General features: G+C 45.9%; 2 protein-coding genes and 2 pseudogenes across 7 annotated transcripts; 2 read left to right on the top strand and 2 right to left on the bottom strand.

Annotated features, from left to right (window-relative positions):
- The first annotated feature begins 4,010 nt into the window (after window positions 1–4,010).
- On the top strand, window positions 4,011–29,596 carry RHOBTB2 (Rho related BTB domain containing 2). 3 transcript variants are annotated; one of them, XM_025395269.1, is made up of 10 exons: window positions 4,011–4,066; window positions 13,791–13,992; window positions 14,758–14,861; window positions 15,345–15,530; window positions 16,112–17,130; window positions 17,375–17,493; window positions 19,916–20,066; window positions 24,093–24,181; window positions 25,040–25,145; window positions 26,640–29,596. In XM_025395269.1, the coding sequence occupies exons 1-10, from the start codon at window positions 4,011–4,013 to the stop codon at window positions 26,855–26,857; spliced, it is 2,250 nt and encodes a 749-aa protein (XP_025251054.1). In that variant the 3' UTR covers window positions 26,858–29,596. The 3 variants fall into 3 exon arrangements, with proteins under 3 accessions (XP_025251054.1, XP_025251055.1, XP_025251056.1); XM_025395270.1 differs by lacking the exon at window positions 4,011–4,066 and adding an exon at window positions 5,308–5,335; XM_025395271.1 differs by lacking the exon at window positions 4,011–4,066 and adding an exon at window positions 8,997–9,517.
- Window positions 29,533–84,086, bottom strand: TNFRSF10B (TNF receptor superfamily member 10b). Of its 2 annotated transcripts, XM_025395274.1 has the most exons (10): window positions 83,637–84,086; window positions 53,737–53,842; window positions 41,141–41,254; window positions 39,973–40,084; window positions 38,890–38,963; window positions 38,692–38,802; window positions 38,083–38,114; window positions 37,486–37,650; window positions 33,596–33,668; window positions 29,533–32,402 (listed from the first exon to the last, which is right to left on the bottom strand). In XM_025395274.1, exons 1-10 carry the CDS (start codon window positions 83,781–83,783, stop codon window positions 32,089–32,091), a joined length of 1,248 nt encoding a protein of 415 aa, XP_025251059.1. In that variant the 5' UTR covers window positions 83,784–84,086; the 3' UTR covers window positions 29,533–32,088. The 2 variants fall into 2 exon arrangements, with proteins under 2 accessions (XP_025251059.1, XP_025251058.1); XM_025395273.1 differs by having other exon boundaries at window positions 38,692–38,963.
- On the bottom strand, window positions 63,092–71,841 carry LOC112630736 (annotated as a pseudogene). Of its 2 annotated transcripts, XR_003120925.1 has the most exons (2): window positions 71,266–71,839; window positions 63,092–63,104 (listed from the first exon to the last, which is right to left on the bottom strand). The product of XR_003120925.1 is annotated as an interferon-induced transmembrane protein 3 pseudogene, transcript variant X2 (transcript). The 2 variants fall into 2 exon arrangements; XR_003120924.1 differs by lacking the exon at window positions 63,092–63,104 and having other exon boundaries at window positions 71,225–71,841.
- A 22,924-nt stretch (window positions 84,087–107,010) lies between the features above and the next one.
- Window positions 107,011–143,653, top strand: part of LOC112630133 — a 42,028-nt pseudogene continuing 5,385 nt past the window's right edge.

Consider the following 143,653-nt stretch of genomic DNA (forward strand, 5'->3'; position numbering starts at 1 on the left):
TTCTCCAGCCAGGCTTCCACCAGCAGCTCAGGCTCCCAGGGGACTCTCTGTTGGTGCCTCCCAGAAGGAGGAGGAAGACAGGGTGGGTTGGGAGGAAGATGATGTGACCCAGAGTGAATGTTTCCAGGCATGTGGTAAGCCACAGACAACCAGAAGGTTGAGGCGTATATTTAGTGGCCTTTGAGGCACCCTGAACCGTGTGTCCAATGGGTGGTACCGCCCTGCTGCTCAGCCCAGGCCCCGCATCCCAGGCCATCTGGGGTCCAGCCTGTTCCACCGAAAGCGTCCAACTCAGCGCCGGCTTCTTGCCTCTCCAGTCCCTGCATCGTCTGCCTATGGTCTGGCCTGCTTGCCTGCCTCCCCCCACCACAATTCATGCCTTGCGGAGAGGTCAGAGACTGTGGAGGGGGGAATAGCCATGTCCTGTGGAGCAATGCTTTGGCTGTGACAAGTCAGAGTGGACTCTCGGTTTTCTCCACCCAAGCCCTTTCCTTCGTCTTAGCTTAAAAATTGTCACTCTGGGAGGGGGTAGGATTCCCCTGGGTGAGCTCAAAGGTAGCTGCTAAAACTTGGGCTGTTGGGAGCCTGAGAGAGGGTTGTGGGTCCAGAGAAGGCCAAAGCAAAGCAGCTGCCCTGTGGGCTTCTCGTCACTGTCACCACCTCCGGAAACTTCTGGCCAGCTTTCCCTGCCCTCGTCCATCCAGGCCATCCAGGCTTGAATACTTCCCACCAGGGCCCCTGGGATCCTGGCCGTCCCAGCCTGCTAATTTGTAAGCCGTCCAAGCCAGGGCCACGTGCATTTATTTTTATAGAAATCTCTGCTCAGGAAGTGAGGAAAGGATAGGACAGATCAACAAAAGGGAGGAGAAGTGAGGAGGAAAGGAGGAGAAAAGAGGGACCTGTGGAGATGGGCTGGAGGGTCTTTGATGGTTGAATGAGTCTGGTGGAAAACACAGAGTCCTGGACAGTTGAGGGCATTCTCTTCTTTCAACTAGCAAATGTCAGGGCCAGAGACTCCTCAGGTATCATCCAGGTCAACGACCCGTTTTCCTGAAGACCCCGTGGGGACAGGGACTCAGCTCCTGACTCCACTCCACGGCTTTTACACCATTCTCTGACTTGCATTGTCATTTGGGGGTCCATGTACCAAGAAGGCAGAGGGTAAGGGGGGTGGCTGGGCAGGGTCCAGCCTGGAACTCTGCAAGAGGAGCTCAGAGAACCACAGCCCTTCCCAGATGGCCCCTGGCAATCCTCTAACCTGGGTCAAAAGCAGCTACAACCCTAAATTCCTGCCTAGTTACTGACATCCAGCAATGCCCAAGGGAAGGGTCAAAGTTCAGGATTAGTTGACCTTGATAAGAACGCTGACTCTTCCAAGTGTTTACTACACAGATTCCGCACCCCCAGTCAGACAGCCTAATTGCAACCAGCCTCATTGCAATGTGATCATGTTTTTAAGCAGCCTGTTCTGTTCCACGCACTCCTTTATCTGGAAGCAGTAAACAAGAATACACACGCTCAGTGGACCTCCTCTGCAGGTCAACAAATAACTTTCTCATCCCTGACATCAACTGTTATCCCTGTGAGCAGAACCAACTATCAAAGGAGAGAGATGCGTCAGAGGAGAAGAGACAGGGGGCTCCTGGACACATACGTCCCCTGCCCCCTCTAAATACTGCAGCCACATGGAAACCCGTGGCGAACAGTTGGGGCTTTTTATAATCTTTATTTGTTAACAGTTCAGGCTATTTTTTTTTCCATGCTGCAAGAGATGCTAATGCCTCATGAAAAAGTTGTGAAAAAAAAAAAACCAAGTTTATTTTGGGGTGATCAGCCTCCTCAGAGCTTCTCACTCGCAGCTCTGCAGGGCTTAAGGAATGAGGCCTGCCCTCTCTCCGGAGGTCTGCAGCTTGGCCAAGGAGAAGGATTCTTACACCCGGAAGCCCTGGCTGTAGTTTGCATTTTTGTCTCCCTCTTGTACCTTCTCTGCCTAGAAAACAGGGTAGAAATCACAGGATCTAGCTTCTTTCTGTTGCAGGCCTGCCTGACGGTGGCTTCCAGGCCCTGCCCTGCGATATCACCATCCCAGGCGACTTGGAGTGGATCAACAATCATTGATATATATCATGCATTTCCTTTGCGTGCAGTGTTTCATGGCATTAAGGGTGGTACTTGGAGCTTTTGAAAGACAAAAACCAATGCCCCAATTTCTTTACTGAAGCCAGAGATGCTTCAGGGATGCAATAAATGTTTCATGGAGGCCTTGCGCAGCTGTGACTTCCTGGGAGGCAGCACCAGGGTAGGGAGGATTGGGGGAATGGGCACAGGGGTCTGCATGCCCACACTTCTGCCAGCAGGGACTAGGCATAGCCTGGCCAGACTGGACTGGAAGTGGATTCTTCAGGTCCTGCTTGGAGCAGCTCTGCCAGCTGCACGATGTGACTGTAGGATGGCTGCAAGAAGAGGCTGGCCAGCTGGGAGGACCCCACTGTCAGAACTCTGACTGGTGCTCTCTGTTCTGGGCTTCATTTTTCTGGGAGACCCACAGGCCACTAAAGCCAAGGTGTGCATGGGATTTTCCTCTTTTCTTTCTTTTTATGAAGGGGGAATGGGTTCTTGCTCTGTCACCCAAGCTGCAGTATGGCGGTACGATCATAGTGTACTGCAGCCTTGAACTCCTGGGCTCAAGTGATCCTTCCGCCTCAGCCTCCAGAGTAGCTGGGACTACAGGTGTGCACCATGGTGTCCGGTTCTACATGGGAGTTTTTGACCTTGGGAGATTAGACCCTTACCCTCCATGCTGTCTGCCCTCCACACACGACCCAGATGGCAGAGACACAAATGGGAGGTGGCTCCCCCTTTACCCAGGGCATGGGGCTTAGGTCTGCGAGGGGGAGCAGGCAGAAGTGGAGAAGGAGTTAGAAGGGTCTCAGTGCTGGAAGGTACAGGAAGAAGGTCATGTAGCCACCCCTGTCTTCAGGTAAGGGATAATGTGATCTCCCCAATGGGAGACCAGAGAGATTAAGGTTCCTGCCCAAAGTCACACAGACACTTCCAAGGTTGGCACCAAGTTCAATGGTTTCTCCTCCTTGGTTTCTTTTCACTCCTGGGAGCTTCCTCTTCTCTTGGCTTCTCTGGCTTCCCTGCCCCTGAAGGGTTGTGGCAGAAGTGCCCTCCCATCCTCCCTGAACCATACAGTGCCAACAGCCTCCCGAGCTGTCTGCCTGGCATCTCTAATCTCTTCCTTGATCACTTCCAATCTCTCCTGAAATTCTAGACTTTTCTTTGGCTAAACTGGTCCCAAGACTGTGACTGACCATTTAAAGAAACTGAAGGTGGGGACGATTGCAGAATTAGATTCTCTTTCTGTCTCTTACCATGTGTTTAATCCTCACTCTCTCTCCAAAAAATACCTCCTCCTTCCATTCTCAGCCATGCTGGCCATCAGCTGGTCTTTTTCTGAGTCTCAATTTGGGTCAGGAGATGTTTCAATGAAAAGAATGACCAAGAAAATATAGACCTTCCATACTAGGCACCCACAGAGGATATCAGGGCCAGAATGAGTCTTGGAGGTCACCTGATCTGGCCCTTGTCCACGAGAAAGTGAGGCCCAGAGAGGGGAGGAAATTGTCCAGTGTCAAGCAGCTTCGTGCAGGCAGAATCCAGGCCTCTGATGCACGACTGACTGCTCTTTTCCAAATCGCCAAACCAGCTCAGAATCCGCAAATGCCTGAGGCGCATGATGCACAAGGACCCCAGTCTTGGCCTCTCATCTAGTCCCTTGACTCCCTGGGATGACCTCGGTCTTGGCCCCCAGGCTGGAGTCTCACCCCCCGCTGGGCCCAGAGAGCAGGGGCCGCTCTCTTGTCTTGAGCAGGGCCCTCTATCTGAGCTGAGCGACCTTGGAGTAATTCCCAGTGTGCTCATTCCCTTTCTCCCCTCTGTCTCCGCTGCCCCGCCCCATCCACTCCTGTCCCTCACAACCAGGAGCCTGCAGGGAACATAGAGCAATGCAAGCCTGGAGAAAAGGCCCGGATGGCCCCCGGAAGACCCCTTCGGACAGCATGTGAGTAGATACTGTGTACTGTGCTCTCCCTTCCCAAACATTGATTCATCCATCGAGCATTTATTAAACATCTCCCAAATTGTTTATTGAAGCACTAGACTGCAGGCACTAGACTAGCATTAAAAAAATACCTTTTTTTTTTTTTTTTGGAGACAGAGTCTTACTCTTCACCCACTGCACCGGAGTGCTGGAGTGCAGTGGCACGATCTCGGCTCACTACAACCTCTGCCTCCCAGGTTCAAGCGAGTCTCCTGCCTCAGCCTCCTGAGTAGCTGGGATTACAGGCACACGCCACCATGCCCAGCTAATTTTTGTATTTTTAGTAGAAAGAGGGTTTCACCTTGTTGGCCAGGCTGGTCTCAAACTCCTGACCTCAGGTGATCCACCTGCCTTGGCCTCCCAAAGTGCTGGAATTACAGGCGTGAGCCACCAGGCCAGGTTCAAAATACCTTTTTGAATAAGCATTATCCTTTTCAAAAAATTGAAAAAAAATTTAATAGAGACAGGATCTTATTATATTGCCCTGCTGGTCTCCAACTCCTGGGCTCAAGCTGTTCTCCCACCTCAGCCTCCCAAAGTGCTGAGATTACAGGCATGGGCCACCGCACTCGGCCTGAACAAGCATTATAGTGTTGCTTCCTGGCCTGTGAGCAGGAACCTTATCTGAGGAAAGAGAAACCTCCATCCTGGCTCTTAGGAAAGCTCCCCTGCCAGTCCCAGGGAGTTCTCAGTACAATCTAGGAGACAGAAAAACCCAATGATAGATTGGTGTGATTGATATTATTAGGGGAGCACAGGGGAAGAACAGGAAACTTACACTTTGTCAAGTGTAAGAAAGTATTCATGGAAGGCTTCCTGGAGGAAGTGATACCTAGGCTGAGACTTGAAAGATGAGTACACATTTATCTGGCGAAAGGAGTAGAAACAGAAAGAGTGTTCAGGCTGAGGAAACTGCTTGTGCAAAGTCCCAGAAGCTTCCTGTATCCTTGTGGGGACCCGATGGTGTCCGTTAAGCCCCGGACAGGGAAGCCGAGAGACTCTAGGCTTTCCAGATTCAGTTCCTTCACCCTGCTAGGGCTCTGCATCTTGAAATGCCTCTACTTTTGCTCATGGCTGGTTCTGAACTTTGTCCCAGCTGCAGGGTAGAGACAACACGTGCCCCAGCCTGCACATGGCAGGGGGTGGGGGGCGGAGCTCAAGTCACAAGGCCCATGGGCTGGGCTCCGCAGAGGCTCTAGTGTTCCAAGACAGGGGTGCCATGAAAGCGTGGTTAGTACCCTGCAAAATGTTGAAGGGTAAAGCTGCCTGTGAAGCAAAGGGAAGGTGCAGGTTGGAGGAGGGGCGGAGCCAGGGGGTCTGCATTGGGCTGGCACTGGGGAGGGGCCTTCAGAGCCACAGGGAGAGCAACGCTGGTGGGACTGGCTGGGGAGCCTGCTGCGTGTGCGCTTTCCTAAGAGCCAGAATGGAGCTTTCTCTTTCCCCAAATAAGCCTCCTGTTCACAGGCAGGCATCTGCCCAGCTTCAGGAAAACAGCAGCCGCGTGACGGCCTGGAGGAGGGTGGTGTGGGGAGGCATGAAGGGGGTGCCTTCTGGGGACAGGTTCCAGGGGTTTATGTCACTGGGGAGGTGGGTCACAGAGGGATTTGGTGAGGGAAAAGATGCTGGGGTTGGGCAGGGGCAGGAGATTGTAGAATGGAACTTGACTCCATGCTGCCAGGAAGCCCTCGGGCTACAGCCACGTGGCTGGGCACGTGGCAGGACATTGCCAGACCCACCAGCAGAAGCAGGTTTGGGAAGCCAGGGATGGTGGGAATCAGTGCTCAGGCTCAACTGCTCCTCGGAATTACACCAGTGTTTCCAAGCTGCAGCAAATGGGCAGAGAGGGCTGGTGTGGGGGTGTGTGTGTGTGTGTGTGTGTGTCTGTGTGTGTCTGTGTATGTAACAGAATGGAGGAGGCAGAGAAAGAAAGGCCAGAAGCTTTTGTCTCCCACCCAGGCCTGCCTTGAGAAGTCACCTGTATCGAGGAAAATGGATTCCTCAGGGCCTGGGGTGGGAGGGCGCAGTGAGGAGAGTGGGAGGCTTCCTGTGCTGTGAGACGCTGCTGCCTGCTGGGTGCTAACAGCTGGGGACAGGGATGGGCATGAGAGGGCCCAACAGCTCCTTGCTTACTGGTGGGGAAGCCTGGCCTCTGGGAATGGTCCTGTTTTCCAGGATTTGGCATTGGAGAGCTGGACAAAGATGAAGGGACATGGCAAATCCTTGGCTGGGGTGCCAGGGGCTGGAGGCTGTATTGAGTAGCAGGAGTGGAGGGCCCAGGGCAGTCCTGGCCAGGGCTGGCTGGGAAGAAGGCCTGGTTTTAGCCACAACTGGGGCACAGGCCGACGGCTGGAGCTTGCTGGTGGTCTGCCCCTTGCACAGCGGGGAAAACGCTGCCGTCTGTGAGTAGTGAACCGCGGGAGCTCCTCTCAGGCTGCTGGCCTATGGAAGAGGTCTGCGGAGGTCGCCAGACAGCCTAGGGTGGGACATGGATGGGGCGGCTTGACAGTGACAAGGGGCTGCAGAGGACGGGCTGGGGGGCACTGGTTGGAGGAGGTGGGGACTTGGAGGAACTCTGATGATAAGAGGGGACTGAGTGGGCCGCCAACCATGACAGCGGAGAGATGAAATGATGGGGAAGGACTTTGGTTTGAAGAAAGGCTGAAAGAGGGAACTGCGTGCAAAAAGCAGGGCTGGGAATTGAGGAAACCTCCCCAGCAAAGCTCCTGCCTCTGCCTGAAACAGTTCACTGAGTGTGAGCAGGGCAGGAGCTGTGGGGGTCCAATTTCATTTGACACCCACATTTTTGTCTAAGACCCTTCCCCTGCAATCAACACTACACCTTGGAATTCGCACAGTCCAGCCTGGTTGAGGCTTCCAGGCTGAGCTGGCTTTTTCTCCCAAGGCAGAAAGGGCATTGGCTCCAGCTTACAGGCTGAGCAGCCACCCTCTCCTGCTTCATGACTTTGGGTGGGAGGGAGTTCTGTCTTCCTACTCCTTGCTCCACCGGGGCTATGCCTCCTGCCAGGACAGGTGAAAGGTGATGTCAACTGGCATCTGGCACTCAGCTGGTCTCTGGAGGTAGGTGGAGGGAAAAGGGTGTCTGTGAGAGAGACCCTGGCCTGCCGTGGGAACCATGCAGAGAGCTCATGTTACGATTTTCTCTGGCGCAGGGGCTCTCTTTGGCACACAGAAGATGCGGTAAGGCTCTTTAATGCCAAACATGTGGAGGAAGAACATATGTGAGCACGGTTTAGTTTCTCTCCTAAATATGTATTCAAATAAGTCCTTTCTGGTTTATGGAGGGTGATTTCTAACCAGAAATGAGAAGCAAGTAGCCCTGTCAGTCGTTGTGAACCTCTTGGCTAGCTCTGGGTAGATGTAGAAAGGGGTGGAAGAAGCATCCTCCAACGATCGAGCACTTCCTGTACATTGACCAGGTAGGTAGGCACATTGATCACAAGCACCTTGATGGACAGCTTCCAAGTATATGTATTCATAGATGAGAAGCATGCTTCAGACAATACAAAATTCATTTTTAACCCGGCTTTCTTTTGGCAGTCAATTTCTCTTCCTAATCATATTTTGCATAAACTAATATTAGAGTGGATTTGCATTTTCAGAGCACAAGATGGAGGAGTGGTGGAGGCGGTTCAGGTAGGCGGCATGCCAGTCTGGGCTTCAAAAATTGTCCAGAGGTAACTGAGGAGTTGAATCAAACCAGACTGAGCTGACTACTGTAACACTAGCAGTCATGATCATCCTGGCTGGGTGCGGTGGCTCTCACCTGTAATCCCAGTACTTTGGGAGGTCAAGGCAGGCAGATCACCCGAGGTCAGAAGTTCGAGACCAGCCTGGCCAAGGTGGTGAAACCCCTTCTCTACTAAAAATACAAAAATTAGCCGGGCATGGTGGCGTGCACCTGTAGTCCCAGCTACTTGGGAGGCTGAGGCAGAATTGCTTGAACCCAGGAGGTGGAGGCTGCAGTGAGCTGAGATTGCATCACTGCACTCCAGCCTGGGCAACAGGGGGAGACTCAAAAAAAAAAAAAAAAAAAAAAAAAATTATCCTGATGAAACCAGCCTTGAATATGGAAACTGTCTTCTAAGGACCACTCAGGTTATAGATGTTATACCTTAGAATCTCTCTATTTTACAGAGGGGTAAATTGAGGCAGAGAACCCAAAGAAGGCTTAGGGACGATTTTCTAGGCTACTGTCTTCATGGTGTTTCTTTCAGAGATCAGCAGCTATTACTGAACTCCAGGAGGCAACAGGAGGGAGGTGGGATGGAGGTGGGGACCCGCTGAAGAAGGCCTAGTTGGGAGACAGGTAAGGTGGTACAGGTACCCACCCCACAACTCATTAAGGGCCATGGAGGGAGGAAGGCTCTCAAATGCCACGAAAATTCCCAAGGCAGCAGAGGGCTCGTATGGAAACGCCGGTTCTTCGTTCCTACCCACCCCCTGACTGCCCCTACCGTCGCCTCCCCACGGGCAAGTGGTGAGGACCTGGGTTTACAACCACGCTTTCTCTTCCAACTAGCATCCCTTCCAGGGCGCACTAGGATGCCTCTCAGAGGTTCTTCCCTGCCTCCCGAAGGAAAGGGGAAAACCCCGTGGGCGTCCGGGGAGATTTTGCGCCTAGCCAGGTGGGACCTGCACCACCCAGACCAGCGAGCCGAGACCCTCCTCGCGGCGTCCCTGCAGGAGGGGCGGAGGAGCGCGGGCGGCGGGCGGGAGCGGAGCGGAGGGGCGGGGTCTGCGGAGCGGCGGGGTCTGCGGAGCGTCCAATCCCCTTCTTCTCCAGCCCGCCCCCTCCCCGCCCCCCGAACGCTTTCCACCAACCGCGCGCAGCAGTGGGCGGGGCCCGTCACGGCCGTCGTCTTGGGTACGATTTTTTCTCCCCCCTTTTTTACCCTCCCTTTTTTTTCTTTTTTTTTTCGCCTATCCTTTTTTTGTGAATGAAAAAAGGAGGTCGCGAACGGTCCCCGGGACTGCAGCGCCAGGCGTCTTCGCGGCAGCGCCTTCGCCGCGGGCCTGGGCGCGTAGCGGCGGCGGCCTCGCCCCTCTCCCGGCGCCCCTGCGCGCCGCCCGCAGCCTCCGCAGCCCGGCTCCGCGCGCCGCCGTGACATTGGGCGCCCGGGGCGCGGGGCGATGCTGATCCGGAAGGGGCAGCGGCTGCAGTGCAGCGCGCGCGTCCGCTCCTGGGCCCACGTCCGGCCTGGGCTGCCCTGCCGGAGTTTCTGAGCGGCAGCGAGCCGGCCGGGAGGCTGGAGCCCAGCAGCCCCGCGGCGGCGCCGGCGTCGTCCCAACTTGCAGGCGCGGAGGGACCCTCGACATTTCACTAAAATGAGCGTGCTCAGCAGGAAAAGATGTGTTCCTCACGCTAGAAGCCACCCCGTCACATGTAGTGGTGTAAGTAGATGGCTGCTCGCGGTTATGGCGGGGTGGCCAGCGGCCCTTGCAGACGCGCCGCGTCGCCCTCCCGGCCCTGCTGCGCCCCTCGCTATGTTTCCTGGGCCCCGCTCTTCCCTGGGCTCTGGCTCTGGCAACTGGGTTCAGAGAGGCTGGAGACTAATCCTTTCCGGTGTTTCTAGGGAAAGGAAGATGACTCGATTGCCTCGGCGTGTCGTGCCCCTCCCCCTTCTCGATGTTTAACAAATTTTAAATTTCTATTTTGTGTGTGTGCAGAGTAGCGTGTCAGAAAAAAAGAAACACGGTCCAGAGTGGTGGAAGTGATTCTGTTAAGAAAACAAAAACAAAACAACAGTGGAATTGGGGTGTTTTGCTGGCGGTTCTGGAGCTGGTTCTTTGAACTCAACTCCATTGCAGTCTATGTAACTGAGTTCTGTGAAACTACTGGGGAGATCCTTGGCGGTGTTTGGTGATGTGTCCACATTTCAGGTTTGAGGGGGCTTATCCTGTGTTTAGGCTTGTATTTCTTTAATATGATCATTCAGGGTCCCTTTGGGCCTTGCTTTCTGTTGGATCTGCACGGGGCTCCTTGCAATGCCAGCGACCCCCGTGGGAGCCTCCCCGAATTCGGAGTCCACTCTCTCTTTGTTCTTCTCCTTCCAATTTTCCCTTCCAATCCATCTCCCTTGATTTTTACCTTCATTTTCAGGATTTTCCTCGCTTTCCCATTTTGTAAGATGATGTGGGATATTGGTTGCTAGGAGACAAGCCAGGCTCCCAGGGAGATTCTGTTGTTTCCTTGACAACCAGACTAGGGCAGCCACAGATGAACAAGCCTCCTATCAGCTGTGGGAGGGAAAGGGGCCCTTTCTGAGCTCTGCAAAGAGTGTGTGTAGGGGTGTGGGGGTGGGACTGGGAGTGCACGAGGTTTGTAGCTAATTTCAGCACACCTTGGGTTTTGGCTTGCACCAAGTACAAAGAGCTGGGAGAGCGGTGGGCAGGAGGCTGTTTTTGGAGAGGGGCACAGGGATCATGGAACAGGGATGGAAGGAACACATACCAGTGACTTTGCGATTGTCATGGAAGAGGAGTGAGTTGGGGGTTGTGATGCCCAGGGCCGGGTGGTGAGGAGGTCATAGTTTATGGAGGTTGATTGAGTGGGGATGAGACAATTGAGGGAGAGTCTGGAGTCATGGAAGAAGAGAGAGCCGGAGGGAGAGGGGAAGTTGAGAAGCTCACTGAGTGGGCTGTATCACCATACATCAGCCATGATACAACATCAGCAACATCCTAGGGCAAAAATTGTATTCCTCTTGGCACGCTCTCTCCAGGATAGGATCCTCATTTAAGACAGGCCTGATTAGACTAAGAGTTTTCCCAGCTGAATTGGGCCGGTCTGTATCTTAAAGAGAGATATAATTACACATATAGATATGCAATCTAGCATTATATAATACCACATTACATAAGAAGACAAACACCTCCTTTCAGCCCAGCCTCTCTTGGCACAAATTAACCACGGTTCAGGAGACTCTTCCAGTACCTTCATACCCATTTCCCAGAGTGGGAGACTGATATCCAGAAAAGTGAAGTGACTTGCCCCTTCCTAGATAGGACGGTGAACTTTGCCAGTCAGGCAGTTGGGACAGGGTAGAAAGGGTGAGATGATACAAATGGAGAGGCAGCTGAAGGACAAGCTGGGGATGGCTGAAGGGGCTGGGGAATGGAGGGAAGGGGTCATGCAGCTTGGGAAGGAACTCAGCAGGCCTGGTGTCTAAACTCATGGCACAGTATTTGTCAATTTCCACTTGTTGATTGGCTGACCCCTGCTTAACCCTAGAGGTGACATAGCACAAAGGGGGCACCAGTGTTTTCATCACAAAGTAGCTGAACTTGGCCCAGCACTGCTCTGCTGGTGTCTTGGCATTATTCTCATTATCAAAGTGCTCCTGGATTTGAGAACTGACACCCCTCCATTATGCCTCCTCATTCTCCCGCTTTGGTCTACAGACCTATATGCTGCGAGAATCAAAACTTGAGAAAGAAGTTTTTTTGGCCCTTGGGTTTTAATCTTTATCCTCCAGCTGCACATATTTTATATTTGGGATTGTATCTGTTTTGGTATTCGCTTGACAAAACAGAAACCACAGCCCAGGTGCCACCTCCTGGTGCCAGCACATCCCTCAACTTGAGACCAGGAACTGTGAAAGTGGGGTTCCCGGTCCTCAGCTCAGGAGAGAGAATTGGGAGGAGGAAGCCTGTGTTTAGAATAACAGTTCTCTGGGCCAGGTGTGGTGGCTCACACCTGTAATCCCAGCACTTTGGGAGGTCAAGGCGGGCAGATCACTTATGGTCAGGAGTTCGAGACCAGCCTGGCCAACATAGTGAAACCCCATATCTACTGAAAATACAGAATTAGCCAGCATAGTGGCACACACCTGTAATCCCAGCTGCTTGGGAAGCTGAGGCAGGAGAATCACTTGAACCCAGGAGGCGGAGGCTGCAGTGAGCCGAGATCGTGCCATTGCACTCCAGCCTGGGTGTCAAGAGCAAAACTCAGTCTCAAAACAAAAGCAAAAACAAAAAACAGTTCTCTGCTGAGGGAGGGTGAGGAGAGAGAGGGGATGATACAGTTTCCCTGGAGACCGCGAGGGCACTGCATGGAGACCTCATTGAAGGGTCCAGATCCTGTAACATTCCAAAAAGGAGGAGGAGGTTGTCTCATTGAGAAGTCCTTGCTGCACTTTTTGCTTAGGTTGCTGAGATGCATCCAGTCGCGCGAATCCCAGTTGCTATCGTTACTTGGATATTTCGGTCTGCATCCCTGCATGCTGGCATCCAGTTACAGCCCGGCAGGAATGGAGCCTCCCTGTTGCTGCTGGTGGCCTGGCTCTGGGATGGATGGCTCAGCAGCCAGGGTGCCTGGGCAGCCTCCAGGACTCAGCTCAGCCTTCCTTGGCCTAGGAGGGATGACTCCGGGCGCTAAAGCCCCCCCCAGACAACTTTCATACACACAGGGAATGTGAGTGGGGCGGGCAGATGATGCTGGCGAAACCAAGCTTCCTAGTAACGCCGGCCCTGCCCCTGCTCCCTAATCCCAGGAGGGTGGATGCCGAGGCCAGGGCCTCCTGGCGACAGATTTTTAAACACGAACATGACCATTTGACTACAGAAGTGCTTTCTGTTTGTTCATTCAAGCCATCCCTCTCTGGGGGTGGAGAAGCCACTTCCTCTCTGCTCAACATCGAAGGCAACTGAAGCAAGAATTTGCCCAGAAATGTAGGCTCAAGTTTCTGATCCTTTGCTTCCTGGCAACCCCATCACCCATGGAGCCAGTTTAGTGAATATCACCCAGGAGTGCCAGCTGCCTGGGATCGTCAGCCTGAGAATCGTCCTCCCTAGGAATGGGAAGGGTAGAAGAGGGTGGAGGTGGATCTCACTCTCTCTGAGGCTGGGGGCAGGGTGCCGGGAGGACAGCCCCACATCGGGGAAGTAGAGGCCCATTGGCCACTGACAGTACCATCACAGGCCTGTGGTTCCCCTCACCCCCATCTCAAAGCTGGACCTGTAGCTGAGCATGACACATGGGCAACACGACAGACCCGTAGTAGAGAAAGGGAGGCCCCTGGGCTGGTCAGGCGCATCCAGGAACCTCCCCATCCCAGAGAGGCTGGGAGGAATTGCATCTTCATAAAGGGGGCTGGGGTCTGGGGTTGAAGGATGCACTTAGGCAGGCTAGGACTTAGAAATCCACCACCACCAGAGAGGGCGAGGCAAAGAGTGGAGGGCCGGAGAGCCGCTGCCCAGTTCTGACAAGTCCATTAAATTTTAAAGTGCTCTGCCCCCAGGCATGCTGGGAAGGGGTGGGGACCTGGCCAACTCTGCTTCTCTCAGCTGTTTGTTGTTCTGCTGCCACTGCCCTGCTGGGGAAGGAAGAGGAGAGCAGATGAGGAGTGAGCTGCCCTCTCTGGAGAGGGGACAGGGCAGGGCCTCGGCAGGCCCCACTGGTGATCTCGTGCAGGTCTCCTCCATCCAGACGCACAGCTGGAGGATGGCCCATCTGGTGGCACTGCTCCTCTCAGCCTGAATGGGCTTCTGGCCTCTTGGACCCTCGCAGAGCTCTTGCTCAGAACATTGCCTGCTCCTCCTTCCTCCTGTCAGCTCCGGGGCTTGCAGAGGGGCAGCCTGACTGAGGAGAGCTGCGGGTGCTGGCCCTGGCCCATGGCGAGCTGGCATGCCATGCCGTCCTGACCGCCTCCCTCCTCTCCCTCAGGTCCCGTTTAATGGATTCTGACATGGATTATGAAAGGCCAAACGTAGAGACCATCAAGTGCGTTGTGGTGGGGGACAACGCCGTGGGCAAGACTAGGCTCATCTGTGCCCGTGCTTGCAATGCCACCCTCACCCAGTACCAGCTGCTGGCCACGCATGTGCCCACAGTGTGGGCCATCGACCAATATCGTGTGTGCCAGGAGGTAAGGCTGCAGGGCTACCTGGCTGGGGGTCCAAGCCATGAGTCTGGGCTTGGGGGCTTCCTGAGGTACAGCTTGGTGTCTCCAGAGCTCACAGGAGCCCTGCAGGGGTGGGACAGGGTGGGGTAGGGGCAGCTGAAGAGGAAGGAGCCCCTGGAGAGAGATTTGAGCCAAGCCTGCCCCAGGGGAGCATCTCTGGCTGGTTGTGTTTTCAGGGACTGAACTGGTGCCTGGGACTCCAGCTTTGTGTGGGGTACTGCATTGTATGTAGTCACAGCCCTAAGTAATGGGGAGCACTGGGGGACTGGGGCTTGGAAGAGATACAAGCTGAGAGGAGCAAAGAAGCTGGCAGCTGATAGCGAAAGACCAGAGACTCACAAACATGCCGTTTGCAGGGAAAATGAGGAACAAGGGTCAGCTCCTGAAGAGGCCTCTTCCACACCCATAGCCATCCCTTAGGGTCTCTTCCACCTGCTTAGGGTCTCTTCCACCCCCTTAGGGTCTCTTCTACCCTCTTAGTGTCTCTTCTGCCTGCTTAGGGTCTCTTCCACTCCTGGTCGGCTTGGAGGCCACCCTTGTTATTGATTCTATATAGATTTCATGTGGATGAAAGTTGTGCAGGATGCACAGTGGGTGATGCCAGCCCTGTCCCTCCATCCCCGGTGCTGTCTGGAGCCTCCAGGTGTCAGCCGGCACCTATGCTGAGCTGGCACACAGAGGGCCCCAAAACTGCTGTCTTCGAGTCCCACTCTTCCTCCCCTGTCCCAGGTGCTGGAACGCTCCCGAGATGTGGTAGATGACGTCAGCGTCTCTCTGCGCCTCTGGGACACCTTTGGAGACCACCACAAAGACCGTCGCTTTGCTTATGGGAGGTAGGGAAGGCCTCTGGCCGCCTGCAGAGAACCAACGGGGTGGGTTTTTTCCTGCTTTTCCCAGGAACCCAGCACCTCTGTGAAATTTCAGCTGGCAAGAAGGAGTGGAGAAAACAGCTCTGGCAGAGCCTCGTGGGGGCTGGGGCAGCCTGGGGCGGGGAAGAGAGCCTGGGCCCGGGATCAGGAAGCCTGGATTGAGTTCCAGCTCTGTGCCTAGTGGCTCTGAGATGATGTTTCTCAGTTGTGAAGTGGTAAAAATGGCCATTTCTAACTCACAAGATAGCTGTGAGGCCAAAACAAGTCTTGAGCTCTAAAATGCCACATAAATTGGAGGTATTGTTATTCTATGTTTTGTGTAAGAACACGTGAGCAGATACCTAAACCAGGTGTGGCAGTGTATGGGGCTGGGGTGGGGCAGATGTTCCAGGACCAGGTCAGCTACTGCTTGCTTCTCTGCTCGTAACCTTACTCTCCCACCCGCAGATCGGACGTGGTGGTTCTGTGCTTCTCCATTGCCAACCCCAATTCCCTCCACCATGTCAAGACCATGTGGTACCCAGAAATCAAGCACTTCTGCCCCCGAGCACCTGTCATCTTGGTGGGCTGCCAGTTGGACCTGCGCTACGCTGACCTGGAGGCTGTCAACAGGGCTAGGCGACCCTTGGCTAGGTAGGAGGTGCTGGTACCAACGAGACAAACAGGGATGGATACCTCACCATGGCTCCCTGCTCAGCCCTGGGGGAATTCCACTGAGCCTCATGTCTCTCCCTCCATTTGGAGCAAGCTTGCATCGGGAGTCAACAAGCATGCTCATTCATTCATTCATTCATATACCTGTTGCACACCTCTGGTGTGGGCAGTGCTGTGTAAAACACCATGAAGAAAGACAAAGAGGAAGAGGTGATATTTGCATGAAAAAGTCCTATAATTTTGCTGAGGGATACACTAAATATGTGAGCATGTTAAATATCCCTGTGAAGCATTGCCTGCTAGTTGCCAGAGAGGCAGTGCTGTCACGGCTTTGCACTGGAGCGGTCACTGGGGCCTGGCATAGTAGGGAAAGCTTTCTGGAAGAAGGAGGGCTTGGGGTGGACCTTGAAGGAGCTTGATGGGATTTGGCTAGACAGAGCAGGGCAGGAGTGGGTGGGGACTGGCACCCAGACCCTGAGCAGAGTCCCTCCAGCCTGTGGAAGAACAGGCAGCTCCCTCCACCACCAACACAAGCTTGGTTTCCTTCTTGAACCCACCAGGCCCATCAAACCTAACGAAATCCTGCCCCCAGAGAAGGGTCGGGAGGTGGCCAAGGAGCTGGGCATCCCCTACTATGAGACCAGCGTGGTGGCCCAGTTCGGCATCAAGGACGTCTTTGACAACGCCATCCGAGCTGCACTCATCTCCCGCCGCCACCTGCAGTTCTGGAAGTCCCACCTCCGCAACGTGCAGCGGCCTCTGCTGCAGGCACCCTTCCTACCCCCCAAGCCACCGCCCCCCATCATCGTGGTGCCCGACCCCCCCTCCAGCAGCGAGGAGTGCCCCGCCCACCTCCTGGAGGACCCGCTCTGCGCGGACGTCATCCTGGTGCTGCAGGAGCGGGTGCGCATCTTTGCCCACAAGATCTACCTCTCCACCTCTTCCTCCAAGTTCTATGACCTGTTCCTCATGGACCTGAGTGAGGGGGAGCTGGGGGGCCCCTCGGGGCCAGGGGGCGCCTGCCCAGAGGACCACCAGGGCCACCCTGATCAACACCACCATCATCACCATCACCACCATGGGCGAGACTTCCTGCTCCGAGCAGCCAGCTTTGACGTATGCGAGAGTGTGGATGAGGCTGGGGGCTCCGGTCCTGCTGGCCTCCGTGCTTCCACCAGCGACGGGATCTTACGGGGCAACGGAACAGGGTACCTGCCGGGCAGGGGTCGTGTGCTCTCTTCCTGGAGCCGAGCTTTTGTGAGCATCCAGGAAGAGATGGCAGAAGATCCTCTCACCTACAAATCCCGGCTGATGGTGGTGGTGAAGATGGACAACTCCATCCAGCCGGGGCCCTTCCGGGCGGTCCTCAAGTACCTGTACACGGGGGAGCTGGACGAGAACGAGCGTGACCTCATGCACATTGCCCACATTGCTGAGCTGCTCGAGGTCTTTGATCTCCGCATGATGGTGGCCAATATTCTCAACAATGAGGCCTTCATGAACCAGGAGATCACCAAGGCCTTCCATGTCCGTCGGACCAACCGGGTTAAGGAGTGTTTGGCAAAAGGCACCTTCTCAGGTATGAAACATGCTTGGAAGGCGAGGGGTTCTGCATTGGTGCTATTAGCATTGCCTGTCGGTCTTAGCTCCTGGTGTCCTGGAGCTGCGGCTGCCATGCTCTTGAAGCCTGGTTTTCCCAGCTGGGAGCGGGGTTGTTACATGCCCCGAATCTTCTGGGTTCAGGAGGAGGCTCCGTGGCTCCCCTTGGGGCTCGTTCTCCCACCTTCTTTCATCGGTCCTCCTGTGATGCTTCTTCTGGACAGATGTGACCTTCATCCTGGATGATGGCACCATCAGCGCCCACAAGCCCCTGTTGATTTCCAGCTGTGACTGGATGGCTGCCATGTTCGGGGGGCCATTTGTGGAGAGCTCCACCCGGGAGGTAAGGCTGAGGACACAAAGCGGGGAAGGAGGGAGTGAGACATTGGCACCCTTTACATCTGAGGCACTGCCATTCAGGGTACTTTCTTCATCGCTGACTTTGTGCTAACCACAGGGTGATGGGCCCAAGAGAGGTTGATGAGGTGGTTCCTGGAGCTAAGGATTATGCAATACACCAGGAGAGGGAATTACACTAACACCTCAATGTGAGAGTTTAGAAAGCACTTTCGGTTCATCATCTCATTGAATTCACACGCAACTTACACATGTGCCACTCCTACCGTATACTTAGGAAAGGGAGCCCCTGAGAAGTTAAGTGACTTGTATGAAGTTGGAAGTAGAGTTAGGACTTGAACTCAGGACTTCCATTCCTTGGCTCTTTACGCTGTACCTTACTGCCTCCCTGACCCACCTGAAACAACTGGATCCATCACTGTTTTAAAAGGTAGGTTTTATTATTATTGAGGTGTAGAGAGGCCCACAGATTGCGAGATGGCTGTCATTGATAAGACAACTTGTTACAGATCCCAAGAAGACGGGGCATGCCACACCACCATGGCTGGGGGTCACATGGGGAAGCTCTGGGGTCAATCAGGAGGCAGAGAGTTTCCATGGGAGGGAATGGGCGAGGCAGGTTGAGCAGGTTTAGGATTAGCTGGTTTGAATAATGTTAGCAGGCTCTGGGGCCTGGGGGCTGTCTGTAGTTGTCTGTCACCTGGCTCTAGGGGGATTCGGGCAGGGGAATAGTGGCCTGGAGTGTGAGAGCCCATAGGGGAGGTGGTGGACTGTGGGCTCTGGATTGGTTGGTTTGCATATGAAAGGCACGCTTGCAGGCAACTCCTTCACTATTTCTAGGACCTAGCCAGCGCTGGGGAAGGCAGTCCCTATAGGGCCAGCAAGGCTTTAGTTGTCAAACCATCAAAATACAGAAAATAGGCCTAGGTGGTGGCTCACACCTGTAATCCCAGCACTTTGAAGGGCTGAGGTGGGAGGATTGCCTGAGCCCAGGAGTTTGAGACCTGCCTGGGAAACACAGATACCATCTCCACAAAAAAAAAAAAAGAAGAAAGAGAGAGAGAAAGAAAAGAAGGAAGGAAGGGAGGGAGGAAGGAAGGGAAGGAAAAGCATACTTAATAGAACCACCTGCCCCTCTAATCAGTGCCCCTCCAGCTCTCATAATGCCACCACTTTCTCATGCACCTAGACTGGAAACTTAGGGTTGGAAGAAGCCTATCAGTGTGTCCTTAGAAATATTCTCTTAGGTTTGGTCTCTTTTCCATTCCAAGCAGAGTAGCCTGGGCAGTAGCCCTTGGTGTGCTCTGAACTCCTGGACCTCAGTTGCCCATCACTGAGTGTCGAACCTTGTACTTAATGAGGTTCTACTTCTTGCAGGCGCGTGGAGTTCTGAACAACCACACAGTTTTCCCTGCTGCTCTGTAACTGCTTCTGAGCGCAGGGACTGGGTCTTTTTCCTTCTGCCAAAAACCCTGTCAGCGCCAGTCTCTTAGGAAGTGCTCACCAAATGCTTGAATGAAAAACAGAACCAAGCACGAGGCTGCATCACATCCTGTGATGTGGAATGTGCATTTTCTAAGATTTCTGGGAAGGAATTACTTAAGGAAGGCTAAGTGGAAGCGTTGGGAGTTGGTCTCTGAAGTGGGAGTAGGATTTGGATATACAAAATGTGAGACTAGGAGCTCTCACGGGCCCCAGGGGCCTGCCAGCCCCAGGCACTTCTCGGTACTATAGACGCCAGCTTTAAAGCTCTAGCCAGTTCCCAGCACAGCCTGGAGGGCCTGATGAGAAGGCAGTTTGTGTTGCAGCGCTGCTCTCCAGAGATCCTGGAGGCCCCAAGCAGCAGCTTTGAGCAGACAGAAAGAAGTCAGCTGCCATGGGCCTTACTTATTCTGTATCCCACTTCTGTTCCCTGCAGGGATGGGAGGGGCTGGGCTGTAGGTTGAGGTGACCAGAAGGCCTCCTTCAAGCATCCCGCGAGCAAGAGCGGCTTCCAGAGGGTGCCAGTGAGTAGTATCCAGGTCCCTTTGGAAGAATTTAGAAGCTGGACGCCATGACTTGTGCCTATAGTCCCAGCCACTGAGGAGGCTGAGGCCAGAGGAATGCTTAAGACCAGGAGTTCGAGACCAGCCTGGATGGCATAACAAGACCCTGTTTCTAAACATAAACACATAAATGATAGTAGAGTCCTGTACTCTGGTGCTGTAAGCAAACTGGGGCTCGGCACAGGTTGTCACTCTAGGGGCCAGGTGTTGGGGTGGTCTTAGCAGATACATACACAGCACAGGGAAGGCTGCCTGTCTCAGGGAGCCCGGGTATGAGGCCAGAGCTCTTCAGTTCCTCAGGGTTGAGTTCCTCTTCTCCTAAGCAGGACCTCATTGCTATCCGCTCGCTACTTCCCGCCCCAGGTGGTGTTTCCCTACACAAGCAAGAGCTGCATGCGGGCCGTGCTGGAATACCTCTACACGGGCATGTTCACCTCCAGCCCCGACCTGGATGACATGAAGCTCATCATCCTAGCCAACCGTCTCTGCCTGCCACACCTGGTTGCCCTCACAGGTAACTAAGCAGCGCGCTTGGGGACCTCCCCACAGGAGAGGCCAGGGAAACCCCAAGGTGCGATGTTCTCCTCTTACCTGTCTCCTCCTTGGGGACAAGCCGATGTCCAAAGGACTAAGCATACATGAAATGGAATCTGTTGACGGGCACAGAGTTCTGGATGAGGACATAGAGTGAAGAAGGGTGTGTGCGGGGCCTGTTTGATGGGGTCACCTGAGAGGCTCTCTCCAAAGGCGATTTCAGCCCAACAAAATGGAACATAAGGCTGGGCACAATGGCCCATGCCTGTAATCCCAGCACTTTGGGAGGCCAAGGCGGGTGGATCACTTGAGGCCAGGAGTTCAAGACCAGCCTAGCCAACATGGTGAAACCCCGTCTCTACTAAAAATATAAAAATTAGCCATGTTTGGTGGTGGGCACCTGTAATCCCAGCTACTTGGGAGGCTGAGGCAGGAGAATTGCTTGAACGTGGGAGGTGGAGGTTGCAGTGAGCCGAATTTGCGCCACTGCACTCCAGCCTGGGTGACAGAGCGAAATTGCATCTCAAAAACAAACAAAAAGTGGACGATGACAGTGCTTTATGGTCTTTGCTTGACTTCACTTGGACAAGCTTAAGAAGTCAAAAAAGAACAGAACACAATTCCCAGTGCTTTATGGTCTTTGCTTGACTTCACTTGGACAAGCTTAAGAAGTCAAAAAAGAACAGAACACAATTCCCACATTTCTACCCTGTGGTTCTCCTTCTTCCTTTCCTTTTATTTTCCTTCTTCTTCTTTTGCCTTTTTGCTTCTTCCCCTAACTTTGACATCACCTTCTCTTCCTCCTTCCAGAAACAGCACACAAACATCCCTGCCGCTCCTTAGTCCCTGCACGGATTGTGCGAGCTGGAGCTCAGCTTTTAGTGTGGACCAATCTCAGGGGCTCTCTGAGGTGGAGCAAGAACTGAGTCATGGGGGAAAGCCGGTGGCAGGCAGTCGGGGTCCAAGGAGCCAGGGAAGAGAAGTGGTACTCATGGGGTGAAGGGAGCCTGGGGCCAGAGACCCAGGCAGGCAGACGGCTCTTGTTCATGTTGGAGTTGGCATTTGAGTTGGTGGTGGTGGTGGCATGGGTACCAGTGCTGGTGTTGATGCCGAGGTTAATATTCTTGCATAGGTTGGGGGGCAGAGAGCAGATCCTCACATACTGAGTTAAGGTTCAGGGAAGGACCCAGTGTCAGAGCTGCTGAGGTCCAGGCAGATGATCAAGATCGAGGTTCAGATAGGAGGGAAAACAGCAATCCTCTAAGGAAAAATGAATGATGAGGTGGGGCTGGGTTATGGAAAGAAGGCAGAAATCATTGATCAGAACCAGAATATTAAGAGCAGAGGCTGCAGAGGGAATCCAGGGGCCCCAGAAGGGGATACAGGGGACTTTGGGGCAGATAGTAAGAGAGGCTTCTGAGGATCCCAGCTACAACAGTGTATCTTTTTCTGCTCTCCATGAAACAATGGTGTGATCTTCCCAGAGCACATAAAACTTCAAATTCCTAGATGGAATAATTCCACTTTTAAAAGATTGTCTCCAGAGAAATGACCCAAAGGGGAAAAACGCATAAAGTTATTTCTAGAGGTTCATTTCGTCATGGCAGGCAATTGGAAGCAAGTCAGAGAAAAACCGTTGGTTAAGCACACACAGGCAGTTTTCACGTGGTGGTCATTAAAAATGTGAAACTGGACTGCTGCATGGAAAGGCTTATTGAAAATAATGTTAAGTAACTTTTCTTGAAATTATCGATACACACTAGGGAACATATACAAAAATGTTTATATCTGCCTTATTAAGGATCAGTGGAAGATGCCAAGTTTGATATAATTGGCGATGGTTTAAGTTTTGTGAGATATGCTTCCTGTGAGGCCATTAATTCAAGCTGAAAACTTTTATTCAGTAGAACACAAATACATAGAAGCACATTAAACATATGTTCAGGTCACTGAATTATTGTTGTTATTATGTTTTTTTTAGAGACAGGATCTTGCTCTGTCACCTAGACTGGAGTGCAGCAGCCTGATCATAGTTCACTGCAGCCTCAAATTCCTGGGCTCAAGCGATCTTCCCAACTCAGCTCCCCAAGTGGCTTGGACTATGGGCCTGCTCATCACACCCAGCTAATTTTTAAATTTATTTTTATTTTTTATTTTTGACACAGAGTCTCACTCTGTCGCCCAGGCTGGAGCGCAGTGGTGTGATCCTGGCTCACTGTGCCCTCTGCCTCCTGGGTTCAAGCAATTCTCCTGCCTCAGCCTCCTGAGTAGCTGGGACTACAGGTGCATGCCACCACACCCAGCTCATTTTTGTAATTTGAGATGGGGTTTTGCCATGTTGGCCAGGCTGGTCTTGAACTCCTGACCTCAAGTGATCCACCCGCCTTAGCCTCCCAAAGTGCTGGGATTACAGGCGTGAGCCACGGCACCCGGCCTAATTTTTAAATTTTTTGCAGAGATGAGGTCTCGCTGTGTTGCCTGAACTGGTCTTAAACTCCATCCTCAAGTGATCCTCCCATCTCAGCTACCCAAAGTGCTGTGATTACAGGCGTGGGCCACCAAGCCTGGCCTAGTTTAATGAATTATTATAAAGCAAAATGCCTTTCTAATCATGACCTATGTCAGGAACTAGAATCTTGCCGGCCACCAGAAGTCCTCTGCCTCTCCCTCCTCTCTCACAGACCCCTCTCTCCTCCCTAAGAGGAAGCCCTTTGCCTAGTACTCCTTTTTTTTATGGTACTTTTTATGGGCATATTTCCTTACTTTCCTTTATAGTTTTATCATCCAAGTGTGTGTCATTAAACACTACAGTATGGTTTTTTACATTATTTTTTACTTTTTAAAATTATTTTTGGAGATGGAATCTTAACTGTCACCTGGGCTGGAGCATAGTGGCGTGATCTTGGCTCACTGAAACTTTCACCTCCCAGGTTCAGGAGATTCTCATGCCCCAGTCGCCCGAGTAGCTGGGATTACAGGCACCTATCAACACGTCCAGCTAATTTTTGTATTTTTAATAGAGACGGGGTTTCACCATGTTGGCCAGGCTGGTCTCAAACTCCTGGCCTCAAGTGATCCACCCGCCCTGGCCTCCCAAAGTGCTGGGAGTATAGGCGTGAGCCACCGTGCCTGGCCGGTTGTTTGTTTTTGAAGTATTATTATGATCTCTTAGATCTGAACATTCTTGATTGGTTTCAGTTAATTGCAGTTATCCTCACTGAGGCTCAAATCCTGCACTCTTTGGCTTAGCTCGAGTCTTACGAGCTTCCTCTCTATCTGGAATGATGGGATGTTCTAGGTTCCTGTTGAACGTTCTGTGCCCTAGACCTGGAATCAGCCATTTCTCCAGAAGTCCTGGTTTCTTGTGTTGGAAGTGGAACTGGTATTTGTGTGCACTAGGAATGCTCATTGTACTGGGAAGACTGTTGTTTCTAGGTCTTTTCTGTGGGCAGAGCTGGGAAATATATTGATCTTTTTAAAGATAAGATACCACATGAGTTTATACTGATGCTTCTAATTAAAATTCAGAACCAAGGGTGTTTACTTCTTCAATATAAATGTTTTAACTTAAAATGCAAGGTTAGTACACAATTTGTTACAAAATGTAAATTAAAGCAAACAACTAAACTTAACTCCTAGTTCTAACTCACAGTTCTCAGCCTTTTTCTGTGATCAGCAGACATGAGGTTTCACACACTCTCCCTTTTGTATCAGAGGCTGGTTCTATTGTCAGATTATGTCGCAGGACATATGTAGTTTGAAAAATCCTCTTAAGATAATTCTAATGTCCTCCTACTCTTCCTACCCCACCCCGTTGAGGTCTTGCTCTCCTCCCTGGGGTCCCCCTGGTGGCAGCAGACTTCATAGCCTGGGGCCTTTCCGGGCCCGTGAGGACCTGCCTGGGCCCTGGTTTTCCTTGCCCTGCAGTGAGCTGGGGGACGTGGGGGGGCAGGGTGAGCGCGGGTCATGTGCTTCTTCAGCTGATTGGTGGCCGTGTGTGTCACAGAGCAGTACACAGTGACCGGGCTGATGGAAGCGACCCAGATGATGGTGGACATCGATGGGGACGTCCTTGTGTTCCTGGAACTGGCTCAGGTATCATGGCAGAGGAGGGAATCTACAACAGTCTCAATTCTACACTCTGCCTGCCCATTGGCTGTGAGTGGGAAGGGGTGGAAGGCAGTCTATGCGGGAGAACCTATCATCGGACTGGGCTCTTTGACTGTGCAGAGCCTATCTCCTCCTCCATGCCAGGAAGCAGCTGGGGAACTCCTGATGTACCCAGAGGGGAGCTGGCCAAGCGGGAAAGGAATGAGACTTTAGGCGGCAGTAGGGCTGGAGAGGGAACCCCAGGCTCAGGCTTACACATGGTTGCTGCCTGCCTGAGGTCATTTAAGGGGCAGTGAGGACTCTCCATCTGAAATTAACCGCTCACTCCCTTAATCCCAAACAGACAAGCCAAATCTCCCACACTAGCCTTCACCGTGCCAGAAATTCAGCCACCAAGGATTAGCGTGTAGAATGGAAGCATGGCTCACGCAGGGCTTGCAGACACCCCTGGGAAGGCAGCTCCCTCAGCTCATTGTCAGTGCCTTGGTACAGGCTGCCTTGGTCCTGGATGCGGAGGAGAGGCAAGTCACGTGGGGTGAGATCTGAGGAGGGCAGATGCAGTATGAAGCCACTACATAGGGCTCTGGAGTCTGCAGCGAGGATGCCAGGAGTGGGCAGAACAGAGGTGAGACGATGGTGGTGCTGGCGGTGGTGCCAAGGAGCCTGAGGCAGCATCATCCTTCTCAGTTTTGTGTGGCCTTGCCTCTGGCGCAGGCTCTCTAGGACTGCAGGGCCGCTGCCCGCCCTGCACCAGAGCTTCAGCTCTGAAGGCAGCTGGAGGTGTCTATGCAGACCTTCTCCCCTGGGGATTTCAGTACAGATGCTCTTCCCTTCTGTCCCCAGTTCCACTGTGCGTACCAGCTGGCCGACTGGTGTCTCCACCACATCTGCACCAACTACAACAACGTATGCCGCAAGTTCCCCCGAGACATGAAGGCCATGTCCCCAGGTGAGCATCGGGGCCAGCCCTGGCAGTACCTGCTGCCCTCCCCTTAGGGGTCCACAGCTCCCATGTAATCCCAGGGACCCGGAGGCTGCCAGTGATCCTTGACCTTGGGGCTGGGAGCAGCCTGCAAAGGAGCCTCCAGCCAAGCCAAGGGGCCCCAGGAAAAGCGCTGGCCTGGAGGCTTCTCATCCTGCCTCTCTGGCTTCCCATTCTCAGAGGTATGAAGAGGATACTGGACTAGATTTGGTCGATTTCAGACTTTTCTGGACAGAATACCATAATAAGAAATACATTTCATCTTGTGACCCAGGACACATATAGGAAAATATATACATCTTTTTAATCATGCTCATGGCCCACTAAATTGATTGTACAATCCAGGAATGGGCACAGGCCACAGCTTGGACCACCCAGGTCTGGGCATCCTCCGAGGCCTCTTGTCTCTTCTTGATTAATTTCTTAGGCCCTAGAGTTCAACAGGAACTGCACAGCCTCCAGGGAGAGGCATCCCTGGCCTCCCTGAGGGGTCTGCCACTCTTTCCATGGGGTCCTCTCTGGGGTCCCTCCGCACTGCCGTGACCCTCCTCCCTGTTGCATGTTTTTGCTGCATGCTGCTGAGTCTTCACCCCGAGCTCTCCTTTTCACTACTACAACCCTTTAAAAAAAAAATTATTTATTGTTTTGAGACAGTATAGCTCTGTTACTCAGGCTGGAGTACAGTGGCATAATCTCAGCTCACTGCAACCTCTGCCTCCTGGGTTCAGGCTATTCTCATGCCTCAGCCTCCCGAGTAGCTGGGATTACAGGCACCCACCACCGCGCCCGGCTAATTTTTTGTATTTTAGTAGAGACGGGGTTTCACCATGGTGCCCAGGCTGGTCTCAAACTCCTGACCTCAGGCAGTCCACCTGCCTCAGCTTCCCAAAGTGCTAGGATTATAGGCGTGAGCCACCACGCCCAGCCTAGCATTTTGTTTCTAGAGCACAGGTCCAATAGCATCACTGCCTGGTTCCAGACCTTCCATTGAAACAGTAGTCTTCCACGGCCCCCCGTACCCTGCAGAATAAGGCGAGCCGTTCCTCTGGTCTGCTGCTGTGTCCTGCTGTGCCCTGACTCCATATTCCCCCCCGAACCTCAGCTCTGGCCAGAAACTTCCACTCATCCCCTAACCATGCTGAGTATCTCCTGGCCGACATTCGCTTACCCCTTCTCCCTTATCCTTCACCTCTGTCCGTTTCATTCCCAATGCACAGGCAGCCCTTGTCTAGATCGCTCCCGTCTTTGTAAAGGGACTCAGCTTCCCCAGTGCTGACTTTCAGCCCTGCTTTTTGGGCACTTTGCTTGCCTCAGAGGCTCATGTGCCGTGGGCCATGGGAATGTGTTGGGGGCTGGGCTGGGGGCCTGCTGCAGGCCTTGTGGTGGGGTGGGACTGGTGTCCCACGCTCCTCTTGTCCCTCTGCCTCCTTTCTAACCAAGCTGCACTGTTCTCTGTTCCAGAAAACCAGGAGTATTTCGAGAAGCATCGGTGGCCACCTGTGTGGTACCTGAAGGAGGAAGATCATTACCAGCGGGCACGGAAGGAGCGTGAGAAGGAGGACTACCTCCACCTCAAGCGGCAGCCCAAGCGGCGTTGGCTCTTCTGGAACAGTCCATCCTCCCCGTCCTCCTCGGCAGCCTCCTCCTCGTCCCCATCTTCCTCCTCGGCTGTGGTCTGAGATGCTGCCACCCTCTTCTGACCCTGCTGCTGTTGTCCCCGTCCGCCCTCGCCCCTCTGCTCTTCCGCATCACCCCATCCACCTTACAGGGACCGGGGGCCCACGTAACCAGGACCCACAGGGTGCAGCTCTTCTTACCAGCCACCGTGGCTCAGCCAGAGAGGAGCCGGGCCCTGTGGAGCAGAACGGGAACCACCTGCAGAGGTTCCCAGACCCAAAGCAGGACAGGAGACAACTGCTTGGAGGAGCAAAGCGCTCTGGCATTTTATCTCTGGGTTTGAGAGCCCTAGAGTCAAAGGGAAAGCCTCCCAGCCTCGAGGGCTTCTCTGTGTGTCTTGGTTGCTGCTCTGGCCAGGGAGGCAGCCCCCCCTCCCAGCAAGCAGAAGTGATCCTCCAGGCTCCTGGCCCTGTTGGCCATGTCTTTCCACCGATGGACTTGAGTGTTGCATTTGTTTTGTGGACATTTCCACACGAAGTCTACTCACATCCTTACTGGAGAAGTCAGGGTAGAAATTGAGCCTTCAGAGCCCAACTCAAGGCTTCTACATCCCGGGGTCCAGCTGCAAAAGGCCAGACATGGAAAGGCCTGCATCCTGCCAGCGTCCCTCTGTCCCGGGGGGCTGTGCTGGCACAGGCCTGAGAATGGGGACAGAGGTCATTCGGAGCTCCAGGCCTAGAAGCAGTGCCTCTTGGTGCAACAAGAAACTTCTCCCTCACCCCTCCTTTACCCTCAGATTTGGAGATGGGAACCAAAGAAAGCAGCTGGGACAGGTGGAGAAGGAAGTAGGAATGAGTGCACAGCGACCCCGTGTTCCTCAGGGCCCTCCCCTGCCTCTGGGTGGCACTGCTTTTTATAGGGTGGGGCAAAAGTAGCAAAAAACAAAACCCAACAACAACCAAACTGAAACCGAAACAAAAAGTCACCAACAAACACTCTGTCCTCTATCCCTCCAAAGAATGAAAACCAGAAAAAGCCCCTGCCTAGCTCACATTTCTATAAACAGAGGCCCCCATGATGAGGAGGTGAAGATTTAGGTTGCAGAATCGACTTCAATGCCTTTCAGGAAAGGACTCGGTACTTCTTTGACTGCGGAGGCCCTGACCCTGCCAGCTGGCTCCGAGGGCAGCACAGGGGCCTGGCCTCCAGAGGGCTGGTGATTGAGGGGCCGGGGCTGGCAGCAAAGAGGGGTTTGGTTTCCAGGCTCAAATGGCACCGGACTCTTGCTTTTGCCCATCTGGAGACTGCAGGCTCCCTTCCTTGCCTTCAGAGGATCACCCCACAGGGTGCTTATGGTGGGTGTTTTTGGGGGGCTGCAATAGGGGCCAAAGGTCAGGGGAAGGGGCACGGGCCTGTAGTGAAAGGACACCGCCTTATTACTGCTGGGGTGGGATAAGGGGAAGGAGAAGAGGGAGAATGGAGCAGGAGGAAAAGCAGGGTTGGTCTAGAGAGGAGGAGGGCGGGGCTGGAGGAATGTGGGGGATTGAAACTAGCTCCCAGCCCCCATGGGGCAAAAGCTGGGCCACAATTGCCCCTTTCCGTTTTCTAACCCTGACCCAAATTTCACTACCCACACCCTTTTTAGGTGTAAAAGATGGAGTCCCACGGAGGAGGGGCAGAGCCAGGAGGCAGTGGGGCTGTGGGCTCGGAGCTCAGGAGTCGCCTCGCCTGAGAAAGATGTTCTAGCTGAGAGGGCCTGGCCCAGGGGTGGGCTCCAGCAAAACGCTGGTTAGGCCTGGTATAGAGCTAACCCGAAACAAAGGCAGCCGGCAGGACCTAGTGACCAGAGGTTAAATCCCCATCAAGAGAGAGCAGGCGGCTGGAGGACAAGCGGCTCTAACCCCGGGGGGAGCCATGTTGTCCAGGCCCAGGCTCCTCCAGGACTGTGGCTGCCTCCCCTCCACGGGCCTCCAGGGCGGCTGGCTGGAAAGCCATGCGTGTGCTGCCCTCTACAGGCTGCTCGGCCTCCCTGCGGCTCAGCGCAGCCCAGGGCTCCAAGTGAGGGCCAAAAGCCCACGGGCAGGGCAGCGGGGACGGAAGTGGGAGCCTGGAGCGCTTCCACCTCCCCTCTAGGGAAGGCGGACAGCATTGGGGAACGCCTGGGCCTCCCAGAAGCTGTGGATGAGAGGGAGAACGGGTCCTCCAGGGCAAGGGGAATGGGAAATAGGTCTAGGTGCCTGCAGGGCTGAGCAACCTGGGTATCCTAGTGGGGGTGCAGGGAAGGCCGGGGCAGAGAAAGTGAAGGTCGGCCCAGGGCTGTAGGAAGCCGTAGGAGAGTGACCACTGGACTCCCTGAGAAAAGGGCCGGCCCCCCAACTTAAGGGACCCACCGCCCCTTCCCCGAGAGCTGTCGGAACCAGATACAACCCGGCAGCCCAGAGAACCCTCCTGGGAGGCTGTGGGTAAACCAGGCCAGCACTGGTGTCCCTGTCCCCAGAGGGAGGAGCAGGCAGGAGAGAGAGGGGAAGGAAGTATGAATCCCAGTCCCCAGGAACCTAGCTCTTTGAACTCCAGAGAATTCCTGGATGCAGGAAAACACCCCCAGCAGGCCAATCTTGAAAACAGAGGGGAGGGAGGAAGGAAGGAGTCCCAGCAGGAGCACAGCCCTGGCCTGTCACTCAAGAGCTGATTCACAGGAGGAGGGGAGGTTGGGGGCGGGAGACAAAAACCACACCTCTTTTTATATAAGGTTTCATATTTAATTTGGTCATGAATTCATAAATACATAAATATTTTGTACACAATGTGCTTCCTTGTATTGTTTGTACTATAACATTTCAGATAGGGACCTTTGACAGGGCAGAAGCATGAAAGGACACCAACCATGAGTGACACACTGTAAGTGGCTGTCCTGTATCACATGCTATTTGGCCTGGGAATATAGCAAAACCTAACGTAACTAAACAACAAAAAACCCCAATTATTTCATGTTGTCAGGAAGCTTACTTTAAAAGAATAGCTTGGCCTGGTGTGGTGGCTCACGCCTGTAATCCCAGCACTTTGGGAGGAAGAGGTGGATCACCTGAGGTCGGGAGTTCAAGACCAGCCTGACCAACGTGGTGTAACCCCGTCTCTACTAAAAATACAAAAATTAGCCAGGCGTGATGGCAGGTGCCTGTAATCCCAGCTACTCTGGAGGCTGAGGCACGAGAATCGCTTGAACCCAGGAGGCGGAGGTTGCGCTGAGCCCAGATCACGCCGTTGCACTCCAGCCTGGGTGAGAGAGTGTGATTCTGTCTCAAAAAATAAAAAATAAAGAATAATCTTAAACACTGATAAGGCTGACACTTTAGATATATCTTCAAGGAAGGCCTCTGTGGAAGGGACAAGGGAGCTGGGACCAGACTGGCTCCCTCTGAGCCCTGAGGCTGAGCGTCCTGCACAGAAGGCGCAGCAAAGGCAAAGACCAGGAGGTAGCAGCAACTGGTGCATTCCAGAAGTGCAGGGGACAATGCGTGGGACGCCAGATGGAAGTGGGAGAGGATGGAAGTGCAAAGACCAGAAAGGCCACCCACTCCTAAAACTCCACGGACACAACAGTCTGAATGTGTGATCTTCAGGCAATTCCAACTTTGTCCCCACCAAACCAGTCCCGGAACAAAACTACACACAATGCCTTGAGACAGAAAAGACCAAAAACTCCTGGAATGACTACCTGCTTAAATGATCCTGCCATGACTGAAATACTGTGGAGAAGGGTTTGTTAGAAAGAGGCTGAAATGGTTAGTGAGGTCTTAAAACAATAATAGAACAGGACACAAGAACAAAACCTTAATGCGTCAGCCATTCTAGGTCCTGTCGCCACAGTGTTTAAGAACTGATATTTCTGAGATGAGTCAGATGCTTACAGACGGGCCAAGCTCCTCAAGTAGGGAATCTGTACCCTAAAATGCAACTCAGTGGCTCAGGGTGACAGATCACCAGAAGTGAGCTGGGCCATCTACTCCTGAGATGGCAACCATTTCATACAACTCCCAAGCACCATCTATTCTTCCCCCTTGATGCCATGGCAGACGTGGGAGACAGATTTTGTCCTCTTTCTCTTGAACCTAAACAGGGCTCAAGTTCACTACATTCACTGGAAATGGGATATGACATAGACCCTATTTGCTGTATGTGATCTAACCCATCTGCCTCAGTCCCAGCCTGTCCATACATAGGGGCTACAGGTGCAAATGAGACTGCCCAGGTAGGGACCAGTCACACACAGGACTTCACATGGATCCAGTTCTCTTTGGTCCCGACTCACATGTAAACAACTACCTATAAATAATACTCATATACTTGTAAGGTTGTCCAGTTCAAAAGGCTGGCCCCTTTAGAAGTTGCCAGTCATTGAAACCAAAGTACATCTGAGGGAGAACTGGAACCCAGACAGTGACTTCCTACAGAGGACTTTTTCTTCTTCCCCCATTGTACGTCTCCTCATTTTGTTTACCTAATCCATTCACATAACTGTGTAAACAAGTACATTTACTAAAGTTTCTTCATATTCATAAAATCATCACATACAGAATTATAAAAGTAGAAAGGTAAGGCCAGGTGCTGGGGCTCATGCCTCTAATTCCAGCACTTTGGGAGTCTGAGGTGGGCGGACTGCTTGAGTCCAGGAGTTCGAGACCACCCTGAGCAACATAGAGAGCCCCCCATATCTAGACAAAATACAAAAAATTAGCCGGGCGTGGTGGGACACGCCTGTGGTCCCAGCTATTTGGACGGCTGAGGTGGGAGAATTGCTTGAGCCTGAGAGGTCAAGGCTATAGTGAGCCAAGATTGCACCATTGCACTCCAGCCTGGGAGACAGAGTGAACCACTCCCCCTTCCCCCGAAACAAATTCACATCATATAGTGTCAAGTGAAGTTGGACATCAACTGCGTAAATGCTAAGCCAGATAGATCTTGCAATGTAGCCCACATCAATAAATAAAGCGTTTATATTAGGATAAAGTGCTGTAAAGACAATAGGACATCCCAAACCAAATCTCAAAATACACACAAACATAGAATGATCTAGATATTTACATAGTGTTCACATTCCGCTTATAAAAATAATTCCATGTGCAGTGAAAAAGTCCCAGGATGTTCCATCCACTGGGTGATGTTGGATGGGAGAGTGTCTTCCAGTACCGGTCATGTGACAATTGTGGCAGTTTCCTACTGGCTGGAGTCCAGTTGGGCTTTTTCCAGAAAAAAGGTAACCAGGGAAGGTCTGATTTCCTCAAGAGATTCACACTCAGGACATGGCAGAGTCTGCATTATCTTCTAGATACATGAACTTTCCGGAGCTCAACAAGCGGTCCTGAATCTTCTGCTTGGCAAGTCTCTCTTCCAGCGTCTCCAAGGCATCCAGCAGGGTGTTGACAGAGGCGGCCCGCCCGGTTTTGTTGACCCACTTTATCAGCATCACGTACAAGGTGTCCCTGGAGCTTGCTGCCTCAGCTTTGGCCACCTTTATCTCGTTGCCCGTGAGGCCCAGCTGCCTCACGAGCGGCTCCCAGGCGTCAAAGGGCACGATGGCTGCAAAGTCATCGAAGCACTGTCTCAGAGCTGGTGGAGAAAGCCACAGAGAAAGCCAGGTGAGTTGGGACTCAGAAAGGGCAGAGGATCCCACATCAGGCCCAGAACCCAAGGCAGGGAACCTGGACAGTCCTGTGTGTCGGCAAACCTGCCGCTCCAGCGCCCACCCACTTCCAATCCACAGAAAGCGCTCCCACACTGCTTGGCCTCCCCCGCACCCAAGGTGCTTCGGGGAGTCAAAGTCATCAGAGAATCAGCCCTCACGCAGAGCTGAGAACCCACCAGGGGAGAATGGATGAACCCTACAGAGGCAGAAAGCAAAATGGGTGAGAGCCCGAGGGAGGCAGAGAGAGTGGCTGCAGCTGGAGTTCAGAGGAAGGAGGCTGCCTGGGCTCCGCTTGCCATGGGAGCAGGTCCCAGGGCGGCCATGTCTGCATCTGTGCAAAGCACAGGGCCTGGGACAGGGGACCTCTGTTTTCACCCAGCTCGGCCTCACTTCCTGGTGCTAGGGCAGAGCTAGGTGGAGGCAAACAGACTCTGAGCAAGAAGCGAACCCAAAGACTGAGCAACGCTGCCCAGATCCTGGGACAATGAGGGATTAAATGAGATGTGTGTGCAACATGATGCGCCCCGCCGTCCTTAGAGATAGACGGGGCCAGGAACACAAAGCTATGTTTTCCAACAGCCTCATTTTAAAAAGTCAGAAACAAGCGACATTCATTTCAACGTATGGTACTGAATATATTTAAAATATAATTTAATATACAATCAATATACAAAAATTATGAGTGAAATATTTTCCACTCTTTTCTGCATTAAGTCTTTGGAATTCATATGTCGTTTACACAATAGCTCTGCAAATTGGGCTTAGGCACAGGTCAAGAGCTCCTTAGCCCACTGGGGTTAGTGGTGCTGTGCAGGACAGGCCAGCCCCTCAGGAGGTCCCTGGGGCGGGGGCTACATCAGACCCTGAACAAAGGAGGAGAGAGGACAAGGGGACGGACAGAGTCATTAGGGTCATTGATAGGGCGCAGAGAGGATGAGGTAGAGTGGGGAGAAGAGATGGGAGAAGACAGTTTAGGGTCCAGATGGTCTATACCACAGGACCCCCTGCTTCCTCCATGGAATACTCTGGAAGAGCCCTCTCACCTATGGGGACAGAAATTAGGACACTGTCCCTATTCCCTCTATTCCTGCTGCATCTCCAGGAGCAAAACACTTACTCTCAGTGGGGTCGTTTTCATTCACTGGAACCAGCAGCCCCCTCCTCGGAGGCCCTTCAGCTTCTGCCGGTTCCTGTAACACATAGTGCAGAACGTCCTGGTCAGAGCCAGGAGTCCTGCAGTCCAGTACTGAACCAGACCACCAGCCAGCCCTGAGACCTGCAGCACGTCACTTCCAGAACATTGTTCTGAAAGTTCCGGCAACAAGACAGGAAACAAAGGGGCAAGACTCTCGGAAGGAGGCCAATACAGCAGTCAATATTTTAGATTAGGAGTGTATATTTTTAAAACCCCAAGGTTTAAACTGTAATACCTAAAAATGAATATGTCCTGATGATTTTTTTTTTTTTTTTGAGACAGAGTCTTAATCTGTCTCCCAGGTTGGAGTGCAATGGTGCGATCTTGGCTCACTGCAACCTCCACCTCTGGGTTCAAGAGATTCTCCTGCCTCAGCCTCCCAAGTAACTGGGATTACAGGTGTGTGCCACCATGCCCAGCTAATTTTTGTATTTTATTTTTGTATTTTTAGTAGAGACAGGGTTTCACCATGTTGGCCAGGCTAGTCTCAAGCTCCTGACCTCAAGTGATCTGCCTGGCTCAGTCTCCCAAATTGTTGGGATGACAGGCATGAGCCACTGCACCCAGCCCTGATGAATGTTAAAACACATAGCAGAGGCTGGGCATGGTGGCTCACACCTGTAATCCCAGCACTCTGGGAGGCTGAGGTGTGAGGATTGCTTGAGCCCCAGGAGTTGGAGACCAGCCTGGGCAACATAGCGAGATCCTGTCTCTAAAATAAAATAAAATAAAAAAATAAAATAAAATAATAAAATAAAATATAAAATAAAATAAAAGCTGGGTGTGGTGGCACGAAACTGTCGTCCTAGCTACTCAGGAGGCTGAGGCAGGAGGATCACTTGGCCTTAGGAGGTCAAGGCTGCAGTAAGCCATGATTGTACCACTGCACTCCAGCCTAGGTGACAGAGTGAGACCCATCTCAGAAAAGAAAGAAAAGAAAAGTAGCAGCAGACATAATAAATTAGAAAATGGACTTACAAGAAGACCCGAAATGCAAAGAAACAGCTTTGATGAAGAATAGGAATAATTTATCTGAAATAAACCCCCAAATCTTGACTGAGTCATAATAAAAGACTTGAAATACTATCTTCTTTGATAATAAAATTGAATGTTGAAAGGATCTCAATCATTCCTAGAACCATTTATTAATTTAAATTAATATTTTTTAACATCCAGTGATTATGTGGTGGTGGCGGGGTGGGTGCTGGAGAAAATCTTATAATTCTAAATTTTATCTAATTCTAAATTTCAAGATGTGTGAAAATAATTTTGAAAACATATTTGCTGTCTAAGATATTAAAACATATTAGACAGTTTTGTTTGGTGTTGTACATGATATAATCCTTTTCATGTCAATACCACATATATACATATGCATGTATGTACATAGATGGCATATGCATAAAGAGCTTAGCAAAGAATTGCAAGAAATTATCCACTGTAGTTACCTGAAATATAAGGGCCAGAAGCCTGGGGAAAGAGTGAAGAAGGCTCTTGATATGATCAAGTTTTTTCATATTTTGGTGGATGTGTGGCTATGGGTGACCTCCTTTTTAAAAAGGTGGCTCACGCCTGTAATCCCAGCACTTTGGGAGGCTGAGGCGGGCAGATCACAAGGTCAGGAGACCGAGACCATCCTGGCTAACTCGGTGAAACCCCGTTTCTACTAAAAATACAAAAAAAAAAAATTAGCCGGGCGTGGTGGCGGGTGCCTGTAGTCCCAGCTACTCAGGAGGCTGAGGCAGGAGAATGGCGTGAACCTGGGAGGCGGAGCTTGCGGTGAGCCAAGATCGCACCACTGCACTCCAGCCTGGGCAACAGAGCGAGACTCTGTCTCAAAAAAAAAAACAAAAAACAAAAACAACAACAACAAAAAAATGATGAGGCCAGGCATGGTGGCTCATGCTTGTGATCCCAGCATTTTGGGAGGCCAAGGAGGGTAAATTGCCTGAGCTCAGGAGTTCGAGACCAGCCTAGGCAACATGACCAAACCTGTCTCTACAAAAAAATACAAAACTTAGCTGGGCACGGTGGCACATGCCTATAGTCCCAGCTACTCAGGAAGCTGAGGTGAGAGGATGACTTGAGCCCAGGAGGCAGGGGTTGCAGTGAGCCAAGATCGCGCCACTGCACTCCAGCCTGGGTGATAGAGTAAGATCCTGTCTCAAAAAAAAAAAAAAAAAAAAAAATGTTCGAAGTGATTAATAAGCATGGAGGAAGTATTGGCATTATTCATTTGTTTCCTTTTAAAATCTCTTCTCTTTATTTAAAAAGAAAGTGGTATAGATGCAAGGAAGAAACAGAAACAGTCTAGGTGGAAGAGATCACTGCCCACATAAACATTTGATATTTTCAAGGACAAGATCTAGTTTAAAAAAAAAAAAAAAAAGAGTGAAGAGGAAGAGAGAAAAAAAATAAACATTTGACATGTAGCAAAGGAGGTGGCAAAAGGGCAAAGGCAGAGGGAAAAGGAAGAATTGGTTGCTAAGTGGGCTTGGAAGAAGGAAACAGCGACTCAGAACAATTCAGGGAGTTCCTCAGCTTATATGGAATCAAAAATTCAATTCTGGCCGGGCGCGGTGGCTCACGCCTGTAATCCCAGCACTTTGGGAGGCCGAGGCGGGTGGATCACGAGGTCAAGAAATCGAGACCATCCTGGTTAACACGGTGAAACCCCGTCTCTACTAAAAATACAAAGAGTTAGCCGGGCGTGGTGGTGGGCGCCTGTAGTCCCAGCTACTCGGGAGGCTGAGGCAGGAGAATGACATGAACCCGGGAGGCGGAGCTTGCAGTGAGCCGAATCGTGCCGCTGCACTGCAGCCTGGGGACAGAGCCAGACTCCTTCCCCCCCCACCCCCCAAAAAAATAAATCAAATCATTAAAAATAAAACACTGCAAGAAAATGGATAATCTCATCCTATGTTCGAGGGAAGGACTTTCAGTGTTTATGAGCAATGAACAATAAATGCATATACAGATTTCCCACCTACTCAGTATCATATCAAACTGATGGATTGATATGAACTGATTGTGTGCGAGTGTCCAATACAAAAGCCCTCTGTGCATCGACTCGGAATCCTACTTTTTAGAAGCTGCCATACAAACTTTGAAATATGTTCAGCCGGGCGCGGTGGCTCAAGCCTGTAATCCCAGCACTTTGGGAGGCTGAGACGGGCGGATCACGAGGTCAGGAGATCGAGACCATCCTGGCTAACACGGTGAAACCCCGTCTCTACTAAAAAATACAAAAAACTAGCCGGGCGAGGTGGCGGGCGCCTGTAGTCCCAGCTACTCGGGAGGCTGAGGCAGGAGAATGGCGTGAACCCGGGAGGCGGAGCTTGCAGTGAGCTGAGATCCGGCCACTGCACTCCAGCCTGGGTGACAGAGCGAGACTCCATCACAAAATGCCCAAAAAAAAAAAAAGAAATATGTTCAATGTAATAACAATTTCAGAGTAAATTTAAAACTCCTACTGTTACAAGCAAGGGCTCCTTGAGTTCTGTTAGGAGCCCACGATGGAGACTGTGCAGCCCTATTCAGTCACCAATGAACCCTGTGACCCCCACTCTGTGCCTGTGGAGCTCCAGGCTCTGGGGACACAGCAAGGACAGGACAGGGAGTAAGAAGCAGATGTCCTGCAGACTGGCACAGTCACCACCTCAGTGCAGCCGCTTTGTCCCCTGCAGTCCCCTGTCTCTTTCAGGTTCCATTTCCCCTGGGCCAGGAGAGCTGAGGCACTGCCCTCTTGCACTGTCTGTGAAATCCTAGGTAAGCAGCGGGCCAGGAAACAAAATGACCTGCCCCCCACTCACCAGCAGATGCTCTGACTCCCCTGGGGACAAAGTGTTGACGTCTGTCTGCTCTGCTGGCTCCTGGACTTCCATTTCCTGTTCAGGGACCTGGCTGGGCTGCAAGATACTCACGATCTCATTGAGGGCATTGTCCTCAGCCCCAGGCCGTTGTGGGGAATGTGAGCTCTGGAAAAAACATTGGGAAGGCAAAGAGTCCACTCAGGAATCCACACCTAGGGCTCGCTGCAGGGTCCCCAGTATGCAGCTGGACCTGCCATCCCCACCCCCTCTCAGTGAGGTCACCGCAGGCAGCCCAGTCTCAGCACATCCAGGACCTGCTGCTGGGGCCAGGGCCCCAGTGCTGTGCTCAGGCAGACACCCCATCCCCAGGGTGCAGGCTGTGGGGTGAGGGTGCCACCTGGGCTGCAGCAGGGCTCACCAGCATATGCAGTGCTCAAAACATCCATGTGTCCCCCACAGTCAGCCCAGAGCCCCCGGGCCACTTCAGAGAGTCAGGGCAGCCATGAGGACAATGGGGACCCACCCACCCAGGTTCTGCTGTCCCAGGAAGCAGTTCCTGAGCCCCTGAGCCCCCAGCCCCTGGAGAAACCAACTCACACTGTCCACATGCTCAGGGTCCCCGCCACCACCTAAAAGAGAAGGAGTCTCCTTAGCAGGAGGGGAGGGGCCCACACAGCACCTCCCTCCCAGAGGACAGTGGGGCACAGGGGTGGGCAGGGGGCAGGGACACTGGACAAGGAGCCCCGGGCCTGGGGACAGGAATGGGGTCTTACAACTCAGAGACACCCTGAGGAAGGGGGATGAGAAGGGGAACTAGAGTAAAACCAACATGTGGAAAATCTCTGTGTTCTGCTCTGACCAAGGCTGAATAAATCCCGTGACCACTTCTCATCCTCACCCTTGTCACCCAGTTGAGGAGCCGACTGCCCCCTGCCTGGCTGGGCCTGAAGGTGGGAGGAACTGGCCCTGCCCTCCTGGACTTGGCTGGGAGATGAGGGGACCCCCAGCTCCGGAAGAGGGAGTGATGAGACCAGGGTTCTGGGGGGTGCCTGAGATGTGGGATGGGGGTGACCACAAGGAGGAGGATACAGCCAGGCTGGAGACACTAAGACTTGGGGGAGGGGCAGCCGTTTCTGTCTGTGGGAATAGAGTGGGAGGGGGCAGGGCAGAGAGTGCCCAGTGCCTCCGCCCTCAGCCAGCACCTACCTGAGCAGACGCCTTTCAGGTAAGGAAGGACTTTCTTCCACAGTGAAGTCTTGCAAACAATCACAGCCACAACCAGGACTACGACTGAAACTATGACCCCTATGATGATGCCTGAGAGGGAACAGGGAGAAGCAGGAGTCCCAGGGCTGGTGGTCACTGTCTTCTCCACAGCTGGGACTTCCCCAGTGTGCTTCGTACCTGATTCTTTGTGGACACACTCGATGTCACTCCAGGGCGTACAATCCTTGACCTTGACCATCCCTCTGGGGCACCTGGGTACACACAGGGAGGGAGAGGGGGGACTCTTGATGGAAAGCTGGCCAGGTGGGATGAAAGAGGAGCCACCCTCCCTCCCCAGTGTCCCTGAGAAGGTGTCAGGGAAAGGGCAGGTTCCTCGTGTCTGCAGGGGGTCCCCCTATGCTCCCTTGTTGAGGCTGGGGAAGAGTCTGAGCATGCACACTTCAGGCCCCTCGGCCTCCCTGCTCTGGGGTCAGAGCTGCAGCTCCAGGAGCATTCTGTGCTGGGCACACACGGAGCTTCCCTGGGCTGCAGGGGAGGCTGCGTTAGGAGGAGCCACACTCCAGGGGAAGATCACAAGCCCCTGTGGCCACAAGCTGAGTCCCGTCTTCCAGTCAACCACAAAAGTGAGCTCTTGTCCCCACCTGTCTGCCCATTCCTCCCAATCACAGCAAATACTACGGGGGCCAGAGAAGAGCAAATTACCCTTGGCCCCTAAAACCCAAATAGAGAAAAGACAGGTCTTATTGAGGGATCAGGGGCCAGGGGCGAGGCCAGCTGGGTGGGCTCAGGTCCTCATGGGAACTTGAAGGAGCTCCACCCACGGCCTTATTATGCCTCTTGTGGGCTGTGGGCACTTTTGTCTTTATGGACCCCTGCCTGCATAAAAAATATTAAAAATTACATTTTATTGCTGAATTGGTATAAAGATGAATATATCCCTGGCTGCATTCTACTCATTCATCTCATTTCAAAAGAAATTAAATCGTTTCATGGGCCCCTAAAAGTATCATGGGCCCTACATCATGGCCTTCTGTGGTCAGTGAACAAGTCAGCCTGGCCAAGGGGACTCGTGCTGGGGAGGGGTGGGAAGGGGCTGCTACAGGGGGCAGGGGTGGGGACAGGCAGAGGGATCAGGAGGGGCAGCCACAGGCTGAAGGATGCCCCATGGGGGTGCTCTCAGAGGATAGACAGGGGTACAAGGAGGCTTGGGTCTTCTTGGGGTTCTGTGGAGCTGCTGGGAGCCCCCAGCTGCTGTCTCACCCTGTGCGGCACTTCCGGCAAATCTCGGGGGAATCTTCTTCCCGGAAGGTGCCTTCTTTGCACTGACACACCGTGTTTCTGGTCGTGGTGCAGGAATTCACCTCCACTTCACCTGATGACAGAGCACAAGGTTTTGGGATATGTCTTCCTGATGTGTCCCTTGACCCTTCCTCCCCACCCCAAGACCCTCCTACTCAGCTTAATTCAGTTCGCCAAGGAGTTCTGAGGGCCAGTTTCTGCACCAGCACACTGGTGGCTCATACAGGACGCCCACCCTTCAGCTGTCGCCAACACTCAAGAGTCATACAAAAGGACCACAATTCATTATTTATTACATTAGATTAGGGGAAAGCATCGTTTAGGGAACAAGCATTGTTTAGATCACATGGTCAGTAGCAAGGGAAGTGTGAGGCATCACCTGAGAGACTGCAAGGAGAGGAGCCCTTGGGTGATTTCCCCAAGGCCCGGCCTGCTGGGGAGGAGGGAGAGGCCTGAGAACCGGAAGGATGAGTGAGGCCGAGCACCTGCCAAGAGCACAGAGCCCGGGGGAGAGAGCCTGGTCCCGAAGCAGACCCGTGCCACCGCTGAGACCCAGCTCTGTGCACTCGGCCAGGCTCATAGCCCCACTCCTTTGCAGCTGATAGTCTAAAAGATTTCTTTACCATGTAGCATACATGGTACAAATAATTTCTGTATTATTACTATTATTATTATTATTGTTATTATTATTATTATTATTAAGACAGGGTTTTGCTCTGTTGCCTGGGCTGGAATGCAGTGACGCAATCTCGGCTCCCTGCAACCTCCACCTCCTGGGCTCAAGAGAGCCTCCTGCCTCAGCTTCCTAAGTAGCTGGGAATACAGGCACACACCACCCTGCCTGGCTAATGTTTATATTTTTGTAGAGATGGGGTTTCTCATTTTGCCCAGGATGGTTTCAAACTCCTGGGCTCAAGCGATGCCTCCCAAAGTGTTGAGATTACAGGCATGAGCCGCTATGCCTGGCCTGTTTTATTTACTAAAAAAACTCGAAGACAACATCACGGAACAAAGTATGACGAAGACCAAGGTGGACCAGTATCTAGGTCTCCTGATCCCATTTTAGCTACAACGTTTATGTCATCACCCTGCATTCCACCTTGAGGCATGGGGTCCTTATGTTCTGTACCTGAGTCACACTTGGTGCAGCGCAAGCAGAAAAGGAAGTCGTTCCAGTGAGTGCTGTAGTCCTGTCCATATTTGCAGGAGATACAATCTCTACTGTCTTCGGAGATATGGTGTCCTGGGAGGGGAGAGAAAAGCTGGTGAATGAAATGTCACAGGATTCCCAGAAGCTGGCAGTGGTGACTGGGGGACTGCTTTTTCAGGGATGTGTGGAACCCAAACAGGGAAATCTCTAGCTTGGTCAGTTTGTCAATTCTGCATTTACACACCTTAAACCAGCACTGCCAAAAGAAATATAAGCCACACATTTATTTATTTTATTTTATTTTATTTTATTTTATTTTATGTTTTACTTTTGAGACATAGTCTCATTCTGTTGACCAGGCTGGAGTGCAATGGCACGATCTTGGCTCACTGCAACCTCCGCCTCCAGGGTTCAAGCGATTCTCCTGCCTCAGCCTCCTGAGTAGCTGGGACTACAGGCACACACCACTACACCTGGCTAATTTTTGCATTTTTTTAGTAGAGACAGGGTTTCACCATATTGGCCAGGCTAGTCTTGATCTCCTGACCTTGTGATCCACCTGCCTCAGCCTTCCAAAGTATTGGGATTACAGGTGTGAGCCACTGCGCCCAGCCTATTTATTTATTTATTTAGACAGGGTCTTGCTCTATAGCCCAAGCTGGAGTGCAGTGGTGTGATCTCAGCTCACTGCACCCTCGACCTCCCAGATCCCCCCTCTCGCCCACCCACAAATAGCTGGGACTACAGGTGCACACCACCACACCGGGCTAATTTTTTGTGTACTTTCTTTTGTAGAGACGAGATTTCACCATGTTGCCTAGGCTGGTCTCAAACTCCTGGGTTCAAGCGATTCACTCTCCTTGGACTCCCAAGGTGCTGGGAATACAGGTGTAAGCCACGTGCCCAGCCCATATATGAAATTTAAATTCACACTCAGCACATTAAAAAAAGTGAGAAGGGGTAAAATTAATTTTAATAATGCATTTAAATTTAATGTACCCCAGATAATATCACTTAAATATGTAATCTACGTAAAACGTTGAGATATTTTACAGCATTTTTTTCATAGTATGTCTTCAAATCCTGCGTATATTTCAACTCATGGCACATCTCAATTTGCAGTAGTATATTTATTTCTTTTTTACTTTTGAGATGGAGTCTTGCTCTGTTGCCCAGGCTAGAGTACAGTGATCTCGGCTCACTGCAACCTCTGCCTCCTGGGTTCAAGCGATTCTCCTGCCTCAGCCTCCCAAGTAACTGGGATTACAGGCACCCGCCACCACACCCGGCTAATTTTTGTATTTTTAGTAGAGATGGAGTTTCACCATCTTGGCCAGGCTGGTCTTGAACTCCTGACCTCGTGATCCACCCGCCTCGCATATTTCAAGTGACTGGCAATCACATGGGCCTAGGGACTACTATATTAGACAGTGCCATTTAGACCTTTAAAATGCACAGAATAATGTCCTAATACCTGTTCTGAATGAGCTCCTAGCCAGTGGAAGATACACCAGGAGCAGAAGTCATAGAACAATGGGAAAAGCCTTCAAAATTAAAGCTCACACCATCAGCCATGGGAAGAAAATGGGAGGAATCTCTATAGAGTCAAAGAATGATCCAAAGAAAGAGGGACTAAAGCTGCCCTGGAATGAAGATGTGTTTCAAAATTGGAAAGTGTGAGTCCCGCCAACTCTGCTTTTCTTTTACCAGATTGTTTTTGGTCAGTAAGTCCTTTTTAACTCCATACGACTTTGAATATAAGTTCTTCCATTTTTAAAATAACACCGCTGAGATTTTGATAGGGATTGCATTGAATCTATATATTGCTTTGGGTAATTTAACACCATTTTGATCTATGAACATGGAATATCTTCCTGTTTATTTTGGTTTTCTTTAATTTCTTACAGCAATGTTTGATATTTTTCAGTGTAAAAGTTTCGCAGTAGCAAAGAACAATCCAAAAGGGAAATTAAGAAAACACTTTCATTGACAATGACATAAAAACAAATAAAACATTTAGGAATAATATTTAACAAGGAGGTGCAAGACTTTTGAAAAACATTTGTCTACATATCCAAGAAGCTCAACGATCTCCAAGCAGGATAAGTTAAAAGAGAACTACACTGAGACACATTATAGTCAAATGGACAAAAGCCCAACACAAACAGAAAATCCTGAAAGCAGCAAGTGGCCCACTCAGTATGTACAAGGGAACCCCAATAAGGTTATTAGCTAATTTCTCACCAGGAACCACAGAGGCCAGAAGGGAGTGGGTAACATATTTAAAGTGCCAAAAACCAAAAACACACACAAAATCCTGCAACCAAGAATTTGATATCCAGCAATACTGTCATTCAAGAATGAAGAAGAAATTAAGACATTCTTAGATAAGTGAAAGGTAATGGAGCATATTACTAGTAGATCTGCCCTGTGAAATGCTAAAAGGAGTCCTTTAGGAGGTAATGTAATGACATTAGGTAATAGCTCAAAGGCATATGAAGAGATAAAGAATACTGGAAAAAGTAATGATACAGGTAAATATAAATGTTGGTACACAGCTACTCAGGCTGCTATAATAAAATCCCATAGACCAAGTGGCTTAAACAATAGACATTTACTTCTCATAGTTCTAGAGATGGCCACCATCTTGCTGTGCATTCACATAACCTCTTCCTTGTGCACACGAGAAGAGAGAGAGAGAGACAGCTCAAGTTGTCTGGTGTCTTTTCTTAAAAAGGCACCAATCCCATTATGACGGCCCCACCCTCACAATCTGATCTAAACCCAATTACTTCCCAAAGACACCATCTCCAAATACCATCACATTGGATAGTAAGGCTTCAACATATGATTTCGGGAGACACAATTCAGTCTATAGCACAGTATTGTGGTACATTCGGCTTGTAAATCCTCTTGTTTACTTATATGATTTAAAGAGCAAATGCAGAAAACAATAATTACAAATTGATATTAATAGGCACACAATGTACAAGGATGTGATCTATGACAACAACAAGATGGAGGAGGAAAGATGGAGAAGTACAGGAGCGCAGTGTTTGCATACCATTGAAATTATGTTGACATTATTAAAACTAAGTTCAAGTCCATCTCAGAAAGGGGCCAGTGGGTCCCCAAACCCATCCTGTCTGATTTCCCCATTTTAGTATGCATAATTGGAATAGACATACTCAGCAGCTGGCACAATCCCCAACTTCATTCCCTGACATGTGAAGTGAAGACTAAAGACCAGGTGGAAGCCACCAGATTTGCATTTACTTAAAAAAAAAAAAAAACAGCAAATCAAAAGCAATATCAGATGGGCATGGTGGCTCATGTCTGTAATTCCAGCACACTGGGAGGTCAAGGCAGGAGGATTGCTTGAGGCCGGGGGTTTAAGACCAGCCTGGGCAACATAGTGAGACTCCATCTGTACATAAACATACAAAATTATCCAGGTATGATGGTACATGCCTGTAGTCTTAGCTGCTCAAGAAGCTGAGGCAGGATGATTGCTTGAACCCAGGAGTTCAAGCTGCAGTGGGTGCTGATTATACCACTGCACTCCAGCCTGCGTGACAAAGTGATACCCCACCAGTAAAGCACAAAAAAACAAAAGCAATGCCACATTCCTGGAGGGATTGCAGAGATCATTACCACCATCCAGGATGCATCTGTGGCGATTCCCACTACATGCCCAGTGAACTTGCCTATTTGGCTTGTGCCAAAGACAGTTGGATCTTGGTGAATGACAGTGGATTATCATAAGCTTAACCAGGTCGTGATTCCAGTTGTAACTGCTATACCAGATATGGTTTCATTGTTTGAGCAAATCACCACATCTCTGTCACCTGGTACCTGGTATGCAGGTATTGAACTGGCAAATGCTTTGTTGTTTATACCTGTCAATAAGGACTCCCAGAGAAGCAGTTTGCTTTCAGTTGGCAAGGCCAGCAATATACCTTCACTATCCTATCTCCGGGATGCATCAACTTGCAGCCCTATGTCATAATTTAGTTTGCATTGCTTTTTTCTTTTTTCTTTTTTTTTTTGACAGAGTCTTGCTCTGTCACTCAGGCTAGAGTACAGTGGCATGATCTCAGCTCACTGCAACTTCCACCTCCTGGGTTCAAGCGATTCTCATTCCTTAGCCTCCCAAGTAGCTGGGATTACCCATGTGCGCCACCACATCCAGCTAATTTTTGTATTTTTAGTAGAGATGAGGTTTCACCATGTTGGCCAGGCTGGTCTAGAACTCCTGGCCTCAAGTGACCCATCCACCTTGGCCTCCCAAAGTGCTGGGATTACAGGCATGAGCCACCACATCTGGCCTGCAGGGTTATTGATGGCCTTTCCCTTCCACAAGACATCACACAAGATGATCCATTACATTGATGACATTATACTGATTGAACCTCATGAGCAAGAAGTAGCAACTACTCTTGACTTACTGGTAACACATTTGCATGTCAGAGAATGGGAAATAAATCTGACAAAATTTTAAGGGCCTTCTACCTCAGTAGAAGGACAACAACTAGGAAGCAAATTCCTAGTTGTTGAATGGTGTGGGGCATAAAATATTCCTTCTCAGCCAGACGCGGTGGCTCACGCCTGTAATCCCAACACTTTGGGAGGCCGAGACGGGCGGATCATGAGGTCAGGAGATCGAGACCATCCTGGCAAACACGATGAAACCCCATCTCTACTAAAAATACAAAAAATTAGCCAGGCAAGGTGGCGGGCACCTGTAGTCCCAGCTACTAGGGAGGCTGAGGGAGGAGAATAGCATGAACCCGGGAGGCGGAGCTTGCAGTAAGCCAAGATCACACCACTGCACTCCAGCCTGGGCAACAGAGCAAGACTCCACCTCAAAAAAAAAAAAAAACACAAACAAACCAAAAAACATATTCCTTCTCTTCTAAGATAGTCTAAGATAAAAGATAAATTGTTATATCTGCCACCCCCCACCCCCAACAACCAACAAAATGACACAATGCCTAGTGTGCTTATTTTGATTTTGGTGGTAACATAATTCTCATTTGGGTGTATTGCTCTGGCCTATTTATCAAGTGACCTGAAAATGTGCTAGTTTTGAGTGGTGCTTGGAACAAGAGAAGGCTCTGCAACAGGTCCAGGCTGCCGTAGACATTTTTCTGTCACTTGGGCCATACGACCCAGCAGACCCAATGGTCCTTGAAGTATTGGTGGCAGACAGCAATACTGTTTTGAACCTTTGGTAGCCCACCCTAGGTCAACCACAGCACAGGCCCTTAGGTTTTGGAGCAAAGACTTGCCATCCTCTGCAGGTAACTACTCTCCTTTTGAGAAACAGCTCTTGGCTTGTTTCTGGGCCTTAGGGCAGACTGAATGTTAACCATAGACCACCAAATTACTCCACGACCTGACTGCTCATCGTGAACTTAGTGTTATTTTGCCTACCAAGCCATAAGTTTGGGCACATACAGCCTGAAATTTCCATTTCCATTTTCAAATGTAATTTTATATATACAAAATTGGGCTTAACCAGGCCCTGAAGGCACAAGAAAGTTGCATGAAGAAGTGGCCCAAGTGCCCATGATCCCCACTCCTGTGATATTACTTTCTTTTGCCTGACCTGCACTTATGGCCTCATGAGAAATTCGCTATGGTCAGTTGCCAGGAGAAGGTTTACAGATGGTTCTGCACCACATACAGGTAATAATTAGAAGCAGACATTTGCAGCATCACATCCACTGTTTGGGACATCCCTGAAGGATAGTGGTGAAAAGAAATCCTCTAGATAGGGTGCAGTGGCTCACGCCTGTAATCCCAGCACTTTGGGAGGCCAAGGTGGGTGGATGACCTGAGGTCAGGAGTTCGAGACCAGCCTGGCCAACATGGTAAAACTCCGTCTCTACTAAAAATACAAAATTAGCCAAGCATGGTGGCACATGCCTGTAATCCCAGCTACTTGGGAAGATGAGGCAGAGGAATCGCTTGAACCCGGGAGGCAGAGGTTGCAGTGAGCCAAGACCATGCCATTGCACTCTAGCCTGGGCAACAAGAGTGAAACTACATCTGAAAAAAGGAAAAAAAAAAAAGGAGATCACTCCACTGGGCAGAACTCTGAGCAGTGCACCTGGTTGTTCATTTTGCTTAGAGGGAAGAATGGCTAGACATGCAGTTATATACTGATTCATGAGCTCTGGTCAATGATTTGGCTGGACAGTCAGAGACTCAGAAGGAAAACTGATAACAAGGAAGTCTGGGGAAGAAGTGTGTGGATAGACCTCTCTGAATGGATAAGAAATGTGAAGATATTTGTGCCCCATGTGACACAAATATCTTCACAAAAAGTGATCTTAGCAGGGAAGGATTTTAATAATCAGGTGGATAGGATGACCTGTTCTGTGGATACCAGTCAGCTTCTTTCCCTGCCACCCTTGTCATCACTCAATGGGCTCATGAACAAAGTGTGCATGGTGGCAGGGATGGAGATTATGTATGGGCTTAACAATACAGAATTCCCTCACCAAGGCCAACCTGGCTGCAGCTGCTACTGAGCGCCCAATCTACAGGCAGGAGAGGCCAACACTGAGTCTCTGAGATAGCACCATTCAGAGGGTCAATCTGCCAGCTACCTGGTGGCAGGTTGATTTTTACACTGAACCATTTCTATCATGGAGGGGGCAGCATTTTTACTGGAAGAGAAGCTTATTTTGCACATAGACTTGCCTTCCCTGCACGCAATGCTTCTGTCAAAACTATCCTCTGTGGACTCACAGAATGCCTTATCCACAGTCATGGTATTCACACAGCATTGCTTCTGATTGAGAGACTCACTTGATGGCAAATGCATTACCCACTGTAACGGGCCTGTGCTCATGGAATTACTGGTCTTACCATGTTCCCCACCATCTCAAAGCTGCTGGCTTGATAAGATGGTGGGATATGGCCTTTTGAAGACTCACTTATAATGTCAGCTGGATAGCAGTACCTTGAAGGGCTGCAACAAGGTTCTCCAGGAGGCTGTCTATGCTCTGAATTATCCTCCAATATAGGGGGTTGGTTCTTCCATTGCTAGAATTCATGTGTCCGGGAATCTAGGGGCGGAAGTAGGAGTGGCCCCACTCCACATTACCCTTCGTGGCCCGTTAGCAAATTTTTTGCTGCTTGGTTCCTTGACTTTATGCTTTGCTAGAGCTCTGAGTTTCGGAGGAAGGAATGATTCCATGAGGAGACACACAATGATTCCATGTAACTTGAAGTTAAGACTGCCACTTGGCCACTTTGGGTTCCTCATGCCTCTGAATCAACAGGCAAAAACCAGTTACACAAACCCTCCTCTGATTTGTGACTGATTCTGACCACAAAGGGGAAATCAAAGGAGAAATTGGACTGTTATTCCACAATGGATATAAGGAAGAGGATGTCTAGAATACAGGAGACTCCTTAGGGCATCTCTTAGTATTAGCATGCCCTGTGATTAAAGTCAATGGAAAACTACCACAACCCAATTAAGGCAGGACCACTAATAGCTCGGAGGCTTCAGGAATGAAGGTTGGTTCACTCTACCAGGCATAGGGCCATGACCAGCTGAGGTGCTTAGTGAAGGCAAAGGGAATACAGAATGCACAGCAAAAGAAGTTTCTTATAAATACCAGCTACAACGACATGACCAGCTATGGAAACAAGGACTGTAATCATTATAAGTACTTCTTCCTTATTGTGTTATATGTGTGTGCTTATGTGTAAATATATGTTAAGCAAATATTTGTGTTTTCTTCCTTCTCTTATCCCCTTGTTATGTGACATAAGATATTTTGACGGCCGGGCACGGTGGTTCAAGTCTGTAATCCCAGCACTTTGGGAGGCCGAGACGGGAGGATCACGAGGTCAGGAGATCAAGACTATCCTGGCTAACACGGTGAAACCCCGTCTCTACTAAAAAAATACAAAAACAAACTAGCCGGGCGAGGTGGCGGGCGCCTGTAGTCCCAGCTACTCGGGAGGCTGAGGCAGGAGAATAGCGTGAACCCGGGAGGCGGAGCTTGCAGTGAGCTGAGATCCGGCCACTGCACTCCAGCCTGGGTGACAGAGCCAGACTCCACCTCAAAAAAAAAAAAAAAAAAGATATTTTGAATTTATATCATAGTGTTTAAGTATTGTTCACTCTGTAGTATTTATGTTCCAGGGTATCAAGGAGAGGAGTAAACACCACTCAAGGACTTTGCGTCCTCTTCTGGAGAAAGGGTTAGTGCGTTTTCAGTTGTATACAGGATAGCTGTATTATGTTAGGTGGAAATACAATCTTATTATTTCCGTTACTTGGAAATTAAGTATGGTTTGAAAGAATTTCAAATCTTTAAAAATTCTGTATTAGTCAGGGCTCTCTAGAGCAGGGGTCTCCAACGTTTTTGCCACCAGGGACTGGTTTCCTGAAAGACAATTTTTCTACGGACTGGAGTTGGGGGAATGGGGATGGTTTCAGGATGATTCAAGCATGTTACATTATTGTGCAGTTTATTTCTATTACTATTACATTGTAACATATAATGAAATAATTATACAACTCACCATAATGTAGAATCAGTGAGAGCCCTGAGTTTGTTTTCCTGGAACTAGATGGTCCCATCTGGGGGTGATGGGAGACAGTGACGGATCATCAGGCATTAGATTCTCATAAGGAGTGCACAACCTAGATCTTTCCAATGCGGAGTTCACAATAGGGTTCGCGCTCCTATGACATCTAATGCTGCTGCTGATTTGACGGCATGCAGAGCTCGGGCGGTAATGCTCACTCATGTACAGTTCACCTCCTGCTGTGTGGCCTGGTTCCTAACAGGCCACGGACCAGTACTGGCCCATGGCCTGGGGGTCAGTGGCCCCTGCTCTAGAGAGACAGAGATTTATCCTAAGGAATTGGTTCACATAACTGTGGAGGTTGGCAAATTCAAAAGGTACAGGATAGGCCAGCAGAGAAGAGTCACAGCTCAGGTCTGAAGGCTGCCTGCTGGCAGAACACCCTCTTTCTTGGTGGAGAGCAGTCTTTTTTCTGTTGAGGCTTTCAACTGATTAGATGGGACCTGCCAACATTATGGGGGTAATCTGCTTGACTCAAAGTCCACTGATTTAAACGTTAATCGCATCTAAAAACAACAACAACAACAAAACATCTTCACAGAAACATCTAGGATAATATTTGGCCAAGTATCTGGGTAACCAAGTTGACATGTAAAATCAACCATCACAAGTCAGCCTTGCTCCATACATATACATGTCCTTAAGATCGACGTCAGTGGTCACACAGTGTGCAAGGATGTGATCTATGACAGCAACAACAGAAAGCTGGAGAGATGGAGCTGTACAGGAGCACAGTATTCGGATTTCAATGAAATTATGCCGGGATTATAAAACTACCTTTTTAGATACTTAAGAAGGTAATTGTAATCTTCAAGAAACCAGTAAGAAAATAAATTTTTGGCTGGGTGCGTGGTTCACGCCTGTAATCCCAACACTTTGGGAGGCCAAGGCAGGTGGATCACTTGAGGTCGGGAGTTTGAGACAGCCTGGCCAACATGGTGAAACCCCATCTCTACTAAAAATACAAAAATTATCCAGGCGTGGTGTCTACTCCTTGTCCTCAGGAGGCTGAGGCAGGAAAAACGCTTAAACCCAGTAGCCATAGGCTGCAGTGAGCCGAAATCACGACACTGCACTCCAGCCTGAGTGACAGAGCAGACCCTCTCTCTCTATATATATATAAAATATATATATATAAAAGATATATATGCTTAAGATAAATATATACATACATATCTTTAAGATATATATATTAAAATAAGTATATATTTAAATCTATATTTATTAAAGATATACATATACAAAATATATGTTTAAGAAAAAAAGAAAATACATTTTAAAATACGCAGAAAAGAAAAGAAGTAAGTCAAAATGGTACATGCCAAGAAATAAACTAAAGTTTTTTTAAAAGGTGGTAAGGGAGGAACAAAATATATATATATAAGACATAAAGAAAACAAATAGCTGAAGAGCAGAAACAAATCCTTTCTTGTCAATAACTATGTTAACTGAAAATAGTTTAAACTCTGCAATTAAAAGGCAGAGATTGGCAGAGTGAGTAAAACAAAAGCAAAAAATAGACCATAATCATCTATATGCTATCCACAAGATTCCTGAATTATTTTTATTAGTATTGAAAGACATTCTAAAAAACCCAAATTACACAAACCTTACTTAACAATGTACCATAATGATACATTATTATCATACATAATGTAAGTATCATACATAATGATAGTGATTCATGTCACTGATAAAAATGTGATTATTTAATAATAGTGTTGGGGCAACTAAAAAGGTGGCTGGAAAATAATAAAGTGTCTTCCTTGCCTCTTACAACAAAATAAAGTCCAGGTGGCTCAATGACTTAATTATAAAATAGAAAACCACAAAATGACTGCAAATATATATGAGAATTTTTTTTTTTTTTTTTTTTTGAGACAGAGTCTTACTCTGTCATGCAAGCTAAAGTGCAATGGTGCGATCTCAGCTCACTGCAACCTCTGCTACCCTGGTTCAAGCAATTCTCCTGCCTCAGTCTACCAAGCAGCTGGGACTACAGGCATGCCACTACACCCAGCTAATGTTTGTATTTTTAGTAGAAACAGGGTTTCGCCTTGTTGGTCAGGCTGGTGTCGAACTCCTGGCCTCAAGTGTTCTTGAACTCCTTGCCCACCTTGGTCTCTCAAAGTGCTGGGATTACAGGTGTAAGTCACCGCGCCTGGCATTATATGGGAATTTTTGTTAGAAGTTTAGACCCGGCGCAGTGGCTCACGCCTGTAATCCCAACACTTTGGAAGGCCGAGGTGAGAGGATCGCTTGAGCCCAAGTGGTTAAGGCTACAGTGAGCTATGATCCTGCCACCGCATTCCAGCCTGGTCAACAGAGTGAAATCCTATCTCAATCAATCAATATCAATCAATCAATCAATGCATAATTTCCCTAATCTGTAAGAATTCATGTGACTCAATGATTAAAACAAACAAACAAACAAAAAAACCTAACCTCTTACAAGGAGTGAAGAAAACCTAGCAGAACCTGTGTACAAATGGTGTTTGTGTCATGAGCAGATTCTTGACCTCATTCACAGGAAGAGAAATGCACATTTCGAGGAGTTTCCACGTCTCAGTCCTCGATGCTTGCTATGGCCTGCTCCCTGTGGTTGGAAGGGCCATCTCCCCTCTAGGATGGAAGTTCTCCAACTGCTCCTGCTCAGCCCATTGCAGTCCTGTCTCCCTGGTCTATTGTCTCCAACTGCAAATCCTAATGGGCTCAGTTGTGCCCCTCCTTCTCAGTATTTACAGCTTCTTCCAGGTGGACACCCTCAAGACAGAGGCTTCAAGCATCACCTATGTGCTACGGTCCCCAAATGTGCACTGCTAACCCTGCCACACACTGTCCCCTCAGAGGCCAAGTTACCCTGAGCGGTTGAGTTTCGTGCCTTGATTGTCCTCATTCCCCACATGTCATCCATCCACACCCCAAATACTTCTTGAATTCTTCCCATTCCTGTCCTGCTCCCTGGTCTTGACTCTGGACCACAGCAATTGGAGCATTTACAGATGAGTTTGTGTCTGCTTCACACTGGGTTCTTCCTTCTCCATGTTCTGCTCCTGACAAGCCCACGCGTGCAATGTGAGAGTTTGCCCTCAGGCAAGCCTTTCCTGTGGCCCTTAGTCATGGAAAAGAAATGCAAATTTGTAAATGGATTTTACAAGCCACTGCTTGCCACACTTGCCAGCCCTGGAAACCTTCATGCAGCGATCAATTCTTACCTCATACGCACGGGGGAAAAAGGGAAAGAAGTGCGAGGCGAACACAGCAGTCAAGCACACTTCAGGCCAGGTTCCTGCTGCATCTCTCAGGGCTCAAATGACCTTACAGGGCACCACATAACATCCCAGGGGAGCGCCTCACACTCAAGGCCCTCCACCTGCTTCCTGTCTTGCTCCGCTTCAATCCAGGAGTGGGCACTCAGGATGCACATCCAATGCTGGTGGCCCTCTGCTGAAAACTTCTCAGGGACATCCATCACTCGCGAAATAAAATCCAGCTTCCTCTGTGTAGGATTTGAACCCATCTGTCTCTCTAACTTCGTAACCCTCCACTCCCCACAGTAGTCCCCTGCCGTTGCTCCATCTTCCCCAACCCCTGACCCCCGGCAATTGTTCCAGTGGAACCCTCCTAGGAACACTCTTCCTGGTTCTCTGCACCTCTGGCCCCGCCCACCTCCGGATGTCAACCCAAAGTCACCATTGCCTGGAGGCCTCACCAGACCCATCTCTGTTCCACTCAATTCTCCCTCAAGGTGCCTATCAGTCTCTTTGGCGGTCTCATTCATTTGTGTGTCTTGATACCATCCTAGCAGGAAGGCTCCAGAAGGACAGAGCCTTGAGCTGGAGGCACCCAATGCCTGTCTGTGGCATAAAGAACCAGGAAGTGCAAAGGAAACAGACTAGAAGCTCAGGGAGACAAGGGGAGGAGGGGCAAGGATCCGAGACCCATCTTAAACATACCAGGTGGACACAATCCCTCTGTGGGGCTGGATCTCTTTTGCCGTGGGGCCGCTCTTCGCTGGGGAACTAGGGATTGTCGGGTGATCGGAGCACAGTCAGCTGAGACCTGTGGGGACAAAGCAGGGATGGGTGTGAGTGGCTTCCAGAGCTCACCCCTCCCAGGATCCACTCACATTCCCTTGACCCCAGGCACGCAGGCTAAACAGAACCCTCATCTTTCTTGCGACTCTCACCTCTCAAACATCCTTTCGTGTTTGTTCGTCCCCTCGTATTTCAGGGAAGGCCAAGTAACATTCACTTGAAAAACTCTTCTAAACATGTTTATTCCAGAAAATGTGGGCAAGGAAGGTTTTTAGAAGAATACACAAACCACACGTGATAATCTCAGCTAAAGATAGCATCCATTAATATTTTGTCTCATTTAGTTCCACTATTTTTCCATAGGTATGCCTATTCTCTCTCTCTTTCTCTCATTCTCTCTCTCACACAGATACACACACAGACACACAGGCACACATACACATTTTATAAATGGGGGTTATAATATAGCAAACTTAAAAAATTGGGATACAGGATCAAGCATTAAATAATGAACTTCTGATTTTAAAAGGTGCCTGACATATAGACCAGTGGACTAGATCAGAGAGCCCAGAAATGAACTTGCACATACAGCCATGCATTGATCAACATTGTTCTGAGCAAAGGGTTGTTAGGCGATTGTGTTGTGTGAACATCAGAGAGTATGCTTACACAAACCTAGATGGTGTAGCCTATCACACACCTGGCCTATATGGTATAGCCTCTTGCTCCTAGGCTACAAACCTGTGTAGTATGTTACATAATTGCTGGAGCCACCATCATATATGCAGTCTGTTGTTGGCAGAAATGTTGTTATGTGGTGCATGACTGTATATATCAAGTAATTTTTGGAAAAGGTACCAAGACCATTTAATTGAGAGAGGACAATCTTTTTTAAAATGGTCTTGGGAAATCTAGATATTGACTCATCACAAAACAATGACCTCAGACCTTCAGCTTACATATATACAAAAATTAACTCAAAATGGATCCAAAATCTAACATAAAAGTGAAAACCCTAAAACTTAGGAGAAAACATAGGAACGATTCTTCATGACCTTGGATTTGGCAATGATTTCTTGAATGTGATCCCCAAAACACAAGCAATATAGGAAAAAAATAGATAAATTGCACTATATAAAAATTAAAAACTTTTGTGCATCAAATGATATCATTGGTGAAGGCGCAACCCACAGGAAGAGGAAAACATTTACTAGCTATATATCTGATAAAAGGTTAATATCTAAAATATATAAAAACTCCAACTCAACAGCAACAACCACAAGCCAACAATGTGGTTAAGAAATGAACAAAGAACTTGAATGGTAATAAGCTCTTGAGAAGCCAATGTGTCAAAGAAGAAATCAAAAGGAAAATTTAAAAATATATTAAGAAAATGAAATGGAAAGATAACATAACCAAATTTATGGGATGCAGCAAAAGCAGTGTTAAGAGGAAATGGCAATAAATGCCTACATCAAAAAAGAAGAAAGATCTCGAATAGAAGACTTAATGTTGTACCTCAAGGAAATAGAATAAAAGATACACTAAGCCCACAGTTAGCAGAACAAAAGAAATAATAAAAATCAGAACAAAAATAAATAAAATAGAGACTAGAAAAAAATACAAAAGACTATCAAAATTCTGTTAGTTATTTGAAAAAAATAGATGAAATCAACAAACCTTTAACTAGACTAAGAAAAAAGAAAGAAGACAAATAAATCAAATAAAAAATGAATGAGGAGGCCAGGTGAGGTGGCTCACGCCTGTAATCCTAGCACTTTGGGAGGCCAAGACGGATGGATCACTTGAGGCCAGGAGTTGGAGACCAGCCTGGCCAACATGGCAAACCCTCATCTCTACTAAAATACAAAAAAAAAAAAAAAAAAAAAAAAAAAGCCAGGCATGGTGGAGCACACCTGTAATCCCAGTTACTCGGGTGGCTGGGGCACGAGAATCACTTGAACCTGGGAGGCAAAAGTTGCAGTAAGCCAAGATCATCCCACTGCACTCCAGCCTGGGCAACAGAGGGAGACTCTTGTCTCAAAGAAAACAAAAAACAAACAAACAAAAAAAACAACAAGGAGACACATTACAATGGATACCACAGAAATGCAAAGGATCATATGAAAGTATTATGAACAATTATATGCCAAAGGATTGAACCACCTGGGAGAAATGGACAAATTTCTAGACACATACAACCTACCAATACTGAATCATGAAGAAATAGAAAATCTGAACAGACCAGTAATGATTAAGGATATTGAATCAGTAATGAAAAGTCTCCCATCAAAGAAACACCCAGGACCTAGATGGCTTCACTGCTGAATTCAGCAAAACATTTAAACAAGAACTAAAACCAGTCCTTTCTAAACTTTCCCAAATAAATTATAGAGGAGGGAATACTTCCAAACTTATTTTACAAGGCTTGCATTACCTTGATACCAAAGCCAGAATAGAACACTGTAAGAAAAGAAAATTATAGGCCAATATCTCTAATAAACACAGATGCAAAAATCTTCAACAAAATACCAGTAGACAAAATTCAATAGCTCATTAAAAGAATCATTCACCATGATAAAATGGAATTTATTCTGGGATGCAAAGATGGTTCAACATATGAAAATCAATAAATGTGATATACTATATTAACAAAATGAAGGACAAAAACCATATGGATCACCTCAATAGATGTAGAAAAAGCACTTGACAAAACACAACATTCTTTCATGACAAAAACTCTCACTCAACAAATTAGGTGTAAAAGGAATGTATCAACACAAAAAAGCCTTATATGACAAACTTACAGCTAATATCATACTCAGCAGTGAAAAGTTGAAAGCTTTTCCTTTAATATCAGGAACAACACAAGGATGCTCACTCTCACCACTTTTTTTCAACATGGGACTGGAAGTCGTAGCCAGAGCAATTAGGCAAGAAAAAGAAAAGAATTATTAGATATTCAAATAGAAAAGGAAGAAGTAAAATTGTCTATTTGCTGATGACATGATCTTATATATAGAAAACCCTGAAGACTCCAACAAAAAACTGTTAGAAATGGTAAACAAATTCAGTAAAGTTGTAGGATACAAAATCAACATATGAAAATCAGTAGCATTTCTATATATTAATAATGAACTATATGAAACTGATATTAAGAAAACAAACCTATGCCGGGCGCGGTGGCTCACGCCTGTAATCCCAGCACTTTGGGAGGCCGAGGCGGGCGGATCACAAGGTCAGGAGATCGAGACCACAGTGAAACCCCGTCTCTACTAAAAATACAAAAAATTAGCCGGGCGCGGTGGTGGGCGCCTGTAGTCCCAGCTACTCAGGAGGCTGAGGCAGGAGAATGGCGTGAACCCGGGAGGCGGAGCTTGCAGTGAGCCGAGATTGCGCCACTGCACTCCAGCCTGGGCGACAGCGCGAGACTCCGTCAAAAAAAAAAAAAAAAAAAAAAAAGAAAACAAACCTATTAAAAGCAAAGAACAAAAAAAAACAAAAAAACAAAAAAAAAAAAAAAAACCAAACTTAGGAGTAAATGTAATGAAGTGAAAGACCTGTACATTGAAAACCATAAAACACTGATGAACAAAATAGAAGAGACAAATAAGTGGAAAGAGACACAAACGCATGAAAATAAATGTTCATGACTTGGAAGAAGTAATACTGTTAAAATGTCCACACTATCCAAAGCAATCTATAGACTCAATGTAATCACTATCAAAATTCCAATATCATTTTTCACAGAAATAGAGAAAACAATTCTAAAATTCATATGCAACCATAAAAAAAAACCCAAATAGCCAAGGCAATCATGAGCAAAAAGTACAAAGCAGGAGGCATCACACTACCTGATTTCAAACTATACTAGAAAGCAATAATAATTAAAACAGCATGGCACAGGTATAAAAATATACACATTGACCAATGGAACAAAATACACAGCCTAGAAATGAATCCACATAGCTATGGTCAATTGATTTTTGCCAAAAGTTACAAGAATACACAATGGAAAAAAAAAAATCTCCACAATAAATGGTGTTAGGAAAGCTGGATATCCATATGCAGAAGAATGAAATTGGACCCTTATCTTACACCATATACAAAAATCAACTCAAAATGGATTAAAGACTTAAATATATGACCTGAAACCATTAAACTACTAGAAGAAAACACAGGGGCTAAGACTACACAACACTGATCTGGGCAACACTTTTTTAGATTTGACCCCAAAAGTGCAAACAACAAAAGCAAAAATAGACAAATGGAATTATATCAACATAAAAAGTTTCTGCACAACCTGAGGTCAGGAGTTCAAGATCAGCCTGATCAACATGGAAAAACCCCATCTCTACTAAAAATACAAAATTAGCTGGGCATGGTGGCGTGTGCCTGTAATCCCAGCTACTCGGGAGGCTGAGGCAGGAGAATTGCTTGAACCTCCCAGCTACTCGGGAGGCTGAGACAGGAGAATCACTTGAGGTGGAGGCTGTGGTGAGCCAAGATCATGCCATTGCACTCCCGCCTAGGCAACAAGAGTGAAATTCTGTCTCAAAAAAAAAAAAAAGTTTCTGCACAACAAATGAAACAACAGAGTGAATCAATAAGCTACAGATTGGGAGAAAATATTTGCATACCATACATCTGATAAGGGGTTAACATCTAAAATATATAAAGAACTCAAATAATTCTATTCAAAGAGAACAAATAATCTGATTACAAAATGGACAAGGGACCTGAGTAGACATTTCTCAGTAGAAGACACACAAATGGTCAATAGATATATTTTAAAAAATTCAACATAACGAATCATTAGGGAAGTGCAAATTAAAACCACAATGAGATATCATTATCATTCCATACCCATCAGAATGGCTACTATGGAAAAGATGAACAATAACTAGTGTTGGTGAGGATACGAAGAAAAGGGAACCCTTGCTCACTGTTGGTGGGAATGTAAATTAGTACAGCCATTATGGAAGGCAGTATGGAGGTGTCTCAAAAAACTAAAAATAGAATTATTATATGATCCAGCAATCCCACTTCTGAGTATTTACCAAAAAGATTTGAAATCAGTATGTCAAGGAGATATCTGCACTTCCATGTTCATTGCAGCTCTATTTACAACAGCCAAGTTATGGAATCAACTGTGTCCATCAACAGATGAATGGATAAAGAAAATGTGGTATGTAGATAATACAGAATACTATTCAGCCTTTAAAAAGATAGAAATTTTGTCACTTGCAACAACATGTATGGAATTGGAATACATAATGCTAAGTGAAATAAGTTAGGCACAAAAAAAGATATACTGTATGTTTTCATATGTGAAATTGAAAACAACTAGGCTGGATGCAGTGGCTCATGCCTGTAATCCCAGCACTTTGGGAGGCTGAGGTGGGGTGGGTCACCTGAGGTCAGGATTTCGAGACCAGCCTGGCCAACATGGTGAAATCCTGTCTCTATTAAAAATACAAAAATTAGCTGGGTGTGGTGGTGGGCACCTGTAATCCCAGCTACTCAGGAGGCTAAGGCAAGAGAATCACTTGAATTCAGGAAGCAGAGGTTGCAGTGAGCTGAGATTGCACCATTGCACCCTGGCCTGGGCAACAAAAGCAAAACTCTTATCTCAAAAAAAAAAAAAAAAAAAAAGAGGAAGAAAGAAAGAAAACAACTGAATTCAGAAGCAGAGAGTAGAATGGTTACCAGAGTCTGGGGGGTGGGGCAATGGGGAGATGATAGTCAAAGGTACAAAGCATCAGTTAGGAGGAATAAGGTTTTTGAGATCTGTTGCACAGTGCAATGAATATAGTTAATAACAGCATATTGTACATTTCAAAATTGCTAAAAGAATAAATTTCAAATGTTCTCACCATAAAAATGGTAAGTATTTGAAGTGATGGACATGTCAATTAGCTGATTTAATTATTCCATATTGTATGCACAAATTGTAACATAACTTTGTAACCTATAAATCCCCATAAATACATACAATTTATTGGGACTTGCCATGTTGCCCAGGCTGGTCTTGAATGCCTGGGCTCAAGCAGTCCTCCTGTCTCGGCCTTTCAAAGTGCTGGGATTACAGGCATGAGCCACTGTGCCTGGCCATAATTTATTAATTTACAATAAAAATTTTTAAAAAAAATTTTTAGGGGCAAAAGACTCGAAAGACAGTTCTCCAAAGAAGATAAGTAAATGGCCCATAAGCACATGAAAAGATGCTCAACACCACTAACATCTGCTGTATTAAAAACAACAGCATGGAAAGTAACAAGTGCTGGTGAGGTGTGAAGAAACTGGAACCCTTGTGCCCTGTTGGTGGGAATGTAAAACGCACACTGTGAAAAACAGTATTGTGGCAGGCCAGGTTTCACTAACTCAGCCCTCCATCACAATTGTGTCGGTACTGACTGAGTGGTTAAGTTAAATATTAAAAGCTAAAAAAAACCAGTGCCCTTATACAAAGGCTGGGATGTAACAAAAGCCCATCAAGAGTTTTGCCTAGGCCTTTCCTGGGCCTTAAAGCATGACAAAATAACGAAGGAATTCTTAACAGGACCCATTTAGGATTAAACAAGTTTTATTGGGGGTCCGAAGAAACTCCACAGGCCTCCACAAACAAGTGTATGGGAGGTCTGAAGGAACTCCCCAAACCACCATGATTTAGCAGGAGACAAGAAAAGGGTAACCACCCCAGCACCTGGACCCATTTAGGTTCAGTAAATTTACTGAGGCTCCAGGGGAAGGCCTTCAGGACTCAGACCTTAGTTATAGATTAAAAGAAGTTAATCATTTATGTCTTTAGGTGAATGCACTCTTACACGTAGGCATATAGCTTAGAAGGGATACAAACTCTGAAAAGCTTTGTAATTTTGAGTTGGTCTGGCGATAATTTCCAGGACTTCTCCCCGTAACCAGTTTCAGAAATAAAAACTCTCTTCCTCCCCAGTTCATCTACATCTCATTATTGGGTGAAAAGAAGTAGCAGCCCCACCCTCAGTTTGGTCTGGGAACAAAAAACTCTCCTGCCAGGAGGTAAGAACAGTGCTGTGTTCAGCAGCTGGCAACTTGCAATGAGACAGTCTTCAGGAGGATCCCAGCAGCTGTCGGGTGATGTTTCCCCTGGGAACCTCCAGAGGGCTGTTTATGTGCAAATCTGCACGTCCCTTTCTCTACTGGGGAGGAACCGAGATAAAGAGCGGACACGCTCAAAGGGTAAGTCAATGGGATCCTATGCCAGGAGCCTATTGTTTTCCCATTTGGGCTTGCTAAGCCATTTGTCCGGTACTGCCAAGGGAAGCAATAGGGCTGGCTCATACACCCACTTTCCCTTTGGTTGATATCAGGTTTTGCGTTAGTTTTGAGAGTCTGTTTTGCCGTAGTGCACTTCCCCTTGTGTTTTTCTGAAATGTTTCCATGTGTTTGTGTGTCTGTCTTGTTCTTTTTGATACCATGTAAACTTGAAAATGGGAAGTATTGGGTCCATCTCTGCTAAAAGGCCTCTGAGAAGGAGAAAGGTTTTTTTGAAACTCAGTGATTGAGAGTCAGCTTAATTAAAAGCTAACATTCAAAATGTGTATGTACGTGTGTGTGTGTGTGTGCACGTGTGAAGGCCTTTAAAAGGCCTTCATGTTTTTGGTTTTATTTCTCTCTCTCCTAGGGCCTTACCTTATGGTCAAACATTAACATCGGGTAAATGTGTCTATAAGGTTTTATTAAAAATTGGATTTAACATTAATAGTACACCAATGTAAAGGTGAAATGTGGCTTATTCAATATAAAAATTATACAGGAAGCATTGTTAAACATGAAATGGTGTTTGGCTTTCTTTGGGCTATATGTGCATAAATATGTTATTGGTATGTGTTCCAAGGTTATGGAAGACTCCTATAATTCTGATATATCTTAGTGTATGTTATCAGTAGTAATTATAATTGTTATGTTAAAATTATTGTGTGCCACAGAGGTAACAGATAACCTTGTCGTCAATTGTGTCTTTAACTATGGCTACCCTAAAACTTTTTGTCATCCATAAATTTGTTGTCTTGTTTTGGTCCTCTTTAGAAGGTAGTTTTATAATTAGCTGTAAAGCTCTGACAGGTGCTCTTGAATGTAGGTTTCTGATAACTTTGGAGATTGTGACACCAGAATAGAGGAAAAATGTTCACAACTCTTGAAGAGTTAAAATGTTCATTAATATCAAACAGGACAAGAATTAACTGCATGAACTGAACTAATAGGAGACTGAAGTGATCTTTTTGACTTTTGGCTTAAAATGTTGCTAATCCTTTGTTTTGCTTTTCAGAATCAAGGAAAACTTTTCTTTTGAGCTATTAACACCTTTTAACAATTAAGTACAGTATACTTCTATGAACAAAATTTGGAGCATATTTGTTTCTCTCTACCTGATTTTCTCCAGAATTTGGAAACTATTTGTGAGTATTCTTAAGTTATGGCAATATAGTTATTTGCATAAGTGCAGTAAGAATCTGTTTTCTTTTGTTACAAGACACAATTGGAAAAACTGGTTATTTTACCAAGGCTTTGACTTTGCTCTCCTTTAACGAATCAAACTTGACTTACGAAGCCAAGAAAGCCCTTGGAAACTGGCCTCATATTTTGTGTACGTAGACCCTGTACAGGGTTTCTGACCTGTGGTAAGTAAAGATTGTCACTTTCTGACAGGCCGGGAACCCCAACTTATCTTGGAACCTCAAAAAGAGAGGAATTTGCCCAACTCATAGGTATTTGATGGTACAAATCCATGGTTGGACTCGGCTTTAAAAGGGTCTTATCTCAGATTCCTTCTATGGAACAAAGTTCTATCAAAGCCAATTTAAAAGGCGTATGTAAAAAATAATTATTCTTGCTGCACGGTATATAAATAATTAGGACAAGTACAATAAAGCAAACCAGTCCTACCATGATTTGTCTTTTACTAAAAATGGGAAACTAGAGAGAGAAAAATTATGTTTCAAAAACTATAGTTACACCTGTTGTTAAATTCTAGTCTTCCTCAATGTTTTTCAGTTTTTATTATTTTCTACAGTTTGGATTAAATTCTAATTTTTCTGGCTGCAAGTCTCAAAAATGTTTTCAATTTTTTCCTTTTTCTTTTCCTTTTTCCCCATTTCCCTTAACTGGAAATCACTGAAACCTAAGCTGTGCTTTCTTAAAGCCCTATGAACTGAAAACTAGGTGTTTCAGCAGGCACTGCCTCTAAGCCCCTAAAACAGAGTGCTACCAGGAACAAATCGACCTCCTCCACTCCAGCAGTGCATCTGGTGCCCCATAACGATGACCCTCTCTCAGCACGAAGTAGCCAGAAAGATTATGACGCCCCATCTCCCTACGATTCTCATGATAAATAAATATACAAGCATGATAGAAATCATGCACAAATTGACAGTTGGGATTGTGGCAGTCCAGTTTTCACTAATGCAGCCCTCCATCACAACTGTTTCAGTACTAATCAAGTGCTTAAGTTAACTATTAAATGCTTAAAAAAAAAAAAAAAAAAAAAAAAAAAAAAAAAACAAGGCCAGTGCCCTTATACAAAGGCTGGAATGTAACAAAAGCCCATCAAGAATTTTGCCTAGGCCTTAAAGCGTGACAAAATAATAGAGGAATTCTTAACAGGACCCATTTAGGATTAAACCAGTTTTATTGGGGGTTTTGAAGAAACTCCTCAGGCCTCCACAAACAAGTGTATTGGAGGTCTGAAGGAACTCCCCAAACCTCCGTGGTTTAGCAGGAGACAAGATAAGGGTAACAACCCCAGCACCTGGACCCATTTAGATTAAGTAAATTTACTGAGGCTCCAGAGGAAGGTCTTCAGGACTCAGACCTTAGTTATAGATTAAAAGAAGTTAATCACTTATGTCTTTAGATGAATGCACTCTTACATGTAGACATATAGGTTAGAAGGTATATAAACTCTGAAACACTTTGTAATTTTGAGTTGGTCTGGCAATAATTTCCAGGCCTTCTCCCTGTAACCAGTTACAGAAATAAAAACTCTCTTTGTTCCCAGTTCATTGGCATCTCATGATTGGGTGGCAAGAAATAGCAGCCTGACCCTCAGTTTGGTCCAGGAACAGTATGGTGGTTCCTCAAAAAATTAAAAGTAGAATTACCAGATGATCCAGCAATCCCACTTCTGGGTATATATCCAAAAGAACTGAAAGCAGGGTTTTCATGTTTATAATTTCATTGAAGCACATATATACTGTCCTTAGAGCCGTCAGTTTTAAAACTACAAATACAATATTACCTTAATGCCCTACTATAATAAGTAGATTTACTTTGTTTTTTCAGGACTTGTTTTTGCCTGATAAGACTCAGGAATTCCGAAATGTGAAGGTAAGTGTCTCAATTCTTTTTCTTGTAGCATGAATCAAGTGTATCTATCAATAACACTTATGACTATAGAATATAATAATTTGGCATATTATTCATATTACATATATATTATTCATGTATTACTTTTATTTTTAAAATAGTTTAATTATGGCCGGATGCAGTGGTTCACGCCTGTAATCCCAGCACTTTGAGAGGCCGAGGCAGGTGGATCATGAGATCAGGAGATCGAGACCATCCTGGTCAACATAGTGAAACTCCGTCTCTACTAAAATACAAAAATTAGCCGGGCGTGGTGGTCCATGCCTATAATCCCAGCTCTGTAATCCCAGCTACGTAGGAGTCTGAGGCAGGAGAATCGCTTGAACCAGGGAGTGGGAGGTTGCAGTGAGCAGAGGTTGTGCCATAGCCCTCCAGCCTGGTGACAGAGCAAGACTCTGTTTAAAAAAAAAAAAGAAAAAGTTTAATTTGAGCTTTTTTTTTTACAAATGAGATTATGGACATTAATGTACATTTTCTGGTAGGTATCTCTCTTTTTTCTATTTTTTTGCTATGACGATTCCAACTTCCCAGAGACCTCCCATTTGCCTTTTCATTAGGGTAAAAGCTTTCCTCTCATTAAAGTACAAAGGAATTCTTTGGAAGCAGATTATTTTAGTTTTATAGTAGAGATACATTTGATCATTTTAATGTGTAATCTTTTTGCCCTATTCAGGTATAATTGTTTTCCTTTCTTTTATAATGCGTAAGTTTTAGTGTTGTTGTTTTTTGAGACAGAGTCTTGCTCTGTCCCCTAGGCCGATGTGCAGTGGTATGATCTCAGCTCACTGCAACCTCTACCTATTGGGTTCAAGCAATTATCCTGCCTCAGCCTCCCGAGTAGCTGGGATTACAGGTGTGCGCCACCACGCCTGGCTAGTTTTTGTATTTTTTGTAGAGACGTGGTTTTGCCGTGTTGGCCAGGCTGGTCACGAACTGCTGGCCTCAAGTGATCCACCCGCCTCGGCCTCCCAAAGTGCTGGGATTACAGGTGTGAGCCGCCGCGCCCAGCTATAATGTATACATTTTCTCACCTTTGAGTAACAGTAAAGTTCATTTATATGTCCATCCCAAGATGACTTCAGTGCAAATGCTTCGACAGTACCTGGGTCTACAGGTCATACTTGGCCTCTAAATCCTTCTTATTTATTTATTTATTTATTTAGAGACTGAGTTTCCCTCTTGTCACCCAGGCTGGAGTGCAGTGGTGTGATCTCAGCTCACTGCAACCTCCGCCTCCCAGGTTCAAGCAATTCTCCTGCCTCAGCCTCCCGAGTAGTTGGGATTACAGGCATGCGCCACCATGCCCAGCTAATTATTGTATTTTTAGTAGATACAGGGCTTTACTATGTTGGCTAGGTTGGTCTCAAACTCCTGACCTCAAGCGATCAGCCCACCTTGGCCTCCCAAAGTGCTGGGATTACAGGCATGAGCCACCATGCCCAGCCCAAATCCTTCTTTCTGTTATTAGTAGAAAAACGATATAGAGTATTAGAATATTCTTATTCTGTTTTGAGTCCTAATTACTCATTTAAGTTTTCTTTTTGTTTTTGGAATCCTAGTTGCTTAGATGTTGGTTTTTGTTCAATCCCACCCAACAATACATTTGATTTGTTCTTTTCTGCCTAACCTGACAAACTTTCTTGTGCTTCTTCTTTGTTGGTTAGTTTTGTGAAAGGAATCATCATTTAAGACCACTGTTTACTTTTTTTTTTTTTTTGAGAAGGAGTCTTGCTCTGTGGCCCCAGCTGGAGTGTAGTGGCATGATCGGGGCTTACTGCAACCTCCGCCTCCCAGGTTCAAGCAATTCTCTTGCTTCAGCCTCTCAAGTAGCTGAGATTACAGGCGCCCACCACCACGCCTGAGTAATTTTTGTATTTTAGTAGAGATGGGGTTTCGCCATGTTGGCCAGGCTGGTCTCAAACTCCTGACCTCAAGCGATCCACCCACCTCTGCCTCCAGAAGTGCTGGGATTACAGGCTTGAGTTACCTCGCCTGGCCGAGATCACTGTTTCTATGCTTGTTTTACACTTCATGTATTTTGAAGTGCATTAATTTACTTAGCATTCATGACTTGAATAATTTCACCAAATAAATACTTTTTGGTAATTTGTAATGAGTTCTTCCAGCTCTTATACTTTGCTTGGTACTTGTCATAAATATGTAAAGGTAAAAGAAATATTTTTTTTTGTATTCTGGCAAGCATAATTTTACGTAATGAATCATTCATTTTTTTCTTTAAAAAAGTAGAGTTTCAAACAGATATTGGTACACCCATGTTTATAGCAGTATTATTCACAACAGCCAAAAGAGGGAAGCAATCTGTCTCCATCATATGAATGGATCAATAAAATGTGGTACATGCATACAATGGAATCTTATTCACCTTAGAAAAAGGAAATGCTGACAAATGCTGCAATATGGGTGAACCTTGAGGATATTACGCTACATGAAATAAACCAGTCAGAAATGATGAATACTGACTGGGCACGGTGGCTCACACCTGTAATCCCAGCACTTTGGGAAGCCGAGGCAGGTGGATTACCCGAGATCAGGAGTTCAGGACCATCCTGGCCAACATGGTGAAACACTGTCTCTACTTAAAATACAAAAATTAGCTAGATGTGGTGGCGGGCACCTGTAATCCCAGCTACTTGGGGAGGCTGAGGCAGGAGAATCATCTGAACCCAGGAGGTAGAGGTTGCAGTGAGCAGAGATCACGCCACTGCACTCTAGCATGTGTGACAGAGCAAGACTGTCTTAAAAAAAAAAAAAGGCAAATACTGTATGATTCCAATTATATGAGGTACTTAGAGTAGTTAAATTCATAAAAACAGAAAGCACGGTAGTTGTCAGAGGCTGGGTAAAGGGGAGAATTAGAAGCTGTTAAATGGGTACAGGATTTCACTTCTGCAAGACAAAAAGTGTTCTGGAGATTGGTTACACAACAATGTGAATGTTAACACAGCTGAACTGTACATTTAAAATAGTTACGATGGTAAATTTTACTAAATATGTGTAGTAATTTTATCACAAATAATTTTTTTTTCTTTTTTTTTTTTTGAGACGGAGTCTCGCTCTGTCGCCCAGGCTGGAGTGCAGTGGCCAGATCTCAGCTCACTGCAAGCTCTGCAAGCTCCGCCTCCCCGGGTTCATGCCATTCTCCTGCCCCAGCCTCCCGAGTAGCTGGGACTACAGGCGCCCGCCACCTCGCCCGGCTAGTTTTTTGTACTTTTTAGTAGAGACGGGGTTTCACCGGGTTAGCGAAGATGGTCTTGATCTCCTGACCTTGTGATCCGCCCTTCTCGGCCTCCCGAAGTGCTGGGATTACAGGCTTGAGCCACCGCGCCCGGCCATACAAATAAATATTTTTTTAAAAACAGGTACCTGATAAGCTGTCTCCAAAATATCCTGTCAATGCCCCACTAAATACCAAAGAGTCACAGACAAGAGAAAACAACAGTACAGCTATTCAGGAGAGGATCTCTGTGCTATAAATGACATAAGAGCTACTGGAGAAATTTGTTGTTGGTGGTGGTGGTGTGTTTTTTCTGTTTTTTGCTTTTTGTTTTTTATTTTTTTAGATGGCGTCTCGCTCTGTCACCCAGACTGGAGTGCAATGGCGTGATCTCGGCTCACTGCAACCTCCGCCTCCTGGGTTCAAGCGATTCTCCTGCCTCAGCCTCCTGAGTAGCTGGGATTACAGCTATGTGCCACTGCACCTGGCTAATGTTTCATATTTTTGGTAAAGATGGGGTTTCACCATGTTGTCTAGGCTCGTCTTGAACTCCTGACCTCAAGTGATCCTCCCGCCTCGACCTCCCAAAGTGCTGGGATTACAGGCATGAGCCACTGTGCCCACTCTATCGGAGAAATTTGAATAGGGTCTGAGGATTAGTTGTAGTAATCTGTTGATGTTAATGCTCTCATTTTGAATACTATGTCATGGTTATGGGGGAGAATGTTCTTATTTGTACAAAGTATGCACCAAAGTGTTGAGGAACGATGTCCATGAAGTCAACACCGAGTTTTCAGATGGTTCGGCGAAAAGTATTTGTGTAGTTTTTGCAAATTTCCTGTAATTTTGAGAGTGTTTTAGAGATAAAGTGAAGATAAATTTGAGAGCGTTTAAGATAAAAAGTGAAATTTAGACTATAAAAGTCAAAATGAAAACATTTTGTTGAGCTCAGTTCAACTGCCTGAATTTAAGCAAGACAAAATGCAGCCCTCTTCCATACAAGCCTGTCCGGTATTTGGTGACAGCGAAGCTAACATGTGTCCCTCAAATTGTCCCTTCCTCTGGCTGGGCCCCCCCAGCTTCAGACATCTATGTCCCCTTTCTCTGCCATCACATTCCTATTCTCTCCTGTCCTCCCTGGCTCTCCTTCTGATAGGTTCTCTCCTTCGACATTTTATTATGAAAATTTTGAAGCCCTCAATAAAGTTTGCAGATTTGTGCAATGAATACCCACAACAGCAAAATGTGTATATATTTTTTATATATATATATATATAATATATAATTTAGACTGTTTATATATATATTTAGACAATTTAGACAGAGTCTCACTCTGTTGCCCAGAGTGGAGTGCAGTGGCATGATCTTAGCTCACTGCAGCCTCCGCCTCCTAGGTTCAAGCTATCCTCCTGCCTCAGCCTCCCAAGTAACTGGGATTACAGGCACACACCACTATGCCTGGCTAATTTTTTTGTATCTTTAGTAGAGATGGGGTTTCACCACGTTGGCCAGACTGGTCTTGAACTCCTAACCTCAAGTGATTGAGGCCTTCCAAAGTGCTTACAGGCGTGAGCCACCACGCACGGCCAAAATGCATAATTCTCAAGTGTACCATTCAGTAAGTTTTGATAAATTCATATACATGTATAACCCAAATCCTTTATTTAAAATCATACAACATGAGGATAACCACAGAAAATCCCTATAGCCCCTTCTCAGGTAATCCTAATTGGCAACACCGCTCGAAGAAGTGATTAGTTTTTCCACGATCAATCAGTATTGCCGGTTCCAAAATCTTGAATACATATACTCATCCTCATGAGCCTTTTTTTTTTTTTTAGACGGAATCTTGCTGTGTCACCCAGGTTGGAGTGCAGTGGCGCGATCTCAACTCACTGCAAGCTCCGCCTCCTGGGTTCACGCCATTCTCCTGGCTCAGCCTCCCGAGTAGCTGGGACTACAGGCGCCCGCCACCACGCCCGGTTAATTTTTTGTATTTTTAGTAGAGATGGGGTTTCACCATGTTAGCCAGGATGGTCTCGATCTTCTGACCTCGTGATCCACCCACCTTGCCCTCCCAAAGTGCTGGGATTACAGGCGTGAGCCACCGAGCCCTGCCTTTGTGAGCCTTTTTAAACTCAGCTTAATGTTTCCAGATTCATCTGTCATTCTATGTATGAGTAGTGTTGCTCCTTTTTGTTGATAAACAAATTTCATTGTATACATATGCCCCGATTATGCCATGTGCTTATCTATTTTTCTGCTGATAGATCTCTGAGCCATTTTCAGCTTTTGGCTATCAAAATTAAGACTGCCATAGAATATTCTTTTACAAGTTTCTTTTGTGGGCATATGTTTTCAATCATCTTCCATTTTGGCTGGGCGCAGTGGCTTACGCCTGTAATCCCAGCACTTTGGGAGGCCAAGGCGGGTGGATCATTTGAGGTCAGGAGTTCAAGACCAGCCTGACCAACATGGACAAACCGTGTCTCTACTAAAAATACAAAAAAATTAGCTGGGCATAGTGGCACATGCCTGTAGTCCCAGCTACATAGGAGGTTGAAGCAGGAGAATTGCTTGAACTCAGGAGACAGAGGTTGTAATGAGTTGAGATCGTGCCACTGCACTCCAGTCTGGAAGACAGAGTGAGATCCCGTTTCAAAAAAAAAAGAAAGATTTTGTCCATTTCACCCACGTTATCAAATTTATTTATTGGCCTAAAGTTATTGATAAGATCTCTTTATTATCCTTTTAATGGTGCATAGTTTTTAATAATAAACCATTAACTCCTGATTAATACTGGTACTTTCTGTTCTCTTTTTTTCTCTGTTAGTCTAGTTAGAGGGTTATTAATTTTGTTGACAGTTTTAGAGAACAAACTTTTGATTCAGTTTGATTCATTTTATTGTTTGTATTCGATTACAGTGATTTTTAACCCTCCTTGTTATTTCCCTTGGTTTTAATTTACACTTACATTTTATAATTTATTAATGGGGTTCTTCAGGTCATGGATTTTATTCAGTGCTTTTTTGTTAATAGCTTTGGTGAGGTCTAATTCACATAATTAACAATTATATTCACATAATTCATTCATTTAAAGTGCATAGCTTAATGGTTTTTAATATACTCATAGAGTTATGCCACCATCACTATAATCAATTTTAGAACATTTTCATCACCCCCAAAAGAAACTCTATATCATTAAGGGCCATTATCCATTTCCCTTAACTCCCAGTCTTTTAATAGAACCATTGAAAGCTACACATTTTACTCTAAGAACCATATTAGTGGCCAGGCGTGGTGGCACACACCTGTAATCCCAGCACTTTGGGAGGCCAAGGCGGGTGGGTGATGAGGTCAGAAGTTCAAGACCAGCCTGACCCAACATGGTGAAACCCTGTCTCTACCAAAAATACCAAAATTAGCTGAGTGTGGTGGTGCGTGCCTCTAATCCTAGCTACTCAGGAGGCTGAGGCAGAAGGATCCCTTGAACCTGGGAGGCAGAGGTTATAATGAGCCGAGATCACACCACTGTACTCTAGCCTGGGCAACAGGGTAAGACTCTGTCTCAAAAAAAAAAAAAAAAAAGAGAAACATATTAATAGCTTCCCCACAAGTTTTGATAAGTTAAGTTTTCATTATCATTTATTTTGAAATATTTTTGAATTACTTTCTAATTTCTCCTTTGAACCATGGATTGTTTATAAGTGTGTTGCTTAGCATCCAAATTTGGAGGTCTTTATAGACATTCTTTTTTTTTTTTTTTTTTTTTTTACCAGAAACATGTACACTTTATTGAATGCCACTGTAGAAAAGTGTGTGAGGATAAAGGGCTGATACAGGACTCGGCTCTGGGGGCAGGACCAGGAATGGAAGGTAGAGCACGTGGGATACAGGTTATGGGCAGAGCTCCTGGCCTGAATGACGTCTCCTGATCTATCGATGGGCTTGGAAGATCAATACTGGGACGACAATGAGCAGAATGGTCATGAGGATGCCCAAAATCAGGGCCCAGATGTTCAGGCACTTGGCAGTGGAGGCATAGGCCTGGGCCCCAGTCAGGTCGCCAACCATCTTCCTGTCCCTAGACTTCACGGAGTAGGCGAACGCTATGAAGCCCAGGCAGCAGGGGTTCATGAAGAGGGTGTTGAACAGGGACCAGACAACATGGTCGGGCACGGAGGTCTCGCTGCGGATGTGGATCACGGTGGACGTCGGGGGAGCAGGGTTGTGGGGCGCCCCCATCATAGCCACCTCGTGCTCTTCCTTGAGCATCTCATAGTTGGGAGGCTGGCCGCTGTTGACAGGAGAGAAGAAGGTTTGGACCGTGTGGTTCATGGTGTCCTGCGAAGGCCAGCGGTGGTCGGGTTAGTGGGATGGTTCTCCAGACATTCTTATCTATTTCCAATTGAATTTCATTGAGATCAGAGAACATACATTATATGAGTTCTCTTTTTTAAAAGAGACTTTACTTAGACTTATTTTATAGCCCAGAATATGGGCTATAAAATGAGTGAGGGTATCATCTTCACTAGAAGAGAATGAATTTTCAATAGATGCATGTGTGCTCTATAAATGTCAATTAAGTCAAGGTGGTTCAGATCTTTTTTGACTTTACTGATATTTTTGTCAAATTGTTCCATTAATTGCTGAGAACAGTGTGTTATAATTTCCTCTGAATTTTGTAATTTTTTTTAATTAATTTTTTTTTTTTTTTTTGAGATTGAAGTCTCACTTTGTTGCCCAGGCTGGAGATTGGAGTCTCACTTTGTTGCCCAGGCTGGAGTGCTGTGGCATGATCTCGGCTCACTGCAACCTCCACCTCCTGGGTTCAAGTGATTCTCCTACCTTAGCCTATCCAATAGCTGGGATTACGGGAATAGCTGGGATTACGGGTGTACGCCACCACACCTGGCTACTTTTTGTATTTTTAGTAGAGACAAGGTTTCTCTATTTTGGCTAGGCTGGTCTCGAACTCCTGACCTCAGGTGAATCCGCCTACCTTGGCCTCCCAAAGTGCTGGGTAAATTTTTGCGTCATTTATTTTGAAGCTCTATTATTGAGAACATATACTTTATGATCATTATGCCTACTGGATGAAATAACTATTTCAACACTACAAAGATCCCTTTTCATGTCTTATAATATTCTTGGCCTTAAAATCCACCTCATATGATATTAAGATAGCTGCAGCAGTTTTCTTAGGCTTATTACTTGAATGGTATCTCTGTTTTCATCCATTTGCTCCTAACATAACTGTATTTTGCTTTTAAATTCCATCTCTTGGCTGGGCACAATGGCTCATGCCTGTAATCTCAGCACTTGGAGAGGCTGAGGCAGGTGGATCACCTGAGGTCCAGAGTTTGAGACTAGCCTGGCCAACATGGTGAAACCCCATCTCTACTAAAAATACAAAAATTAGCCAGGCATGGTGGTGCATGCCTGTAATCCCAGCTACTTGGAAGGCTTAGGCAGGAGAATCACTTGAACCCAGTGGGCAGAGGTTGCAGTGAGCTGAGATCCCACCACTGTACTCCAGCCTGGGCAATAGACCAAGACTCTGTCTCAAAAAAAAAAAAAAATTCCATCTCTTATAAACATTATGTAGTTGAGTCCTGCTTTTTCATCCTTCTAACCATATCTACCTTTGAGTTATAGTCTTTGGTGGATTTACAATTAATGTAATTATTAATATAGCCAACATAATTCTATAATTTTACCATTTTTTGTCAATTCTATTTTTTTTTTACCTGTTCCTTCTTACCTACATATTTAATGTTAATTGAGTATGTTTTAGAATTCCATTTTAATTGTACATTGGCTTTTTGGCTTTTTTTTTTTTCAGATGGAGTTTCGCTCTTGTTGCCCATGCTGGAGTGCCATGGCGCGATCTCAACTCACCACAACCTCCGCCTCCCAGGTTCAAGTGATTCTCCTGCCTCAGCTTCCCGAGTAGCTGGGATTACAGGCATGCGCCACAATGCCCGGCTAATTTTGTATTTTTAGTAGAGGTGGGGTTTCTCCATGTTGGTTAGGCTGGTCTTGAACTCCTGATCTCAGGATATCTGCTCACCTCGCCCTCTCAAAGGGCTGGGATTACAGGTGTGAGCCACACCATGCCCGGACTGTGCATTGGCTTTTTAAATCAACAATATTTCCATTTTATATGTAATTCTTATAGTGACTATAATAAATGCTTTCTTTTTAAAAAAATCTAAAACTAAGGTAAATTATATATCACATGAAACTTATCTTTTAATCTTTTAAAGTATGTAGTTCAGTGACACTACGTTTATTAATGTTGTGCAACAATCACAACTATCCATCCTCAGAAGTTGTTTCATCTTCCCACTCTTCCCTCCTTACAACCGCTGGCATCCAACATTCTACTTTTGGTTTTTGTGAATTTGACTTCATTAGGTACCTCATATAAGTGGAATCCTATTTCATTTGTCCTTTTATAAATGGCATTTTACTAAGCATGTCTTTAATGTTCATTCATTGTGTAGCGTGTGCCAGTATTTCCTTCCTTTTCATGGCTGAGTAATACTCCATAGTATGAATATACCACATTATCTATTAATCTGTCCAACCGGGGTTTCTTCCACTTTTTGGCTATTGTGAATAATACTGCTATAAACATGGGTGTACAAACATCTGTTTGAAACCATGCTTTCAATTCTTTTGGACATATACCTAGAAGTGGGAATGATGGATCATCTGGTAATCCTGTTTTTACTTTTGAGGAACTATCAAACTGTTTTTCATAGTGGCTGCACAATTTTACATTCCCATTAACAGGGCATGAGGGTTCCAACTTCTCTACAACCTTGCTAATGCTGTGTGTGTGTGTGTGTTTGAGACGGAGTCTAGCTCTGTCGCCCAGGCTGGAGTGCCGTGGTACAATCTCCGCTCACTGCAAGCTCCGCCTCCTGGGTTCACGCATTCTGCTTCAGCCTCCGGAGTAGCTGGGACTACAGGTGCCCGCCACCACGCCAGGCTAATTTTTTTGTGTTTTTTTAAGTGGAGATGGAGTTTCACGGTGTTAGCCAGAATGGTCTGGATCTCCTGACCTCGTGATCCACCCGCCTTGGCCTCCCAAAGTGCTGGGATTACAGGCGTGAGCCACCGGGCCCGGCCTGTGTGTGTTTTTTTAATAATAGTCATTCTGATGGGTATAGGATGGTATCTCTGTGGTTTTGACCAGCAGTTCCCTAATGATTAGTGATTAGAGTATCTTTTCATATACTTATTGACCATTTGTATATTTGCTTTGGAGAAACGTTTATAAAAATCAGTTGCCCATTTTTAACCGGGTTGTTTTTCTTTTGTTGGACTATAGGAATTCTTCATGTATTTTAGATATTAAGCCCTTATCAGATATATAACTCACAAATATATTCTCTCATTCTGTGGGTTTTGCCTTTTTATCCAGTTAATTGTATCTTTTGATGCATAAGAGTTACTGATTTTCATGAAGTCCAAAATGTATATTTTTTCTTTTGTTGCCTGTGTCCATGGTGTCATATCCAAGAAATTATTGCCAAATCCAATGTCACAAAATTTTTATCCTATATTTTATTTCAAGAGTTCTATAGTTTTGGCACTTACATTTACATCTTTTTTTTTTTTTTTTTTTTTTTTTTTAGCTATTTTTTATATACGACGTTAGGCTAAGGTTCACTTCATTCTTTTGAATATGGATATCCAGTTCTCCCAGCCCCCTTCATTGAAAAGATGGCCCTTTCCTCCATTCAACCATCTTGGCATCCTTGTGAAAAATAATTTGGCCATATATGTGAGGGTTTATTTCTGGCTGCTCTATTCTATTCCACTTATCTATTTGTCTGCTTTTATGCCAGTACCATGCTGTTTTGATTACTGCAGCTTTGCAGGAAGTTTTGAAAATCAGGAAATGTGAATCTTACTACATTTTTATTCATTTTCAAGATTGTTTTGGCTATTCTGGTCTCTAGAAATTCCATATGAATTTTAGAATACATTTTTTCATTTCTGCAAAAATGTAATTGGGATTTTGATAGAGATTACATTGAATGTATAGATCACTTTAGGAAATGTTGACATAATTAGTCTTACAATCCATAATCATGGCATATCTTTCCATTTATTTTTGTATTCTTTAATTACTTTCAGTAATGTTTTATAGTTTTCATTGCACAAGTCTTCCACCTCCTTGGTGAGTTTACTCCTATTTTATTATTTTTGATACTATTGTAAATGGATTTTTTCCTAATTTCTTGTTTTGAATTGTTCATTGGTAGTGTATAGAAATGCAACTGACTTTTCCAGTTGATTTTGTATTCCGCTTCTTTGATGAACTCATTTTAGTACTATTAAAGAAAAATTTAAAACACAGTTTAGCTATACCCTATGGCAATCACCCATAACCATGTAGCCAAAACTTAAGACATCCTGATATCCCTGAAACATTAACTGTAATCATGAAAAAAACCCCACAAAATGTAAGTTTTACACCTTCGTCATGATGCAATATGGTTCAGTGAAATTAAATCAAGCAGCTATAGAAAAATCAGCTTAAACAGCTCTGATTGCCTTTAAAAAGAATACAATTTATAATAGTCAATCATGAAATTGTCAAAATACATCCTCCTTTATACAGTGTCCTATACCTACTGTAAGGCAAGTTTCTTACCACTTGGTTTGAAATCTCCCAGATTGCAATCTGTACTGTCTCTTACTGAACAACAATAAATTTCAAAATTTTAAAAATTTGATATGATTTTATTTTTGGCAGTTTAATTTTTTGTGAACTCTTTCGGATTTTCTACCAGTAAGATCATATCATCTGAAAACACAGATTTTACTTTTTCCTTTAAAGTTCAGATGCTTTTATTTCTTTTTCTTGCCTAATTGTTTTGGCTAGAACTTCCAGTACTATGCTGAGTGGCAAAGGTAGGTGGGTATCCTTACGTTGTTTTTAATCTTAAAGGAAAAGCTTTCCGTCTTTCACACTGAGTATGATGTTAGCTGTGAGGTTTTCTTACATGGCTTTTATGATGTAGTGGAAGTTTTCTTCTATTGTTAGTTTGCTGAGTGTTTTCATCATGAAAGGGCTTTGAATTTTATCAAAGGTTTTCCCTGTATCAATTGAGATGATCATGTGTCTTTTTCCCCCTTCATTCTATTAATGCAATGTATTACATTGTTCAGTTTTCATTTGTTGAAACATTCCTGCATTCCGGAAATAAATCCAACTCGGTCATGGTGTATAATCCATTTAAGGTACTGTCGAATTATCTCTGATAGTATTTTGTTAAAGATTTTTGCATCCATTAGGGATATTGGGATGTAGCTTTATTTTCTTGTAGTATCTTTATCTGCTTGGGTATCAGAGCAATGCTGGCCTCACAGAAAGAGTCAAGAAAGGTTCCCTTCTCTTCAAGTTTTTGAAAGAGTTTGAGAAGTAGTGGTATTAGCTCTTCATTAAAATTAATTAAGCTGGTTAGAATTCACTAGTGAATTCTGTCAGCTTAATTAATAGTTTTGAAGAATTAATGTTTGTTTTGTGGATTCTCTCTATGGTTTTTCTTTTTTTCTTTTTCTTTCTTTCTTTGAGACAGTGTCTCACTCTGTCACCCAGGCTAGAGTGCAGTGATGTGATCTTGACTTACTGCAACCAACGTCTCTGGGGCTCAAGTGATCCTCCCACCTCAGCTTCCCGAGTAACTGGGATCACAAGTGTGCTCCACCAGGCCAGGCTGGTTTTTGTATTTTTTGTAGAGACAGAGTTTGGTCTCAAACTCCTGGCTTCGAGCGATCCTCCTGTCTTGGCCTCGCAAAGTGCTGGGATTATAGGCATGAGCCACCACGTCCGGCCTCTACTGTTTTTCTATTATGTGTTTTATTTATTTCTCTTCTAATAATTATTTCCTTTATAATGCTAACTCTGGGTTTGGTTCATTCTTTTTCTAATTCCTACATTTGTAAACTTTGCTTGTAGATTTAAGGTCCTTCTTCTTTTTTAATTAAACCATTTCTGGCTATAAATATCATAGGTAGAATCAGATACTATATATGCTTTTCTGTCTGGTTTCTTTCAGCATAATTATTTTGAAATTCAGTCATATTTTCATGTGCATCAGTACTCCGTTCCTTTTTATTACTGAATTGTATGGCAGAATTAATATGGTAATATTATAAAATGTAGGAGACTTGAAATAATACAGATTCATTCACCTCCACTACTGATTCTTTCTGCTATAGTTGTCTCAGGCATGTACATATGTTACAAACCCTACAAAGTGTTATATTATTTGATATTTTCAAGAAAGTAACAGAAAATAATCATTCTTTATAGGTGCATTCATATTTCTATTGCTGATGATCTTCCTTCTTTCCTTAAGATCCATGTTCCTAGTTGGGCGAGGTGGCTCATACCTGTAATCCCAGCACTTTGGGAGGCCAAGGTGGTGGATCACCTGCGGTCAGGAGTTTGAGACGGGCCTGGCCAACATGGTGAAACCCCGTCTCTACTAAAAATACAAAAATTAGCCGGGTGTGGTGGCGAGCGCCTGTAATCCCAGCTGCTCAGGAGGCTGAGGCAGGGGAATCGCTTGAACCCAGGAGGCAGAGGTTGCAGTGAGCCAAGATTGCGCCATTGCACTCCAGCCTGGGCAACAACAGTGAAACTGTCTCTAAATAAATAAATAAATAAATAATCCATGTTTCCATTTCATTTCCTCTATTCAGATTGAAATCTTTTAGCATTTTGTGTACTGCAGGTCTGTGAGCAATGATGTGTCCATACGGTCTCCAATAGCACATTCAGGTTCCTAATTCTTAAAGCCATTTATGCCCATTTACTCCTTATTTGGTAATGACCTCACCCAAGTATCAGATTAGAAGCACTAGAATCCACCACGAACCTCTTTCCTCTTCTTACCAAACCCATTGCATCACTGGCCTGCATTATCATCATTTCTCTGAGATCCGCCTCAGCTGCCACTTGCCTTCTTCACGATAATGCAACCTGACCCTCACCCTAACCACTAGGACCCATCCCAAATGCTGCCCAGGCCACACTTGAGGTCACCCACCTAATCCACTCTCCACTGGGTGAACAATGATCTCTAAAGGGTGGATCTGATGGGGAACGTCCCCAGTGAAAACTTGACAATGGCCTTGGTGACTCTGGATGTGCGTGATCCTCCACACTCTATTCAGATCCTATGTTCTGTCCTTGGCCTGCCTGCCACACTTCCCACCTCTCACGTTTAACGCTCTCTATGAGCAGGTTGAGGACACAACATCTGCATTAGTGCAGCTTCCTAGAATCCACATTACCCATTCATTCACTCATGGAAGACATGTAGGCGCCTGGTGACCACATATGCAAGGAGCCATGGCATATCGGGAACACGACATGGCCCTTCCTTTCCTTAGCACAGTTTCCATTCACAAGAGCTGAGGCACAGCCATCATTAACCCCAAAGTCCACGAACTTGTGAAGAGTCTGGAGAGGCTGCTCAGGCAGAAGTGACAAATGCCGTCGGTGGTAGGGACAGTAGTGGACATAAAGGAAAGAGTTCATGCAGACAGAATCCCAGACAGACAGGAAGCCAGTGTAATGAGGGAGGGGAGTAAAAACAAGAGAGGTACTGCTGAATTAATGTTGTAATATGATTACAAAATGTAGGAGAGTTGAAATAATATAGATCCATTCATCACCATTCACTCTTTCTGCTGTGCAGGACGAGGCTGTGCCATCCGTGGGCCTCTCTGATGGAGGGAGAATGGGCATGTGGCCAGAGATGTGTGATTGTGTTGGGCCACAGAAATGGGCTCATGGGGGTGTCCATGGGCATAGTTAAGAGAGAGAAGGAAAACAAGAAGAAGGGAGGCCAGCGGTTTGGCTTATTCAGTTCTTGACCCATTGAATTCTAGGAACCCTGCCTCCTCCCGGACATGAGTCATTGGCGGGGCTTCCCTGTCTTGTGACTCACCCACCTGTGACAGAGGCTCCTTGCTTTATACCAAGTTTGAGCCTAATGCCTGCTAATATTTCTCGTCAAAAATTAACCCGAGTAACCTCCTCTTTCTTCTCTGAGTCACCCACATCCTTAAAACTGCCCTGGATAATCACAGTTCCTACACAGGTTGTTGTGTGAACTGAAAGTGTTAATATGTGTGGAAAGTGCTTAGAACACAGAACTTAAACACATGCTCTGATTACTATGATCATTACCCGCAAAGTTGATTTTAAGCAAACCATATTATCCCGGCCACACTACCATGACCTGCAGCCTTGGGACTGCACAGCCTCCTTCTGTCAGTCAAATATGGAGGGATGACATCTCTGGAGCCAGCACAGCCACTCTGGAGGTAGGGGAGGTGACAGTGGTGGGACCTCATGCTTCCTGATAGTTATTGAGGTCCCTGCTGTCATCTGCTCCACCGGACTGTGGGCTCCAGGGAGCAGTATTCACACAGGGCTCATTTGTCCTTCCTCAACTCAGGCACAGATTTTCCCGGAGTAAAGGGCTCCTCGTCTACCTGATGAATGAATCACTCCTACCTCCGCCGCCAAGCACAGACAGTGAGACTAGCTATGGCCTCAGCTCACTGCATAAGGACGGCCTCCAGCTGCAGCAGGGGCAGAGGACCCTGTAGAGCTCTGTAGACTCTGTTGAGAACCACAGGCAGGAGCTTCCAGGGGCCAAGTGCAGGGCAGAGATTGGGAGAAGCAGCTGCTCCTTGCAGAGGACATGTCCAGTGTCTGCTGAGACTGACTCTGGGTGCCTGAGAAGAAGCCACCCAGGGAAGGGAAGATTAGATTGCGGCCCATGCAGGGCTGAGAGATCTGCATGTTCCTGTTCCCCTTCCCACAGTGGACAGACCACATGCCAGGGGTGCTGGCTAGTTACCATCAGAAGTTGACCACTATACCCTTAGTAGTTAACTAAATGAGCCTCTGAATAAGGAAACTGAACACAAGGTATACGGTTATATGTGGTTAAAAGCTAGTATCAGAGGAGCAAACTGATCCTCAGTTTTCTAATTGTGACCACAGTAATACCCAATAGACTTTGAAAGAACACAATGATGTTCAGTACCTAAGAAAGCAAAATTCACAATGTCATGCAATAAAAAATTACTATGCATGGAAAAAAACCAAAAATGTCCCCACAGGCAGGAAAAAAAAAAAATGCAATCAACAGAAACAGTGGCTGATAACAGATATAATGGTGTTGATACACTAAAGACCTTAAAACAGGTCATCTAAAGCTTACAAATGTACTCAAGGATATTTTAAAAAGAGAAAAACAAAACACACTGCCACCAAACTCATAGACTGGGCATGGTGGCCCAGGCCTGTAATCCCAGCACTTTGGGAGGACAACGTGGGAGGATTCCTTGAGCGCAGGAGTTTGAGACCAGCCTGGGCAACATGGTGAAACCCGGTCTCTACTAAAAATACAAAAATTAGCCAGGCATGGTGGCAAGCGCCTGTGGTCCCAGGTACTTGGGAGGCCGAGGTGGGAGGATCACTTGAGCTCAAGAGGTTGAGGCTGCAGTGAGCTCTGACTGTGCCACTGCACTCCAGCCTGGGTGACAGAGTAAGACCCTGTCTCAAAAAAGAAAAACACAAAGAAGATCAGGAAATAAATGAAAGATACTAAAAAAGCCAAAAGAGAACTTCTAAAGTTCAAAAAAAAAAAAAAAAATCTGATATACAGTAGATGAGATTAACAGCAGGTTAGATTCTGCAGAATCAGATCAATGAACTTGAAGAGCCCTCACTGGGAACTACCCAAAGTGAAGCATAGAAAATGATGGGGCAAAATAAAGAACAGATACTAAGTTAACTCTGATACAAAATCTAACATTCTAACGTAAATGTATTAAGACCACAGTCACCAGAAGAGACAGACAGAGTATTTGAAGAAATAATGGCTGAAAATCTTCCAAGCAGAACATAAACTCGGCCAGGCACGGTGGCTCACGCCTGTAATCTCAGCACTTTGGGAGGCTGAGGCGGGCGGATCACGAGGTCAGGAGATCGAGACCATCCTGGCTAACACGGTGAAACCCCGTCTCTACTAAAAATACAAAAAATTAGCCGGGCATGGTGGCGGGCGCCTGTAGTCCCAGCTACTCGGGAGGCTGAGCCAGGAGAATGGCGTGAACTCGGGAGGCAGAGATTGCAGTGAGCCGAGATCGCGCCACTGCACTTCAGCCTGGGCGACAAAGGCGACACTCCATCTCAAAAACAAACAAACAAAAAAACATTAACTCTAAAACCCCAAATCCAAGAAATTCAACATAACTCTGTTGTGGCTTCCTTCCTTCCTTCCTTCCTTCCTTCCTTCCTTCCTTCCTTCCTTCCTTCCTTCCTTCCTTCCTTCCTTCCTTGTTCAACACAACTCTGTTGTGGCTTCCTTCCTTCCCTCTTTTTTTTTTTTTTTTTTGGAGTCTTGCTCTTGTCTCCTAGGCTAGAGTGCAGTGGCGCCATCTCTGCTCACTGCAACCTCTGCCTCCCGGGTTCAAGTGATTCTCCTGCCTCAGCCTCCCAAGTAGCTGGGATTACAGGTGCCCACCCGGCTAATTTTGTATTTTTCAGTAGAGACAGGGTTTCACCATGTTGGTCAGGCTGGTCTTGAACACCTGACCTCATGTGATCTGCCCGCCTCGGCCTCCCAAAGTGCTGAGATTACAGGCATGAGCTACCGGACCCGGCTGTCGTGGCTTTCTTTACAGAAAAATCTCCAAGGAGAACATAAACTCTAAAACCGCAAATACGAGAAATTCAACACAACCCAGTTGTGGCTTTCTTTACAGAAAAAATCTTCCAAGTAGAAAGAACATAAAAGTCGAAAGCCAAAAATCCAAGAAATTCTTTATAGAAAAAAAAACACAACAGGGCAAACAAACCAAATCACTGCAAACCAGTGCTAAGAAAAATCATAAAAGCAGCCAGAGACCAAAGATCCACCACCCACAGAGAAGCAAGATGCCGTGGGAGCCTAGGCCCACAGAAACCACAGCAGGAGGGGGAGGCCGAGGCCCCTGTACACCTTCCTCACCAGGAGGATTCTGCCCTCCCTCCACTCAGAGGTGATACCAAGGACACACAGTGGTGTGGGGTGGAAACACTGAACTCAGCATGAGGTGTGTAACAATATCCCATAAAACTCCAGTGCTTCACACTGGTATTCTTTAGGCCAACACCAGCATTCTCTTGACCTTACTTTCACGGTTCCTCCTCTCCCTTCCTGCCCCTCTGTACAGTCTTGAGTTAGGTCTCGGCCCACAGACTTCCCCTCGCTGAGCTACGGTCTCCTCCTCTGTAAAGTGTGATGATTCACAATCTCTCCCGTCGCTGAGCACACCGTGCTGTTCCCTACAAAGCCGACCCTTTGTCCCTTCCCCATTATCACAGATACTTGCCGAGAGGTGGCAAGAAAGGCTCTTGCCAGACCAAAATGCAGCTGCTGTTATCAAGCAGGTCAGGCCCCAAGTGCCACAGACTCCCTTCTCCTAAATCTCATTTTCCCAAGGAACCCCAAACACCGGCATTGGCGATGAGCGGCCCCGCGCGCGTAGGGGCGCAGCCGCTAAGGAGAGGAAGGGTCCTCTCCAGCTGCGCCCGCAACCGCTCTCGCGCGCGTAACGGAACCACTGGGACGCAGCGACCACAGGGGAGTTCTTCACTGGTCGCGGGTTCAAAGCGATCTGCAATGAGCACCTTTAGGAATTCATTCGAAGGCGCAGAAGGAAAAGAAATTAAGGCAGGAACTGATCGAGGAAGGAAGGGAGGGAAAGAAAGAAAGGAAGAAAGAGAAAAAGAGAAAGAAAGAAAAAGAAAGTAAGGAAAGAAAACAAAATCGAAGTCCGAGGACGTCTCTGTGGCTTCACGCGGCTTACTCGGGAATTCCCACCTTGTCGCGCACCCTCACTGGATTCGGGAATTTACACCAAGTGGAACGCGCGCTCTGCTCCTTGGCGGCCCGGGTCGCTCCTGCCCAGCCCGGGGACCCGGCTCTTCCCCCGACTCCGGCGACTGGTGCGTCTTGCCCGGACATGCCCGGCCGCAGGCGACCCGGGCCACGCACCCCCATAGTGTCCCCCTCTCTCCCTGCCCGCTCCCGGCGCCAGGAGCGCTCTTCCCCAGCCAGGGACCGCGGCGGGGACTCACCGACAGCAGGACTGCGGCGGCGACGACGAGCACAAGGGTCTTGAGGACGCGGAGCCCAGGCCTGGCTCCCCGCGCCTCCCTGGGTCCCGGGCCGCGCCCTTTCCGGGCCCCCGAAGCGGCCGGGGCGCTCTGTCTCAGTTGTCCCATGGCAGGAGGGAAGGCTCTTCGCCCCCCAGGCCCGTAGGTTTCAACTCTTAAAGTAGATCGGACGTCAGTCCGTGTATTTTGTGGGCACAGAGATTGCGGGGTTCACGGGACACGTGCTGATTTCTGTGTCCAGGATGAGTTGCGGCGGCGCGGCTGTACTTTCACAGCCCCCAGGCAGGCGTCATTCGGGGCGGGGCGAATCAGAGCCAATATGCAACTGCAAATTCCGCCACAGGTTGGTGACAAAAAATAAATAAATAATAAGAGCCTTGTCAACGTCACCCTCTGCAAGCGCGTCCAAGTGGGGCGGGGAGGGGAAGGTATCGGAAAGTAACCTTCGCCCTGGCGGCTGCGCCCCGGGCTGTGGTTTGTTTCTGGGTCCTGTCTGCGCCAGGACAGGCACTGAAACTGGGGGAGAATGAGTTGAGGGAGGCGCCTGGGGAGTTGATGCCTCCCAGGGTCGCGCGCTTGGCTGTGAACAGACAGGGTCTTGAGGTTCAGAGTCCGCTTTCGAGGCGCGTCCTTATCCTTTCCCCTTCCCAGGGGCACCTGTCCCTCCTGTTCTCTCGTTCTCTTTCTTCTTTCCTTCTTTCTCATTTCTTTCCTTCCTTCTTCCTTCTCTTTCTTTCTTTCGTCTTTCTTTTCTTTCTTCTTTTTCTTTCTCTTTTTCTTTTCCCTCCTTCCTTGCTGCTTTCTCTTTCCTTCTTTCCTGCTTTCTCTTTCCTTCCTTCCTTCCTTTTCTTTCTTTTTCTTTCTTTCTTTCCTTTTCTTTTCTTTCCTCTCTCTCTTTCTTTTCTTTCCTCCTTCTCTTTCTTTTTCTTTTCTTTCTTTTGTGTGGTTTATTTTTTGAGACAGTCTCTCTGTGGCTCAGGTTGGTGTGCCGTGGTGTGATCCCGGCTCACTTTAACCTCCGTCTCCCAGGTTCAAGCAATGCTCCCATCTCAGCCTCCTGTGTAGCTGGTACTACAGGCCTGCACCATCACACCTGGCTAATTTTTGTATTTTTAGTAGACATGGGGGTTCACTATGTTGGCCAAAAGACCATTGAACTAAGGGAGGAGACCACGCCTCATATTGTCTTACGCCCAATTTCTGCCTCCAAAAAAGAAGAAGTAAAAACTAAAAGGCAGAAATGAAATCCACAGGCAGACAGCCCAGCACTATGCCCTGGGCCTGGTAGTTAAAGATGGACCCCTGACCTAACCGATTACATTATCTATAGATTCCAGACATTGTATGGAAAAGCATTGTGAAAAATCCCTGTCCTCTTCTGTTCTATTCTGATTACCGGTGCATGCAGCCCCTAGTCACGTACCCCCTGCTTGCTCAATCTATCATGACCTTCTCACACAGACCCCCTTAGAGTTGTGAGCCCTTAAAAGGGACAGGAATTGCCCACTCGGGGAGGTTGGCTCTTGAGACAGGAGTCTTGCCGATGCTCCTGGCCAAATAAACCCCTTCCTTCTTTAACTCGGTGTCTGATGGGTTTTGTCTGTGGCTCTTCCTGCTACAGAACCCAACTTACACTCACACCTAGTCCACAGATGTGTCTATGTCCCTGCACCCTTGCTACACTTAGCTTCCATTTGTCACTAGTCTAGGAAATAAAACATGATACATCACATTGTTAGGTATTTTCATTCCTTCACGGTACTAGGGATTTTCAAGGATACAGGAATGTTTGGTACTGGGAGTAGACGACCAGGGGATTCAGACAAGACAGCAGTGGAGGGCGGCAGGGAAGACTGAATTCTCAGCTGTGCACTTGGAAAACCGTGGTCAGCTGGGGCCAGTCCCTGCCACCCACCATGCCTGTGAATGGAGATAAGGTCTCTGTCCTCAGGCTGTCAGGAGGACATCAGATGAGCCTGGAGCTGAGCTCAGTTCCTGACTCCAGGTCCTGGCTCTGTCAATGCTGGGCTGGTCCAATCTCTATGCCAGGTCCTTCCACCCCATCCCTCTCTTTATCAAAGTAGGAATCAAGAAGATCCAAAGGCTCAGCTTTCAGGTTGTCAGAGTACTGAAACTGGAGGCTGTGGATGGCTGGGCCCTGCCATGCTCCCAGTCCAGCTCTGTGACTCTGGTGTGGCCCCAGCTCCTTCCTGTAAAATGAGGAGATAAAAATCTTCAGCAGCTCTGTGTAAACTTCTGCAGGCTGTTAACAGGTCTGGGAGAACAAATTGCATCCTCAGGGCTGATGTCAGTCACTCTGGACTCTGGATCCCCAGGGCACCTGTCCTCCACCCAGCAGAGGCTGCACCTTCTCCTACCTGCACCTCAGTACCAGCTCTCTGAGCTTGGGGCAGAAGCTTCTGAAGACTGGGGTGGAGCACCATGTGGAGAGGCCATGGAGGAACAGAGGAGCCAGAATTCAAATGAGGACAGCAATGGCACTGCAGGGTCACAGCCTGGTTTACCTGCCACGCTTCCAGTTGTCCTTCTGGTGGGCACCCAGCCCATGCCCCAGTTTGAAGAGTGAGCAGGAAAGGTCTAAATCCATGTGGCCACAGATGGCTGTTCACCCAGCCTCTACTGAGAGACCACAGTCCCCGTTCCGGTCCTCTGTCCTGTATCCAGGAGTGGCAGGGCAATGAGGCTCTAGTTTCTAGGTTGAGGATGGGGAGACTGGGGACAGTGGGGACAGTGCCATGCCCCGAGCCTGTGCTGTTGGGCAGCTGGTGTCCTGCTCCCAGCTAGAGATTGCACATCTTCATGTAGTGGATTTTCCTAACAACCCGGGGAGACAAGGGTAGATCGTTTTCCATGTTTTACAAGTGGCAAAATGAGATTCAGGAGCAATGTCTCCAGCATTTTTGGCCTCACCTTCTGTATAATAGCAGCCATATTTGGGCCTCTGCAGAGCTGGAGTTCTCTGAGCAGCTGCTTTTCTGATCTCTGTCCTGCACTTGGCCTCTAGGAGCTCCTGTGGGTCCTCAGCAGAGTCCACAGGGCCCTCCCTGTGCTGCAGCCTGGAGCCTGTCCTTAGGCAGTGAGCTGAAGCCACCACTGCACTCACCTCATGGGCTTTGGGGGAAGATGATTCACCCAGGAAGTAGACAGTGAGCCCTTTACTCTGGGAACACCTGTGCCTAGGGTCTGCTGGAGGCAGGGAGGACAAACAAACCCCATGTGAATCCTGCTCCCCGGAGCCCACAGTGTGGAGGGAGAGGTGACACTAGGGGACATATAACTAATAGGAGGTAGCATGAGGGAGGCCTGAGAGCTCACCACCCTGGCCTCCCCCTCCTCCAGAGAGGCCGTGCTGGAGGGAGGCCATGCAGCTGTAAGGCCATAGGATGTGGTATTGTTGGCCTGGAAGATGTGGTTTGATTACAGCCACCAATGAGGGTCATGGAGGGAAGCTAAGTTCCCCTTTAAGGGTTTCTTTGTTTGTTTGTTTGTTTGTTTGTTTGGCTGGGCCTGAGAATTAAATTGACATAAGACAGATCCACAGGAGAAAAGCACACAAATTAATATAATGCAAATTTTACATGGCACAGAAAATATAGTGAGAGTCAGTTACTTATATACTGAATTAGACCAAGTAACTTGTGAAGAAGCAAGTAAATATGTGGAAGCTAAAAAGATGAGTGATTCTATTCTTTTTTTTTTTTTTTTTTAAATATCTGCTCCTTTAAGGAATAAAAAAGACAAGCTTACCTTTTAAAATGTATTTTATATATGTATACAATCTAAATTTATTTTTCTCTCCTTATCCCTGAATACTTTATTATTTTATTTTACTTTAAGTTCTGAAATACATGTGCAGAACATGCAAGTTTGTTACACAAGTATACATTTGCCATGGTTGTTTGCTGCACCTAACAACCCATTATCTAGGTTTTAAGCCCTGCATGCATTAGGTATTTATCCTAATGCTCTCCCTCCCTTTGCCCCTCACCCCCTGACAGGCCCCAGTGTGTGATGTTCCCCTCCCCATGTCCAAGTGTTCTTATTGTTCAACTTCTACTTATGAATGAGAACATGCAGTGTTTGGTTTTCTGTTCCTGTTTTAGTTTGCTGAGAATGATGGCTTCCAGCTTCATCCATGTCCCTGCAAAGGACATGAACTCATTCTTTTTTATTGATGCATAGTATTCCATGGTATAAATGTGCCACATTTTTTTATCCAGTCTATTATTGAAGGGCATTTGGGTTGGTTCCAAGTCTTTGCTATTGTGAATAGTGCCACAGTAAACATACGTGTCCATGTCTCTTTATAGTAGAATGATTTATAATCCTTTGGGCATATACCCAGTAATGGAATTGCTGGGTCAAATGGTATTTCTGGTTCTAGATCTTTGAGGAATCGTCACACTGTCTTCCACAATGGTTGAACTAATTTACACTCCCACCAGCAGTGTAAAAGTGTTCCTATTTCTCCATAGCCTCACCAGCATCTGTTGTTTCCTGACTTCTAAAATAATCATCATTTTAACTGGCGTGAAATAGTATCTCATTGTGGTTTTGATTTGCATTTCTCTAATGACCAGTGATGATGAGCTTTTTTTCATATGTTGGTTGGCCGTATAAATGTCTTCTTTTGAGAAGTGTCTGTTCATATCCTTCACCCATTTTCTGATGGTTTTATTTTTGTTGTTGTTGTAAATTTATTTAAGTTCCTTGTAGATTCTGGATGTTAGACTTTTGTCAGACAGGTAGCTTGCAAAAATTTTCTCCCATTCTGTACATTGCCTGTTCACTCTGATGATAGTTTCTTTTGCTGTGCAGAAGCTCTTCAGTTTGATAAGATCCCATTTGTCAGTTTTGGCTTTTGTTGCCATTGCTTTTGGTGTTTTAGTCATGAAGTCTTTGCCCATGCCTACGTCCTGAATGGTATTGCCTAGGTTTTCTTCTAGGATTTTTATGGTTTTGGGTTTTACATTTAAGTCTTTAATCCGTCTTGAGTTAATTTTTGTACAAGGTGTAAGGAAGGGGTCCAGTTTCTGTTTTCTGCATATGACTAGCCAGTTTTCCCAGCACCATTTATTAAATAGGGAATCCTTTTAATAGATTGTTTGTTTTTGTCAGGTTTGTCGAAGATCAGATGGTTGTAGATGTGTGGTGTTATTTCTGAGGTCTCTGTTCTGTTTCATTTGACTGTATATCTGTTTTGGTACCAGTACCATGCTGTTTTGGTTACAGTAGCCTTGTAGTATAGTTTGAAGTCAGGTAGCGTGATACCTCCAGTTTGTTCTTTTTGCTTAGGATTATCTTGGCTATACGGGCTCCTTTTTGGTTCCATATGAAACTTAAAGTAGCTTTCTCTAATTCTGTGAAGAAAGTCACTGGCAGCTTGATGGGAATAGCATTGAATCTATAAATTACTTTGGGCAGTATGGCCATTTTCATGAAATTAATTCTTTTTATCCATAAGCATGGAATGTTTTTCCATTTGTTTGTGTCCTCTTGTATTTCCTTGGGCAGTGATTTGTAGTTCTCCTTGAAGAGGTCCTTCATGTCCCTTGTAAGCTGTATTCCTAGGTATTTTATTTCTTTGTAGCAGTTGTGAATAGGAGTTCACTCATGATTTGGCTCTCTGCTTGTCTATTGTTGATGTATAGGAATGCTTGTGATTTTTGCACACTGATTTTGTATCCTGAGACTTTGCTGATGTTGCTTATCAGCTGAAGGAGGGTTTGGGCTGTGACGATGTGGTTTTCTAAATATACAATCATGTCGTCTGCAAACAGAGACAATTTGACTTCCTCTCTTCCTGTTTGATTACCCTTTTTTAATTTCTCTTCCCTGATTGCCCTGGCCAGAACTTCCAATACTATGTTGAATATGAGCGGTGAGAGAGGGCATCCTTGTCTTGTCTTGTGCTGGCTTTCAAAGGGAATGCTTCTAGCTTTTGCCTATTTAGTATGATATTGGCTATGGGTTTGTCATAAATAGCTCTTATTATTTTGAGAGATGTTCCATCAGTACCTAGTTTATTGAGAGTTTTTAGCATGAAGGGATGTTGAATTTTATTGAAGGCCTTTTCTGCATCTATTGAGATAATAATGAGGTTTTTATCATTGCTTCTGTTTATGTGATGGATTATGTTTACTGATTTGCGTATGTTGGATCAGCCTTGCATCCCAGGGATGAAGTCAGCTTGATCTTGGTGGATAAGCTTTTCGATGTGCTTGCTGGATTCAGTTTGTCAGTATTTTATTGAGGATTTTTGCAACGATGTTCATCAGGGATATTGGCCTGAATTTTCTTTTTTTGTTGTGTCTCTGCCAGGCTTTGGTATCAGGATGATGCTGGCCTCATAAAATGAGTTAGGGAGGAGTCCCTCTTTTTCTATTGTTTGGAATAGTTTCAGAAGGAATGGTACCAGCTGCTCTTTGTACCTCTGGTAGAATTCGGCTGTGAATCCATCTGGTCCTGGGCTTTTTTTTTGGTTGGTAGACTATTAATTGCTGCCTCAATTTCAGAACTTGTTATTGGTGTATTCAGAGATTCGACTTCTTCCTGGTTTAGATTTGGGAGGATGTAGAGGTGTTTATAGTATTCTCTGATGGTAGTTTGTATTTCTGTGGGATCAGTGGTGATATCCTTTTATCATTTTTTATTGTGTCTATTTGATTCTTCTCTCTTTTCTTATTAGTCTAGCTAGTGGTCCATTTATTTTGTTAATCTTTTCAAAAAACCAGCTCCTGGATTCATTGATTTTTTTAAAAGGGGTTTTCCTGTCTCTATCTCCTTCAGTTCTGCTCTGATCTTAGTTATTTCTTGTCTTCTGCTAGCTTTTGAATTTGTTTGCTCTTGCTTCTCTGGTTCTTTTAATTGTGATGTTAGGGTGTTGATTTTAGATCTTTCTGGCTTTCTGTTGTGGGCATATAGTGCTATAAATTTCCCTCTTAACACTGATTTAGCTATGTCCCACAGATTCTGGTACATTGTGTCTTTCTTCTCATTGGTTTCAAAGAACTTCTTTATTTTTGCCTTAATTTCATTATTTACCCAGTAGTCATTCAGGAGCAGGTTGTTAAATTTCCATGTAGTTGTGCGATTTTGAGTGAGTTTCTTAATCCTGAGTTCTAATTTGATTGCACTGTGGTCTGAGAGACTGTTATGATTTCCGTTCTTTTGCATTTGCTGAGGAGTGTTTTACTTCCAATTATGTGGTCAATTTTATAACACGTGCTTTATGGTGCTGAGAAGAATGTATACTCTGTTGATTTGGGGTGGAGAGCTCTATAGATGTCTGTTAGGTCCACTTGGTCCAGAGCTGAGTTCAAGTCCTGAATAGCCTTGTTAATTTTCTGTCTCGTTGATCTAATATTGACAGTGGGGTGTTAAAGTCTCCCACTATTATTGTGTGGGAGTCTAAGTCTTTTTGTAGGTCTCTAAGAACTTGTTTTATGAATCTGGGTTCTCCTATGTCAGGTGCATATATATTTAGGATAGTTAACTCTTCTTGTTGCACTGATCCTTTTAACATTATGTAACGGCCTTCTTTGTCTTTTTTGATCTTCGTTTAAAGCCTGTTTTATCAGACACTAGGATTGCAGTCCCTGTTTTTGTTTATTACTATTATTGCTTTCCATTTGCTTGGCAAATATTCCTCCATCCCTTTATTTTGAGCCTATGTGTGTCTTTGCATGTGAGATGGGTCTCCTGAATACAGCACACGAATGGGTCTTGACTTTTTATCAAATTTGCCAGTCTGTGTCTTCTAATTGGGGCATTTAGCCCATTTACATTTAAGGTTATTACTATGTGTGAATTTGATCCTGTCATCATGATGCTAGCTGGTTATTTTGCACATTAGTTGATGCAGTTTCTTCATAGTGTCATTGGTCTTTATATTTTGGTGTGTTTTTGCAGTGGCTGCTACCAGTTTTTCCTTTCCATATTTAGTGCTTCATTAGGGGCTCTTGTAAAAAAAAAGCCTGGTGGTGACAAAATCCCTCAGCATTTGCTTATCTAGAAAGGATTTTATTTCTCCTTTACTTATGAACCTTAGTTTGGCTGGATATGAAATTCTGGGTTAAAAATTATTTTCTTTAAGAATGTTAAATATTGGCCCTCACTGTCTTCTGGCTTATAGGGTTTCTGCCGAGAGATCCGCTGTTAATCTGATGGGCTTCCCTTTGTAGGTAACCTGACCTTTCTCTCTGGCTGCCCTTAATATTTTTTCCTTTGTTTCAACCTTGGAGAATCTGACAATTATGTGTCTTGGCGTTGCTCTTCTTAAGGAATATCTTAGTGGTGTTCTCTGTATTTCCTGAATTTGAATGTTGGCCTGTCTTGCTAGGTTAGGGAGGTTCTCGTGGATTATATCCTGAAGTGTGTTTTCCAACTTCGTTCCATTCTCCCTGTCACTTTCAAGTACACCAATCAATTGTAGGTTTGATATTTTCACATAGTCCCATATTTCTTGGAGGCTTTGTTCGTTCATTTTCATTCTTTTTTCTCTAATCTTGTCTTCATGCCTTATTTCATTAAGTTGATCTTCAATCTCTGATATCCTTTCTTCCACTTGATCGATTCAGCTATTGATACTTGGATATGCTTCACAAAGTTCTTGTGCTGTGTTTTTCAGCTCCATCAGTTGATTTATGTTCCTCTCTAAACTGGTTATTCTAGTTAGCAGGTCCCGTAACCTTTCATCAAGGTTCTTAGTTTCCTTGCATTGGATTAGAACATGCTTCTTTAACTCAGAGGAGTTTTTTATGACCCACCTTCTGAAGCCTACTTCTGTCAATTTATCAATCTCATTCTCCATCCAGTTTTGTGCCCTTGCTAGAGAGGAGTTGTGATCATTTGGGGAAGAAGAGGGATTCTGGTTTTTGGAATTTTCAGCATTTTTGCACTGGTTTTTCCTCATCTTCATGGATTTATCTACCTTTGATCTTTGAGGCTGATGACCTTTCGATGGGGTTTTAGTGTGGGGGTCTTTTATGTTGGTGTTGATGTTGTTGCTTTCTATTAGTTTTTCTTCTAACAGTCAGGCCTCTCTTCTGTATGTCTGCTGCAGTTTGCTGGAGGTCCGCTTCAGCCTGTGTTCACCTGGATATCATTAGTGGTGGCTGCAGAACAGCAAAGATTGCTGCCTACTCTTTACTCTGGAAGCTTTGTCCCAGAGGGGCACTGGCCTGATGCCAGCAGGCGCTCTCCTGTTTGAGGTCGACCTGTGGTGCCTGGAACCCCTGTTGGGGGATTTCTGTTGACCCCTGTTGGGGGATTTCTCCCAGTCAGGAGGCACAGGGGTCAGGGACCCACTTGAGGAGGTAGTCTGTCCCTTAGCAGAGCTGGTGTGCTGTGCTGGGAGAATCCCTCTTGTCAGGATCACTTGCTCTCTTCAGAGCCGGCAGGCAGGAAGGATTAAATTCGATGAAGCTGCGCCCACAGCCGCCCCTTCCCCCAAGTGCTCTGTCCCAGGAAGACAGGAGTTTTGTCTGTAAACTCCTGACTAGGGCTATTGCCTTTCCTTCAGAGATGCCCTGCCTAGTGAGGAGGAATCTAAAGAAGCAGTCTGGCCACAGCTGCTTTGCCATGCCCACCCCAGACCTCCCAGACTCCTTAGCACTGTCATGGGAAAACTGCCTACTAAAACCTCAGTAATGGCAGACGTCCCTCCCCCAGCCAAGCTCGATCATCCCAGGTTGACTTCAGACTGCTATATTGGGAGTGAGAATTTCAAGCCAGTGGGTTCTTAGCTTGCTGGGCTCTATGGGAGGGTGACCTGCTGAGCGAGACCACTTGGCTCCCTGGCTTCAGCTCCCTTTCCAGGGGGAGTAAACAGATTCTGTCTCGCTTGGGTTCCAGGCACCATGGGTAAGAAAAAATACTCCTGCAGCTAGCTCGGTGTCTGCCCAAACAGTTTTGTGCTTGAAACCCAGGGCCCTGGTGGTGTAGACACAAGAGAATCTCCTCATCTGCAGGTTGCAAAAACCGTGAAAAACGTAGTAACCTGGCCGGGTAGCACAGTCCCTCGGGGCTTCCCTTGGCTCGGGGAGGGAGGTCCCTGGCTCCTTGCACTTCCCGGGTGAAGTGACACCCCACCCTGCTTCTGCTTACCCTCCGTGGGTTGGACCCACTGCCTAACCAGTCCCAATAAGATGAACTGGGTACCTCAGTTGGAAATGCAGAAATCACCTGCCTTCTGCGTCGGTCTCGCTGGGAGCTGCAAACGCGAGCTGTTCCTATTGGGCTATTTTGGCCCCTCCTTCCAAGCCGATACGCTCAAGAGTGGTTCTATTCTAACAAGGTCTGTGCAGTACTCTCTTGGCCTCTACTCCTCATCCTTAAAAACAAAGAGTTTGTCTGATGTATCCCAGGGGACTTTCATGTCCTGCTTTTAGAAAACACAAAAAAGGTCAAAAGGATCTTCTTGCACATGCTGTTTTTCACTTGATCTTAGCCAAAAGGCCAAGAAGCGACGCACCTGCTGTTTTTCAATAGCCTTTAATTCATAATAGTCAATTGGCCACGGTGGGCAGGGTGCAATGGCTCACACCTGTAGTCCTGCCAAGGCGGGCAGCTCACTTGAGCCCAGGAGTTCAAGACCAGCCTGGGAAACATAGCAAAACCCATCTCTACAAACAACAACAAAACTCACAGAAAATTAGCCTGGTGTGGTGGCATGCGCCTGTAGTCCCAGCTCTTTGGGAGGCTGATGTGGGAGGATCACCTGAGCCTGGGAAGTCGAGGCTGTAGTAAACCGTGTTCACACCACTGCACTCCAGCCTGGGAGACAGAGTGAGACCCTGGCTCAAAAAAAATTCTTTTAGTAATGATTATGCTATTCAGAGTGTGCACTGAAATACAGCACATCCCATAAGTCAGGCTGTATTCAGACCCCTTCATACAAATTCACACATCTAATTCTGACAGCAACCTGACTGTGCCAGAACTATGATTAAGTTGGTTCTCTTGTGTGAGACACGGATCAACTCAGTAACTTGCTGAAGGTCACACAGCTATTCTCGGGGCGGGGGGTGGCTGGCAGGAGGGGGGTGACTGGGGGATGGGTGAGCCAATCTCAGGAGAGCAGCACCCACTGCCTGACTGGCTTCTGCTGCCTTTCCCAGGGGAGAATTTGGTGCTCAGCTCTTTCTGGGTCACTGCTGGGAGGTCTCCAAGAGCTCATTTAATGACACTTGCTGTTTTCAGAAGAGAGAAACATGAAGTTTCTCTCTTCACGTTTAGAAAGGAAGGGAAGTGACTTCCCCGGACTCCTGCATCTCTTTAGTGGCTGGCCCTGGTCTTATACAGGGACAAAAAGAAATCTATAAACCTCAGAAGTAGATCCCAGGCCACATAAAGACTGAGAGAACAAGTCTGACTGAGTTGATGTCTGGTCTTCTGAATGACTGCTCAGTTCAGGGTCAACTAGCAGCTTTAAGGGTGTGTGTGCCCTGCAGAGGAAAGAGGAGCCTGCTTGGCTTGAGGGAGGGTGAGGGCCACGCTGGGCTGTGGAACCACCTACCTATTGCATCACCAGTGGGGGATGTGCATAACCAGGAAACCCCCGGCTGATGACTCATCTGGAGAGGAGCCTGGAACTGCAGAGCCTTGCAGGAGAGGACCTGAGCAAGCCTCCACCCCCCTCCCTTCTCATTCTCCTTCTCTCCCCACCATACCTCTAGCATGCTGCTCTCTCTCCATGCCTCTGGCATGCTGCTCTCTCTCTCTCTCTCTCTCTTTCTCTCTCTCTCTCTCTCTCACACACACACACACACACACACCAGGAAAAAGTTCAAGTCTGACACAATTCTATGGACGGACAAAGTCACACATCTCTGGCCACACACCCGTTCTCCCTCAATCAGAGGCTGCATCCTGCACAGCCTTGTCCCCACCTCACTTGTCTTTACTTCCCTCCCCCATTACTTTGACTTCCTATTTGTCTGGGATTCTGTCTGTGTGGACTTTCCCCACTATGTCCATTACTGTCCCTGCCACCGATGGCATTTGTCACCTCTGCCTGAGCAGCCCCTCCAGACTCTTCACAAGTTCATGGACTTTGGGGTTGGTGATGACTCTGCCTCAGCTCCTGTGAATGGAAACTGTGCTAAGGAAAGGAAGGGCTATGCTGTGTTCCTGATACTCCGTGGCTCCTTGCATATGTGGTCACCAGGCGCCTACATGCCTTCCATGAGTGAATGAATGGGTAATGTGGATTCTAGGAAGCTGCACTAATGCAGATGTTGTGTCCTCAGCCTGCTCATAGAGTGCGTTAAACGTGAGAGGTGGGGAGTGTGGCAGGCAGGCTGAGGACAGAACACAGGATCTGAATAGAATGCAGAGGATCCAGAGGATCCAGAGTCACCAGGACCATTGTCAAGTTTTCACCCAAGACATCACCCATCAGATCAGCACTTCAGAGATCATTGTTTGCCCAGTGCAGAGTGGATTAGGTGGGTGACCTCAGACGTGGCCTGGGCAGCATTTAGGATGGGTCCTAGTGGTTAGGGTGAGGGTCAGGTTGCATTATCATGAAGGAGGCAAGTGGCAGCTGAGGCGGATCTGAGGGAAATGATGATGATGATACAGGCCGGTGATGCAATGGGTTTGGTAAGAAGAGGAAGGAGGTTCAGGGTGGAATTCTGGTTTTTCTAATCTGAGATTTGGCTGAGGTCATTACCAAATAAGGAGTAAAAGGGCATAAAGTGGCTTTAAGAATTAGGAATGTGAATATGATTTTGGAGACGCTATGGACACTTCATTGCTAGTAGACCCGCAGGACACAAAATGCTTCAGGCCGAAAAGACCTGACACCAAATGGAAACCTGGATCTGAAGGAAGAAAGGAAAGTCACCAGAAATATAAAGTGGGGGAAAATGTAAAGGATTATTACTTCTTCTTAGTTTCTTGAAAAATATATACTATCAGTGATGATGATATTGCTGTGAGGTTCATAAAGTATGCAGTTAAGGCTTAGGAATCGTGGGTGGTGATGAATGGACCTATCTTGTTGCAAGTCTCTTAAGCTTTCCATTAATATCACACAATTAATTCAGCAACACAACTCAGCCACGAAAAGGAATGCAGTACTGCTGCGCATGGCCACAGGGATGGATTTCAAAATGATCATGTCATGTGAAGGAATCCAAGCAGAATGCATAGCATCTGATTCCACTTCTTATTAAAATGCAGCTAATCTCTTGTGACAAAAAGCAGATGAATTGTTGCTGGGGACATAGGAGCAAAGCAGAAGAGAGGATTACATTGAAGAATGAAGACATTCTGGGGGTGGCAGACACGTCATTATCTTATTGTGGTGATAGTTTCATAATGTATACTTACATCTCTACCAAACTACACATTTTAAAAATGTGCACTTTGTTTTATATCCATTATACCTCAATAAATTCATTTTTTAAAAAACTTCAAATAGAATATAAACACTTGAGTGTATACTGCATTCCCTATAGCACTTGCACATAGATCAGGAAATATGTACACACTAAAAGTCAGTATCTGGTCAGGTGCAGTAGCTCATGCCTGTAATCCCAGCACTTTGGAAGGCTGAGGTGGGTGGATCACGAGGTCAAGAGATGGTGACTATCCTGGCCAACATGGTAAAACCCCGTCTCTACTAAAAAATACAAAAAATTAGTTGGGTGTGGTGGCACAAGCCTGTAGTCCCAGATACTCGGGAGGCTGAGGCAGAAGAATCGCTTGAACCCTGGAGGTGGAGGTTGCAGTAAGCCAAGATCGCGCCACTGCACTCCAGCCTGATAATGCAGCAAGACTTCGTCTCAAAAAAAAAAAAAAAAAAAAGGCAGTATCCAATTAAAATGGAATCCTAAAAGGTAATTAACATTAAAATGTACAGGGGAAAAAGGAGCAAAAAAATTAGACTAGACAATCATTGCTTAAATGGTAAACTTATACATCTATTTCAACTGTATCAATTATTGCACTAACTGTAAGTCCACTGACCACTACAGTTCAAAGGTAGAAATGGTTGGAAGGGCTGAGAAAGCAACCAGATCTTGTCTATAAGAGTTGGGACTTAAAAAGGAAGACACAGATGCTGTCTGTTGAAAGTAAATGGATGGGAAAAGATACGTCATGCAAATCCTAAGGCCAAGAAAACTGTTATGGCTATCTCAGTATCAGACATAGCTGATTTTGTTAGCAGTGGACGAGATCCGAGTTAACCTATGCTGATGATGGCGAATTTGGACGGGTCCACAGCAACTTCAGCTCTTCGCCTCCTGGTAAGAAAGAATTTGAGTGAGGGTTATAAGGCAGAAGGAGAGATGGAGGCAAGTTTTAGAGCAGTCGTGAGTTTATTAAAAAGCTTTAGAACAGAAAGGAAAGGGAAGGGAAGGGAAGGGAAGGGAAGGGAAGGGAAGGAAAAAGGAAAGGAAAAAGGAAAGGAAAGGAAAATACAACTTGGAAGATGGCCAAGCAGGTGACTTGAGAAGCCAAATGAGCAGCCTGACCTTGTGACTTGGGGATTTATACGTTGGCATACTTTCAGGATCTTGCCTTGCTTCTCTCCTGTCCTGAAATCTTGTTGGGAAGCTGCTGATCAGTTTCAGGTGCTTTCTATCTATTAGGAGCCTGCCTTTCCCTGGCATCGGCTGTAACCAGTTACTTCTTTAGAGAAACAGTTAAAAACCACCTAACCGGTCGGGCGCGGTGGCTCAAGCCTGTAATCCCAGCACTTTGGGAGGCCGAGACGGGCGGATCACGAGGTCAGGAGACCAAGACCATCCTGGGTAACACGGTGAAACCCCATCTCTACTAAAAACTAGCCGGGCGACGTGGCGGGCGCCTGTAGTCCCAGCTACTCGGGAGGCTGAGGCAGGAGAATGGTGTAAACCCGGGAGGCGGAGCTTTCAGTGAGCTGAGATCCGGCCACTGCACTCCAGCCTGGGTGGCAGAGGCAGAGGCAGACTCTGTCTCAAAAAAAAAAAAAAAAAACAACCACCTAACCATCACCTGATGTTCGCTCAACCCTCCTAGTGTAAGAAGCAGGGGGAGCCCTGTCCTGCCCTGCTCATTCCTGACTAGCTATGTAGGGTAACAATTGTAGGACGTAGAATATTATGGGAGATAAAAAACAACCTTTGCAGTTAAAAAGGTTAATTCATCAGGGAGTATAATAATAATCACAAATTGTATATGCCTAGTAATATAGCTTCAAAACACTTGAAGCAAAAATGGAATGAAAATGAGATTAAATCAGCTCTTTCTCTGCAATTGATAGAACAATGAGATGAAAACACTAGCAAAGTGGCAAGCGACCTGCACACTGTCAACCACCTTGATTTAATTGACATTTATTTATTTATTTATTTATTTATTTATATTTATTAGTAGAGACGGGGTTTCACTGTGTTAGCCAGGATGGTCTCGATCTCCTGACTTCGTGATCCACCCGCCTCAGCCTCCCAAAGTGCTGGGATTACAGGCATGAGCCACCGCGCCCGGCCACCAATTTAATTGACATTTAACGAGCAGGAATGGAACATCCACTGAAGACTCATTCTTTTCAACTGTGGTTCTTTTGCCAAGATGGACCACATTCTGAGCTATAAAACATGTCTAAAGAAATTTAAAAGGAGTGAAGTCATATACAATACGATTTTTAAGCTTAATGAAACTAAACTGGAAATCAGTAACAATATCCATAGAGAAATCCAAAATTTGGATATTGAACAACACAATTCTAAAATATCTGTGGTTCAACAAAGAAATCAAAAGGGAAGGTTAAATATTGCAAAATAAATAATGACTATAACACATCACAACTGGTGGGAAGTGGCTAACAGTGCTCAGGGTGAAATGTGCGTCTTTCAATATTTCTATTAAGGAATTGGAGGTTGGGAGATGGGGAGTTACTACTGAAGGATAAGAAGTTACTTTTTGGGGTGATGAAAATATTCTAAAATTGATTATAGTGATGATTGCATAGTTACGAGTGTATTTAAAAAATATGGAAATGTAGCTTTAAATGGGTGAATTATATGAATAATTATAACTTAATTATGTGAATTGTGCCTCACTAAAGCTGTCAAAAAAAGAAAAAGCATGAAATGTATGACCCGAATATCCACATTAATGAATCATAAAATATAAAGTGAATTTAAACCAATCAAAGTAACAAGCAGGAACGTAAGTTAAGGAAATAGAATACAAACCACGAAAATAATTGACAATGTGGACTTGGTGTGGTGGCTTACACCTGTAATCCCAGCACTTTAAGAGGCCCAGGCAGGCAGAACACTTGAGCTTAGGAGGTAGATCAGTCTGGCAACGCAGCGAAACACCATCTCTATAAGACGTACAAAAATTAGCCGGGCGTTGTGACACACATCTGTCTGTGGTCCCTACCACTTGGGGGACTGAGGTGGGAGGATCGCTAGAGCCCTGGAGGCAGAGGTGGTAGTGAGCAGAGATCATGCCACTGCCCTCCAACCTGGATTACAGAAGGAGACCCTGTCTCAAAAAAAAAAAGAAATTGACAAAATGAAAAACTGTTCTGAAAGGATCAAAAAACCTAATAAACCCCTCGTTAGATGAGAGGGAGTAAGAGCGTGAGAGCAGAGAAAGAAGACGCAGACATTGCCCGAACCTAGAGGGACCCCAGCCCAGAAAAAGGAGGGTTTAAGGGCCACACAGTAGCTTCACTGCCACCAACTACTGGACAGGCTTTGATGTGGAAGAAGGCTATATTTTGTCTTATTTAGATCTAGGCAGTTGAACTGGGCCCAACATAAGCCGCTTTCATTGTAACCATTTTGGTTTTGCTTAAATTAATTTGCTACTTTAAAACACTCCCAACTTAAAGAAAAGTTACAAAAAGTATACAAGACAACCAGCTGAAAAATAGCTGTTGAAATGATGGACTCTATTACTGAATTCTTCAGTGTGTACTTTCTACAAACAAGGAAATTAACATCAACACTTTACCACTATCTAATATGCAGACTCCATTCCGATTCTCCAGTTGCCTTCCAGTTGTCATTTACAACATGGAGATCATAGCCAGGATCCCTGAATTGCTGTTTCATCTTTTTCTGTCACTCTTTGATATTTAGTGGGACATGAACACTTTGATATTTAGTGGGAACAGCTTGTCAAGGTCGTTTGAAAAGCAGAAATTAATTACTTAATGTTTGATGCATATCCTAACTTTCTTTAAGGTTATATATATTATAACCCTCATTTGTAAAAATGTGTATGTTTATATGTGTGCCTGTGTGTGTTTGTGTGTGTGAGACAGACAGAATTCACACATTGGTCAATCAAACACTTGGTCAAACTAAATATATTAGATAGTATTTCTGCCTGAAAGGCTCATATGTGGTTTTTTTAGTTATTCTTATAAAATATTTTCTTGCCAACCACAGTGGCATGTACCTGTTATCCAAGTTATTTGGGAGACTGAGGCAGGAGGATCACTTCAGGCCAGGAATTCGAGCCTATAGCGGGATATGATCACACCGGTAAATAGCCACTGCATTCCAGCCTGGGCAACATAGCAAGACTCTGTATCAAAAAACCAAAATAACTTCTTGTTCACATTTTCTGGGGTAAATGTATTTTATGTTATAATATGAGAAAAGGATACAGAGGTATTTTTCTTTATAGAAAATAGCTGCCATAACAGACCAAGGGACAAACATGGATGTAAAAGAATGAAAGTTTGGAGCTGGAAAAAAGTCCAAGCTCTGATGGGTTTTCTTGCCTGGGGTGAAGGGCATGGAGCCTGGGAGAGGTGAGATCTGGAAGCCACTCACGCCCATCTCTGCCTTGTCCTCACAGGTCCAAGTTGACTCTGCCACCTTCCCCCGGCAGGACAAAGTTCTCCAGCAGACAGTGGCCCCACAGCAACAGAGGCACAGCTTTGAGGAGGATGAGTGTCCAGCAGGTGCACTCTTATTTTTAAAAATCAATTTATTTTTAATTGACAGATAAACATAATTGACAGATAAACATTATATATATTCATAGTGTACACCATGATGTGTTTACATTTTTATACATTGTAGAATGCCTAAATCAAGCTAATTCACATATTTATCATGTATTTGTGGTAAGAACACTTAAAATCTGCTCAGCAATTTTCAGCTGTACGGATACACAGCCCTGGGATAATCCCTCTTTGCCCTCCTCATCTGTGGGTTCTGCATCCATAGTTGCAGCCAACACTGATCAAAAATATGCGGATACTTTCCACCCTTTTCTTCCTTTCCTGTACCTGCACCACGTGTTTTTTAAATCACAAGAAGTTAAAAGGAAGGAAACAAACAAAAAATGTCAACAATTACTACACAGTGCTGAATCACTTTGCACGTTTGTTTTTTAATTTGCAGAGATCCCGTCTTGCTATGCTGCCCAGGCTGGTCTCAAACTCCTGGCCTCAAGTGATCCTCCCACCTTGGCCTCTCAAAGTGGTGGAATTACAGGCATAAGCCACTGCACTCATCCAAATTGCATGTTTTTTGAAGGTGGTAAATGCAGAGTCACACATCTACTATACTATAGAAAGGCACTCAGTCATCGTGGGAGTTCCCTAACACTTTCTCCAGTCCCCAGCCCTTTTAAATTCAGGTAAATACAACAGATAATTTCTTGTGAATCTTTGCAGAAATTTTTATGCATATGCCATCTATATTCATACATGAATATGTACTTTTTATTGACATTACAGGGATTATATTATATATAATACACAGCCAAAGAAAACTTTTTTTTTCATGTTTGCTTTTTCCTTTTTCAACTTTTCTTTTAGATTAGAGGGCATATGTGCAGGTTTGTTACCTGGGCATATAGTTTGGGGTATGAATGATCCCATCACCCAGGTAGTGAGCATAGTACCCAACAATTAGCTTTTCAACCCTTCCTCCACTCCCTTCCTACCCCTTGTAGTAGTTTCTAGTGTCTATTGTTGCCATCTTTATGTTCATGAGTACAGAGTCTTTAGTTCCTTCTTATAAGTGAGAACATACAGTATTTGGTTTTGCATTCTTGCATTAATTGGCTTACAATAATGGCCTCCAACTCCATCCATGTAGCTGTCAATGATATGATTTCATTTTTTATGGCTGCATAGTATTCCATGGTGCGTGTGTGTGTGTGTGTGTGTGTGTGTGTGTGTGATATATATATATCTCTCTCACATTTTCTTTATCCAGTCCACTGTTGATGGACACTTAGATGGATCCCACATCATTGTTGTTGTGAATAGTGGTGTCTTTTTGGCAGAATTATTTGTTTTATTCTCTATATATACCCAGTAGTGGGTTTGCTCAGTTAAATAGTAGTTGTTTTTAAATTCTTTGAGTAATCTCCAAATTCCTTTCCACAGTGGCTGAACTAATTTACATTCCCACCAAAAATATAGGCCAGGCACGGTGGCTCACGCCTATAATCCCAACACTTTGAGAAGCTGAGATGGGTGGATCACAAGGTCAGGAGTTCGAGACCAGCCTGGCCAATATGGTGAAACCCTGTCTGTACTAAAAATACAAAGAAAAATTAGCTGGGCGTGGTGGCGCACACCTGTAATCCTAGATACTAGGGGGAGCTGAGGCAGGATAATTGCTTGAACCTGGGAGGCAGAGTTGCAGTGAGCCGAGATCATGCCACTGCACTCCAGCCTGGGTGACAGAACAAGACACTGTCTCAAAAAAAAAAAAAAAAGTATATAAATTTTCCCTTTTCTCCATAGCCTGGCTAACATCTGTTGTTTACTGGTTTTCTAATAATCACCATTTTGACTAATGTGAGATACATTTCTCTGATCCGTGCTGATGAGCATTTTTTCACGTGTTTGCTGGCCACTTGTATGTCTTCTTTTGAGATGTGCCTGTTCATGTCTTTTGCCCATTTTTAATGGGGTTATTTGTTTTTTGCTTATTCAATTAAGTTGCATATAGCTCCTGAATATTAGACCTTTCTCAGATGCATAGCTTAGAAATATTTTCTCTCATTCTGTAGGTTGTCTGTTTACTCTGTTGATAGTTTCTTTTGGCTGATAGTTTCTTTTACTGTGCAGAAGCTCTCTAGTTTAATTAGGTCCTGCTCGTCAATTTTTGTTTTTGTTGCATTGCCTTTGGGGACTTAGTCATAAATTCCTTGCCATGGATGATGTCCAGAAGGGTATTTCCTAGGTTTTCTTCTAGGGTTCTTATAGTTTGAGGTCTTACATCTAAATCTTTAATCCACCTTGAGTTAATTTGTGTATATGGTGAAAGTTGGGGGTCTGGTTTTCATTCTTCTGCATATGGCTAGCCAGTTATCTTAGCACCATTTATTGAATAAGGAGTCCTTTCCTCATTGATTATTTTAGTCCACATTGTCAAAAATTAGATGGCTGTAGTTGTGTTACTTTAATTCAGGGTTCTCTATTCTGTTCCATTGTACCAGCATCATGTTGTTTTGGTTACGGTAGCCTTAGAGTATAGCTTGAAGTCGGATAACATGATGCCTCTAGCTTTGTTCATTTTGCCTAGGATTACTTTGGCGATTCAAGCTCTTTTATGGTCACATATGAATTTAAGAATATTTTTTCGGCCGGGCGCGGTGGCTCAAGCCTGTAATCCCAGCACTTTGGGAGGCCGAGACGGGCGGATCACGAGGTCACGAGATCAAGACCATCCTGGCTAACACGGTGGAACCCCGTCTCTACTAAAAATACAAAAAACTAGCCGGGCGAGGTGGCGGGCGCCTGTAGTCCCAGCTACTCGGGAGGCTGAGGCAGGAGAATGGCGTAAACCCAGGAGGCGGAGCTTGCAGTGAGCTGAGATCTGGCCACTGCACTCCAGCCTGGGCGACAGAGTGAGACTCCGCCTCAAAAAAAAAAAAAAAAAAAAAAAAAAAAAAAAAAAAAAAAGAATATTTTTTCCAATTCAATGACATTGGTAGTTTGATAGGAATAGTGTTGAATCTGTAGATTGCTTTGAGCAGTATGCCCATTTTAATGATATTATTTTTTCCAATCCATGGGTGTGGAATGTTGTTCCATTTGTTCATGTTATCTATGATATTTATTTATTTATTTATTTATTTATTTATTTATTTATTTAAGATGGAGTCTTGCTCTGTCGCCCAGGCCGGGGGTGCACTGGCGCAATCTTAGCTCACTGCAATCTCCTCCTGCCAGGTTCAAGCAATTCTCCTGCCTCAGCCTCCTGAGTAGCTGGGACTTCAGGCATGCCCCTCCGTACCCGACTAATTTCTTTTCGTATTTTTAGTAGAGATGGGGGTTTTACCATGTTAGCCATCATGGCCTGAATCTCCTGACCGAGTGATCTGCCCACCTCGGCCTTCAGAAGTGCTGGGATTACAGGTGTAAGCCATTGACACCCGGCCCCATCTATGATTTTTTTTTTAGGAGTGTTTTGTAATTCTGCTTGTAGAGATCTTTCACCTTCTTGGTTAGAGGTATTCCTAGGGGTGTGTGTGTCTGTGTGTGTGTGTGTGTGTGTGTGTGTCTATTGTAAATGGGATTGTGTTCTTGACTTGTTTCTCAGGCTGAATGTTATTGGTGTATAGATATGCTACTGATTTTTACACATTGATTTTGTATCCTGAAATTTTGCTGAAGTTATTATCAGTTCCAGAAGCCTTTTTTGTGGAGTCTTTAGGGTTTTCAACGTATAGAATTATATTGTCCATTAAGATAGATCTTTGACTTCTTCGTTTCATATCTGGATGCCTTTTATTTCTTTCTCTTGCCTAGGTGCTTTGGCTAGGACTTCCAGAACTATGTTGAATGGCAGTGGTGAGCGTGAGCATCCTTGTCTTGTTCCAGTTCTCAAGGGGAATGCTTCCAACTTTTGCCCATTCAGTATGATTTTGGCTATGGATCTGTCATAGATGGCTCTTATTATTTTAAGGCATGTTCCAATGGGAACTTTCTAATGTGTTTTAATATCCAAGAGAGCAAACACCTCTTCTGTACTTTTTCAAACTTTATCATTTTACCCAGATAGAGCTTATAATAAGATTTCTTCCATTCTCCCCTTCTAAAGAAAATCAGTGGCATTTTTATCAATTTATCTTAAAATTAAAAATTAATCTAGAAATACTTAATATCTTGTCAATATTCAGTATTTCCTTATCCAGTTTGAAGTCAAGTATTTTATTATAACTGAGTTGTGATATGTGCTCCTCTTCAGATAAATTTATTCCTATTTCTTCTCATGGCTGTTTGGTATTTTTGTAATCATTATGAGTTGCATAGCCTTGTAATTCTATTTGCTAATTTATTGCATCTCCTATGTTTTTAACATTCCTTCAGATATACTTTTATATTTCAATATCATAGTTTCATTCTTAGGGTTGTTTGTTTGTTTGTTTGTTTTTGACAGAGTTTGGCTCTGTCGCCCAGGCTGGAGTGCAGTGGTGCGATCTTGGCTCACTGCAACCTCCGCCTCCCAAGTTCAAGTGATTCTCCTGCCTCAGCCTCCCGAGTAGCTGGGACTAATTTTAGTAGAGACAGGGTTTCACCATGTTAGCCAGGATGGTCTCAATCTCCTGATCTTGTGATCCACCTGCCTTGGCCTCCCAAAGTGCTGGGATTACAGGCATGAGCCATTGCGCCCAGCCAGTCCCATTCTTAGGGTTTTTAAGTGACATTAAATATAATGATTATTGTGTCTGCCCCCTTCCAAGAATCTTGCCTCATTTTTGTTTTCCATCTTGTTGCACAGGCCAGAAATTTCAGAACCATGTTCAGCTGTGCTTAGGGAAGGCAGGTGTTTGGGTCCTGATCTGATTTCCGGGGAAGGCCTCTAACGTGCCACCCTTAGGAATGATGCTCACTTTTGGTTTCATATAGAAAGAAATTCATATCATCAAGAATGCAGCCTCCTATTCTAAAGGGGTTTCAAAAATTCAGAATTGGTGTTTAATTTTACTAAATGTCTTTTCAGCCTCCATAGAGACTGATGTTTTATTTCCTTATTTAGACTATTGATATGGTACAGTATTGATGATCAAAGAACTTTTGCAGTCTTGGAATAAATCCTTTTGTTAGATTTTTTCTGGGTGCTCTCATACATAGTCCTCTGTTGAGACTTCTGTTGGTAAAAATTCTGTAATGAAGTGATCCTCTTCTGTGAGGGTGGGTGGAAATTGATGAGATGGGAAAGAAGGGGACTTTCTGGGGTGTGGCAACGTGCTATGTCTTGATCATAGGATGATTACACAGGTGTATACAGTAGTCAAAGCTGGACAGAACACTTATGAAGTGAGCATTTACTACCTGTCACTTATGTCTCAATGAGTCACCAGCACACAGAGCCCAAGAGCTATGCAGGACCAGAGGTTTGTCTCCATCTCCATGGAGACCCGAGATGGGAAGCCCTGCAGGTCTCTTGCTGGCTGGTGGTCGGGGTCAATACTGGACTGCAGGACTCCTGACTCTGACCAGAGCATTCCCCACTGTGTGTTACAGGAACAGGCAGAAGCTGAAGGGTGTCAGAGGAGGAGGCTGCCGGTTCCAGTGAATGACGCTGACCCCACTGAGAGTAAGTGTTTTGTGCCTAGAGATGCAGAAGGAATGGAGGCAATAGGGATGATGTCCTGACTGCTGCCCCCATAGCTGAGAGGGCTCTTCTGGAGCATTCCCTGCTGGAAGTAGGGGGTCCTATGCCGATCCTGTGCTGATTGTCTCTGGAGCATCAAGACCCTGAATTCCTCTCTTCTTCTTCAGTCAACACCTTGCTGGAGGCCTCACACACTGAAAGACATGCAAAGGGAATAATTCAGGACCAACTGGTGGGCTCCAAAAAGTTCTTCTATGAAGAAGGTGATGCAGGCTCTGCTATATCCTGCGTATGAAAGAATCTCTTCAGGAAACCAGAGCTTCATTCGTTTACCTTTTCTCCTACAAAGGGAAGCAGCCTGGAGGAAGCAGTCTAGTACTTGACCCATACCTCAATTAACTCTACTATCCAATATGGTGCAGCTTACCAAAGGTCCTAGAACTTTGTCAATGCACTTGGAGTAATTTTTATGAAATATTGTGTGTGATAATCAAACTGTGGGAATTTATATAAGATGTTGGTGGCACAGGTTATATGATTGTGTGTTAAGGGTGGTTTTAGGATGTCATTTTTTTCAGTTCATCATGAGAGAAGTCCTTTTTATGAGAGAAGTCATCATGAGAAAAAAGCTTTCTTATATTGTAAGTCCCATCTATACTGGTATGTGCATTTAATGACATTTAACTACAGATGGTGTAATACCACAGTGGTTTGACTTAGAGTTTTTTAACTTTATAACTGGTTTATCTGGGTATTACATGTGTTTTAAACGTGGCTCTTTCAACTTACGATGAGATTATCAAGACATAGCCCCATGCTGAGTCATGAGCATGTGGACTTACGATGGTTCAATTTAGATTTTTCGGCTTTAAGACAGGATTATTGGGGCTTACCTCCATCTTAAGTAGAGAAACATCTGTATTGCCTGAAACTATATGATGTACATCTTTCTGTTTTCCTATTTTTGTGCATGCTGATGTAAGCATGGAAAAATTTTAGGAAATGCATTTGTTAGGCTGTTTACATGGGCTGCCTGGTGCAAATCAGCTGTCAAAAATGACTAGATATATGACTAGCAATGAGGGGAGAAATCCTCCCTCCGTGGGAGGCACTGACTGTGTTCCAGTTCTCCCTCCTACGCCCTCAGAGTGGACCAGGGTTTGATGGCTGGCAACTTTTCTTTTTCTTTTTTTTTTTTGAGACGGAGTCTCGCTCTGTCACCCAGGCTGGAGTGCAGTGGCCGGATCTCAGCTCACTGCAAGCTCCGCCTCCCGGGTTTACGCCATTGTCCTGCCTCAGCCTCCCGAGTAGCTGGGACTACAGGCGCCCGCCACCTCGCCCGGCTAGTTTTTTGTATTTTTTAGTAGAGACGGGGTTTCACTGTGTTCGCCAGGATGGTCTCGATCTCCTGACCTCATGATCCGCCCGTCTCGGCCTCCCAAAGTGCTGGGATTACAGGCTTGAGCCACCGCGCCCGGCCAATGGCTGGCAACTTTTCAAGGGGCCGGTCTGTCTTAGTTGATGATTTTAGAGGTATATAGAGGTATTTATTTACAAATAAACAATATTTAGAAATAAATAAATATTTATATTTATTTATAAATAAATACTTATTTATAAGTAGACGTTTACATATGCCCAGGATTTTGAAGAGCGTGGTATCTATGGGAAGCCATGTGTCTGGTTTGTCCTGCTGGGACAGTCATGGAACTGCATCTTCCTACGTGTCCACAGCAGATGAGGACAGTGAGAATTATGTTAGATCTGAGACTGTGAAGAGCTTCTCTTTCAAGCGCCATTGCCGTTGAACATTAGTGAACCTTGGGCCTCCTTTGGGCTCAGGGCAGAGCAAGTCTTTATCTGCCCCAGTATCTGCCACGGCATCAAGAGGGAAGAGTGGACAGTGCTTGGGAATGGTGTGAAATGGTTGCCGACTCAGGAGTGGATGGGCCCCTCTCGCTTCTGGTGATCTGTGACCCCAAGTCCCTGGGCTGCATTTTATGGTAGAGATTCCTGAGCTGCATTTTAGGGTACAGATTCCCTGTTTGAGGAGCTTGGCTTCTCTGTAAGCATCTGGCTCATCTCAGAAATATCAATTCTTAAACACTGTGACAACAGGACCTAGAATGGCCGACACATTAAGGCTTTGCTCTTGTGTCATGTTCTATTATTTTATTTAAAAACTTCAGTAATCATTTGGCTGGGCGCGGTGGGTCACACTTGTAATCCCAGCACTTTGGGATGCTAAGGCGAGCGGATCACAAGATCAGGAGATCGAGACCATCCTGGCTAACACAGTGAAACCCCGTCTCTACTAAAAATACAAAAAAAAAAAGTAGCTAGACATGGTGGCGGGCGCCTGTAGTCCCAGCTACTTGGGAGGCTGAGACAGGAGACTGGTGTGAACCCAGGAGGCAGAGCTTGTAGTGAGCCGAGATCACGCCACTGCACTCCAGCCTGGGTGACAGAGACAGACTCTGTCTCAAAACAAAACAAAAAAAACCTTCAGTAATCATTTTAGCCTCTTTCCAACAAACTCTTCTCCATAGTAGTCCAGTTGTAGTAGGATAAATTACGGACGTAGTCTTTCAAGGAATTTTGGTCTTTTCCATCTAAAGGCATTGTGTGTTGTCTTGTTCCGGGACTGGTTTGGCTGAGACAAAGTTAGAATTGCCTGAAGATTTAGGCACATTCAGAGTGTTGTGTCCGTGGAGTTTGAGGAGGGGGTGGCCTTTCTGGTCTTCGCACTTCCGTCCTCTCCCACTTCCATCTGGCATCCCACGTGTTGTCCTCTGCACATCTGGAAGACACAAGGTGCTGCTGCCTCTTGGTCTTTGCTTTTGCAGGGCCTTCTGTGCAGGACGCTCGGCCTCAAAGCCCAGAGGGAGCCAGTCCAGCTCCAGCCCCCTTGTCCTTTCCGCAGAGGCCTTCCTTGAAGATGCATCTAGAGTGTCAGCCGTATCAGTGTTTGTTAAGCTTATTCTTTTAAAGTAAGCTTCCTGACAACATAAAATTGTTGGGGTTTTCTGGAGTTGTTTGGTTTGTATGGGATTTGCTTTATCCCCAGGCCAAACAGCACATGACACACGACAGCCACTTAACAGTGTGTCACTCGTGGTTAGTGTCCTTTGATGCTTCTGCCCCATGGAACCTATTTGAAGACCATGTTGTAATATCAAACAATACAAGGAAGCACGTCATACAGAAAATGCTCATATGTTTATGAATTTTGACCAAAATAAACATGAAATCTTATATTAAAAGATGTATTTTTTTTTGTTTTCTCCCTGTTCTCCCCTCCTCCTGTGAATCGGATCTGAGTGACAGGAGGCCAGGGCTGTGCTCCTGCTGAACGCCTTCCTTCCTTCCTCCCCTCTCTGCCTTCAGGCTTGGCCTACTGGGGGTGTTTCCTGCAACTGATTCCCCGGAGTTTAAAGTGCCAGGTTCCTGGGGACCGGAATTCATACTTCCTTCCCCCACTCTCTCTTCTGCCTGCCCCTCCCTCTGGGGACAGGGACACCAGTGCTTGCCTGGCTCACCCACAGCCTCTCAGGAGGGTTCTCTGGGCAGCCGGGTTCCTGCATCCGGCTCTGATAGCTGTCGGGGAAGAGTCAGTGGGTCCCTGAGAGGCGGCCCGCCCTTGTCGCTGGGGGAGTCCCGTGGACACTTTCCTGCGGCTTCCTCTAGCCCTGGGCTAACCTTCACTTTCTCTGCCCCGGCCTTCCCTGCATCCCCATAAGTGTACCCAGGTTGCTCAGCCCTGCAGGAACCTGACAGACACATATCCCGCTCCCCTTGCCCTGGAGAACCCGCTCTCCTTCTCGCCCACAGCTCTCAAGAAGCCCAGGCGTGCCCGGACGTTGTCAGCCTTCCCCAGAGCGGGGGAGGGGCTGCTCTGGGGCTTCCCCCTGCCCTGCCCGTGGGCTTCTGGGCCTCGCTTGGAGCCCGGGGCTGGGCTGAGCTGCAGGGAGGCTGAGCAGCCTGTAGAGGGCAGCACACGCGCGGCTTCCCAGCCAGCCGCCCTGGAGGACGTCGAGGGGAGGCAGCCACGGTCCTAGAAGGGCCTGGGCTTGGACAACATGGCTTCCCCCAGGGTTAGAGCCACTTGTCTTCCCACGGCCTGCTCTCTCCTGATGACCAGGAGTTATCAAAGAACAGCCTCTGAGCTGCGTGGAGAAAGCCATGGAGACAGCCAGGTGAGTTGGGAGTCAGTTCAGAAAGTGCAGAGGGTCCCACAACAGGCCCAGAACCCAGTGGGGGAACCCGGAGAGCCCCCTGCGTGGGCGAACCTACTGCTCCATCGCCCACCCACCTCCAGTCCACAGAGAGCCTAGGTCACCAGAGAATCTACCTCAAAGAGGGATTGAAAACCCACCCGGGGAGTATGGATGGACATACAGAGGCAGAAAGCAAAATGGATGAGAGCCCCAGGGAGGGAGAGAGTGTGGCTACAGCGGGCGCTCAGAGGAGGAAGGAGGCTGCCTAGGCTGCGCTTGTCATGGGAGCAGGTCCCAGGGCGGCCACTTCTGCATCTGTGGAAAGCACAGGGCCTGGGGTAGGGGACCTCTGTTTACACCCAGCTTAGCCTCATTCCCTGAGGCTGGAACAGAGGTAGGTAGGGGCAAACAGACCCTGAGCAAGAAGCGAACCCGAAGACAGAGCAACCCTGCCCAGAACTGGGGCCTGTGAGGGTATGAACCCAAAATATCTGAGACAAGTCTCAATCAAGTTAGAAAGTTTATTTTGCCAAGGTTAAGCAAGCAGCCATGACACAGCCCTAAGCTGTCCTGACGACATGTGCCCAAGGTGGTTGGTGTCAGCTTCCTTTTGTATATTTTAGGGAGACATGAGACATTAATCAATATGTGTAATGTACATTGACTTGGTCCAGAAGGGCGGGACAACTGGAAGTGGAGGCTTCCAGATCATAGGTAGATAAGAGACACAAGGTTGCATTCTTTTGGTCTTCGATCAGCCTTTCACTGAATACACAACATATATGTAGGCTATATGGGTAGAGGTAGAGGAATAGTCACTTATGCCTTTGGCTCAGTGAACTTGCATTTTTTTTTTCTTTTTTTTTTTTTGAGGCGGAGTCTCGCTCTGTCGCCCGGGCTGGAGTGCAGTGGCGCGATCTCGGTTGACTACAAGCTCCGCCTCCCGGGTTCACGCCATTCTCCTGCCTCAGCCTCCCAAGTGAACTTGCATTTTTACATAAACAATAGAGCAGAGGAGGCAGTCAGATATGCAATCTCAGGTGAGCAGAGGGATGACTTTCTGTCCCACACCTGTGAAGATCAGCTATCAATGTACATTGCCAGGGTGAAACTCAGCAGAACTGTTTCAGGGTAAGGATCTTGAGTCCCATAAAGAATTTCTTTGTGGGCAAATTGGGAGGGAGCTTTGTAGCTTTTCCATCCTTGTAGCTATCTTATTTAGGAGTAAAGTGGGAGGCAGGTTTGCCTGACACAGTTCCCAGCTTGACTTTTCCCTTTGGCTTAGTGGTTTTGGAGTCCTGGTGTTATTTTCTTTTTAGAAGAGATTAAATGAGATTTTGTGCAATGCACTGCACACCACCTTCCCTATAGACAGAGAGGGCCTCGAATTTGAGTCTGTGTTTTGTACAGCCTTATTTAAAAAACATGAAAAGAAACAGATGACTTTCACTGATATTCATTCATCTATTTCACCTGAGACCCTTCAGCTTTTAGGTGTCTGTGAAAGACAATGGAGAATCTCCTTAGAATTGGGAGTTCTGGATTCCAACCTTGACCCTGAGAAGCAGTCAGCTGTGGGACCTGGCACAGGTCACCTCCCCTCCATGGAAATGAAGATAAACCTCCCATCCTGTAGAGTTCACCGATTCTCTGTGCCTGTTTGCTCACTGAGGCATAAGTTACATGCAGTAAAAAAAGAAAAAAAAAAAAACAGGGTCTCACTGTGTCACTTAGGATGGAGTGCAGTGGTGCGATCTCAACTGATTGCAACCTTGGTCTTCTGAGCTCAAGCAATCCTCCAACCTCAGCCTCTTGAGTAGCTGGGACTAGGTGCACACCACCACACCTGACTAATTTTTGGTGGATATGGGGTTTCCTCATGTTGCCCAGACTGGTCTTGAACTCCTGAGCTCAAGCGATCTGCTCACTTTAGCCTCCCAAAGTACTGGGATTACAGACGTGAACCACCGCACCTGGCCTCAACTGTTCACTTCTTGTTTCATTTCATCTATGACAACTGTATACTCACATGTAACCATTATGCAATCAAGACACAGGAAATTTCCACCACCCCCAGAAAGTCCTTTTCTGCCCCTTTTAGGCAATTTCCACCACGTAGACAAGAGACAGCTACTTCCTCACTGGCTTTTAGGAGACTAATGACTTTCATATATCTGAGGGTACTTAGGAAAATCTCAAGTAAAAACTTATTCCAAGAATGTAAATGTGTTCAAAAATAAGGTACCATAACAATAGTATCAATAAGCAAACATACAGTCTCAGTGGAGGCTGAAAAGGCATTTAGGATAATCAGACATCTATTCTGACTTTTAGAACGGAACAGGAGGACACTTCACAATGATGAGAATTTCTGTAAGAAAACATGAGCCAATTAATGGTGAAAGGCCTAAGTTTTCCCAGTGAAATCAAATCAAGACCAAAATGCCTGCCTTCGCTAAACACCCTTCAACTTTGTCCTGAGAGTTCCGACCTATGCAACATGATATAGAACAAAAACAGAGGCAGGCCTCCTGAAAGGGAGAAGAAAAAAAAATCATGATATTAGGTATGATTGCATACTTAAAAATTGTAAGTTATAACAATAGTAATTTAACACATGTATATGTGGATGAATGTGCACAAAATATAGCAGATAACCCTTTAGAAAATGTATTTAAAAGAGCATTCATTTCATAAGGGTTACAGAACACATAATATACAAAGAAACAGCCTTAGTAAGAAATAGAAATAATCGGGGTGGAGTAGGGGGGAGAGAGCATTATGAAAAACAGCACATTTTATTACAATTGTTTTACTATTTCCCTACTAATGTGGGAAGTCCCTTAGAGCAGGTACTGCATATTTTAATCTTGGCATACATTTTGCCTGGTACATAATCAGTTCTCACTAAGTACTTGTAAAATCATTGTATGCAGGAGGTAATAAACATTTTCTGTTATTGTTACTCCTCGTTAGATAACTCATTCCTGGCTGGGCACGGTAGTTCATGCCTACAATCCCAGCACTTTGGGAGGCCGAGGCAAGTGGATGCTTGAGTTCAGGAGTTCAAGACCAGCGTGGGCAATACAACAAAATATTGTTCCTACAAAAAATGCAAAAATTAGCTAGGTGTGGTGGCCTGTGCCTGTAATTCTAGCTACTTAGGAGGGTGAGGTGGGAGGATCTCTTGAGCCCAGGAGGTTGAGGCTGCAATGAACCATGATTGTACCACTACACTCCAGCCTGGGCAACACAGTGAGATCCTGTCTCAAAAAAACAAAAACAAAAAAACCTTATTCTTCTAGGTAGAGTTTCTGCCTTCACAGTGGTTTTTAATGCTGATTCATAATAGAATCTCTTTTAGGGAGCTGTGAAATATATGCTGGGTCTACAGAAAAGATTGTTGATGAGTGGAAGATAAGGCATTTCAGATAACTATAAAAGAAGAACCAAATGGAAATTTTAGAACTGAAAATTCCACTCTCTGAAATGAAAAATATATTTGGATTTTCTTAAGAGAGATTGAACAGGGCTGGGTGCAGTGGCTCACGCCTGTAATCCCAGCACTTTGAGAGGTTGAGGATGGGTGGATCACCTGAGGTCAGGAGTTCAAGACCAGCCTGGCCAACATGGCGAAACCCCGTCTCTACTAAAAATACAAAAAATTAGCCGGGTGTGGTGGCAGATGCCTGTAATCACAGCTACTCGGGAGCCTGAGGCAGGAGAATCGCCTGAACTCAGGAGTTGGAGGTTGCAGTGAGCCAAGATCATGCCACTGCACTCCAGCCTGGGCAACAAGAGCAAACACTCCGTTTCAAAAAAAAAAAAAAAGAGAGAGAGAGCAATTGAATATTACAGAAGAATGAGTGAACTTGAAAAGAGATCAGTGGAAACTATTCCATCTGAAGTACAAGGGAAAATGGGACTGAAAGAAAACAAGGAAGTGAGTCTCAGTGACCTGTAGTAGAATATCATGCACTACACATGGAACCAGGGACCAAGAAGAAATGGCTGGAAAAGATGAGGAAAAAAGTGGTTGATCTATTCTCAAGTGTAGTGAAAAAAACATCAACTTACAGATTCAAAAAGCTCATAAGCCCCTCAGAAAAATAAATGTAAAGAAAACCCTACCTGGATACATCATATAGTCAATCATATAGAGTAAATTTTATGCATTCACAGGGAACAGAGATATGAATGACAGCTGACTCAAAACAACGGAGGCTCAGGATGTGTGAAGTGGTGAAAGAAAGCTGTTGACTTGTTATTCACACCCAGTGAAAATATCCTTTAAAAACAAAGGAGAAAGGAATAAGTTGTGAGAGATTGTATTTTCCAAATTTGGCCACAACAATAAATGTATCCAGAATAAACCAATTAAAAGGAAGTTTCCCCAACTGGAAAAAAAGCAAGCTGAAATTATAAACTACCTAAAATATACGCACCTTAGATATAAAGCTTCAGATAGATTGAAAGTAAAAGATGGGGAAATACATAAAACACAACTATTAAGCATGAGAAAGCTAGTGTGGCTTTCTTAATGTCAAAGAAGGTAGATTCAAGATAGGGCATATTAGCAAAGATAAGGAGGGATGTATAATGACAAGAGGGTCAATTCATCAGAGTGACGTAACACTAAAAAAATGTATGCACCTAATATGGATGCAAAGAGGGGAACAACAGACACTGGAGCCTACTTAAGGGTAGAAAGTGGGAGGAGGGAGAGTATCAGAAAAAATAACTATTAGGTACTTAGGCTTAGTACCTGGGTGATGAATTAATCTGTATAACAACCCCCCATGACACAAGTTTACCTGTATATTAAACTTGCACAGGTACCCCTGAACCTAAACTAAAAGTTTAAAAATATGTTTAAAATATGCATATGTGGCCAGGCGCGGTGGCTCAAGCCTGTAATCCCAGCACTTTGGGAGGCCGAGACGGGTGGATCACAAGGTCAGGAGATCGAGACCATCCTGGCTAACCTGCTGAAACCCCGTCTCTACTAAAAAATACAAAAAACTAGCCGGGTGAGGTGGCGGGCGCCTGTAGTCCCAGCTACTCGGGAGGCTGAGGCAGGAGAATGGCGTAAACCCGGGAGGCGGAGCTTGTAGTGAGCCGAGATCCGGCCACTGCATTCCAGCCTGGGCGACAAAGCGAGACTCCGTCTCAAAAAAAAAAAATGCGTATGCCTAATAACAGAGCTTCAAAGATTTGCAGCAGAAATGGACAGAATTAGTGAGAGAAATAAATGCATGATCATAGCTAGAGATTTTTAACATCCCTTGCTGAACAACTGATAGAATTAGTAAAAAAAAAAAAAAAAAATCAACAAAGTCATAATCTGAAACAATTATCAACCACCTTAAGCTAATAAACATTTATAGAGTACTATACTCAACAACTGTAGAATGTTGATTCGTTTTGAGTGCATATGTTCACTAAGGTAGACCCTATTCTGGACCTTAAAAACATTCCTGATAAATTTAAAAGAATTGAAATTGTACAGAATATATTATTTAGGTTGCAGAGGTATTGAATTAGAGCAACAAGAATAAGATATATAGAAAAGACTTTCATATTTGCAATTTAAGCAACCATGGGCCAGAGAAGAAACCTTGTGGAAATCAGAAATATTTCAAACTAAATGATAATGCAAAATATCAAAATTTATAAGATGTAACTACAGAACATAGAGAGTATGAGTGCTTATATTAGTAAAGAAAAAAAAAGATAGAAAACAATGATCCAGGTTTCCACTTAAAAGCTGGAGAAAGAAGAGCAATATAAACCCAGAATAAGTATAAGAAAAGCATGGCTGGGCGCAGTGACTCATGACTGTAATCCCAGCACTTTGGGAGGCCGAGGCGGGCGGATCACGAGGTCAGGAGATTGAGACCATCCTGGCTAACATGGTGAAACCCCGTCTCTACTAAAAATACAAAAAATTAACCAGGCATGGTGGTGGGTGCCTGTAGTCTCAGCTACTCAGGAGGCTGAGGCAGGAGAATGGCGTAAACTTGGGAGGCGGAGGTTGCAGTGAGGTGAGATGCACCACTGTACTCCAGCCTGGATAACAGAGCGAGACTCTGTCTCAAAAAAAAAAAAAAAAAAAAAAAAAGAAAAAAGGCAATAATCAGGAGAGGAAATCTATAGGAAACAGGAAAACTCTGAAAACAATAAAGACAATTAACACAGCATAGCTATTTGAAAAGAATAGTAACATTTATAAATCTGTTTCAGAAGAAAACTGTAGGATTAGATTAACCTGTGATTCCGGGGTGGCCACGAGGTCACCCATGGCATGGAGCTGCCCACAATGCCCCTTCTCAGCATGATGCATCCTGGAAGATCCAGGGCCAGGTTCCTCAGGATTGGGGAGTTGATAAGTAGAAAGGAGGACTGAAAGCAGCCCAAATGTCCCATAGAGCTGATGTTTATGGTTTCTTTGAAAAAACATAGAAATGTATCCTCCCGGTGTTAAAACTTGAAAAAGTTACGTTTGTCTTAACTGAGTTCCTTTATCAGGAAACCCACCATCAAGCTTCCCAGACAGTATCAAGGAGCTGAAACTTCCTGAGATCACTGCATCTAAACAGTGAGGTGCCAGGCCCCTCACCACCGTAATTGCCTAACCAACCACATGCTTCCTGTTGACCAGCCTCTCTTCCTTACCTGTTCTCTAATTCCTGTTTTCCTATGTATGGTTACATTCCTTACCCCTCTCTAGTTCCTGTTTTCTCACACATGTTTACTTTCCTTGCCCCTCTCTAATTCCTGTTTTCCCACACATGGTTACATTTCTTCCCTGCTGTATACACCTTTAATTTTCCCTGGGAATACTCGTCTCAGCGATTGGCCATCTGTGCATCAAACAGCAGGACCTAGACGGAATCTCTGGTGTTTCGGTAACAAGGACAGCTTACCTATGGACAGTTTTCATGCCTGTGGCCCTATGGGTTGCTCAGAAAGTTCACCACAACAACTAATATAAACTACATACCAGGAAATTCATCAAAATTGCTACTACTTTTTGTCATTCCTCCATCTAAAGATGCTTCAAGCCCAACATCTAGAAATCTCAACTGACTGTCCTCTGGACTCAAAAACTGGGCTTGTATAATTTGCTCCAACCACTAACCTTTACTTTTCTTTTGTTTCCATAAACATGCCTCTTATTAAATACCTGACTGACCACACCATATAGAGGCCTAACCTAGATGAAAGACCACCTATAACATCACCTCCTGAAATGAGATACAACTGCCTAACTGGATAAAACTCTTCTCATGACTAAGAGACTTACTCAATAAGATATGGGGCAATATATTTAGACTTACGTCCTGCCTGTTCCAATTTATGTTCCTGTTTTCCTTTATAAGTCTCTTGCCACTCAGTTACTAACCTGATTCTTCTCTCCACAGCCATCTACTCGACTTTTAATACATGAAACTTCTCGGGAAGTTCCAGACGAGGAAAATGAAGGGGTTAAAATATGCTATTTTAGCATATTGACTATTTAAGTTAAAGATACTTGAAAAACAGCAAGTATGAAAAGATCACGCCCTGCGAGTGGGACAAGGGAACTTTTCCCATTTCATAAAGACACCAGCTACTGGGTTTAGGGCCCAAACTTATCCAATATGACCTCTTCTTAAGCAGTTATATCTGCAAAGAACCCGTTTCTGAATAAGATCACATTCACAGGTACCAGAGGGTAGGGCTTCAAAATATGCTTCGGGCGGACACATTCAACCCATAAAAGCATACCAAGAAAATATGGTCTACGTATAGGGAAAGAAGAAATTGACAGATACTTCGGGAAGCTCAGACATTGGACTTTTTGGGCAAATGCTTTAAATCAACAATTTTAAATATGCTCAAATATTTAAAGGAAGTGTGTGTGTGTGTGTGTGTGTGTGTGTATTCTAGAAGATTGCGGAGGATTAAAACAGTAGCTTGCAGCCCATGGCTTCCAGGGTGAGGCTGAGGAGCCCATGGGCAGGGGCTGGAGGGAAATATTCTAGGGAAACCCAGAGGAGCACCTACACCTTTCCTTTGGGGAAACATTGATGCATCTATCCTATGTATACTTACCTGTAGGAACATATAGAGAGTATCCATAAAGAGATAAGAATTATTAAAAGGTCCCCAGTGGAAATCCTGGGGCAAAAAAAATTAAAGTAGCTGAAGTAAACAATACAGCAGAGGAATTCCACAGCAGATTTGATCAGGCAGAAGAAAGAATCCGCTAATTTGAAGGCAGGAGAAAAGAACAGGCCAGACAGACTCTGCGGTGTGCACGGAGGGCAGGAACTGCTTCACAAAAGCAGACCTTCCCTTGCTTGTCTTTTCTCACACTAGAGAAAGCAGTAGGTGATCCTGTCTTTGAAGAGTGTGTTGTTAACATCAAGCATAAGAAGAAGGCAATTAGGGGTGAAATCCTGAGGTATGTATGAGTTAATGACTAAATTAACTATGGAAACTTACATAAAAAAAGTATAGAGGCTTTGTTTGTTTTTGTTTTTGCCCCTGTCCTTGCATTCTCCTCCGAAACAGCTCTGAGTAAACACAGGCTGTGTTCTTGCTGTGACTGGCACCTCCCTGCCTTCTCTTCCTTCAGGCTTGCTGAAGTGGGTGGGGGGTTGTTTCCTGCCTCTGACTCCCTAGAATTTAAAGTGACAGAGTCTTGGGGACTGGAATCCAGCACCTCCTTCTGCCCCTCCCTGTGGGGACAGGGACACCAGCACTGGTCTGACTCACCCACAGCCTCCCCCCGGGGTTCTCTGGTTGCACCTGGGGCTACTGAGTGCTGCAGCCCAACTCTGATGGAGCTGTCAGGGAAGGGGCAGTGGGTCCCTGAGTGGTGAACTGGCCCTGGTTGCTGGGGAGGTCCTGGTTCTGGGGAAGTCCCATGGTCCCTCTCCCGTGGCTTCCTCCAACCCTGAGCGGACCTCGACTTTTTCTCCTTCAACCCTTCCTGCATCCTCATCAGGGGGCCCACGTGTGCTCAGCCCTGGAAGCACGTGGGAGACCCATTTCCCGCTCCCCTTGCCCTGGAGGACCTGCTCTCCCTCTCGCCCACAGCTCCTGGGAGGCCCAGGCGTGCCCCCCACTGTTCACCTTCCTCAGAGGAGAGGTGAGGCTGCTCTGTGCTCCCCACTGCTTCCCTCCAGCCCTGACCATGAGCTCCTCAGCCTCACTTGGAGCCCTGGGCTGTGAGCTATGGTTTGAATCCTCCACAATCCTCCAGTCACATCTTTCTTCCTCTTAGAGTTGACCATGCTTTTCGTCCTGCTCAATTCTCCCTTTTTTTTCTTCCCTTTTCCTCCAAGACAACACCAGGTAGGGCTCTACGTGTGACCCTTCATTATAGGCGACCTTTGTTCTTCATTTTTCCTGACATTTGGCCTCTACCCCAAGTCCCCCAAAACATACAGTTAATAAAATTCTGTGAGACCCCCTCCAAAGATGAAGAGGATGGTCTGTGTTCTTGAGATGGGCAAAAGTGAGAGTTTAGTGTCATGCTCCACCCAAATACTAGCCCCTCTCCCCAAAACCTCAATCACCATTATGCTGAGGGCAAAGAAGTTCTGAATATTTGTGAATACATCTTTGGCCAGATTTCTAATCACCTTCATTAGGTGGCTTCCTAGAAGAAGTAGAATATCTCACACACACACACAGGTACACACACACACACACACACACACACACACACACAGCTCTGATTCCTACCAACAGTGCATCGCTTTAGATCTGACATCACTGCTCTTTGGTTTTCACTTCTGCTAACTAGGAAATAATTAATTGACCTCGATATGCATTTCTCTGCTTATTGACTTGTGTTTCATGTATTGATGTGTTGTTTGAATTTCTTTGTTCAAGCTGATTTTTTTAGGATTTGTGTATTGTCTAGGAAGACAGACTCCATGCTTCCCAAATGCTAATAACAAATTTCTAGTCTTTTTAATTTGCCTCTTCTTTTTGTCTTAGATTTTCATGTACAGAAGTTTTAAATTTTAAGTAGTTGAATCCATAGGTACACTTATTTTTTTCATGGTCATAAGCTTAGAAAGTCCTTTGCCGAACATAAAATAAGAGGACTTCTCTAATTTCTTAGGGAGATTTTTATTAAATGATTACATTTGTAGCATATAGTTGTATAAAATAAGGTGAAATCTAATTTCTTAGGGAGGTTTTATTAAATGATTAGATTTGTAGCATATCATTGTGTAAAGTACATGGACATTATTTTTGATATAGAAAGTGTGGTGTTACCCTTCATTGTTCTGAGTTACTTTCATCTGTCCAACTCCAGTGACTCACTTTCTTTGAACCTTGTGGTTTATGGTGTTTATGGAAGCTTCATTCCATAGCACGAAGTCATCAATCATTAATCTCGGGTGATTAATCCTCAGGCATTTCCCTGCTCTGAGCGGAGGGGTGTGGTAGTGTTGAAAGTTGCAGTGCTCTGATCACGTGGTTGGTTCCACTGGCAACCGGCCACTCTCATCCAAGAGCTACCTCATCAGTATCAACTCAGAAATGCTGGAAGTCATTTTACGAATAAAAAATAAAGCCCCTCTCACCACAATTACTCGAGAAACTTCAATGCTTTAAAGCTTTGTTCCAGAGCCAGGAGCAGAGAAAATACAGATGTTCCTTATTATATCCCAGCCATGAATACCACGAGAGAGGATCACTGGGGCTGTTTCAGAAGCTGCTTACCATGGGCTCCACGTGCACTCAGGGGAGAGGCCATGGTCAGAAGGAAAAAGAGAGGATGAGGAGTGTGATTGATGGCAAGTGTTTGCTAAGGTGGGAGTAGCTGGACCCTCTCTCTTCTGGTGGTTCCTGAATCAGTTCTCGCACTACATACTGGAGTCTGGATTGGTTGGTTGAGGAACCTGGTCTCTCTGCAATCGTTAGATTTCTGCATAAAGATTTAGCATAAATACCTTGTATAGAAGAAAAGAAAAATTAAAAAATTATATTTAATTATGTTTTGAGGCGTTCATGAAATATTTGAAGAAATTACACCACCGCCACCCATACTGACATCAGCTAACCCCTGGAAACTAATGGAGGAATGTGTTAGGAAAAAATATTTTGCCAGGGATCCATCTGACATTGGCCTGACCACCTGAGCTCAGACATTGGTCCCACTCATTAACAGATCTAAGAAACATGAGGTACCAGCCCTATACCGAAAACCCTGAGTGCTATGGGCTCAGACAAAAAGGCAAAGTTCTAGCTGAGAGAATATTAACAAATTCAGTAAGCAATATGTTCATCGCTCAAGACACTTCTGCGAACAGATGTGTGGATTTTCTTCACCCTGATCAATTCTCCCACACCAGATGAGTGCCCATAATTCAATTCACTTCTGACACTAATCAGAGGTAGTGCCAACCCCACAGGGTAAAGATTCAGTCCCACAAGACTCCCCCCACTTCAGGGGCAAATCACAAGTAGAGAGTCTGTGTCCCCATCCATATTTCATCTTGAATTGGCTCTCTGTCCCACCAAAATCTCCTTTCGAATTGTAATCCCCCTGGGTCAGGGGAGGGATCTGGTGGGAGATGTCTAGATCATGGGGGTGGTTCCCTCATGCTGTTCTCATGATAGTGAGTATGTTCTCTGATGGTTTTATAAGGGTTATGGCAGTTCCTCCTTCACTCTCTTCTCTCCCTCCTGCCACCTTGTGAAGAAGGTGCCTGCTTCCCCATCGCCTTCCACCATGATTGTGAGTTTCCTGAGGCCTCCCCAGCCATGGTGAACTATGAGTCAATTAAACCTCTTTCCTTTATAAATTACCCAGTCTCAGGCATCTCTTTATAGCAGAGTGAAAACGGACTACAACAGGGTCCCTAAGTCATCCACACCTTGTGTCTGACTTGGCTACTAATATACAATAGTGTTTGGTGACCCTAAATGTCTAAAAATAGAGTAACTTATGACAGGTGATCAGCCCACAGTGAAATTGCTGACCCCTCAGAGTGAGAAGCGTATGTGTGGTGGACTGAGGTGATGAGAGGACCTGCTGTGGACAGGCACCCCCTAGACCAGACAAGAAAGTGAAGCCAGAAGGCAGCTGAGATCTTGGCTACAGACAAGCCTGCAGAGAGCCATAAAAACCACAAAGACTCTGACCATAGCCAAGCAGCTGCCGCAGCTCTGTCCGTGAGAACTCTGAGGCCTCTTTCCCGTGGGCTATGGAAGAAGAGCAGCGACCCCCACCCTGGTCCATGTTCTGAGGAGACCTGGACCTGCCAGTGTGTCAGTCAGTGTTCTGGTCTCCTGAGATGCTCACTGTGGTCCCTTCCCCACTGTCTCATCACTGCCTCTGTGTGTTGACTATATTTGCCTGAGTGTTTATGTGCAAAAGCCACACAATAAAATGTGAATTTGTGGCAGGAAATTAAGGAACCGGAGAGACCGATCAAGGTATAGGAGAGTTTTTATTTTAGGTGTACACCAGCTCAGCAGACATGTGTCCTGAAAGTCTGAGCACCAGACAAAGAAAGCAGTCACCTTTTAAGCAGTTTGTGGCAGGAGTTATGTGATGCAGGAAGCAGACTTACAGAAGGGAGAATAAAGGCAGTTAATTATCATGTAACATTCTTTAGCTTACATTTTGGGAAAGCATGTCTTGTAACTTATGCTTATTTACCTTGTGACCTTGCAGCTGCACAGTAAGAGAAACAGAAACTACAAGGTATGTGGGAAAGAAATAAGGTTAATGTCTCACAGTCTTTACAGAAAGGCAGTTAATATTCTTTCTTAGCTCTTACTTTGGGGGGGTGGTCACTAATGCCCATAACAGCTTTACTTTTTCTATTTTCTTCATTTTATAAGAACAATTAATATCTTTTAATTTTTCCACTTCAAATTCATAAGAATTTCATTGGTCATTGAGTCATCGTGAAACCTTCTGGTCCCCCCACAACTAGGCTAACTGGAACCCAACATGAGAGCCACCAACTGGAAGTTGCCATGATCCCCTTCTCAGGTTTCATCATTCACTAGGCTGGCTCACAGAAGCCAGAACACACTTGTTATTTGCCAATTTATTACAGAGGATATTTTCAATGATATCAATCAACAGCCAGATGAAGAGATACACAGGGTCAGGGTTGTGAGGGTGCCCAGTGCAGGAGCTCTGTCCCCGTGGAATTAGGGCATGCCACCCTCCCGACATGTGGATGGGTACTTGTTCACAAACCCAGAGGCTCTCTGAACTTTGTCCTTTTAAGCTTCTTTGGAGGATTTATTGCTCAAGCTTGAGTGATTATATCATTGACCTTTGGTGATCACCTCAACATTCAGCCCCTCTTCTCTCACCAGAGGCTGGAACAGGGGGAGGGCATTTGGAGCTTCCACCAGGTAAGCAAAACCCAAGCAAAACTTCAGCAGGGGCTGAAGGTTCAACCCTCTAATCATAGGCCTGTTCCCGCTCCCAAGGCTGTCCAGGAACCCCTAGCCATCAGTCGCCTCACTGGTGTACAAAGAGACATTGATCACTTCAGAGATTCCAAAGATTTCAGGAGCTTTGTGTCAGGAAACAGGGGCTGAGATCAAATATGTATCTCTCATTATTTCACGGTTCACAACCAGGTCTCTGGACTCCCTTACAGCAAAACGATATGCAACTCAAAAGGTACTGGTAGGTTATTAGTCCTCCTCAGTCATTGATAATTAGTCCAGTCCATCATCATGTTATATGAAAATGTCTCCTAGGATGAGGCCACTCGGGTTTGCAGGCCTCCATTCCCTCTGTCAGTTCCTAAAAGCAGGACAGGTCTCAGCAAACACGGAGCTCCCCTCTCCCAGATATCTGGATAATTGAGCTAAGAGACAATGTCATCTCCTTCTCAGTATTACTGTAATATAAGATTTCCCTCATTACATAAACCATGTATTCATTCGTTTACTCTCAGCAACTCCTCCTCCTGGTTTTCATTTCTACTCAAACTTTTCTACTTTGGAAATAACTGTGATGAGTTGGCAGCAATACTAGTGTAACAAGCGTGTCCCCTCAGTGCACATCCATTCATACAGGGCAGGGTTACACAGGTGCAGAACTAGTGGGCTATTTTACCAATAGGCAATACATTAGTCCATTGTGTGTTGCTATAAAGGAATATCTGAGGCTGGGTCATCTGTAAAGAAAAGAGGTTTATTTGGCTCACGGTCTTGCAGGCTGCATGAGCATGGCACCTGCATCTGCGCAGCTTCTGGTGAGGGCCTCAGGGAGCTTCCAATCATGGAAGAAGGCAAAGGGGGAGCCAGCACATCACGTGGTGAGAGGGAGCAAGAGAGAGAGGTGAGAGGTCCCAGACTCCTTTAAACAACCAGCTCTCCAGTGAACTAACAGAGTGAGAACTCACTCATTACGGTGGAAAGGGCAGTGAGCCATTCGTGAGGTTCTTCCCCCATGACGCAAACACCTTCACCAGGCCCATACCAACCTCAGGGATCACGTTTCAATATGGCATTTGGAGGGGACACACATCCAAACTATATCAGGCTATGTAGCTGCATTTACTGTTAGCCCCAGTTTTGCAGGACTGAGGTCCCATCAGGTCCATAAGAAAATTGACAGAAAAGTCTAAACACACAGTCTGTTCCTGGCTTAGGAGTTGTCACTGCTTCCAGCATTTATAGTTGTAGCCCTGGCCCTGTGGCCAATGTACCAGGTGGCGGATGGGGAGAAGGGGAACGTTGAGGTTACACAGAGAAGAAACACAAAAATGACAGTCACTGGCCGGGCATGGTGGCTCACGCCTGTAATCTTAGCACTTGTGGGAGGCCAAGGCAGGTAGATCACCTGAGGTCAGGAGTTTGAGACCACCCTGACCAACTTGTTGGAACCCCATCTCCGCTAAAAATATAAAAATTAGCTGGGCGTGATGGCGGGAGGCTAAGGCAGGGGAATCACTTGAACCTGGGAGGTGGAGTTTGCAGTGAGCCAAGATCGTGCCATTGCACTCCAGCCTGGGCAACAGAGCGAGACTGTGTCTCAAAAAAAAACCACCACCACCACCAACAACAACAACAACAAAATGCCAGTCATTATACTAGCATCCTCCCTACCCCCTCATCCCCAGATCCACTGGAAAAATGGAGGAAAGTCTGGTGGGGACACTCCTTTAGCCCACTCGTGTGGAGTAGCGGCACACACCGGTGAAGGCGTTGAAGCCAGCCCTTCATGCCTTTATCTCCCCCCATTTTAGACAATCAATGTTTCAGTTGACTGTTCCACTTCCCTATCAAATTATTACTCTAAGGAGGATATCTCGCTGCCCATTGCAAAACATTATGCGCTGAACGGCATGTGTCTTGGTCCAAGGAAGTGAGGCTTAGTGGTCCAAGCTAGAATAATACCTTATTTCAGTTCTTTTATATTAATAGCACTCTAGGTATTTGCAGCCTCCACCAGGTAAGCAAAAGACAATCCACAGTCAGTTTCTGTTCCCGTGGAGACTCACCTGTACCCCCCAGGACCCTGCCCTCAGTCTCACTTTCCAAGAATGTTCAAGGCCTCCCCATCAGGGAATCTGCCTCATAACCATAGTCAGTCTGTGTCTCTCCCGCTGGCAGACAGAACAGCACTTATTGGCGTTATGCTCTGAGAGACAGCAAGAGAAATGTGTTTCGATTCAGCCCATCTCTGCATCGCTGTGGTTCCCCCATATCCACTCATTTTATTTAATGGCCTCTCATGACCACCTCAGGGGAGTACATGGTGGTATCTCTTGCTGATTGCAATGACTTTCCAATCCTGAGGCAGGGTCTACTGAGCAGTATGGATGTGTCCTACTTTAACGCACTCCTCAAGTCCCCCTAGAGATTGCCATAGGGTCGGGGCTCATATGGACATCCCTTCAATAGGCCAGTTTTCCATTACTCTTAGAAACAATGGAGAATGTAGAGACAAATATCCAAATTTAATACACTTTATTTGGAAAGCAAGAATTGCAATGCTTGGCATACACAAAGACCAACTTGTCTTGGGTATGTCTAAAGACCAAAAGAAGTTTAGAGGTTTTTTTTTAAAGGAGAAGTTCTGGCCGGGCGCGGGGGCTCACGCCTGTAATCCCAACACTTTGGGAGGCTGAGGCAAGTGGATCACGAGGTCAGGAGATCAAGACCATCCTGGCTAACACGGTGAAACCCCATCTCTACTAAAAATACAAAAAAATTGGCCGGGCGCGGTGGCTCAAACCTGTAATCCCAGCACTTTGGGAGGCCGAGGCGGGTGGATCACAAGGTCAGGAGATCAAGACCATCCTGGCTAACATGGTGAAACTCCGTCTCTACTAAAAATACAAAAAACTAGCCGGGCGTGGTGGCGGGCGCCTGTAGTCCCAGCTACTCGGAGGCTGAGGCAGGAGAATGGCGTAAAACCCGGGAGGCGGAGCTTGCAGTGAGCTGAGATCCGGCCACTGCACTCCAGCCTGGGGGACACAACGAAACAACGACAAAAAGAAAAAAATAAAAAAAAAAAAACAAAAAAAATACAAAAAAATTAGCTGGGCGTGGTGGCAGGCTCCTGTAGCCCCAGCTACTTGGGAGGCTGAGGCAGGAGAATGGCATCAACCCAGGAGGCAGAGCTTGCAGTGAGCCGAGATCGTGCCACTCCACTCCAGCCTGGGCGACAGAGCGAGACTCCATCTCAAAAAAAAAAAAAAAAAGAGAGAAATACTAAAGTATTTTTTTTCCAGAAAGTTCACTGGCGCTGTCAAATTTGAAGAAGTGGCAGGCTCTGACTGGTGAGTGATTGTAGTAGGTCAAGCTGGTCTTAGAGCAGCAGCAGGTTGTGTCAATAGATATTAGATAGAACTATTAATAGTTTCAGGTTACGGCTACCAGGCTTACAGAAAATTGCAGTTTGGGGGTAATACAGTGATTTTTTTTTCCCCATGACCTCTTGACTCTGTTTTAGTTGACATTTAGAATGACTCAATTTGTGCGATCAACTTTCACATTCTCCTTCCCGACTCTATGACCTGGACGTTGACGACTGTCCATGAGCCAGAAAAAAATCCAAGTACAGGGGCTTTTGCTGCTGTTCAAATCTTCCATCAACACTAGGAAAACAGCATGCAATCCAACCCACCTAGCCGATTTGCCTTTGCCTTCCTCAATCAGAAGGGTGGCCTTCCAAATAGGATGTTGTCCATTCACCTAGGAACGACAGTCTATAAACTAAGTAGCTCTTGGTCAGTCAGTAAAGAGCTGTGTATAGGGAAGTGTCCAAGTGACCCTAGAATCCAGCAGCTCCTCATCCAGTTCTAGAGTCAGTCTGAGAGGAACAGAGGCTCCCTGCTCATGAGTGTCTCCTCTTTGCCTTCCTCAGGCACCAGGATGCCATATAAACGATTTCCATTTTGTAATAGAACTCTTCTGGGACTGCCCTCCCCGTTACAGCTTTTCCAAGATCACTGAAGACATCACGAGTTTTTCAGGTTTCAAGATTATTTTATGTCCTTCAGTCACGGGGGAGCTTCAGTTAGTGTTCCATCACAAGCTAGTAAGAGCCTCTCAAATGGAAACTTTATAGTCTAAAGGCCCAGTTCCCGGGAGGTGCTCACAGCCTTTTGCTATTAGCCCTAGTCAGTGTCCTACATAGGGCACAGAGAATGCATCGTTACCTGCAATCTGGTTTCTAGTCTACACTGTGTGGTCCACCCTCCAGGAGCAAGGGGCCTGAGGTGCGCTAAAGACTTTCCTGCAGGCTTTGGTGGCTCTGTGTTAATGCTGTCAGTCTTCCTGAAGTCCCTGTCCTCTCACCTCCTACCTGGATCTGCACCCAGCACACATTCCTGACCCCACGCATTTCTCAGTGCCTGGGACCTGGCACACATTTCTGACCCTAACTCAGTGCCTGGGGCCTGGCAGGTGCCCAGGGTGCTCCATCGCTCAAATCCAAGCCTGTGGAGAGGATGACATTTCATTCCCAGGTTTCTGATGAACAGAAAAAATCTTGTTTCTATAGTGCTATCCTCTTCTATCCACCATGTGAGGGGTCAGGAGCCGACTGACCCCAAGGGTCTAGGAGTCGTGCCATTGACCTGAGTGCCTAGGCTCACCAGCTGGCACCCTTCAATACCACACATTGGGTCTGTCCTCACAGCGGCAGTGTGCTTAACTGGATGGGGAGGTAAGTGGCCCAAGGTCAGACAGTTGGACCTGGGTAGACACTAGACTTGGGGACAGGCTTTGGAAGACACTCCCCTGGACCTCCTCTCTCCATGGGGCCTCAGTACTAGAGCCCTCAAGGTTGGTCAGGGAGTGTCTGTGTCTCGACCATGCAAAGGGTGCCAGGCTGTGGCTAGGGATGCCCCCGGGATTCCTCTCCCTCCTACCTGCTCCTCAGCCTCTGTATGTGCCTATCATGGCCCCTGTGTCCTTCATTCTGTCCACTCATATGTTCGCTGGGCCCCTACTTGGTGCCAGGCACCCGCTACTGAGGGGTGCCAAGACCCTGCCAGAGAAGCTTGGTGCTGGGTCACAGCAGCAAAAGGACTGGAGGCAGTGGCATAAGTGTAGTGGTCAGTGAGGCCACTGTGGGAGGAGGGAGTGGGAGCGGAAGCTAAGAGTGGACTGAAGTGCTTAGGCCAGGAGGTAGTTCAGGGTTTAAGAAGAGGAGAGACAGGCTTCGCTGGGAGGGAGGAGGCTCAGGAGGGGCCTCCAGTACCTCTCTGAACCTCACTACCCAGACTACAGCAGGGCAGTGGGAAGCGCCTCTGCTCCTTCCCCTTTTGCTGGCCACAGCCTGGACAGGACCCAGAATCAAACCACAGGCCCAGGGTCACCGCTGCCAGTAAGAACTAGTTCCTGTCCGTCCACGCAGCCACCCCCACAACTGGGGCCTTCCTGGAGGTGCTAGGGGAGGCCATGGCCCTTTTCTGAGTGCTTGGAAGTGACAAGTGACCACGCCTTTTTCCCGCGGGTATAAAAGCAGAGGCGCACTCCGATTCTGGCAGTGCAGCTGTGGGAACCTCTCCAGGCACACGAACCCTGTGAACGATTTCTGATCGATTTTTGGGCATTTGACCAGAGGTGCAGGGGATGAGGAGCGCTTCCTACCGCTAGGGGACTTTGGGGGCAGAGCGCCCCGGCCGCCTGAAGGCCGGGGCAAGGTGCGACCCAGGACCCAGGACGGCGTCGGGAACCAGACCGTGGCCCGGATCCCCAAGACCCTAAAGTTCGTCGTCGTCATCGTCGCGGTCCTGCCGCCGGTGAGTCCCCGCCGCGGTCCCTGGCAGGAGAAGAGCGCACCTGGCGAGGGGTACGGGAGACAGGGGAACACGATGGGGCAGGGAGACAGGGGAACACGGAGCGGGTGCCTGGCTCTGGTCACCTGCGGCCGGGCATGTCCAGGCAGGACGAACCCGTCTTCGGAGTCAGGGGAAGAACTGGGTCCCCGGGCCGGGCAGGAGGGAGCAGAGAGCGCGCTCTCCCTGGCTGTCCGGTGCCCGCGAATGGAGGGAAGTTGCAGAATCGAGAGAGGGAGGGAATCAAGGTGGAAACTATGGAGTGAACCTCCGGAAGACACAGAGCGGTTGCCTCTCTCATTAATTAATTAGTTAGTTAATAGAATTAACCCCATGTTTACATTCTTAAACGTGTTCCTTGGAGACGGGTTTAACCAACAGCCAGTGAAAAAACTTTCCAACGCTGTCTTTTACAATTTTCATTTCCTCTGCCCTGAAAGTGGAAGGAAGCAGTTAACGAACGTGCTTGCAGTTAGTATCTTGCACTGTCACCCGTGTGTCCCCTCTGCATCCCACAGGCAGGACCGGGGGCTCGCGCTTTCCTTCAGCGGTCCTGCCACTGGTGAGTCCTCGCCGCGGTGTAAAGTTCTCATTGTGAGTTGACTTTGTAAACTGAGATTGGTAGTAGTGTGAGTGCAAGGACATATTATGTATAAAACGTGCAGACTTCTAGGTCTCTTTCAGATTGATTGAGGTTTTTGCTAACAGCCCTTTTTAGGATTCCTTATATTATTTTAAAAAAAAATGCCAAAGCAAGATTACAGGAACTATGAGAGTTTGCATGTTGTCTTTCTACAAATTAATTTAGAAAAGCAGTAATATTTTGACCTCTCAAAAATTACACAACTGACTTTTAAAATAGTTTACAGTGGATGAACTTACCTGAGACAACTAAAAGAATGGCTGTGTCAGGACAGTGGCCCTGAAGAGAGAATGTGTGGATGACCAGTGTAGACAAGGCCAGCAACATGAATTTCACAGTTTTGGGAATGTGAACTCTATATGTCCCAAAGGAGGCTTTGATCCTTCAGTCTTGCCTTAATTAAATGCATTTCAATGCACAATTGCTTTTTAAAATTTTGGAGCTAACACAAAGCACATTAAATGTTTTATGGCAGTACATTCAGATTGATCTTCTTTTAAACAAGGGTATTATATTTTACTGCATGGGTGAGCCACATTTTAATTCACTGTTGCTGCCTAGGGGCAGCTGGTTAGATCCCATCCTGACTTTGCCTTTGCTAATTCCAACAGCGTTGTACTAAATACCTTTGTATATATCGTGTGTCCACGTATCTATGCGAACCAGCTTATTGGGCAACTCCTTACAAGTTGAATTCTACTTCTCTACTTCTCCTTCTGTGGGATAAATGACTTCAGAAGTTTCTTTAAATGTTCACAAATTTTCCTCCAAAAAAACCATTGAACCCAGCTTACAGTCACACGTAGTCCACAGATGTGCCTGTGCCCCTACACCCTTGCTACACTTAGCTTTCATTCGTTACTAGTCTAAGATGTAAAACATGACACATCACATTGCTATGTATTTTTGTTTCTTCATGGTATTAGGAATTTTCAAGGATACAGGAGTTTTTGGTACTGGGAGTAGATGACCAGGGGATCCAGATGAGACAGTAGGGGAGGGCGGCAGGGAGGACTGAATTCACAGCTGTGCACCTGGAAAACCGTGGTCAGCTGGGGCCAGTCCCTGCCACCCACCATACCTGTGAATGGAGGTAAGGTCTCCATCCTCAGGCTGTCAGGGTGACTTCAGATGAGCCTGGAGCTGAGCTCAGTTCCTGACACCAGGTCCTGACTCTGTCAGTGCTGGGCTGGTCCAGTCACCTGGCGTGCCAGGTCCTTCCACGCCATTCCTCTCTCTATCAAAGTAGGAATTGAGAAGTTCTGACGGCTCAGAATTCCGGACTCTCAGGATGTGAAGGACTCCTGAGATTGAAGGCTGTGAATGGCTGGGCCCTGCCTTGCTCCCCCTCTGGCTCTGTGTCTCTGGTGTGGCCCCAGCTCCTACCTGTAAAGTGAAGAGGAGATAAAAATCTTCAGCAACCCTGTGTAAACCTCAGAGGGCTGTGTTAGCAGGTGTGGGAGGACAGATCACATCCTCAGGGCTGGTGTCAGGTACTCTGGACTGGATCCCCGAGGCACCTGTCCTCCACCCAGCAGAGGGTGCACCTGCTCCTACTTGCACCTCGGTACTGGCTCCCTGAGCTTGTGGCAGAAGCTTCTAAAGACTAGGGTGGAGCGCCATGGGGAGGGGCCATGGAAGAACAGAGGAGCCAGACCTCAAGTGAGGACCGCGATGACACTGCAGGGCCACAGCCTGGTTTAACTGTCATGCTTGCAGTTGTCCTTCTGGTAGGCACATGGCCTGGGTTGCAGTTTGAAGAGTGAGCAGGAAATGTCTCTATCCAGGTGGCTGCAGAGGCTACTCACCCAGCCCCTACTGAGAGGCCACAGTCCCAGTTCTGGTCCCCTGTCCTGTATCCAGGAGCGGCAGGGCAGTGAGGCTCTAGCTTCTAGGTCAGGGATGGGGACAGTGGGGACAGTGCCATGCCCCACGCCTGTGCTGTTGGGCAGCTGGTGTCCTGCTCCCAGCCAGTGACTGCACATCTTCGTCTAGTGGATTTTCCTAACAACCTGGGGAGATGAGGGTAGGTTGTTTTCCCTGTTTCACAAGTGGCAAAATGAGATTCAGGGCTAGAGTTCTCTGAGCACCTGCTTCTCTGATCTCTGTCCTGCCCTTGGCCTCTGGGAGCTCCTATGGGCCCTCAGCAGAGTCCGCAGGGCTCTTGGAGCCTGTCCTTCGGCCATGAGCTGAGGCCACCACTGTGCTCACTTCATAGGCTTGGGGGGAAAGTGATTCATCCAGGAAGTAGACAGTGAGCTCTTTACTCTGGGAATACCAGTGCCTGGAGTCTGCTGGAGGCAGGGAGGACAAATGAACCCCATGTGAATCCTGCTCCCTGGAGCCCACAGTGTGGTGGGAGAGGTGACACCAGGGATTATATAACTAATAGGAGGTAGCACGAGGGAGGCCTGAGAGCTCACCACCCTTTGCTCCCCCTGCTCCAGAGAGGCCATGCTGGAGGGAGATCATGTCCTTGCAAGGCCATAGGATGTGGTATTGTTGGCCTGGAAGATGTGGTTTGATTATAGTCACCATTGAGGGTCATGGAGGGAAGCTAAGCTCTCCTTTAGACTTTTTTTTTTTTTTTCTGACTGGGCCAGAGAATTAAACTGACATAAGACAGGTCCACTGGAGACAAGCACACACATTTATTTAATGCAAGTTTTACCTGGCATGGAAGAACTAGTGAGAGTCAGTTAATTATTTACTGAATTAGACCAAGTAACTCGTGAAGAAGCAAGTAATTATGTGGGGAGCTAAAAAGATGATAGTGGATCCATTCTAACATGGTCTGCACAGTACCCTCTTGGCCTCGACTTTTCATCCTTCAAAATAAGGAGATCGTCAGCCGGGCACAGTGGCTCATGCCTGTAATCCCAGCACTTTGGGAGTCCAAGGCAGGCAGATCACAAGGTCAGGAGATCAAGACCATCCTGGCTAACACGGTGAAACCCCGTCTCGACTGAAAATACAAAAAAAATTAGCGGAGCATGGTGGAGCATGTTTTCCAGGGGACTTTCATCCCCTGCTTTTAGGAAACGCAAAAGAGGTCAAAGGATCTTCTTCCACCTGCTGTTTTTCAATAGCCTTTAATTCATAATAGTCAATGGACCAGGGTGGGCAGGGTGTGATGGCTCACACCTGTAATCCTCCCAAGACAGGCAGATCACCTGAGCCCAGGAGTTCAAGACCAGCCAGGGCAACATAACAAAACCCTGTCTCTACAAACAAAACAAAACAGAAACAAAAACAAAACAAAACAAAACAAAAAAACAGAAAAACACAGAAAATTATGTCATGTGAAAGAATCCACACAGAATGCTTATCATCTGATTCCATTTCTTATTACAATTCAATCTATTCTGACAAAAAACAGAAGAATTATTGCTGGAGACATAGGAGCAAAGCAGAAGAGAGGATTACATTGAAGAATGAAGACATTCTGGGGTGTGGTGGACATGACATTTTCTTATTGTGGTGATAGTTTCTCAGTGTATACACATGTGTCAATCTACCAAACTACATGCTTTAAAAATGTACACTTTGTGGCCGGGCTCGATGGCTCACGCCTGTAATCCCAGCACTTTGGGAGGCCGAGGCGGGTGGATCACAAGGTCAGGAGATCGAGACCATGCTGGCTAACATGGTGAAACCCCACCTCTACTAAAAAATACAAAAAAATTAGCCGGGCATGGTGGCAGCCGCCTGTAGTCCCGGCTACTCGGGAGGCTGAGGTAGGAGAATGGCATGAACGCAGGAGGCGAAGCTTGCAGTGAGCCGAGATCCGGCCACTGCACTCCAGCCTGGGCCAGAGAGCGAGACTCTGTCTCAAAAAAAAAAAAAAAAAGTACACTTTGTTTCATATCCATTATACCTCAATAAATCTATTTTTAAAAACCTTCAACAGAATATAAACACTTGAGTGTATACTGTATTCCCTATAGCACTTGCACATAGATCATGGAACTATGTTGCATAAAAAGTCAGTATCCAATTAAAATGGAATTCTAAAAAGTAATTAACATTAAAATGTGCAAGGGAAAGAGGAGCAAAAAAATTAGACTAGACAATCGTAGCTTAAATGGTAAACTTATAGGTCTGTTTCAACTATATCAATTATTGCACTACCTTGTAAAGCCACTGAGCGCTACAGTGCAATGGTAGAAATAGTTGGAAGGGCAGAAAAAGCAAGACTCAGCTATATCTTGTCTATATGAGATGGGCCTTAAAAGGAAGACACAGATGCTGTCTGTTGAAAGTAAATAGATGGAAAAAGATACACCATGCAGAGTGCAAGGCCAAGAAAACTGCCGTGGCTATCTCAGTATCAGATGAAGCTGATTTTGTTAGCGGTGGACGAGATCCGAGTTACCCTACGTTGAAGGCGGCGAATCCGTAGGGGTCCACAGCACCTTCAGCTCTTCCCCACCTGAGAAGAAAGAATTGGACTGAGGGGCATGAGGCAGAAGCAGAGATGGAGGCAAGTTTCAGAGCAGGAGTGAAAGTTCATTAAAAAGCTTTAGAACAGGAAGGAAAGGAAGGAAGGGAAAGAAAAGAAGGGAAGTACTTGGAAGATGGCCGAGCAGATGACTTGAGAAACAGCGCTCAGCCGGCCCGCCTGAGTCGGAGTTTTATAGGTTGGCATGCTTACAGAATCTTGCCTTACTTCTCCCCACTCCTGAAATCTTATTGGGAAGCTGCTGATCAGTTTCAGGGGTTTTCTATGTATTAGGAGACTCTTTTTCTGGCATCGGCTGTAACCAGTTACTACTTTAGAGACACGGTTATCAACCACCTGATGGTCGCCTAACACTGCTGGTGTCAGAAGTGGGGAGCCCTCTCCTGCCCTGCTCATACCTGTCTAGCTACCTACTGTAACAATTTTAGGACACAGAATATTATGGGAGATCAAATATCTCCCATATTTGTATGGGACCTTTGTAGTTAAAAAGGTTAACTCTTCAAGGAGTGTAATAATAATCACAAATTGTATATGCCTAGTAATACAGCTTCAAAACACATGATGCAAAAATAGAATTAAAAAGAGATTAAATCAGCTGTTTCTCTGCACTTGGTAGCACAATCAGATGAAAACGCCAGTAAAGAGGCAAGCGACCTGCACACTGTGAACCACCTTGATTTAACTGACATTTAAAGAGCAGGATGGAACATCCACTGAACACTCATTCCTTTCTATGATCATGATACTTTCACCAAGATAGACCAGGTTCTGGGCTATAAAACACATGATATGATCTCTACACTTAATGAAACTAAACTGGAAATCAGTAACAATATTCATAGAGAATTCTAAAATTTTGAAATTGAACAACACACTTCTAAAAATCTGTGGTTCAGAGAAGAAATCAAAAGGGAAGGTAAGATATTTATTTCAAAGTAAATAATAATGACAATATAACACATCAAAACTGGTAGGAAATTGCTAACAATGCTCGGGGTGAAATATACAGCTTTCAATGTTTCTATTAAAAAATTGGGGGCTGGGGAAGTGAGTTACAGAGGAAGGGCATGCAGTTCCTTTGTGGAGTGATAAAAATATTCTAAAATTGTTTATAGTGATGATTGCATAGCTATGAGTATATTAAAAACTATTGAAATGTAGACTTTAAATGGGTGAATTATATGAATCATCATAATTATTAACTATGGAAATTGTGTCTCACTAAAGCTGTCAAAAAAAGAAAAAACATGAAAATTATGGCCTGAGGAGCTACGTTAATCAATCATAAAATATAAGTGTAAATTTAAACCAAACAAAGTAACAGGAAGGAACATAAATCAAGGAAATAGAATACAAACCACAAAAAGAATTGACCAAACGAACTGTGTGTGGTGGCTTACGCCTGTAATCCCAGTACTTTGGGAGGCCCAGGCAGGCAGAACACTTGAGCTCAGGAGTTAGACCACTCTGGGCAACAAGGCGAAACCCTAGCTCTACAAAATATGCAAAAATTAGATAGGCATTGTGGCACACGCCTGTCTGTGGGGACTGAGGTGGCAGGACCACTGGAGCCCGGGAGGCAGAGGAGGCAAAGGTTGAAGTGAACCGAGATTACATCACTGCACTCCAACATGGAGGTCAGAGGGAGACCCTGTCTCCAAATAAATAAATAAATAAATAAAAAGACAAAATGAAAAGTTGGTCTTCTGAAAGGATTTTAAAAAACACTCATAAACCCCTCATTAGATGAGAGGGAGTAAGAGTGTGAGAGCAGAGAAAGGAGACGCAGACATTGCCTGAACCTAGAGGGACTCCAGCCTGGGAAGGAAGGATTTGGGAAACATGGGTTAGTTTCACTGTCACCAACTACGGGACAGGCTTTGATGTGGAAGAAGGCTACGTTTTGTCTTGTTTAGATGGAGGCAGTTGAATTGAGCCCAACATAAACAGCTTTCATTGTAATCATTTTGGTTTTGCTTAAATTAATTTCTTACTTTTAAACACTCACAACTTAAAGCAAAGTTACAAAAACTGTACAATAAAAACATTTGAAAAAATAGCTGTTGATGTGATGAAAGCTGTTATTGAATTCTTTAGTGTGTACTTTCTACAAACAAGGAAATTAACATCAACACGTTACCACTATCTAATACCCAGACTCTATTCCGATTTCTCCAGTTGTCTTCCAGTTGTCATTTATAACATAGAGATCACGGCCAGAATCCCTGAATTGCTGTTTCATCTTTTTTTGTCACTCTTTGATATTTAGTGGGAACAGCTTGTCAAGGTCCTTTGTAAAGCAGTAATTAATTACTTCATGTTTGATGCTATATCCTGACTTTCTGTAAGGTTATATATATTATAACCCTCGTTTGTAAAACTGAGTATGTTTATGTGTGTGTCTGTGTGTATTTGTGTGCGTGTGAAGGAGAGAGACAGAATTCACCTATTGGTCAATTAAACACTTGGTGAAACGAAATATGTTAAATGCTATTTCTGCATGAAGGGCTCATAAGTGTTTTTAAAAAAATTCATATAAAATCTTTTCTTTCCAACCACAGTGGTGTGTGCCTGTTATCCACATTTCTTGGGAGACTGAGGCAGGAGGATCACTTCAGGCCAGGAGTTCGAGCCTATAGTAAGATATGATCACACCTGTGAATAGCCACTGCATTCCAGCCTGGGCAACATAGCAAGACTCTGTATCAAAAAAACAAAAATAACTCTTTTTGCTCACATTTTCTGGGATAAATGTATTTTATGTTTTAATATGAGAAAAGGATACAGAGGTGTTTTCCTTTGTCTTTTCATTTTGGTTTTTTTTTTTTTTTTTTGAGACGGAATCTCGCTCTGTCACCAGGCTGGAGTGCAATGGCGTGATCTCGGCTCACTGCAACCTCTGCCTCTCAGGGTCAAGCTATTCTTCTGCCTCAGCCTCCCGAATACCTAGAATTACAGGTGTGCACCACCATGCCCAGCTAATTTTTGTATTTTTAGTAGAGACAGGGTTTCACCGTGTTGGCCAGGATGGTCTCAATCTCTTGACCTCATGATCCACTCACCTTGGCCTCCCAAATTGCTGGGATTACAGGCGTGAGCCATCACACCTGCCCTTTTTTTTTTTTTTTTAATAGAAAATAGCTGGCCCTAACAGGCCAAGGGATAAACATGGATATGAAAGAATGAAAGTTTGGAGCTGGAAAAAATGTTCAAGCCCTGATGGATTTTGTCACTTGGGGTGAAGGGAATGTGAGATGGAGCCTGGGAGGGGTGAGGTCTGGAAGCCACTCACGCCCATCTCTCCTTTGTCCCCACAGGTCCTAGCTTACTCTGCCACCACTGCCCAGCAGGAGGAAGTTTCCCAGCAGACAGTGGCCCACAGCAACAGTGGCACAGCTTCCAAGAGGAGAAGTGTCCAGCAGGTGCACTCTTATTTTTAAAAATCAGTTTATTTTTAATTGACAGATAAACATTGTATATATTTATGATGTACATCATGAGGTTTTGAAATATGCATGCGTTGTGGAATGGCTAAATGAAGCTAATTCACATACTTATCATGTATTCGTGGTAAGAACACTTAAAAATCTTCTCAGCAATTTTCAGCTGTATGGATACAGAGCCCTGGCATAAGCCCTCTTTGCCCTTTTTATGTGGGGGTTCTGTAGCCTTCCTTATCTATGGGTTCTACATCCATGGTTGCAACAAACCACATATCAAAAATATGCGGAAAAAATAAAAATGATAATATGTCAATAAAAGTAGATAAAAGCAATGCAATATAGCACTTATTTACATATCATGTCTATTGCATTAGGTAGTACAAGTATTCTAGAGAAGATTTAAAGCATATATGCCTGGGTTTTATGCAATACTATCCCAATTTATATCAAGGACTTGAGTATGTGCCGAGTTTGTTCCATGGAATATATTCCCTGTGGATAGAAGGAAGGACTGTACAACACATTGTTTTAATAACTGTAGTCACCATGTTCCACAATACATCTCTTGAATTTATTCTCCCTAACTGAAATTTTGTATCCTTTGACTAACATCTCCCCAATCCACCATCCAACTCAAGCGCTGATAATCACCATTCGACTCTCCACCTCTATGAGATCAACTTTTTCTGATTCCACATATGTGAGATCGTGAAGTATTTGTCTTTCTGTGCCTGGCTTATTTCACTTAGCATAGTACCCTCCAGGTTCATCCATGCTGTCACAAATGACAGAATTTCCTTCTTTTTAAAGGCTAAATAATATTCCATTGTGTCTGTGTGTCACATTTTCTTTAACTTTTCATCCATCCATGGACACGTAGGTTGATTCCATGTCTTGACCATTGTAAATGCTCCACTGCATGTGGGAGGGAAGGTATCTCTTCAACATACTGTTGTCATTTCCTTTGGATGTATGCCCAATAGGGGGATTGCTAGATTATATAGTTGTTCTATTTTTTGTTTTCTGAGGAACCTCCATACTGCTTTCCATAATGGCTGTACTAATTTCCATTCCCACCAACAGTGTACCAGCATTCCTTCTTCTCCCTATCATCATCAACACTTGTTATCTTTTGTCTTTTTGGTAATAGCCATTCTTATAGGTGTGAAGTGATATTTGATTGTGGTTTTAATTTGCACTTCCCTGATGGTTAGTGATGCTGAGCATTTTTTTCATATACTTGTTGGCCACTTCTGTGTCTCCTTTTGAGAAGTGTCTATTCAGGTCCCATGCCCATGTATCCATTTTACTTGGATTATTTGATTGTATGCTATTGAGATGTTTGAGTTCCTGTATATTTTTGATTTTAACCAAAATCTTGGATCTTTTGGATATTGACCTTCATTCTGTAGGTTGTCTCTTCACTCTGTTCATTGTTTCCTTTGTCATGCAGAACGTTTTTAGTCTAATGTAACCTCATTTGTCTGTTTTTCCTTTTGTTGCCTGTGCTTTTGGGGTCATAGTCAAGAAATCATTGCCTGGACCAATATCATGAAAAATTTCCTCTATGTTTTCTTGTGGGTTTTACCATTCTAGGTCTTATGTTTTAATCTTTAGTCCATTTTGAATTAATTTTTACATGTGATGTGAGATAAAGGTCTTATATCATTCTTCTGCATGTCGATATCTACTTTTCTCAACACCATTTATTGAAGAGACTGTCCTTTCCCCATTTTGTGTTCTTGGTATCTTTCTCACAATCAATCGACTGTAAATGCATTGATTTATACCTGGGTTCACTATTTTGTTCCATCAGTTTATTTATCATTGTTATGCCATTACCATTCAGTTTTGATTACTATACTTTTGTAATATATTTTAAAATCAGGTCATATGATGCCTCCATCTTTGTTCTTTTGTTTGTTTTGCTTAAGATCACTTTGGCTATTTGAAGCCTTTTTTGGTTCCATACACATTTTAGAATTGTTTTCTCTATTTTGGCGAAAAATGTCATTGGAATTTTAGTAGGCATTGCATTGAATCTATAGATCACTTTGAGTAGTATGGACAATTAAACAATATTGAGTCTTCTAATCCATGAATGTGTACTGTCTTTCCGTTTATTTTTGTTACTTTCCATTTCTTCATCAATGTTTTACTGTTTTCAGATCTTTCACCTCTGTCATAAATTTATTTAAAAGAGTTGCTGCCTTGACATCCATTTGTAGGTCTGATATAAGTTGTTTAAAACCCAATCATACCACAGCATCGTTTGCCCAGTTAGCAATTCCTCTCCCTGTTCAATTGTTTTTGATATAGCACATTTGTTCTTCATCTCCCTGACCCCAAACCCAATACGTCCCACAGCAGCTCACTACAATGAAACCTAATGGTTCGGCAGGGCATGGTGGCTCATGCCTGTAATGCCAGCACTTCGGGAGGCCAAGGCGGGAGGATCACCTGAAGTCGGGAGTTTGAGACCAGCCTGACTAACATGGAGAAACCCCATATCTACTAAAAAAACAAAAAAATTAGCGGGGCATGGTGGTGGATGCCTGTAATCCCACCTACTTGGGAGACTGAGGCAGAAGAATCGCTTGAATCTGGGAGGCAGAGGTTGTGGTGAGCCAAGATCGCGCCATTGCACTCCAGCCTAGGCAACAAGAACAAAACTCTGTCTCAAAAAAAAAAAAAAAAAAGAAAGAAAGAAAGAAAAGAAACTTAACGGTTCACACCAGAGCTGTGTAAATAAGCATAAAGAAGTTTCTTGTGAACATCTTGGGAAATCTCCTGGATCCCCATCAGGGCAAGGCTAGATTTTATAGCCACTCTACAGAGAGAAATGTCAAGACCAAATCAGAAGAAAATACAGCTACCTCCTTGGCTAAATTTAGTCCTAAGTTATTTATTTATTTATTTGTAGCTATTGTAAGTGGGATTTTTCAGATAGTTTCTCTCTCTCTCTGTCTCTTTCTTTCTTTCTTTCTTTTTTTTTTTTTTTTTGAGACTGAGTTTCACTCTTGTTGCCCAGACTGGAGTGCAATGGCACAATCTCGGCTCATTGCAACCTCTGCCTCTTGGGTTCAAGAGATTCTCCTGCCTCAGCCTCCCAAGTAGCTGGGATTACAGGCACCTGCCACTACACCCAGTTAATTTTTGTATTTTTAGTAGAAACAGGGTTTCACCATGTTAGCCAGGCTGGTCTCTAACTCCTGACCTCAGGTGATCCACCCACCCTGGTCTCCCAAAGTACTGGGATTACAGGCATGAGCCACTGCTTCCAGCGCAGATAGTTTCTTTTTAGTGTATAGAAACACTTCTGAATTTGTTAGTTTATTTCATGTCCAACTTTATTTTACACCGATAATCACTTATCTTTGCTCTTATAAAAAACTCGACACTTTTCCTCCCCCTGCCTTATTTTGTTTTTGACATCATTATTTATATCTTTTTTTTGGCAACTCTAGCTCTGTTGCCCAGGCTGGAGTGCACTGGCATGATATTGGCTCACTGCAACCTCTGCCTACTGGGTTTAAGTGATTCTCCTACCTCAGCCTCCTGAGTATCTGGGATTACAGGCGCCTGCCACCATGCCCAGCTAATTTTTGTATTTTTAGTAGAGTCGGGATTTCACCATGTTAGCCAGACTGGTCTTGAACTCCTGACCTCAGAAGATCCACCTGCCTTGGCCTCCCAAAGTGCTGGGATTACAGGCGTGAGCCATTGAACCAGCCCTATTTACATCTTTTTATGTTGTGTACTCCTTAACAAATGGCATTAACTATCACTTAAAACAAAATTTTTGTCTTTTGACATTTATACTGATACAAGTGATTTATACACTACCATGATTGTATTAGAATATTCTGAACTTGGCCGGGCGCGGTGGCTCACGCCTGTAATCCCAGCACTTTGGGAGGCCGAGACGGGTGGATCACGAGGTCAAGAGATCGAGACCATCCCGGCTAACACGGTGAAACCCCGTCTCTACTAAAAATATAAAAAATTAGCCAGGTGTGGTGGCGGGCGCCTGTAGTCCCAGCTACTCGGGAGGCTGAGGCAGGAGGAGCTTGCAGTGAGCCGAGATCAAGCCACTGCACTCCAGCCTGGAGTGCAGTGGACTCGGCAGGCAGAGCTTGCAGTGAGCCGAGATCAAGCCACTACACTCCAGCCTGGGTGACAGAGCGAGACTCCGTCTCAAAAACAACAACAACAACAACAACAACAACAACAAAAAGAATATTCTGAACTTGACTGTGTACCTACTTTAACCACCTAATTTTATATTTTTACATGGTTTTATGTGTCTTGTTAATGTTCTGTTCTTTCAGATTGAATAACTTTTTCTTTTTTT

This window comes from Theropithecus gelada, chromosome 8 (genome assembly GCF_003255815.1).
Source record: "Theropithecus gelada isolate Dixy chromosome 8, Tgel_1.0, whole genome shotgun sequence".
In the NCBI taxonomy this organism is placed as follows: domain Eukaryota; kingdom Metazoa; phylum Chordata; class Mammalia; order Primates; family Cercopithecidae; genus Theropithecus; species Theropithecus gelada.

Coding starts and splice junctions, on each gene's coding strand:
- RHOBTB2 (XM_025395269.1), top strand. CDS start 4,011: ATGCAAGCCTGGAGAAAAGGCCCGGATGGCCCCCGGAAGACCCCTTCG. Junction 4,067..13,790: donor AAGACCCCTTCGGACAGCAT/GTGAGTAGATAC, acceptor CCTCTCCCTCAG/GTCCCGTTTAATGGATTCTG. Junction 14,862..15,344: donor CGTCGCTTTGCTTATGGGAG/GTAGGGAAGGCC, acceptor TCCCACCCGCAG/ATCGGACGTGGTGGTTCTGT.
- TNFRSF10B (XM_025395273.1), bottom strand. CDS start 83,783: ATGGGACAACTGAGACAGAGCGCCCCGGCCGCTTCGGGGGCCCGGAAA. Junction 53,843..83,636: donor CCGCCGCAGTCCTGCTGTCG/GTGAGTCCCCGC, acceptor TTGTCCCCACAG/GTCTCAGCTGACTGTGCTCC. Junction 40,085..41,140: donor CTGCACCAAGTGTGACTCAG/GTACAGAACATA, acceptor CTCTGTCATCAG/GTGAAGTGGAGGTGAATTCC.